Below are 144,179 nucleotides of genomic sequence, written 5' to 3'. Positions count from 1 at the left end.
GCTAATATCCCACTGACGTCAATAACCACGTCATTGTGATGTCAATTGATGAGTTCTGACGTCATCGTCGTCCCTTCAAATAAAGTGTTCGGCAGTAAATGATGTTGTTTGTGGATATTTGATAATTCTTTTCTTCCCCATACAGTGTCCTTGAAGACAAAGGCCACGAGTCTCAGCAAATATTTTAAACAATCTTGATTTCAACACAAGATGAGTCAAAATAATATAGTAAACTGAAAGTAAGTCTTGCCTTTAATTATAACATATGATTTCGTTTTACATAAAATTATATATGTAAACACTGAATATTAAACGATGACGATACCATATATTTTAAGTTTTGTTTACAGCAGGGAACAGAGATGCCCGCGAAACTGGTTGTATTTACAGTTATTATCTCCTAGCAACATCAACATTAGTGGCTGGTGATCGCGCGTGAGTGATGACGTCAGACCGCGCCAACTGACGTCAATACCAGGCGCGTCGCTAAATGTCATTTGTCGCTGGGGTGTTCTCCGGGCGTTTGGTGAATATCATTTGATGAATCTATCATCCGATACCTCCATGCTTTTTGTTTGTTCAAATGTAGGATAATAACTAGTTATCAACTATAGGTCCTAATAACCTCAATCAACTATGACGCATTTACTGGAATGCTTAAGTTACAATGAATATATGTAAATAGCTTTGTCAAGAAAATAGGTCTGACATGAAACCAGTTCATATAGTCTTAACATTCAAACAGCATTTCTCGAACACAGGTAGAAAAAATATAAAAGGACAAACTTAGCCATATATCTAGTCTCAATGACTATGATGTACAGGAATGTTCTGTTCGGTAAATATGACACATACAACGCCCGCGTGACATAATCCCATTACGTGACATGAACAACACGTGAATCGCGGGCATATAAAACGCAATCAATAATTTCCCAGCCTCCGTATTCACGTGACAACGGTGACATAATAAATTCAGCGAACCGTGACCGGTAACGGGAAAAGAGGAAATACAATAACATACCGGACAAAGAATGTGACCCGTATATGTGGTCAATAGTAAAAATTCAACCCAAGACGGAGCGGCAAGCAAGAAATAGTAGGTACAAGCGATAGTTCAGCGTCCAACCACTGATCAATGATAAAGCCGGTCACAAGCTGTTTGTGTCAGCTTTCTGCTCTGACGTCAGAACACGGCGAGCTCCACACGACAGTTTCGATCACGCTCACCCACTAAGCGCTCTCTCTATTTCTAGCCGTTGTCAAGTGGCGTGGCAATGACGTCATACTTTTGTTAGGTCGGAGCTGAGCTGTTATGAGTTTTATTCCCCCGGAAGTCGGTGCGCGCTGACTCATACCACTGTGACGAATTGAAACACTTGCGTAGTTGGGCCAGTCCATCGTGGGAGGGGAGTGAGTACACTCAACCAAACTACATTAACGATCTCCTCGATATACCACTTTGTCACAGTTGTGTGTAAACTGTCTTCGGCAGCGTTGTGAACACTTTATTTGAAAACCTACATTCGAAGTGATGACATTGTGTTCTTAATCTATTATTCATTCGCTTGATGTCAATGTCTCCGTAAAAACACCTACGTCAGACCCTTCCATGTTCGGATCGTGTGACGTCATCATCTGAGCAACAAGATGGCTCAAGCTACGACGAGTAAGTTCGACTTCAAAATGGAAAAGAGACAACACTCAGGATCACTGAGCAGTCGTTCATCCGAGGACTTTTCCGAGACTAGTTTTGATGGTGAAACGGAAAGCCTAATAGGTTCGGCGACACACCAGTTAGTGTTATACGCTATGACGAAAGGACACACCATTCACAGTGTTACACACATGCCCCCTCACCAACTGTCGGAGTTTCTCAGAGATTTTTATGGTAAGGTTAGGACCAAGCTTGAGGAGGGGCCGGTCAGATCGACTGTCAGTTTGAAGGATATCAGACTCGGTCTACAGAAATACTTCATGAAGGAGACCGGAATAGACATTATCAAAGACAAAAGTTTTGAAAATGCCAACGCTTGTTATGAGATGGCAGTTCGAATGGGACCACGCAAGTGTCATAGACTTCGAATAGAAATGGATGATTTGAGGAAAATATATTTCAGTGATGCAATGAAAACCGACAACCCCGAAACGCTACAAAATAAGGTGTTTTTCGATGTGAATTTATACATTGTCAACAGAGGAAAAGACTGTATGAGGGCCATGACTAAAAATGATTTTGTAGTGTCGACAGAAGTTGATGGAAGGAAAAGTGTTTGGTTAAAATACCACCCTAAGTTCAACATCAAGGAGATGGGTGGCTACGGTGACGTAGATCACACAGGAACAAGGCTTGGGGAGAAGATGCTTGAAAGGCCAGGTAGGTCACTGTCATTTTCCTCATTGTGATGTCATCGAAGTTAGATATCAATCTTATCACCCACTGGAGCAACCAAGCCTATGGGAGATTAGTTCACAGCCTACATACTAATATGACATACAATAATAATTAGGTTCAAATGGCTGAGTGATATTGTGAAATAATCACGGAATCTTGTGTGACAGCACTATTGAGAAAGAATTCCACCCACATCCCACACCTAGGACATATTGTCATCCTTAGTAATAACTAGGTTACATAGGTGGGTGGTTTGAGTGAAACTTTTACCTAACTGTAATCCTGTTTTGTTGTATAGTTGACAAACAGATATAATAATTTCACAAGATCAGAAATCAAAAGTTATGACGCTTTGTTTAAACATGTGTTATATACAATTGTGTTCTTTCAGACATACTTAGGAAACTTAAGACATATGATGGGAAGGATTTTAATTGATTTTAAAAATCATTCTCATCATACCTTCAATTGATATTAACATGGTTGATGACCTGTTGTAAATGGCTACCGCCCGTATATCCCCCCCCCCCCCAAGGGATATTTGTATACATTTCCGCTCAATCCTTGTAGTCATAAATATTTTTCAGGGGGATACGGGCGGAAGTCTTACTGTTATTTCACAGTTGGTATGTAAATGATATGACTGTCTTGCAGGAGACCCTCGTTGCCCAGTAGCATCATTCTTGAGGTACCTGACACATCTCCATCCCATGACTGAAGCGTTCTGGCAACGTCCAAAGCGGAGTGTATCCCAGTCTGATTACGTGTGGTTTGACAATACCCCACTTGGAAACTCCACCCTGAGTAAAATCATGCAGAGGATATCCATATCAGCTGGAGTGAAGGAAAACTACACAAACCACTCGATTCGTCCATCCTACATTCCTCTTATTGAAACAATATGCACAGATGCGTTGAACATTGAGAGGACAGTGCGAGTGCCCAATGTGTTGTCACAAGATGATTCATTTGCGGATGATAATTCGCTAGGAGACAGTTCGTCGCTAGATTCAGAATCCCCAGATGATGATCCAACGGACGAGAGCGTTGTTGGTGAGTATGCTGAAGGTATTGTTGAAGGAAGGACACAATGTCAAAATACCTAAACCAAATACCAGCAATAGAAACCAACATTTTTAGTCCACTAGTCATTACAATGATTACAGATAACAAACGCCTTAAAAATATCTTATTTCTACTAGTCCTTATGATACCTCAACCATTTGGCAAGGACTATAGGAGTATTAGGACCAGAGCCAATTTTTGTCACTGCTTGTCGACAGTTGTCTCTAAGGCTACACCTACCTCCAATACTTGTGTTTCAATAAATCAACATGACAATAGGTCCCACAAAAGAAATGTGTATTTCTTATTTCATTCCATCCCAACATGCCCAAAATAGGGCATGTTGGTTGAGAATTATTTTTCTTTGAATCACTGGTTAATATTTTGTTAAAACTACCTACGCACCTACTGACCTATATCTGTACTTTTTTTTTTGGTCCCATCATTTATCTTTGTCACTTTAATTTATGCCCCTGGACCATGTGGACCTGACCTCATTAGATATTGTAAGCAGATATCTTTTTGGTATTGATGTTTCATGTCCTGCCTTGAAAACCAGATAAAGACAGTGACCTGCAAAGCATGTATTACCCAAATATTTATTTGATTTGTTATATAATCAGCCTCAGAAATGAGTTTTGTAAGATTTGTCAAATTGTCTTGACATGATGAATATATTACTGATAGATCCTTTTGTATTGAACGTCGCGCTATGGCTGAAAGCCTTTGCGACGTAAAACTTCATATTTCCATTCCATTCCTTTGTATTTTATACTACTACTGCTGCCACTGTGGTTATTACCACTGTTATAACAATACCTCTATTACATGTCAAGCATCATATTAGTTATCCAATAATTATATAATGCGCTGTACAGCTGTAAATGATATTGTTTATCTGTATGTGTATATGGGCCAATGGCCTTTCATACAATAAAGATTGATTGATGATTGATTGACTAGTCCAGAAGTGTAAGCCTTATTTAACTAATCCTCAGAGTTTGTAAGGGGCGGTCGGGTAGCCTAGTGGTTAAAGCGTTCGATAGTCACGCCAAAGACCCGGGTTCGATTCCCGACATGGGTACAATGAGTGAAGCCCATTTCTGGTGTCCCCTGCCGTGATATTGCTGGAATATTACTAAAAGCAGCGTAAAACCATAATCACTCACTCAGAGTTTGTAGCTAGTCCTGCTTCAACAAGACACAAATGTTTACTATGTTTATATTTCTGTCAGTTTTATACAGTTCAGTTTGTAGCATAACTGAACCATTGAGATCTGGTTCAGAGTTATAACCCTCAAATTAAGGCTGGGACGAGTCCAAATTTACTACCCGGGTATCCGACCCCCTATTACCCGACCCTACCAGGGTACCCAGTGCAGGTCTCAAGTGTTGGGAACAAAATATCTGATTGGGAATTGTTTTACCTCAGTTCTGGCCCAAACTATTTAGATACATGTATCAAACGATCAGATCATGCGTACACAGAAGTTGACTGAAGCGTTATCTTTACTCAATCATATACAAGTCAAAAGGAATGTATCGTTGGAAAAGAATTGCGAATATTAGCAACTTGTAGTGTAACCACTGAGCTATAGTAAGTTTTTGTCATTAAACAATATATCACATGACTAACCACGGGTCCAGGTAGTCCTGTGGCAGACACGGTCATGTTAAAAATATAACATGAACCAACGTTCATCACAACGCAATTTTCAGGGGTGATTCAGATTATGATGATGTATTTTCATGATTACAGGCTGTTATGAAAGTTAGCGAATGGTTGCCATGGTTTTGCACGGAGTTGTTATTAACCAGCATGATGACCATTGTTCCAGGTTTGAGATCAGCCAAGATGAAGGTTTTGGAGTTGATTCGTGGCCTACTTGTAAAGGACATCAAGAAGTTTGCTGACTGGCTGAAAACTGTTCGAGTGGAATACCACCAAGGAGGTAGGCTTGATTTCCATGTCATCCATGTTGTGTTATCCATACAAATATTGTATACCAGTTATGTCAAGCATGTTTCAATGTTGGTCGTAAAAATTGTAGAGAGAGTTTGGTAAATATGGATGACCACCATGGTCTGAGGTGTTGTCTGTGCGAAGAAGCAAGACCCTGCAAGGTTCCCATCCAATATTTGCTGTGATTTTTTTTTGTCTGTCAGCACCATACCCATGTTCATGTGTTTTGCAGAAGTGTTACCCGTTATAACCTGGGTCCCATTCCACAAAGCAATGGAAGCGCTACGACTGTCGTAAGCCCATGTTAAAGTATTGGAGTTACGGTCATCTTAGCGCTACGACTGTCGTAAGCCCATGTTAAGGTATTGGAGTTACAGTCATCTTAGCGCTATGACTGTCGTAAGCCCATGTTAAAGTATTAGAGTTACAGTCATCTTAGCGCTACGACTGTCGTAAGCCCATGTTAAAGTATTGGAGTTACAGTCATCTTAGCGCTACGACTGTCGTAAGCCCATGTTAAAGTATTGGAGTTACAGTCTTCTTAGCGCTAAGATCGCTTTGTGGAACGAGACCCTGGTTGTCTTGTTTTCTCCTCACACGCCACACATTACAGCTTAAATATGTGCGACCTGTGAAGATCCGGGGTAGAATAGGTCTTCAGCAACCAATGCTTGCCGTAAAAGGCCACTATGCTTGTTGTAAGAGGCTACTAACAGGATAGGGTCGTCAGGCTCACTGGCTTGGTTGATGCATGGCATAGTATCCCAATTGTGCGGATCGATGCTCACGATGTCAATCACTGGATTGTCTGGTCCAGACTCGATTATTTACAGACCACCGTCATATAGCTGGAATATTGCTGAGTGCGGCGTTAAACAACAAACAAGCAAATCAAACACCACACATTACTGCTGATATGTGTTTGCCCTGTTGTGATGTAGGTCCCTAGCAACCGTTGCTCGTCGTAAGAGAAGATTGGGTGGTCAGACTTAGTGATTTGGTTGATTGCATGTTGTTGGAACCCGATGGTGTAGATTGTTGTTCACAATATCAATCACTAGATATATGGTCCAGGGCCATTTTTTACAGGTCACCATCATATAGCTAGAATATATAGTGTGGTGTTAAAACAAGCAAACATGTTTGTGACAGTGAAAGTTAAAACACTTGTCTAAACATTGTTATCCGTACTTACTCATGAAATTGTTTGAAATATCTTAATACCAGACAGACAGACAGACAGACAGACATGTTTATTCAGTAAAAGGCCAATGGCCCAAAATACAGACATGTGAGCATGACATTTACAGGGCACAGAATTTATCATTAATTATTTTGTGAGCATAATATAAGAATTTACAAACTAGAAATAATGTTTGCTCATTATAATTACTAAGAATATTTATTACATGAGAATTACTGTAATGAGTAGGCATAGGAAGATTAACAAGGTATTTTTGTCTTAGGGCAGAATATAAATTACAATTAATACCAGTTTGTGATGTTGATCTGTTGTTTCAGAGCTGATTGTCTTGTGTAGCCCTGTCGACCAGGAGGAGGTGGCGGTGGAAGGGATGAATGGTCAAGGGGCAGACAACTCTCAGAGCAAAGTCAGTGATCAAGAAATGACCTCAATAAAAGAGAAGTTCAAACAAAACGGACCTGGTAAATTCTCATCCACCAGTTTGGACTCACCCATGCAGAAGAAAAATGAAAAATCAGCACGTAGCGACAAGCAAGATGGTTTATCGTTCATGCAGGGAATTTCCATTAAGCAAGTAGAGTTTGACTCAGTTGGCGGAACCCACTGCTCGTCCAGTGATATCTCCCCGCTGAAGGTGACCATTCCCTCGGCCGACGCACTGCTGGTGTCTGGTCTGAGCGAGAATATGCAGCTGTTGCTACACAAGAAATCCTCGAAGGAGCAGCCCATGCAGGAAAAACTGCCGGACAGAATATTCTACTCCGAGAATGACATGGACGTTGCCGAGATTGCTGCCCTCTTGGGTGCGTGTGACAGTCTTAAAAAGAATCCAGACAAAACGGAATCAACTGTAGCCGAAATCAGTAAGGCTTTGCCGCACGCTGGTACGAGAAGTCCCAACCTAAAAGCTGACTCGATGCCCGAGATAAGGAGTGGTGCGGTTAACATTCAGAACACAATTTCCTTCGGTGGGGAAAACAAGTTGATAACTATCGGTGACAATAAGCAGTCGTCACTGAAACCAGCCAGTCCAGCGTTGAAGAGACAGGCGCGGGTGGAGTGTGCTGAGCCGGCTAATGACGAACCTCTGAAGAAAAGACTTTGTACTAGTGCTAGTGTGCCAGTAGGAGCAGACCACGGAATTGCCTATCCCAACACAACCAACATTCCGAAACCACCGTTGCAGTTCAGACCAGCCTCGTTAGATTCCTCCCCACTTATGAAGAAAAAGAGAGTGCGATTTGGCAGTGGGGTTCAGACTATAACAGTAAAAGCTGAGCCAGTATCATGAGGTATGGAGGTACCGTTTGTTGGGTTTTAATTCTATCACTCGCAAGTGATATTTTGCCTCACGGCAAGTCAGTTTTGCAGCCTTGCTGATACACCAAAGCAGCCCTGTATATTGTAAGGGTTTGCAGGTGGAGATGAGCAGAGGCCGACAACTGAGCCCATTTGAGCCGTTACCGTGGAGATGAGAGGAGAATTGTGGGTAAAAGAGCCCATGTGTTCACAGGTGACTTGTGTTCAGAAAGGTCAGTTAGGTTGACACAATGATGACATGCAATTACATCCGGTGATTATGATGTTTAATATGTACATATGAGATATATCATAGAATGTTGTGATATATAATTGTACATGAAGTCACACCTAGATATGGGCTTCTGTTCACCAGTGGTGCATTTGCTAGTGGTGGATTATTGTATGTATAGACTGTGTGTTGTGTAACCACATGATTCATGAAGCTAGCTTTCTCTGCCATACAGATACCAGGTGTCTTAGATGGTACCAATATTTGTCCATTTCAACAGTTTTTTAAATATTGCTAATTATGTATAAATTTAACAGCAGCAGTTAAGAAATACATCTGTATAGTGGGTTATTTCTGAATGTTGTTTGTGAAAAGGGAGGTAATCCTTGGCACTGTCCATCCTGCACATAACAATATTGTATGGACACAATATTTTGGTAAATGTTTTTATTTTTTGTTCCTTTGATTTTCTGTTGATAATCGTGATGTGTGCTTGAATGAGACCAAGGTTTGTTGTATGATGAGATGTGCTGGCAGAAAAGAAGACAGACCCATCTTATTTTGTTTGTTATGGGTGGAGCATACCAAAAACTTATATATTTTGTTAACTCAAATGTAGACATGATGTAAGTTATATTTACCATGTTAATATATTTGCAATTTGGTCTTCAAGATATACTTTAGATGCTATCCAATAACTATTTTTAGTGGAGGTTTGACATTTGACATTTTATATGTCAATAATATTGTCCAAATTATCCATATTGATATGCTTTTTAGAATTCTTAATCAGTTATCAATACTTAATATTTTAGAATGTGTAGTTCAGACATACGTCATGGGTTACAGATAGGGTGGTTTGTTCACCATGAAGCTGAAATAAGTTTCTGCTAATGTTGTCATTCAAGTGTCATGTAAGACAGGATGTAGAAAGTCTTCAAAATGTTTTTGAAACAAATGTTAAAAGTTTTTAATTTGTTAAGTGCGACAAGTTTGGTATTATTTGTTGACCACAATTTCATACAACATTTTTTCAACGTTTCGAACAAGCTTGTCATTTAACAGAACTAACAGTTAGACCAATTCTTATTTATTTGTCTTGGACGGGTTGCTGTGAGCTGAGCATGCTAACCTTTAATATTTACCTATGTCATGTTTCAATATTTTTCTCTAATAATTATGTGATCAAATTTTGAATTAGCATGCAGTATGAAAATCCGTAAATAGTCCTGTTTTTTCTCATTACCATATTTGCCCCCTGAGGACTTGAATCTGTGAATCAATGGGTACAGACACCGTTGCCATGGCGTCGACAGTTTTCAGGAAATGCTCTCACATGCATTAGAACCTACACGAATCAAATGCTAGAATTTTTTTATTGTAAGAACGGGTGTGTAATTAAATTAGATAGACATTGCAAATAACATAAACCAAAATTTGCATTGTAATATTTGACTACATGCAGTACGACTTGGTACCATTCTGTATGTCCATACTTTCTCTTTATTTATCCTTCAGTGTTTTTTTGTCAGGATGTTGTTGAGGAGTAGCAGTAACTAATGCTGTACAGATTGTAGACTTGGTCCCCGTATCCAGTTCCTCATTACTTTGATACTATTGTGTATGTCAATAATATCACTATTCAATGCCGACCAAAGCCATAATATCACCAGTTACTCGATTACTTATACTACTCGAAAGAAGTTACGGACCAGCCGATTCTTTCCTATTACTAGAGTCAATCTGTCATGGCACTGGGTGGCCCTTACTTCCATGACAGATTAACTATAGTAATATGAAAGAATCGAGTGTTCCTTGACTTCTTTTTAGTAGTATATGTGTAGATCAGTCTGACCTTAGTGTGGTCTCTTATGCCTAGCCTATGCATTATATCCATCCCAGTTGGGTAGCCCAGTGGTTTATGTGTTTGCTTACTATGCTGTAGGACCTAGTTTGATTTCCCAGATTGGTGAATGTGGGAAGATTGGTGATGAAGGTTCAAGGTTGACCCTCTGTGATAAGGATGCAGAATGCTTGTATTGGTGTCAACCTGAGTAAAATTCAACTTTACTATGTGTTCCATAACGTCAGTTTTTTTTATATCTTCAACTATTCTTTGAACACAATTTTGCCTTTAGCATGTTTGGTCCCTAGTTTACGATTACAGAATAACAAGAACAAAATACTTTCGCTTGAGTTGAAACTGTGTGGACATGTTATTTCATGGCCATTGTGGACATACCAAAAAAATAAAATTACATTTTTGATACTGATGATAGGGCTGGGACAAGTCCAAATTTACTACCCTTGTACCCACCCCAATATTACCCGACCCTACCCGGGTACCCGCTGTAGGTCTAAAGAGATAGGTACAAATGTCCGGTTGGGAATAGTTTGACCGTAGCCCTGGCAAAATGTATTTAGATACTTTAGATACGATCTAGTCTTGCATACATTGAAGTTGACTGAAGTTTTATCTCTATTCAAACATATAAAGTCAGAAGGAATGGGTGCATAGTCAGAAAAAAATTCGAACATTAGTCACTCATAGTGTAACCGTGGAAGTTCTAGATAATTTTTACCATTAAACAATATATCACGTGACTTACCACGGGTCCGGCAAGTCCGGTGGGTATCCGGGTCCGGCAAGTCCGGTGGGTATCCGGGTCCTACTCATGAACCAACCGACCGGAGTACCCGAGTTACCTGTCCCAGCCCTAACTAATGATGATATGAAGTTGAATACCGAGGTATGTCCTCAGTACTTCACAGGCTTGTATGCACTTCCATTCTCATTATCTCCCTTATTGAAGAATGTAGTGTACACAAGCCTGCGAAGTATTGCTGTGACCAGGGCATTGCAAACAGTTTAACATCCCCATTCTATACTCCCAACTCAATTCTAATCCTTTTTACCTCACATGTTCATTAGATGGGCCATTATGAGTCTAATTCTGGCCTTTGTGGGCTGATGTTAGTGATCTTAGCTGTACATATGTCCTAAGTGCTGTATTACACGGTCATGCAATAGTCTTAACACTAATATTGCTTTGTGGACGTGGCCTAGGACCCCAGTGTCTGCCATCAGTTTGGGTCCAGTCCACAATGTGGTCTGAGTGCTATGGCAGTTGTGGATCTTTGTTACGACTTTCTTTACATAATTTGGGTACAACTACAAAATACTGGATACACATCCACTGTGTTTATTTAAAAAAAATAAGAAGCTTAAATAAGGAGTAAGAAATATCACTTGAAAATAGAAGTTCCATAATGGCGTACAGCAACCTCATCAGGGACATCCATTTCATGAACTTTGGTAACTGAAAATGACATTTACTTAAGATTGCATTTATTTTAAGTTGTTGTATGTGTGTTAATTTAGCGAGACGGCCAAACATGGTGGCGAAAAGAAAATAGAAACAGTTACTAAGGAAGGATCTCATTCACATTGTGGCGGAAGGTGCCCAGTATTCTGTATTCTAGCCATAATTGGTTTTATGAAGTGAAGCCAAGGTGTCCATTGACAACCAGGGTCTCGAGATTCTGCCTTCTATATCTAGGTGGTGTCAATGACATGTATAAACATGGCACCCTCTGAAATAACTCTCTTATTGTTAGTTGAACTTCCCAGTGATGAGGCTAGACTTGGGTCAGATTGATGTCTCTGTTCAGCAGCTGGCGCACACAGCAGATGTCAACTCCACGCATCTTGTCTTGTCAACAAATGAATATGTTTACAGTGTTTCAACTTGCAGTCTTGTCTGGCCATTTTGTTTATCACGGCAGAAGTCAAACCAGTTGATCATGACCATTTTTGAGTTGTATTTATTTCAGTCAGTCTGAAATAGGTATGGCAACTTTGTTCATTGAAATCCATGAATTTTAATCATCTCTTTACAAGTTACTCATATTAAGATGTTTGATTGCAAACAAAAGTTCTTCTTCCTGGTTCTCTGAAATATTTGGGTATCATCTATGTCCCGGTGGAACAAAGGCATATTAGACTAACATATTGACATTTGTGACCTATTAAAGTTGGTTTGATGGTCATAAGAAAGTGTTAAAGCATGATGACCATCTGTAGTGCAAGAGTCTTTGTGAGTGTCCTGTTTTCAAGACAGTTTTTCATGGCACAGGTTATCATTGTGTTTTGGAAAAAGGAAATTTGTGCAGGAAAAGGTACAGGGTCTTCAGAAATCAGGTAGCCAGATACAGGCGTCACAAACAAACAAACCTGTACTGGTTCTGTGGCTGCAACAAAAGATTCACAATAGTTTGGGGGTATCGATAGGACTAATATAATTACACAAACTGAGAAAGTTTTCAAATATGATAAGTGATACGTTGTTGATCTAGATATGAAACAAAGATTCCAAGTTTTGCAGCGATACCCCATACATATTGCTATACATCTGGGAGACCTGTTCCACATTTGGACACCAGAAACTGCTTGTGTGGAGAGCAGGGGATCTGGACTAGCAAGATTTCACTGTACGTGATGACCATCATGGCTAGTTGACTCTCACTTCTCAACTATAATGAATAACATTTAATACAGAAAATGGTTTGTTAGGTGTACAGTTTTGGTTGGGAAAATTACAGGACTTCTTGGTATAACATGCAGGTGAAGTTGGTGTTCATATGCTCTTTGTTTCACTGGGGACTGATGAGAAAACAAGCTGGGCCAGTGTGGTTCAAAGCTGTTGGACCGAGTCCTCTCATTCGATACTTTTTCAGTTGTTACAAATAAACAATTTCTTTATAAATCTTGACCTTTTTTGTTTTGTTTTGATATTCAGGTATCAGGCCATCAAGGTGATATGCGACATTGGAACTATTTTCCATTTCACAATTCTTCCTTTCAATTGAGGTACATATATTTTGCCTCAAAAGTACATTGCCTTCTAGTTTTTGTTTGTTGTTTAACGCCGCACTCAGCAATATTCCAGCTATATGACGGTGGTACGTAAATAATCGAGTCTGGAACAGACAATCCAGTGATTGACATTATGAGCATCGATCTACGCAAATGTAATACCATGACATGCATCAACCAAATCAGCGAGCCTGACCACCCGATCCTGTTAGTCCCCTCTTACGCTAAGCATGGGTTGCTGAAGACCTATTCTGACCCAGATCTTCACAGGTCCTAGGGTGGCCCAATGATCCAGGGAAACACAATTACTGGTACCTGTTCAAAGTTGCCTCTTACTGGACAGGGATCTGCAGATTGCAAGTTCGAATCACAATGAGTGAGTGAATGAGCGAGTATGGTTTTACGCTGCTTTAAGCAATATTCCAGCAATAATACGGGGGGGAATACCAGGAATGGGCTTCACTCATTGCAACCATGTCGGGAATCGAACCTGGGTCTTTGGCGTGATGAGCAAACGCTTTAACCACCAGACCACCCCACAGATTTGTCCCATTTAAGATTCTTGGTCTGTCAAGTATACCAGTACACATTGGTTTCACCACAGTTCTACGTGTGTCAGTTCAGGAGGCTTTCATCTCACATTCACCCAGATAGAACTACCAGCATCACAGCTTGGTTTTTTTAATAATGATTACATTTATAATGCACCAAATTCCATTCACCAAGTGAATGCTCATGGCGCTACATTATTTTTCCCCCGGTCAATGGATCAGTGTGCACTCGATTTCCATTCTCAGCTCCCTGGGGAGTATACAACCCAAGCTACCTGTGAAGTGCTAGAAGGTTAACAGTAAGGATAAAATCTCATCCTACCGGGTACCCATTCACTGCTGGGTGAATAGAGGCATATTACGAACAAAGCCACACGCTTAGGGTGACACCACATGTGCCTCGGCATGGGCCAGGATCAAAGCGGTAAAAACTCTTGGAATCCAGCTGCCAGTAACCAATGTTACTTAGCTTTAGACGTGTGCCCTGTGACCTGTGTGCTGTGCACAGGACCATGCCACGATAAAAAGTCATTACACTAACAATGGGCATGACAACTTTTACCCATGTGGGGAATCAAACCCAGAATGTTTGAATGACAAGTGAATGCTCAAACCACTGGACACATAGCCTGACACAAAGTTTGTTTGTTTGTTGTTTAATGCCGCACTCAGCAATATTCCAGCTATATGATGGCGGTCTGTAAATGAACGAGTCTGGACCAGACAATGCAGTGATTGACATCATGAGCACCAATCCACGCAATTTGGGATACGATGACATTCATCTGCGAGCCTGACCACCTGATCCTGCTAGTTGCCTCTTGCGACAAGCATAGGTGCCTTTTACGGCAGGCATGGGCTGCATGAAGACCTATTCTAACCTGGCCCTTCACGGGTTCCTGATACAAAGGTCAAAGAAACACTAAACAATGAACCCATTACTACCAAAACCAACAATTCTTTATTTTTTGTGCTGAACAATAAACATCTTGGGTATATGGCAAGATATCTATTACCCTCTCCCAGTAATTTAATCTGCTGTGTTTATAAAAAAAAGATGTTTTTTTTAGTTCAATATATGTCCATAACCGGTAGCTGTGATATACAAAATGTACATATACAATAACAACAACACTTTATAAACAAGTCATGTACCTTGTCAGAACAAATAAGTTCACAGATCTACTGATGACAAAACATAACATTTTTTTAAAGACACATATGCAAAGCTATCTTTGTGACCATTAGGAGGAATTATCACACTGTTCACAACACCAAGTGTTTGAAGAAAAAACATGGAAAAGAGATTTCAGACAAAACATAGCAACACTTTTGGTGAACTTAGATATTCTTAAAAATCATTGTACAGTTGACGATATGCAAAGAAGCAGTACGTCACTATCATCAGTGAGATACTGTTTAGCTTCTCACAACCATACTAAGGACTGAGAATAAATATGACACTATCAATGTCAAGTTTGAAATAACATCCGGGCACACTACAAGTGTGCTTTGCAAATTGTACTCAGTATGTACAGAAACCTCTTATCGTAAAAGCAATATCTCACTGACGATTCAGATCAACTGCTTATTGTTATCAACTACATAACAGCCACCATTAATAATAATAATAATAATAATAATAATAACAATAATATCTAATATCAGTTTTAGCATCGTATGTCACTGGTGACTTGCTGTAAGTCAGATATGTATCATATGGCATAAACAAAATTATCTGCTAACAAGCCAAGTACCAAATTAAGCAAAGCAAATATGACAGCCGCATAAACAACACATTTTTCATTGTTAACCAAAATACTTGAAAAGCAGTCAATATCATTTTGAAGACCTTTATCAAACCGAAATAAACAACCTAAAAACTTTCAACTTTAACAAATGAGATCTTATTAAACAACACTACTGAAAAAAAGAAAGTTAAGGACCGCTTGATTCTCTCATATTACTATACATGATATAGTTAATTTGTCATGCCATTAACTATAGTATTATGAAGAAATTGGTGGTCCTTAACATTGTTTTAGTAGTATCAATGGCAGACTTTCTGCCCTGGAATATCAATCTCTCCTTACATCCCTCAATACATCCATGATCATCCAATCCTCGCTGTAGATAAACATCCTGGACCCACTGGCTACAAAGTTGTTTTGAACTGAATTTAAAAGATGCTGCTAAAAATGGCGACCAGTCTGATATACTCATGAAAAATGAAATCCAGTGATAAGGCGATTGAGGTGAGGTGAGGTGAGGTGAGGTGAGGTGTCCCATCCAAGATTATTGCACTTATATAGCGACGTAGATGCACGTGTGTGTGTGTGTGTGTGTGTGTGTGTGTGTGTGTGTGTGGCTGCTTGTACTAGTCAGGACTGATGCCAATTTAAAGTGCTAGCCCACAGAGGTAGTATACCAGTTTAACATCGATACCCCAATTTAGACACCGCATACTGACTCTGAGCCAGCTAGTCCTTGTTTTAGCCCCTTAATGCCAAGTGCCAGACAGGGTAACAACAAGTACCATCTTTTAACGACTTTTGGTATGACGCAGCCGGGGATCGAACCCCGGACCTTCCGCTCTCCCACTAGACCACGGAGGCAGTCGTAAGGTGATACGTGAGGTGGCAATGTGTCATTTCCAAAACGAAGCTTTGTGGAGAATGGGTCCAGGGTTTTTAGCACAACAGAATGGAGATTTAATAACATGGATTAGGGAGGATCCCCTCGATGGTAACATGTTGCCCGTCTGGTTTAGTTCTTGATGCAGAATTGTCCTCTCAAGTAGGTAGTTTGAACAGTGTCTTTGGCTTTATTAAGTAACTTGCGCCCTCCATAATGTAATCATATTCTAACAAACCGTCATGGAAGCTATACTATAAAACTATTTAACGAACACAGGTATATATGTGAACTACTGGATACTACAACCTTTAGTCATGACAGACAAAAGAATATAGCATCACTGTTATTAAGTAAATTGATACAACAGATCACTGATGTAATAGAATATTTTCTGTGTTTCTTTAGATCTTGTTATAAACTTTAGTACCTATGATAATGGCTCAAAGAAAACTAGAATGAGTAAGTAAGTTGATGTTTAAATGCTGCTTTGAAGAATACATTAGTCAGTTTGATGTGGAAGGAAAGCCAAAAGTGGTGCAGGTCTCGGACATTTTCCATCTCAGTCCAACCTACCACCACCAGCATGGTGCCGAGAAACCAAGAAACATGATAAGGATGAATCTAGGGATTTGAACCCATGATTCCTGGGCCTAAAGGGACACAACTCTGCACAGTAAATTGCTGTGTCTGAGATTCCAATCAAACCTCTAAGTAGTAGGTGCCTTAACATTTTTACAAATTTGTAATTAAGAAAATGTTAATGCCACAAGAAAAATCAGAACCCTATTGTGGTGCTTCACATTTCAGCAGTCTGCTATTTGGTCTTGATAAGAAACATTTTTTCACAATTAAAATAAATTTTCTACTTAAAAACACAAACCATATACTTTTCATCTCAGCAACATCAACGAATCTAGATCCATTCATAATTTTTATGGTGCTTAACGCCCTGCAACTGTTGGGAGTTTCATCCCTGCTGCAAAAAGTGGCTAAATGGAGGCCAGGGGACCAGAGAGGGCGGACAGAGTGAAATGCCACAAGCACACTTGGACCTTTAGGTCATGGCGTGCTAAATGTTATTTTAGAACATGATTTCTTTCACATAACAGTGAGGAATCGTTCCATATTACAAAGCTGAAAGATTTCTGAAAATAACAATACACACAATGAATTAGCTGGAAAGTAAACATCCATTCAATTACAGTCAAATCCCGTTAATCCGACATGGTTGGTTGCACATGATTATGTCGGATTAACGAGTATGTCAGATAAATGAAATTAAGTAGTATCAACGTTCGTTAAAAACATAGTCTTGAATGGAAGTTTGAAATTTGAAACTGGTACCGCAAAGCTTAAGACATGTCTCGCATCAAAACACGGGCTGTGTACTCGTGGGCTGATGACGTACGCTGATCACTGTGTCGGATTAACGAGACTGATTAATGAGTGATTTCGGTAATTCGTTGCAAATTAGGTGTGTCGGAGTCAGAGTGTGAGACTGTAGGATTAACAGGTCTAAAAAGCACTGATTTAATCGGTTCCAATCATCAGTGTCGGCTAAAGCTGATTGTCGGATTAACGAGACTTGACTGTATTTGTGACATTCAGTAAAGATAATATCACAACAATTGTGAAACATTAACATAATTTTCTGACTGAGACTTCTCAACAGACCATTGCAGGCGTGGCCCACTTGCACATGTCGATCTTAACGTTACAAGAATCTTACTTCTTTACACAGACCTACAGAAGTCGCTGTGTGCAAGCTGCCCTGTGTCAGGGACCGGTCATTTATTATACTGGGGGTGAGTCACAATGAGAGGGTTATGAAAAATATTACACATATGTGGGAGGATCATGAAAGAAATGTACAAGGACATGGGGAGGGTCATCCAAAAATATGACAAGCATTAGGGGAAGGTCATTATTTTCAGTACATTAGTACATAAAAATAACCCCTGCAATAAATGACCTGTCCCTTATTACTCTAAAGTAACATAGCACTAGACTACTTAGTATTATAAAGCACTGGTACCAGGGTCAAACAGTTCATGTTACTATGAGGTATTAAACAGTAATCAAATAGGTTTCAAGTAAGCACCAAAAACTGACTAGAATGTAAAACATGGCAACAAGGCTTGAATGTAAGTTGGAGAGAATCACCCAAATGACATTAAGTAGGTGAGGCGATGAACCTATACAGGGACATATTTCAAAAGAAATGTTTGCATAACATACAAAAACTGAAGCAGCCCCACCACCTGCTTATATTTTGAATGGCCTAAATTTCAGTTGTTCACCATACATACTGTATCAAATTTCAAAGCAATTGTTGAAATAACCTTGAATTTGACCTTAACCTTTTAAAGGTCAAGGTTACATTCAAGGTTATGTCAATATATGATATGATACATCAAGTAAATTCTTTTCAGAAAAGGGTCGAAACAAATATTTGGTATGTAATTAAACTTTGAAATCCATTGCAAACTAAGGGCACAGCGGCAAAATAATTTGTATGACAAGTTTGGTCAAATGAATATAATCACATAACCATTAAATACAAGAGACAACCTAAACTACACAGCAGAAGTCAGAGCCACTTAATTTGACTTACTGATGACCCTGACCTTAAACTGTTATAACTAAAAACAAAGCTCGTTTGAGTCGGTGCCCCACGGAAGACAAAGTTGCACTCATCTACAGTGAATACATCGTGAATTATTGTGTAAAGTGTTTCGAGTACCAGGAGAGTATATCAGTTCTTTGATGTCAGAAATGAGTATGCACACAATTATCAACAGCTTTTTAGGATATTCAGCAAATACAACATCACTGAGGTGTTCAGCGTTATAATCAATATGGCACATGCCAATTAAAATAGGTCTCAGTGACCTACAGCACTGTCGGCAATGCTAAAAAAATGCTTTTCTGGCTTCATTGAATTCATACAAATCACAGGGCTATGAAAATAGCATATATCAAATAACACAAACCTACCTAATCTAGCCTATCCAAACTGACACTGATTAGCCTAAATGGTACTTTTTCAGGTAAAATGACTATAAACTTATTTTTGTGTTGTCATGCATGTATGAAACAGCCTTTAGTCAGAGGTAATTACCTAACACCTGTCCAGAGGTGACGACCTCACACCGGCATGTGCATTCACAAAGACAACATTATCATGATCACAACTAGGTCGCATGCACATATTTCTACAGTTCGCTTCAGACTTGCTGTTTTTGTTCAAATTCTTCTGTAAAATTGTTGATAGGACTTTTTGTGACTGACATACTTCAAACCTCAGGTAGGGAGATCAGTAGTTACTCGAAATTTCAATAGCATTAGTCTGTGAAACATTCTATCTTGTTTTAAAAGGCAAAAAGCATTTTTCTAGCATTTCTGACACTACTATAAAACTTGAATTATGTATATCTAACAAAATATCTCCAGACTAAAGTCAAGTAATAAAACAAGCACACCTCCTTTACAAATGACCTTCAACGGAAACATTGACAAGTATGTCAATTGTATTCCCAAGGTTGGTGGGAGATACAGATACTGATATCCTTTACGGGGCCTCATTTCATCCCTGTTAGGGCCTCTGCTCCTGAAAAAATTCAGCGATGAAATTTGGATAAAAAAAATCCTTAAATCTTATGCAGCCCTGTAGGGATGGGGGTTCCTGCAACAGGTAACCAGTGCAAAAATGGAGGTTGTCAGAATGTTACATTTCGTTAGTCCCTACCACAACAATCACAGTCATGAAATCAACCTCTTAACGATGGTTGAATTCACTGCTGTATCCCTTCATCACAATAATGCATGACATGGTTGGCTATATATTTCGAAACAAACATTAGGAACCCAACCATCTTGTCTGCATTAACATCAACCCATGGAGGTGAAAATCCCCAGTTACAAAAAAAAATACAATGATTCTTCTTTGAAGAACATAATATGAACAAAAAATGGAATTCTGTGAAATGCCAGAAAAACTTGTGTCTGAATTGGGAAGTTGATACTATAAAAGGAATCATTGTACTCCTGACAGGATTTTTCACCTGAGATAAAATGGAAAGAATTGTCATAAATGGCCTGAAAATTATCAGGCAAAGTGTGGCCCACAAACTTGACAATGCCCTTATGTTGCCTAATGATGGCCATTATCAATAACACTGTCGGAATGACCTTCACAGCTTATCTGCATACTAACGTAAACAAACATGGTGTCTGTATCGGAACAGTTCTGTGCCTCATGTGACTGACTGAGCGCCTCACAGGTCAGCTAATCATATATGGGTCAATGAGGTCCCTTGCAAATATTTTGGAGGAAACAGTAGCAACCTTGATGAGTAAACACTAGCAAGAATGCCAGTGGAGGGTAAAGCGAACACTTCTGTGAAGTGCCGCGTTCACTCATTATTCTGATACTCTAAACTTCCTTGCAGATGACAGTATCAATCATTGCACTGTCAATCATTCCCACATTAATTCTAAACTCCATCAAACACTGAAAATTTATTTTCGATGAGCTTACCAAACTGTCCACTGATGTAGGTGGAATCGAAGGCCAAAGTCGAATGACGTCATGTGACTTACTTAAAAAAATAGAGATGTAATGCAGCGTTGAGGCATGATGTTGGTTTGGGATTATCAACATGGGGACAAATTCTTTCCATTTTAGCGATAATATCAGAAACACTAATGTCTAGAGCCTTGTCATTTGCATGACTGTTAACAACCTCCTTGTGGCAACCCGTTATCAAGCTCTCTTTCAAAACATCACTATATCAGGCGACACAACATGATCTAGGGGAGATAATTCAGCATAGCTTATGAACAAATTATGACCTGTTAATTCAAGACCATGCTATCTACAATAGCAGATACAGTTTCTAGACTAATAATTAGTCCCAGAAATAAAATTAATTTTTTAATTAAAAAAATATATCTACAAAATAAAAAATTACAATCGAAATGGAGCCCAGAAAAAAGCTTAATTTCTGAGGCAATCTAGACTTGCCAGATATTCTAGACTTGGGTTGGATTCATTTTCTAATTTATTCTCTAGGCTACAGACTAACAGATTCCATGATAAAGGACAACAGTGCTTGCTTGAATAACAAGAATCTATGAAATCAAGAATATATTTTAGACTATTTTTTTTACAAAAATATATACTTTTAAGGCATCTGCCCATTAATATTCATGTCAAAGCTGACAGACTGTTAGACACATATATAAGCTACAGTAGTCTTAGTTCTCAGGTTAGTCTGCATCAAGCAAACATCATTCTATGAGAACTCTGATACTTATGGCATATTTGGTGTCACAACAATAACAGAAAAATGCCTGTGTCAACTTACTTAGGGGTATGTGTATCAATTTGGAATCCTTTTCAGGTTTTTTAGAAGATACTGTAATCAGTAAACTACGGTTATAACGAAAACGCTTATAACGAACTGACCAATATAATGAACTTACTTGTTAGCCCCAGCCATGTGATGCATATATGCTGTATATATGCTTATAACGAACTACGGTTATTACCAACTAAAATGGTTGGTCCCTTTGAGTTCGTTATAACCGTAGTTTACTGTAGTATCACCCAATAGCAAATTGAAATACACTGATGAAAACATAACCTGGTCAATAGTTTTGAGAACCATTATGACATGGTGATCTGTATGAAAAACAGTATTGCGGGATCCTTGCAAAATTTCACAGTCAAACTCCTGCTGTAATTTCTTCAACATAGTGTGTGGGTGGTTGAGAGTCTATTTAATCAAATCTTACTTCAAGTTTAAATTTGGCAGGAATTGGAAAATTATGTTAAGTTTTTATTGACTCTTCCACAGCATTCCTAGTGCAGCCATCATTTATAGGGATTACATCACAATCATCAGCTCTAACTTCCTTCTGTATATACTAGTCAAAAGAAGTTAAAGAACACCATTTTTTAATATGACCGTAGTTAATCTGTCATGGCTAGTGAAAGACCAGCTCACTAGTCACTGCATTAATCTAGGTGGGTGGTCAGATCATGACAATGTTTCAGTAGTTGATGGTGAATGTTTCAGGCTCTAAAGGCGTTAACACTGAAACAATAAGTACAGTTGTACAACTGTTTGTATCAATAAAATATATAGCAATAAACCAGATCTCAGTCAAACTTTGTTAATCATGTGACATTAAGCTACCCAGACACCAGACGTGATGGGCAAAAATTGTGAAATTTGTGAAGCAATGAAGAGACAATTCACAGGAGATATAGTTCAGTAAACAAAATATAATAAATGTAGCTTAGTTGATGACAACTGATAAAGATGCCATTTGTCTGCCATCATTACAGAGTGATGAAACACTGCTTCACAGACTTGTCAGTCATAAATACAGATGCAAGAATACAGGTTTGTCCACAACAAGTGTGTACCATAAATTATATTTGTGTAGCAACAGACAATGTGTTTAGCAACCAAAATGCTGATTTGAAAACACAAAAGTACAAATATGTCATATATCTAAATAAATACAATTTGAGAAATATTCTGATTAAATTTGTAGAAAAATATTCTTAGGAGTACACACATATCCATGATATGAATCTTTATGTTTTTTCTTCTGATATAAGTTTATTAAACGTTTTGCCATATTTTCAAATTGTTTCATGTTATACCATAAAGCCTTGTCAAAAAGGCTTTTCAAAATGTTATTTTCTAGTACCCTGTACTGATACAAAAATGTCATCACATGATTTTCAAATTAAAAACATGTATCACAACATCTAAAGGCAAGACTTTACAAGAATTGCCTTAAGGATTCCACCTGTTTTGAATACTGTATTTGACGTAATAAGCACCCCGCTCTAATAAGCACCCATGGCGAAATTTGCTAATATATTGGCTAGTGAACAATCCCAATTAGCAACCCTTCCAATTGATCAATGTACACAAGACCTATTTATTCTCGTATAATACACATTTGTGTGTTATATGCACCCTTAATTATGGGGAATTTAATTCTGGAAAAATATTTCTGTCGTACATAAACATTTCAGGCTATCAGCATAAACCAAGAAATTTATCTTTCAACTCTGTTTCTTTCACCAAAACAATATTCTAATGAGAGCCCCCTATTCCTAATTTTGAGAGCGCTCTGGGCGCTTATTATGTCGAATACAGTAACAAATAATTGTGTCATGGCACTGTAGCTCGCCTGGAAAAGTTTCAATGTCAACAAAGACAGCCACTTATTAGTAGTCAGCACTGATATTCATATAAACACCAAAAAACAAACAAATTCAGAGTCACACATCTTCCCGAGGCAAGGGAGTTAACTGACTGTAAAAGTCATGTTTCCTTGCTGAACAAGGCTGCAATTATGGAGTTATATTTTGGCTAGATTAATGATTCTATGTATCATGATGTATAGTCCAATCAAAATCGTGTTACGAACTCGACATCTGGTTTCATAAACATGGATTTCAACATGCAGATTTTGGTCGACTGCAGGATTTGCAAAAGATATGTACCGTCAACTGGGCGTCAATAGATATTTTCCAAATCTTTTCATGTTTTTAATCAAGGTGCTCAAGTGATTTGATGCTATTTGCGAGGTAAGACCCGTTTTATTACAATATATATCTTGATTATCGATCATAACATCTTGACTGGGTGCCGCCATTTTGTTTGAAGCAAATGCAAGTAATATGAGAGATGGAATCTGATTGGCCAAAAGGAGGGGCATAGAAGGAACATATCTCATCATATCTACTGGTGGCACTCAATGGAGCCCAGGAATTCCAGTCTTGTTCTGGTGAAAACTGGTCTTTTAGAGTCAGTTAACTCCCTTGCTTCGGGAAGATGGAAGTCACAAGGGGCAGCTCTGTCAGTCTGGCAATTTCAGAGATGTGTAAATAGCCAAATATGCATTTTGAGAGAATATAGGAGTGCAAAGGTCAAATAAAGCTCAAAATTCAGAATATCATAAAGAATATATATTTGAGCCCCGCCAAGATAGGCGGAGTAATAGACATGAGATTTTTCAACTTTCAGTATGGTCAAAGTGCAAAGATCTAATTAAGGTCAAAATTTAAATATTGCAAAAAGCAGAACATATATTTGAGCCCCACTACTTTTACTAACTACACATGCAGCAAATTTCGACACATTATGATCGAAAATGGCTGAGTAATGGCCTAAAATACTTTTTTAAATATGTCCGTCCCATTGAAAATCAGATTCGAACCTCTTGAATAAATTGGTGCGTCATCATTGGTGGGAACTAGGGCGTGCAGCTTAAGCTATGGCCTAGTGGTTGAGGGGATGTTCACGATGCATGATGGACAAACAGGCCACTATCTAGGCTCACTTGACTTTCAGCCAGGTGAGCTAAAAATATACTGAAATATTTTCCTTAGTTCCGTTTTCCCCTCCAGTACCAGATTTTTTACAAACACAGCAGTGTAGAAGTGGTATGTAACTGGCAAGTAGCTATTATCATAATAGGTTTTGTTTCATCAATGTTTGAGAACTGCTTGATGTCTGACAGCAAATTTTACTCAGTGTTCCCGTTGGCTTTTGAAACTGCCAGTCCTTGTGGACTGGCGACTCTAAAAATTACCAGTCCCCCCTAATTTTTACCAGTGCCAACTTTCAACAAATAAAGTAACGTAGGAAAATTATTTGTTTTTAATTCATTCAACATCATGTTCAGTGCAAAGATGTCATCTCTGAAGTAACTTAGATCCGTATGTCATTCACACAAACTTCAGTCACAATTTAATTTTCTCTTCTTTTTTTAGAAAATATTTCGAGATGAAGTCGCTACAAATGGATATTTAACCTAGAAAAAGACCAGGGGAAACCCTGATGGTAACAAACAGAAGGTACTTGTATGAATATCACCGATGTTTTGTTCAACAAGATTTATATGGTACTTTATTTACTGGCCCACAGGGACTGGCAGTCCCATGAATTACTGGGTCAAGCCTAATTTTAAAGGGTAAAAAACTGGTAATTACCAGTATACGGGAACGCTGTTACTTGATAAGCACCCCTGTGCAGTCTTTGTAAGTGCCAAGAGCACTTATTTTGGAAGTTGTACAAAGTGATCTTATCAGCATACATTTGGTTTAGATATAGCTTCATCTACTGTGCACCTTAAGTGGAATGACATGTGAGCAATCAAATACATTTACAAATCATTTGACCCCAAACAGTAACTGAACAATGTTCTTCAATCTGCGTGATGTACTCAACTAACATGATTCTTATCACAGAACAGATAAATGTTTGATATTGTAAGATTCATAAGCCGCATGAAATGAACAACACTCATCTCTATCCTCATCATCATAAACAAACTAACTGCAGATCTAAGTATGTGTCCGTGTAGTCCCTGTATACAGAATAAATGCATTATGGACAAGATCACTTCCACCAACGCTAATAATTACCCACCCAGCAAGATCCACCTGACCTATAAGATCCACCCATCCTACAAGATCCACCCACCCTCCAAGATCCACCACAACTACTGCCCTACATCATGTGTACATGTATATCACTGGGTCAACAATAATATCTTTATATAAATATGAAAAAATCGTTGGGTGTTAACTCTTCAAATGATACTTTTGGTTACAGATGAGCAAATGACGAATATTTATGAGTAGGTGGCATCAGGACTAGACATGATAGTTGTGACTTTCGTTCAAACTGGTTCAGGCTTGGGGAAGACTGGTCCCGAACCTGGTTCTGGTATAATAGCTGAATGCCCATTGGTGAGGCTACTGCTGGTAGGATGGTGATACATGGATCTAGACAAGTAATGAGAGAAATCTGCCTTGGATGCGGGGCGAAGGGTTTGCTGCAGCACTGTCTTGACTATGGAAGGTTCAGATCTGTGCGAGAGTGTGGAGTGGTGGGTGGAGGTGGCTGGGCGGCCAGAGTTACTGGACACAGCGGTCCCGTGTCCAGAAGTCAACTGTCTCAGGTAACTCGATCCTCCCCGTGCTGCGATGCTGCTGTAAGAATATAGTCCTTCTCTTTTGGTCACACCTGGTGAAAGACGTGAATATTTCGTTGTACTGCTTTCGGATGTGGCGTTGGGGATGATGTGAATAGGATACACTGACTTGGCTATCCCAGATGGAGTGCTGGATTTTGTGGGTGGTATTTTGTCTTGATTCTTGTTCTGGGCTGGGCCATCGTCAGGGATGTCTGTGACGGGAGGCGCCCTGGAAGTGTGGGCGGTGACTGTGACTGGTCCCCCACCCAGGAGAGCCTGTGGGGTGAGGGAGATGTTGAGGGTGATATTGGTTGACTCTTGCAGACTTTCTAACTTAGTCTTGTCTGGGCTAAGGTCAAGGACATCAGAATCATGACTTCTCTTGCGGGACAGCAGTTGACTGACACTCTGCATCCCTCGTCCATCCTCTCGGCAGACTATCTCACCTGTAAATACAAGATTAGCTGTTGATTAGGGCTGTGTATTGGCAAAACAATTGTATTGCAATATACTGTGATCGATCTGACACCGATCGTACACGCAGATCCTATTTTGTACCTTCTAAAATTAATATTACAATGTCAAAAGTCAACATGGTCAGACGCCACCATTTTGTAGTCATAGATACAGGGGAGATAAGAATGTGAGGGAAAATCACTTCCGCGTTTCCGCCATTTTGTCAGTTCATGTCAAAGGGAAACATAATTTGTGAATGAATTTCTGTTTAGAATTAAGGTTAAACGATACAAATAATCATGATAATACAAATAATCATGATAATACAGGAGTTGTAATAATTTTTTTACCCAATATACCGGAACACAGGTAAAATAATGCAATATGTATTGTTTGAAAAGCGTATAGCAGTATACCATGCAGTATAGTACTGAGGGTAGATATTAGCCATGACAACTTCACAAGGTATGTGTATTACACACAGCTATAAAAACTAACATATTTCGTCCACTAGTCCTTATAATAACGTATAGCAAAACCCTTAAAAATGGCAAATTTCTACTTGTCCTTATGATAACTAAACTATTGGGTAGTTTGACAGGAACTATAGGACTAGTGCCAATTTCTATCGCTGACATATACCGTATTCGACGTAACAAGCGCCCCGCTCTAATAAGCGCCCACGGCGAGATTTGCTAATATATTGGCTAGTGAACAATCCCAATTAGCACCTCTTCCGAACCCTATTCCCTTATAGTACATACCCCTTCCTTCTCCTATTCGCGTATAATACGCACTCGTGTATTATATGCACCCTTTATTATTGGCAATGAAATTCTGGAAAAATATATCTGTCGTACATAAACATTTCAGGCGGTCAACATAAACCACGAAATTTATCTTTCAACTCTGTGTTTTTCACCAAAATAATATTCTAATAAGAGCCCCCGATTTCTAATTTTGAGAGCGCCCTGGGCGCTTATTACCTCGAATACGGTAATCAGAATGCAGGGTTGTGAGAATAATATGCACATGAACTTGCTTTGAGTCAAGCAACCTGTGAAGATATACTAGATTGATGACATAAAACCAAACAGTACCTGTTGCAGTGTCGCGACCAATCTTCATTTTCTTCAACCACTGGTCAAACGCTACCAGATCCAAAATATCCATCCTTTGCAAAATCCCAGAGAGCTGATGTTTAGCTGTAGCTAAATCAATATCATCAGTGTGCTCTGAATGGTGAGGTTCTGAAAGAAAAGAAAACATATCCAGTGTTAAAAAGTAAGAATAAACATCAAGGTGTCCTTTCCATTACAATGACCATCCTACGATGATTACCGTAATGTCTAAACTAAAGTCTCAGATGGTCCTTAGATTCTTCAATAGTCTAACAACAAACCCAGGGAAGGATCCCTATATAAATTCTAACACTGCCTATTATAACATCACATCATTATCATGATTATATTAAACAGAGCAAGCAATCAGATGACCCGTACAAAGTCGCTATTTTGACCATTTTTATAACAGACTTGAACATTACAACTTACAACAATGTACACGAACAACCTAAGAATCTTTCATGTTTTATTTTATGTCCTCACTGACGAATATCTATGGGATAGCACTGGCACTATACACGGCTACAGCTCACATAATTGTATATTATTAGAATTATTAGGCAAGAAAAACAAAACTGGTATACAGATTCCACGGACACTAAAATAGTTATTATATAAAGTGGAAAATAATTCTGAAAAAGCAAATTTATGTGCTCATCGCAAACGAACTGTGAGTGAGTGAGTGAGTGAGTGAGTGAGTGAGTGAGTGAGTGAGTGAGTGAGTGAGTGAGTGAGTGAGTGAGTGAGTGAGTGAGTGAGTGAGTGAGTATGGTTTCACGCCACTTTTAGTAATATTCCAGTAATATCACGGCTTCACACATTGTACCCACGTCGGGCAAACGAACTGTGCATATCACAGATCAGACTGCAAGACATATATGGCTAGCAGAAACTTCCAAGTCCAACATATTTCTAAGTTCAAAACATAAAAAAGGCAAAAAGATTTCTTATTGAAAACAAACTTTGCACTGGCCCTCTCTTTCAGTATAGAAACTGTACCCCAAATTGGGAAAGAATCCATGAAGTTGTTTTCAAGTAAGAGGCCACACAAATGTTTAAGTAAAATAATATACTACGTTCAAATCATGAAAAAAATCATACTTTTTCAGCAAATACACATATTAAAATTAAACTATGCACTGCACCTCTTATATTGGTATAGACACTGTTCCCTAAATTTGAAAAGAATCCATGTAGTAGTTTTCAAGTGATACATTGCACAAATGTTTAAGTAAAAACATTCTAAGCAAAATAAATGAAAAAAAGCTGTATTTTTTCAGAAAATCCAAACACTGAAATCAAACTTTGCATTGCACCTTTCATATAGGTATAAAAAGTGTTCACCAAGTGAAAAGAATCTATTTAGTAGTTTTCAAGTTATAGGTCGCACAAAAAATGTCCTTGGAAGGACGGACAGAATTCCTTGGAATAACTATTTACTAGGGGTGTAACGATACAGCAAGGTCATGATATGATACGTATCATGATACATAGGTCAAGACACGATGTGTATCAAATGAGCAGGTTCAAAAGTATAAGTTTGCTGTAGACACATGTTCGTTGTGGCTATTTTTAGTAGTGAACTTAAACATGTTAAAACGCTAATTACAACACATTCTGCGATATCCGACTGACAAAAATGTTTCATCACATGAAAACTCATGATGCACCGGTGGACCGACGTATTTATTCACCCCTACTATATAACCACGCCCTTTTAGTTTGGGGGTATTAAAATCAATGCATCTGTGTCAGAACAGATATATACATGATATAAAAGTTTATTGATGATTTGTGTTACTTTCAATTAAAACAGAGAGAAACCAAGGTAACATACAGCTTTGAACCATTTGAGCTAGATGACCCATACCCAAAAAAGAGAATCTGTACCCAATGAAAAAATATATGGTTTGAAACATGAAACATTAATCATGTTTTCAGCTACTAAGACATTGATTGTTTTGGTTTCATAACAAGAACACATGAGGACTCCAATCACATGATCAGCAGCTGTGTAAACTTTTTGTTACACCGTCCGGCTTCCAAGACCTTGATAGTTTACATACTACGGTAAATCAACAACATGCCACCACAGCCAACTGAGTTAACTCAAATCTATTTAATCCTAATGTTACTGGTATATTAAAGAGGTAAAATGATTGTTTAGAAGTCATTCATTGTCACTTTGCATTGAGTTGATTGACTGATCGTTCATTCACCAACTAATGAATGAATGTTTGAAATGTATAATGAATAAATGTTGGAATGGAAATGTGAAATCAGTGAATATTTGAAATGTAAAATGATTGAATTTTGGAAATGTAATAGAGCTATGAATAAATTGCTATGAACATGATGAACTTGCAGATGAGAATATATGAGAATTTACTGCAGAAAAAGCAATTACAAACATATTTTAAAATTTTTTTTTATAGTCTATACCGGTTAAGGCAATCCCGTTTTGGAAACATTGCTTCAAAAGATAAACGGGTACGAGTCATCCAAAATTCGGTAAGGGTCTTCCAAATTTGGGTATGAGTCAGCCAAATAAACATGATAAAGTACAAATGCTCCAATACATCATGATACATGTACAAATCTGACGAGAATATTAGGTACGGGTTAGCCATTTTGAATTATTTTCGCTTGGTACAATTCTCCATGGGTACGGAAAGTCGGGTAACAAGTCATGCTAGCTGCATAAAATCACACAGATTACAACCACTAGTCCATTGGTCAGAGACTAGTAACAATCTATACGGACTGGTTGTCTTATCCAAAAGTAAATTTATTTTTCTGTACATACTGCATGTACTGTATTCGACGTAATAAGTGCCCCGCTCTAATAAGCGCCCATGGCGATATTTGCTAATATATTGGCTATCAATCCCAATTAGCACACCTTCCGATTGATCAATGTACACAAGACTTATTTATTTGTGTATAATACACACTCGTGTGTTATATGCACCCTTAATTATGGGCAATTAAATTCTGGAATAATATATCTGTCGTATACAATTTAATCATTTCAGGCTGTCAGCATAAACCATGAAATTTATGATCTTTCAACTCTGTTTTTTTCACCAAAATAATATACTAATAAGAGCCCACTATTTCTAATTTTGAGTACGCCCTGGGCGCTTATTACGTCGAATACGGAAACTACTATTCTGAGCTGTGAACCAATGGGATACCCCTGGATCACTTGAGATTATGGTCCATGTTTATGCGGCAATAATTCAACTTGGAACAGTCTGAACTGTGTTCAACAATGTAGGCTACTAACATGTTTAGATACTTTCTTAAAATGCTCATCATTATCATGTTTATGTGTTCCCAATATTTACATAATTCTGAAAAATATATGGAAAGTATGCAAACCCTCTTAGCATTGGTTAGCATGGTTTGCATGCAAACAGTATCCTAATCTACTTACCATAATAACATAGCCTAAAGTTGAAAGTCATTACTAGTGTTAATGCATTTGTGCCTGATACTATCTAAAACAATGCAAAATATTACAACAAACATGAGTGGTTATATCACATGTACATGGAAGAAGAGAAAATAACTTACCGTTAGCAATGTTATCATCAGTGGAGTATCCTGACACAGTTCCATGGCAGTTGTCCTGTTGGTCAGCAACATCATCTACTATTTCTTCATTAAATGAGAGGGACTGATGGGACAGGCTATCACTAGAGTCCAGTTCAGAATCTGGTTGTGCAATCACATGGTATGCCAGAACATCAGACACCTTACTGTCTTGTCGACTGTAGCTGTCATTCTGGCTTGTGTTCAATTCTCCCTCGTCATTATCAACTGATGAGGCATTTGTAGAGTCACAGTTTGAGTCTCCATCACCTGTTACAACAGCAGTACCCTCTGACGGGGCAACTTGGGCAGCCATTCCTGTTAGGTCACGAATCTGTCTCACCATCTCATTAAGCTTGTTCATACCTAGAGCACAAGGGCGATACCATGACTGAGCAGGGGCAGGTTGATTCACATTTACACCCAGGTAAAATGGAGAGTATCTGTGATTGGCAGCAATAGGTCTTTTTTCTGCATATAATTTGTACAAAGCTACAGGATCCTGTTCTGGTATCTCCGGCTTGCTCCATATCATCTGCCGGGCTTGACGCAAGTGACTGTTTGCTGTTCTGTGCAGCATTTGTGGAGAAAATGCAAGATATTCCCTCCCAGACTCCTCTTCTACTCCTAACATTATGTCTCCCCACAACAATTTCTTGTGTTCTGTTGCTTTTCTCATTTTTAAATTCACAACAAAAACAAAGCACAGAGAAAATAGCACTGACACAGGGGTGTAAGGTCCAAATTCTTGAGATTTGCATAACTGTGACAATCTCTGTTCCATGACATGTGATGTTGATGATATCTGTGACTTCACACCTTTACCCATTTGTTTCAACATTTGTTGCTTGAGCTTCAAGGCAGCTCTTGTCTTTGCAAAGTGAATATCTCTGGTCAAAGATGTTGGGTAACATTTTAGTTTCAGGTACCGCTCAATGCTAGCCAGCATTGCCCTTAAGCTGCAGGGCTCATACTCCGCTCCATCAAACTTTCTTACAACCATGAAGAAGGAGGACAGGTATTTATCAAGTTCTATAGGTGGGATGCATTCTGGTGGGCGCTTTTCATTCAAAGATTTTAAGTAGCTAACAAGAATTTTCATATCTGCACCAGTTTTCCTGTTTGTATTTTTATTTTCCATGAGAAAATTAGATTCTTCAGGTGTTGGTATGCGTAACATGCTTGAATGCATGGTTTCGGACCCTCCGTTTCCCGAACTCGAGCCCGGTACCATGTAAATATCATCACGATCTTCGTTATCAATATCAGCGTCTTCCACGTTCTCTTCGCCGATTCCTGCCTCATGGTGCACATCTGAACCCGCGACCGCTGACTTCTTCTCATCATTAGTTGATTCTTCACTTTCCTTGCTGGTGGGGTCCATTTCTTAAACATGAAAACACAACATCACTACTAAAGTCATAATCAACACAATCTTATTCAATGATTGACAGCCATGATACCGGAAGCCACCTGGTGTCGGTAAACATGGGAAGAAAGACAACTCTATAACGCAAGAGTTTGCTCACCGAGAAAAAAGAATTTGTTTCTTTAGTTCCAGAATCTATTGTTTTAACATAAAGGACATCGCTTGAATCCAATAAAGAGTTAGGGAACGCTGGATATTCCTGCGCCTGTTATGATAAACTGGTCTCGTGTCGACTACTTCAGAGAATTTATCAGTCGAATACTGCCTTATCGGAATGTTCCACGATATATGAGAACAAGAGGTTTGATATACAGCTGTTACTAAAGTTAACCAACAGCCGCAAAGGGAATTATCAGGAGTGTGATACGACTAGTTATCTACCGAATTCAGTTATTTTGGGAAACGACCGTGAGAGTGAAATATCCGTTTCCTTATGCTCTCGGTCTTGTCATATCTGGGTTACCTCTCGCCAATTCTACTGCGTACTTTGAAATGAAGCTAGTTATTAATCAGTAACAAATAACCAACATCTTTGTCCTATGTGTCTAGGAAGTCAGTCAGAAGGTATCTCACACATTTATCCGAAAGGTACAAAAGAAATCCAGTACGTAAAAAAAACATTATTTGATAAAGAAATCGTTATGTATTTACGTTTCATCAAATTGCGTGATAACCTATAATAAGTTAAGGTTTTACTAACTATTTTTACCTTTGAGAAAAGTAAGAATTTAAAAACTGTTTTTGTTTATTAGCGGGCGAATCGGAAAACGAAAATATATTGGATGTCATTTTGGGATAAGATTGTCCCACGTTCATCCTTTAGCCTATAACATCTTGCCTACGTGCACATATTATCTAACTGTAACACGCTGTTCACTGTTTTCGTTTCTTGACATTGACCAGTTCTAGATATTACATACATCTGTTGAGTTCTCGTCCTTTACTCAGCACACGGGGCTGAATGGTCATCTATATCACGTCTACATCACCAGAGGTTAAAGTGGTAGTCTTATTTTGAGACAAAGGGAAACATGTCAAACATTATGCGATAGTGAAGGATATAGTGACCACTGTAGGTTTAAGGGCACAACAGACGCTGTGCTATCTTTGGGACTGGACAATTTGGATGGAGTGAGGAACGCAAGATCACCAGTAATGAAACATCCATATTTATTTAGGGGAGGATCTTAGAAAATTAGGAAATAATTTTGTTAATATATTTAAAGCAAAGAAACAAAAGGTTTGCATTGTTAGACGGGAGATGCTGGCACTACTAGAGGGGGTGGGGCTGGGGCTGGGGGTGGGCGGTGTTAAGCTGCGGGGTTATGAATTCAGATTCCTAAATTAGCACCCTCCAACAATAAATGATCGATCCCATTTTACCTTTACATCCGGAGTTCAAAGCTGCAGACTGCCAAGCATGTGCTCCTGGTTCTATTGACTGTAGTACAAATAACATTCACCCACATGTTAATGGCGCCAGCAGTATACAAGCAATATATATAATCAGTTATTTTTACAAACAGTCTTTCAAATATATTGAAAAAATAACAGCAGTGTTAACTAACCGCCCCTAGTGTGTGATAGTGATTGCGCAATAGCACCGTTTAGCGTTGTGTCATGTGGCTTGGTCAGTAAAAGGTATATCAAACGCTATCTGTCATTACAGGTGTGCCTGTGTACAATTGTCAACATTGTGATTATATTGTGTTGAGTAAAATAAACAACGCTAACAGACCACGGTGATGCACAGGATGGCGTCACATAGACAAGATACGTGCACAACTCAAGAGATAAGCAGATCCACACTATAGAGACGTTTATAGCACACATACGTAAACTGAATGATCAACGCTTAGAGTTTTTTGTTTGTTTGTTTGTTGTTTAACGCCGCACTCAGCAATATTCCAGCTATATGACGGCGGTCTGTAAATAATCGAGTCTGGACCAGACAATCCAGTGACCGACATCATGAGCATCGATCCACGCAATTGGGATGCAATGACATGCATTAACCAAGTCAGCGAGCCTGACCACCCGATACACTTACGAACAGCTTGGGTGCTGGGGACCAATATTCTTACCCAGAATCCCCATGTGTTAGTCAATTGCCTTTTCTAATAACGAGGGGCGGTCGGGTAGCCTAGTGGTAAAAGCGTTCGCTCGTCACGCTGAAGACCCGGGTTCGATTCCCGACATGGGTACAATGTGTGAAGCCCATTTCTGGTGTCCCCCGCCGTGATATTGCTGGAATATTGCTAAAAGCGGCGTAAAACCAAACTCACTCACTCTAATAACGAAAGTGTATAACAGCTCAATGACAATAATAATTCCATAAGGCATTAATGACACGTAGTACAAATACAGTAATTGATTTTATTTCAAAATGCAATAAAACAACTTTGCAGTACTACCAAGAAGGAAGCGACGGGAGCAACCGCAATAATCAAACATGCAAACCCGAAAGGGGAGACAACCGCAGGTGAAAATGAAAAACCAACCACGTATCTACACACTCCGATGGGATCGGATTACACTAATACTCTAAACGTACTGTATGGCTTAACCCTTCGGACAGTTTATTATATATTTTGTTCAAGAAAATGCTAATGATACGTTCAAGTCAGACTGTTAAAAAACAGGCGGACTAAAGACTAGACTACATAACAGACATATCATTTGTCACCATCGGCTATAGTTACTGTGGCTATATGGTTGAAACAATGCCGATGCGATGTTTAATTTTAACTAACTCACTCACATCTACTTTTGTGGAACGTAGATTATGTAGAACTAGTTTCGTGAGTCAATCTATTAATATAAATCATATTCTAGAGTATTTTGTGCTTCCTTCGTGCGTCTGTAATTCAACTGTATTAATTTGACATGATTTTAATTTGGACACCATTCATAGAAAGTTGGAATTCTCAGTTCAATACTTGAAATGCACATGATCTCAATTGGAATGAGTCAGTAAGGTAAACATTGAAACAACGTCAATGATTCCTCAAGTATAAAGTCAATATGTTTGACCAAAAGCCGACTGTATGCCATGATGTATATTTCTGGATAAAGTCTGAATATGGCAGTCTTGTCTTCTCTGTGGACTACATTTCTCCAAGTTGAACTCGGATGAAAGTTTTACAAAATCTTCCAAACTTTACTTTCACCTGTGACATTGGAAATTTTAAGTTTCTTCTGAGGCGATGTTGCCGCTGTGGTGTAGTCACTAGAATCCACGTTGCTCTGCAGTTGACGACCCAATAGAACGCAGTTTCTTGCTTGGGCTACAAGACTGTAGGGTGTGGCAGAAGAGCTGTCGTCCGCTGTCGCGGGCTGTGCACCCTGGGTAAAAGAGTGACTGGGTGTGGCTGCCGGGATGGCACGTCTTGGAGCTATGGCGAGCTGCTTGTCATTCGTGGCACTTTTGAACGCATTCGCAGACGACCCTGTTTGATACTGAAAATGTTCCTCGCATGTGGGTCTGGGTGTAATAGGGGCATTCACTAATGGTGTAGCATGTCTTGGCAGAGAGGACTCGTGTGATGCCAGGCTTATGGTAGTCTGGTTCTGAGACGTGAGAGGGAATTGAGGAAAGAAGATGGCTGCCGGTCGAGATGCGCCAGTAGTGGCCGTGTTGATAGCGTTGTTCATGTAGTACTGTGACAGTGAGAGAGGAGATGGCAGGATGTAGGGGTTGAGGGCCGACTGCGATGGCTGGGTGGAATGGACTTGTTGTGGGGTGAACTTGCGGGCTCTCGGTGGCTGTTCCATTATCCTAAGACAGTTTTCACGACAAAAGACTATCCCTGCAATGACAAATGATATTGAAGAATATTATACCAGCATTCATCATAGTCAAGTGGGTGTTCAGTGACCCAAGGATCACACTAATCAATGACCGCTTCATACATGGTACTGTAACCTAAAAACAGGACGACCCAGATGAACCCAGTGATTGACATCATGAGCATCGATCCACGCAGTTGGGATATGATGACATGCATCAACCAAGTCAGCGAGCCTGACCACCCGATCCCGTTAGTCGCCTCTTACGACAAGCATAGGCAACTTTAACAGCAAGCATGGGTTCTTCACGGGTCCATTTTACAAAGTGGATGATTATATTTTACACACTGACTGTAACATATACAACTTTGCAGATACAGATAGATCGTGACATCGTTAATGCAAATATCGTATTAGAAACATCGAAAGCGCACGTAAATAAGGTTTATCTGCACTTTTGTCTTGTCTATCAATTTCAAAAGTTGAAACGAAACTACAGCAGAGGCGGAGCCTTTATATACAGATGCTCCATAAACATACATATATGGTCTTGTTGGAGGAGTGAGTGAGTGAGTATGGTTTTACGCCGCTTTTAGCAATATTCCAGCAATATCACGGCGGGGGACACCAGAAATGGGCTTCACACATTGTACCCATGTCGGGAATCGAACCCGGGTCTTCGGCGTGACGAGCGAACGCTTTAACCACTAGGCTACCCGACCGCCCCCTTGTTGGAGGAAATGACCTCCCAAATTACACCTTGATTGCACAAGACCGCCCCTCCGTTCGCACTCTCGCAGGTCAGCCACCTTTCACGTAACAAGTCACAACACACCCAATTTCACCCCACCTACTAATAAAGACATCAAAATACGTACTTTTAATTAAGCGTTTACTTTCTTACACTGTTTTCCCCATTGTGGGGGCACCGGTGGCCCAGTGTCGCTGTGCAGAGTTGCGTCCCTTGGGCAGGCCAGAAACCTATGGTTGTGGGTTCGAATCCCGGTTCGCCCCGATTATGTTTTTAGGTTTGTCAGCACCATACCCGTGCTCGTGGGTTTCACCGAGGTGGCAAACGTCTGAGACCTGCATCACTTCGGGTTGATAATACACATAAACGTGATAAATTCATTTTACAAATTCCTCTATTTAATGACATGGCAGTGCCTGACGTTCGTGTTGGCTTACCTGAAGTATCTTTGAGAACATCAATTCTCTTGAGCCAGTCAACCACAGTGACAAGGTCCGAGTACACAAGGCGCTGGAACACCCGCTTTATCTTGGCTTTAGCTGTGCTCACATCTAAGGGGTCGGGGCCTCCTGAAAATGTGATATTGTGCCAGTAAGTGAATACACAAATCTGACACGGACACAGCGTAAAATATATAAGTCGCAACTAGCATAATGTGGTACCAGGATTGTAGCAGGGACGACAATTAACTACTTCGAATCCCGGTTCACCCTGACTATGATTCTAGGTTTCACAGCACACCATACCTGTGGGTTTCACCAAAGTGGAAAACGTCTTGACCTGCATCTCTTTTGGCTTTCCTCCCACACCAAGCTGACACGCCGTGATAGAACTGGAATACTGTTCAAGGCAGCATTAAACCAAACCCATTCACTCTCTGTGATAGTATTACCTGATATATATAATATGGAGTGGTATTTACCCATAATATGCTGACCTTTCCTGTCTGATTTCGTCTGTGATTTCCGTCTAACGTATGGACGGAATGCTCCCCTCTCTTCCTCTGTGTTGCAGCCAACTGACTTGGTTGAGTCACCTGGGAGTACGGCTGGGGGTAGGGATCTATCAGCTGGGAGTACGGCTGGGGGTAGGGATCTATCAGCGGGAACAAAGCTTTGTCCACCTGTAGATGACGTGTCGTAAGAAACTACAGCTTGAACTTGTGCGTTTTGTACAGATCTGACTTGATACCTATGTTGGAAAACAAGTTCCTCCAACGACCAGGGTGCTAGTTTCTTCATTGAAACATTTGTGTACTTCGTATCAAGCTCGGCTAGTTTGGTTATCTTCCCCATCATCTGAGAAGTGAAGTTTCTGCCGATCCGCTCGGGGTGATACCATGCGCTTTTTCTGTCGGGAATGGACAGTCGTGGACGCTGAAATAGAAACTGACAGTTGGGGTCGATTCTCGTCAGAAGCCTCTCCAGGGATAAAATGGGGCACATCTCATCACCTTTCTTCTCATACATCCGACATCGGTCACGTTCCTCGTCTCTAAGTGCCCCGGTTACATAACGACGTCCGTCGCTGTCAACGTCAAAGATGAAGTCTGACGTTTTGGTTTCCCGTTGGACTTTGGATCTTTTCCTAGAAAAGTACACGCTGATTTCAAACCACACTTTGAGCAGAAGGGTCAGTGGGGTATTGGGGCTTATTGCATCACTATTGTAAATTTTCCTCAGGTCTTCAGTCGTCATTCGGGGGCTTGTTCTGTCTGGGTTTTCTCTGGCGGCACTTTTAACAACACGTTTGAACACTGCATTGGAATACCTGAATGTTTTTTCTTCAATAATGTCCATCTTTCTTGGAGGTACCATGTTTGCGAAATACCTATTTAGACCATATCTTATTGCAACGATAGTATTTCTCGAGTAGCGTTGACCGACCTTACTCCGAACTTCAACATAAAATCGACACAGAATTTGATCAAGAGCGGCAGGTTTTATAGTTTTTAGATCGACGTTAACGTTGTTTTTCTGACACCAGTCAAGTAGGAGTTTGACGGTAAACTTCAATGGGCGATCAGGAGTTGTGAATTCGGTTGTGTCCATGGGGTTCGGTTCGGGCTCGGATTCCGACTCCGATTCCCCAGCCTCCTCTGCGTCATCATAATACATTTCTGGTTCATACACTTCCCCTATAACAGATTCGGAGGAAATGCTGTCCATATGTCTTCCATTGTCACTGTCACCAGCAACGGACTCTACTTCTAAAATGAGTTCAGGACTAGATCTATATTCTGTTACTCGAGAGAACGGCTTAGGTTGAACAGGTTTCAACTGTTTCGCCATTTTGTCGTCAGTGATGTTGTTACGTTCATCTCCGACAAACACACATATTCCGTCAAACCATTTCACGTTACCTCTCTAGTACTTTCAACGTACTCACGATAAGCAGCTTTTCATGCAGGGATGTTTTCAGAAGTTGTTCGTGAACTATGTGCATAAAACTAAAATCACGCCCGCCTAAGTACATTTCTCTGACCTTGACCTTCTGTAGGGAGACGTTATTGCATCAAATGGCACGTTGTTGCTTAGACTGGTCCCCTGCCTCTGTTGCGCGCGATACTATGCCAGCTAGCTGAGGAAAAGCATGAGGGCAGGAGACCAGTCTGGTTGCGGGTTGGCTATCTGCTTCCGACATTTAGTACCGCAGCCAGCTTTGTCCAGCCAGGATCCCAGTCGGGGAATATAGACACTTTGTATCCCGTCGACACTATTAATTATGCAGGGATGTATGGGCCCATTTCGTTCCCCAAACCAGGGACGATTATCTCTTGAAACATGTTTAGTAGTGTACCCTGCATTAGTGATGCCTTTAGCCATAATATGCATTGTGTAAAGGTTATACTTTCTGTACATAATTAAGTTCCTCCGTGGAAACTCTTCAAAATATCTGTTAACATGTATAGCAAGCATACCGTATTTCCTCTATTAGACGCACGGACTTCTATTTATTTCGGACAAGCCTTTGACCCGGCGTCTATTGGAGGCCCGGCTTCTATTAATACCCCCATTTCACTGTGACCACTAATGTCCCGAATCGTCACGAAATGGAAATATTTATTTATATGAGGCCCGGCTTCTATTTTTTGCACTGAACAATTGACCCGGCTTCTATTAGAGGCCCGAGGCCCGGCGTCTACTAGAGGAAATACGGTATTCCCATCTTCCCAAGGCAAGAGCGTCCACTAGCCTGGGCCTTGATACAGGCTGGTGGACGCCTGCTTCAGGAAGATGGCACATGCCTTGTGATAGCCCTCTTGGATTTGGAATATTCCATTTTCGATAGTGAATAACTTTTCATGATACATCATAGGAACTTATTGTGTTGATCAAAAGGTATGCAATTTGTCATGTATTCGAGTGGTTTTCGCGTTGCATGACCCTTTAATATACTTGAGACATTTAGTTCACGAGTTTCATCATGAATCAGGTTGGAAATTCAGTAGCTGGTGGTGTTTTACGAAGAGCTATGGACACTAATAGGCTCATTATAAGTAAAGTTCAGTGGTGAATGTATGATTTGGTGTAAACCATAAACGAGTAAGAGACTGTTGAAGCGTCTAGCGCCTCACACGGCAGCTTGGTTTGTATAATCCCCAGGGAGGAGTAAACCCCGAAGATACGTCTGTGTTTGGAGAAATCCATGACCATGTGTACCATTAAGTGGAATCTTCGATACGAAGTCACAACCACAGGATCCTGGCGCAATTGCAGAGCCAATTGTTGTCCCTACGTCACCAGTCTGAATGAGTTAAATTGGGTTTAGTAAACGCCATTTTGAACAGAGAATCACAATGACAAGTGAACAGTTTCTAAAGAGTAATGCTTTATTCAGATTAAATGAGATACAGAATTCATTTCCTGAATTATACAAATCAGTTATTTACAATATTTGTTTTGTAATGAATGACGTAACATGGATTTATAAAGAACAATGGTGCGCTAAAATACATATTAAAAAAAAAATTCTTTAACCTGTGAAATACTATAAAATGTTATAACAACAATACATAAAATACCAAACCTGCAACTTGCTCACGACACGATGGCATTGTATGATGTGACATCGATGGATGAACTCTCTCTGCCCCTGGGCCATATATAACCCTCAGGGCATGTGTCCTTGTGGGATAGCACTGCAGTCTATGTGACTGCGGTAGATGGAGACAGTATGTGAATGAGTGAGGCTGGGTAGCCTTTGGTACAGAAGCGACAGAGGAGTGATCAGCAAGACACGCCAATATCTTGATTGCTTGTAAAGAATAAGGCGCCAGAAGAAGGCAAGCCAGCGTTTGAAAGTGTGGGCATCAATTTGTGTTGAGGTAATGCCTCACAAATTTGGCAATTTGGCAAAGTTTTGGTCTTCAAATAGTTTTCAAAGGTAATAGTATTCACACTTGGTGGCCATGGGTGTCACAAATCCCTGTTTTATTAACCTCTTAAGACAATGATAGCCTGCTGAGGACATAGTCAGCCAAAGAATACCCAATGGGTAGTGGATACGCAGCTGATAGTCAACTGATTAGTAAGAGTAGGTAAAACTATTTATATAAAAGCATAGGATAGGATAGTGAACGTGTGAATCAGCACATAGCATAACAGCTTCGAGGAAATAACCTGCCTATTCCAACCTTTAACTGTACCAGACAACCAAGCAGAAACTATTAATGCAGAGTCTTTGTGATAAAGGAAGACAATTCTGCTTGGTAAGAAACGTATGTTATCGATACCAACTTCTGGTTAATTGCATTAGCGACATTTTACGATGTAGATTCTTAGTTATTAAATATCGCTATTGCATGAACCAGAAACTTATCCATACAGTTGCACATGTTTTTATTCACGCACCAACTTCTAGAATGCCAATTAAACAGTTAATTCTTCTGGGAATACACAGTGTTCAAGCCTATTTAAGGTAATAAGGTGCATTTTGCTCGGGCAAGCATTGGGCTCAAATTCAAAGTGGGCAATAGGTACTGGATACAAGCAGTTAAAAATAAGGCAATATATTATATAGTTTGTCAAGCTGTTTGCACCTTATGCCTGTAAGTATTAACGGTGTTTTAAAAAAATAAGATGGGATGTTTCCCATGCCCGCACGAACAAGATACCAACAACTCGAATTATTCTAGTACAAGTTTTTCCACAATGTTTCGCACCAATATTGGACTCAGATACCTAAATACAAGCAATGTCTTCGTCTAGATATAACAAACCGTTTTGTGAGGAGTGCCATGGAAGCTAGATTTATTTCTAAAACAGTTTCGTCTAAAATGAAATTGATATAAACCAACATTTCTACCTTTTACAACACTTTTTAACAACTTCATAAAATAATGAGAAATGTTAAGAATAAATTGCTAATGTAGCTAAAATATTCAACAATTACAGAAAGTAGGCATGTGTGATACAAAACCAAGTTGGCATGTAACCTGTAATCGTATCTATCCTGACTAAGCACATGTAATGGCAAAGTGTTGAACCAGCGACTGTTGCTGGAAACCCTTTACATATTCAAATGCAGTAGGTAAAAGTCTGAACAGCACAACTACTGGTTCTCTGGCAATGGAATTGGTGCTAGTGCAGGGGCCGGTATCCACAAAGCAGTCTCAGCACTATGGTGATCGTAACTCCCATACTTTAACACAGGCTTATGACAGCAGTTGCGCTACGATCGCTCTGTGGAACAAGCCCCAGGGTTTAATGCTAAGAGTAAAAAAGAAAAACTACCTGGGAATTAAGTGTGACGTTTGAGCGTCTAAAAGAATGTTGCTGATGCAGACACAAGCACCAAACACTCTTTCCAGCCAAGTAACACCAGTAATTTCACTGGGAACACTTGCATTGTGTCTTTGCTGTGTGATTGGATTGAAGACAAGATGACATCTCATGGGAGAGGTGGGAGGATGCAGATTGTAACAACTTCATAATATTTCATGGTATGATATAACAAGACAATTTCCCATATATTTCTGTGTAAGACTTGACATGGAGTTTAATCATGCTGCTTGTCAATGCGGAGACGATTTTGCCCTTCAAAAATAAATTAGCTACCTATTTCCAGTTGAGATAGTTTCGAACACTGCACTGACATATCATGTGACTCTACTGTGGCCAGCCATATCAAGTGGTTGTGTTTCACAGCTGGACTTCAATTTTCACCCCAACACATGCTTATTCTGTATCAAATGGGACAAGTTATACTGCAGTCCACAAGATGAGGTGGTGTATTGATAAAGCCTCCTTAGGAGCCATATAGTGTCAGCATGCAAAAGTTTGTAGGGAAATGTGTCACTTACTGCTCCTGTGTTTTTGTGATGTCTCGGTGAAACCAGGTGACTTCAAAATGGCAACGCACACACTATTCCATAGTATTTACAATACTAATTTCATAATAAAGAAATGAACAAACAAACAGTAATTCTGGTAACAAAAATAGGTTGTCATACGAGTCATTGTTTGGCTTCAGGGAAGATAACCGGGTGTACATGATGTTGATGCTAAATTTTATTTCAGTCAGTAGATGTACAGAACTATAGTTCGTACTGAGAGCACTGCTGGGCATACAGACTATAGTTTGTACTGAGAGCACCGCTGGGCATACAGACTATAGTTTGTACTAAGAGCACTGCTGGGCGTACAGAGTATCGTTCGTACTGAGAGTACTGCTGGCCATACAGACTATAGTTTGTACTGAGAGCACTGCTGGGTATACAGATTATAGTTTGTACTGAGAGTACTGCTGGGCATACAGACTATAGTTTGTACTGAGAGCACTGCTGGGTGTACAGACTATAGTTTGTACTGAGAGCACTGCTGGGCATACAGACTATAGTTTGTACTGACAGCACTGCGGGGCGTACGGTTTATAGCTTGTGTGAGAGTATCTGCTGGACATAAATACTACAGTCAGTAATGCGAACATCTTGGCATACAGAATACAGTCTGTAGTCATAGTATGCCCCAGCAACTACAGGTGTAACAACTTAGGGGAGGTGCCATGCAATACACGACCATATTGAAACATAACAGGCTTATAAGATGCATTCCTGACAGTTAACAATTCCTAACAAGCAAAACTTGGGTGTGTAAACTACACACAGTGTAATGCAATATCCAAGTTCAATTTATAATGCAACATGTAAGAGAAGGACAATGAAGGTATTGATATATGAGTATCTTCAACTGCTTCTGTAACCTAACACGTCCTGACATCCGTCTCCTGCAAAATGGAGTCGAAATGTAACATGCCTTCATTTTGCTAAGCACTAATAATTTGCAATATTTACAAAGCAGCACATGTTCTAATTCAAATTTAACCAACACCTGCAAGTTACTACCGTTCTTTACATTCCAGTAAAAATAGAGAGCAGTTTGATAAAAGTAATATCTATATATCTGTATTAGATACTGCATTTTGGTCTATTCATTAATTCCTTTCACATTCACATCACGACTGCAACATGTAATAAAATACTGCAATATTCATGAAACGTGAAAACACCCCATAGTTGTTACACCCGATCAGTGTGTGATGTCTCAAGATTGTGTTGATCGTCACCTTCAAACAACTGCTAAATAAAATTAACAAACTAACAAGTCCAGGAATACCGCTAAATACTTTTCAGGTAGTTCATTTAACAACTAACGATAATGAAAAACTGTGAACATTCAACCTGAAACAGTGAACTTGCTACAGAGAGCAGGTCCAATCTAAGGACTTCTATATTTCACGTCATACTTCGCTTTATTTTAGACTAGATCATTTTCCCATTCAACTAGCTGCTAGATCAATCTGTGGGTTCTGCCCTAACTGCATACTGTGTTCGAACTCGAGAAGAAATATGGAATACCCAACGAGACAGCTGCAAATGGCTGCTCATATAAAGAATCATTGACACTTGCTCAGCACTCGTCCAGCTCCTGGGAAGCCTAACTATAATATAGTTACACACAAAGCTGACATGTTAATTCAGCCAATTCATTTTACCATGAGCTGGATATTTCCTTGACAAATACTTCAATATTTCAGAAAATATAAATAATCTGTTCCCTGTCTTTGTAGAAGCAATGTAGTCCTTTCTTTGAGAGGAAGCCAGGGTGATGCTAATTCTGTGATGTAGCTGGACTGTCAGTATTGCCTGTACCTGCAACAGAGACAAGTCATGGTTACTAGCTGGTCATAGATAATGCCAGTCAGACTGGGATCCTTCTGCTCACTAACAATGATGGTCTCACCAAAAGTTAATTATCTGCAACTTGGTGGAAGATTTAGCAAGTATGAAATATGAGTTTCATGATGGTTAGGTGAAATGGGGATTAATGTCACATTCAAGATTATCGCACTTATATATGTGTGCGCGTGTGTATGCACTTGAACAAGTCCCAAATAATGCTGAGTTTATAGTGCTAGCCCACTGAGATACCATGTTGCAGTTTAACAAGAATACCCCCCTCAGACACAGTGTACTGACTCTGAGCCAACCAGTCCTTGTTTTGTCCCCTTACTGTCAAGCGCCAGGCAGGTTAACAACAAATACCATCTTTTAACATCTTCTGGTATGACACGGTCGAGGATCGAACCCAGGGCGGACGCTCTACCACAAGACAACGTAGGCAGTCTCACTGGAAAAGAAGTCTGTAGAAGGCAGATAACACCAAGGTTACTGAGGGACATCCATGTCTGAGAGACCGCCTCAGTGGTCTAATGGTAGAGCGGCCGCCCGGAGAGCGGAAGGTCCGGGGTTCGATCCCCGGCTGCATCATACCAAAAGACGTTAAAAGATGGTACTTGTTGTTACCCTGTCTGGCGCTCGGCATTAAGGGGCTAAAACAAGGACTGGTCGGCTCGGAGTCAGTATACTGTGTCTGAGTGGGGTATTCATGTTAAACTGCAGCATGGTATCTCAGTGTGCTAGCACTATAAATCGGCATCAGTCCGGACTAGTACAAGCAGCCACACACACGTGCATGCACGTTGCTATATAAGTGCAATTATCTTGGACAAGACGTTAAACCCAATTTCACCTCATCTCACCTCATCTCACCAGATACCCTTACAGCGGGTAGTGTCACTTATTTAAAGTAGAGGGTTGACTTGAGTGAGAGATGGTCTGATGGGAAGTTACCTATTTAAAGTAGAGGGTTGACTTGAGTGAGAGGTCTGATGGGAAGTTACCTATTTAAAGTAGAGGGTTGACTTGAGTGAGAGATGGTCTGATGGGAAGTCCTGGTTGGGTATCCCACCCGTTTCCTCCAAAACTGAGCTGTCCACGACCCTGAGGATGTCGGCCGCACCCAGTCCATCGCTGCCATAGAAAATATAATCCACTCCCTCCAACATGTTACTTGTGTAGGTTGTAAATTCTGGCTCCCCGTCCTGAAACATAGCAGACTTCACGTTAAAGATGGACACGTGATAAGTGTAAACAGCATTTGAATATACAGTTCCAACATTCCAGTAACACTCTTGTTAAATGTTCCCTATCATAACACTAAAATACAAATTGGCCATGCAGCATTAAGCCATGTTGGTTAATGAGGCACACCACAGAGCCTGACAACCCGATCCATTTGGTTGCCTCTCGTGACCTGCATAGGTTTCTGGGGAATACAGGAAAGTATATGTCAAGTATGGGTGTTATGATCGTCTTAGTGCTAAGACCGCTTTGTGAAACAAGGCCCTGACCAATATGCTGTTCCCAGTAGCTGCTGTCTAACTTAACCTCTCCATCTCTACATAGATTCCCTTCTGTTTTACACTAAAGTGAATACTGACCGGGTATCACAACCAAGATCAGAAAACTTCCATAAGTTTCCACTACACTGAATCAACTGCAAGTTCATATTGAATGCTTATTAATAGAAATAACCGACTTCATAAAGATTGTATGTACAGTAGTGCAAACATCACTTCTCGTGCACCATTGTATTGTGTGTATTGTTTTAGTCACTTGAACAGCATTGGCATCATTTGAATCATATTGTGATGTACAGTTGGAATGACATCACACTAAAAATGACATCATAGCTGAAGATGATTGACGTAACTTGACAAATTGTGGTTTTCTAGGACAGAGGTGGTGATCTGTGCATTTTTCTAAAGGGGAGCTCAAAAGGATTAAGAAATAATGGGTATAAGAGAAAGCATCACACTCACATGTGTGTCATACGGATTTTACGAAATTCATGTTAAAAATTCATGTATTACCCTTGCTCTCGCTGGGAAATACAAGAACTCTGACACTCATTTCCTAAAATCAGTATGACACACAAGTGAGTAAAATCATCTCTATTTCTGACCTTAGCTAACATTATACATCAAAGTTTCCAGTGTATATCTGGAACTACAGTTTACCTGACATGTGTTGTATGCACTGTTCAGATTGGAGGAGGTGTGCTGGAAGGCCCCCCACAAGTGATTGATCAAAGCCTTCTGAAAAAACAAAAGACAACCATCAAAGCATGTCTTTATAAACATGGCAAACAATTGCAAAAACTGAAAGCGTCTATCCACTGTTCATACCACACAAAGCAAAACGCTCTACCTACTGACTGAATGCATGTACGTATGTACGTACGTACGTACGTACGTGAACACTACTGCAGCTATAATGCATAAAAATGGCTCTCCATCTCGCACATTGTTAAATTAGACTTGTATATCACTGTTATGAGTTTATGTGACATGTTACATATTGGTGAAAGAATACAAACAGATACAAAATAGAAGTTACATGAAAGAGCATTTTAACCAGAACTATTTAAAATAAATGTTGGAATAAAAATACCCAATAGATTGGAACCAAGGGAGTAAAAACATTTCAAATATCCAAAGAAAACAATTAAAGTGATTGATAACTTGAGATTAAATGCTTAATGGCTCACTCTAAGCCTACTCTAAGCCAGAATCACAACATGGGTTGTATACTCACAGATCCAGACTCCAACTTCAAATTCTCCACAGCCTGCAAGGAGGCGATGTTTGAGTCGGAGAGGTATCCGTCCCGGGCCAACTGGTAGCCCACGCTTGTGGCTGTGGAGTTGAAGTCCCCACACAGGAAGTGGGGGCTGCTGTCACTGCCCGCCTGACTCACCAGCTCCTTCACAGCCGACGCTATCTGTAACACAAGCACATGGTTCTACATCACGGTGAAGCAAGCAGATATCGAACATAACCTGTATCATGTGTGAGTGAATGGTGAGACAGAGGGGGAGAGGGAGAGGGAGAGGGAGAGGGAGAGGGAGAGGGAGAGAAGTCTTATCCTCAAATCTGAAAAACACAATGTCCAAAGTCAAACCTCGGACTTTAGCATGGGACGCATGTGCCACTCACTGTCATGTCAAACCTCTTACAAATCACAGGCAACTGAGTTATTTATTACAACCATCATCCAACAACACATACCTGAATACTCTGGACATCTGGACTGCTGAAGTTATCCCAAACAACATGAATATTTCCAACAGTGACGACTTTGTTTGTTTGTTTACATCGAAGTCGACTAACGTTGACGACATCAGCTCGATCCAAATACTCCTCCACAGCTTGCTGTACTTCCTTGTTCAGACTCTCGTTGATGTTCTGTAACACGAACACACCTCAATGTGACACCACATGTGATTGATTGCTTGTTTGTTTGTTGTTTAACGCCGCACTCAGCAATATTCCAACTATATGATGGCGGCATGTAAATAATCAAGTCTGGACCAGACAATCCAGTGATTGACATCTTGAGCATCGAGATATGATGACATGCATCAACCAAGTCAAGAGAGCCTGACCACCCTGATCCCGTTAGTCGCCTCTTCCGACAAGCATGGTCGCCTTTTACGGCAAGCATGGGTTGCTGAAGACCTATTCTACCCCAGATCTTCACAGGTCGACACCAGATGTGACAGCCATGATGAAAAATATATGCAAAAACACATCAAGGCAACCAGTAAGATTAGCAATGCTATTACTTCACAGGAGAAACTATTTAACAGAGTGCCATCACATCCGTCTAATGTATAACAGCTGTATGCTTTAGAAATCACTGCCACTTTAGAACAATATACAACCGTGGTGTCATGATGATAAGTCGCCAATTCAGTGTAATTATCAATGGGCTTTTGTCTGTTTTTGTATTTGCTTGATGTTTGACACTACAAAACTCCAGCTGTATGATGGTGGCCTGTAAATAATCGATTCTGAACCAGACAATCCAGTCATTGATATTATGGGCAACAATTCATTCCATTAGGATATGATGACACACAATCGACAAATCACCGAGCCTGATCACCCCATCCATTAAGTCACCTCTTACATCAAGCATAGGTTATTGGGGTCCATGTCTAACCGGAGTCCCCACATGGGGTTATTAATTACTATGACTTGTTACCTTTTTGGACAGATCTGCCAGGGAGACTCCTTTACTTGACTCTATACTGAAGCGGCTTGTCTTGACAAAAGTTGCCTCCCCTTCATCGAAAGCCTCCTTTGTTCGCTTCATAAGACTGCCCTCATATCCACTCCTGGAATACATACACAACACTGCCGATTAACAATGGGATGTGATAGAGATCCAGCAGTCAGTTTATTGGGACTGTCATGGGTACTTGACACACAAGAGTCTTACCACATTTCTTGATTCAAAGACCACATCACGGAGTAGTCCTTAAACCTTTAGTTTGTTTGTTTGTTGTTTAATGCCGCACTCAGCAATATTCCAGCTATATGATGGCGGTCTGTAAATAATCGAGTCCGGACCAGACAATCCAGTGATTGACAGCATGAGCATCAATCTACGCAATTGTGATACGATGGCATGCATCTACTAAGTCAGTGAGCCTGACCACCCGATCCCGTTGGTACAAGCATGGGTTGCTGAAGACAAACTCTATCCCGGATCTTCACGAGTTCCTTCCACCGACACATGTCACTTACAACATGCATAGGATACAGTGATGGTCATATTAGGCTTTGGGGTCATGAGATACATATAAGTGGAGTATACCTTGTAATTTGTGAACTTGTAATGATGATATTTGTTGCATGTGTTACAAGCAGGGTGTACAGGATCTTGTGAGCTGAACTCATTGAGCGCAAGCCCACTCTTAAAGTGCTGTGGGGCGGTTGGGTAGCCTAGTGGTTAAATGGTTCGCTCGTCATGCCGAAGACCCGGGTTCGAATCCCGACATGGGTACAATGTGTGAAGCTCATTTCTGGTGTTCCCCGCCGAGATATTGCTGGAATATTGCTAAAAGCGGCGTAAAACCAAACCCACTCACTCACTTAAAGTGCTGTACGCCAAGCTACAAACACATGCAACATATACTGTGTCAACCAATGACACAAGAAACCAATTATCTTTACAAGTTCACAAGTTACAAGAAATGATTCTGTGACAATAAGCATGATTAGATCTGTCTTGTACCAGATTTGGTGTGCTTTGTTTATAGCTTGAAGCCGCACTCAGCAATATTCCACCTACATGACGATGACCTGAAAATAATCAACACTGGACGAGAAAATCCAGTGATTGATATTGTGAGCAACTATCCATGCCGGGGATGATGACATGCAATCAGTCATCGATTCTGACCACCTGATCCATAAGTCGCCCCTTACGACCAGCATAGGCTGCTGGTGACCGGTTCTAACCCGAGTAACCACAATGTTGTAGAAGAGGACTCACGACTTCAAGTGCGAACAGTCACCTGTGATATGACAAGCAAGTGACAACATGAAACATCACGTCCTAACATCCATACAGGCGTGCCAGACAGCTGTCATGGCTTTTTACAAGAAAGGGACAGACCAAAAGCTGTATTTAGTGACAAGTGAGTGAGTGAGTATGGTTTTACGCCGCTTTTAGCATTATTCCAGCAATATCACGGCGGGGGACACCAGAAATGGGCTTCACACATTGTACCCATGTCGGGATTCGAAACCCGGGTCTTCGGCGTGACGAGCGAACGCTTTAACCACTAGGCTACCCGACCGCCCCTTTAGTGACAAGTAACAATGAACATTCTCAAAAGCTATTTTCTGTACATCTCCTGAGCTCTAATTCATCAATAACCATGACTTACTTTTGAAGAGCAGGTTGTAAAAGTGTGGCATAGTACTTCGGGTTGACTTCCTGTAAACACAAAATGTCAGCATCCAAAAACTCCAGTTCTCGAAGCAGCAGCTGATGGCGGAACTCCTGCTCGAGATACTTGTCATCAGTGTAGCTATAGTCGCCCTTGAGCCGATGGCACTCGGCCAGAATGTTGTAGCTTGCAACACTGAACTTGTTGGAACTGGTGATGGAACTTAAGTCAATGTTTGGATTACGTACACAAGTACGGTGAAAAATGTCTGGACTAGGATCAAAGGTACGAAGAGGCTTCGGAATAACTGGTTCTGATTTGGTCAACTCCTTAGCATTATCAATGGGCTGAGATGAGACCGGTGTAGAATCTGCTGATGGGTGACAATCAGACTTGGAACTTTGTTGAGATGTGCCATTTGCAATATCGGATGTGACTGCTGGAGCTGCTGGAGCAGGAACCTTCGATTGTTCAGGGACAGCTGGAACCCCGTCCACCTCCATACTCTCCTCTTCAGACCTACCGTCCGGGACTTTCTGCAAGACACAAGAAATGATTTCATGAACAGCCATGCAGAATTCACTGGACAATGTGCTCCCATTCCCCTGTCATACTTCCAGAACTAGTCAATTTTTCTTATTTCATCTTCATCATATGTTTATAATTACAAACAGTGAAATCCATTTACCCTAAAATGATATAGATTTGCCTCTTAATGTTACTGTGTAAACATAGTACATAGTCAATCATGGCTCGATTTAGCTATATAAAACATGCACCAGTGCAACCTATTATTGAAAATGCAACCTAATATTAATCACTACATGCACCAAGTGCATGTCAAAATACTTAAATTGGTGTCTAACCTTCCACACCATGAATCATTGAACACAGTCAATACCTCTCAACCTTATCTACCTACATTAATAATCCCTGTTATGTGTCTTTTGTCATGCTTTGGGGGGCTTGACATCATCAAACTTCAGGAACTTCAAGATTATTTGATAAATTTCTGGGACCAGGGGGCAACCTGGTTTTGTCTGGTGCAACAAGGTTTTAATGACAACATGCTCTTGGTGCTAGTTAAATCAAGTTCCTTAAACCGAGGCCTGGTTGGATAGGGAGTAAAATGTCGGTATGGTCGGGTAACCAGAACCAAGCATATTTTTTAGATACACCAAAATCATATTTTTAGAATTACTCAAAAGAGAGAATTCCGAAAAAGTCATCCTACTTACTACTTCAGTTTGGTTTGTGTGATTAGGAAGTGCCTCCTTCACCATTGCACTATCAGTGGGGGGTACATCGTCCATGCTGATGATAACATAGCCAGATGTCAAGTCCTCATCTGCTGGCTTAGGCTGCTCTTCCTTTGTCACCCCTTCAGTAGCCTTATGACTTGTCTCCCCTGAAACAGCCTCTTTACTCTCGACAGCAGGCTCTTTGCTTATCTTTACAGAAGGTTCTTTGCTTATCTCAACAGAAGGTTCTTTGCTTATCTCAACAGAAGGCTCTTTCCTTATCTCAACAGAAGGCTCTTTGCTTTTCTCAACAGAAGGCTCTTTGCTTTTCTCAACAGAAGGCTCTTTGCTTTTCTCAACTGGAGATTCTTTGCACTCTGCAACAGGTGGTGCTATGCTCTCAACGGGAGGCTCCAGGCTCTTTTCTGCCAGAACAGGCTCCTGGATGGAAACCTGTGGAGCAGGTGTAGATTCTTCCTCTGCACTGGACACATCAGATATTGGCTCAATGATTGGCTGCTGTGATGTACGGGACTCAATTTCCTCGATTGCTTTATCATCTGGTTGTGAGGCCTCCATGTCACCAGCTTCAGTGTCTTGTGTAACTGGGCTCTCAACACACACACGTTTGCTCTCATTTTCTTCAAAAGACTCGTCATGTTCTAATTTTCTTTTCTGACCATGAGATGCAGTAACTGTAATATTTTGTTTTTCCGGACTTTGTTCGGGGTCTGCCGGGACTTCTGGGATCGGCATAGTGCCGTTGCATGGTGCTGACTCTTTCTTTGCTGGACTCTCTTCGACTTCATCGGTTTCCATTGCCTCAACAATGCTTTCTTCTTTCTTCTCATCTTTTTCTTCAACGATATCTTCTGATATTTTAGATTTGTCGGTCTCTATTGGTTCTGGTTCAGTCTCTGGCAGTGTTGTTTTCTGGCTAGGCAGCTCAGCTGCTGCTGAATCACCATCTACTTTATCAGTCTCCTTGTCTTCAGGGACAGGTAGCTTTTCTTTAGTTACTACAGCCTCCTTAATGTCAGCCTTTACTTTTTCTTTGGGTTCAACAGGTTTTTCCTTAATTTCTTCAGGTTTAGATACTTCTGTTTCACCCTTTGTTTCTGCTTTATCCGTCTCCTCTCCCATTGGCTCATCTGGTACTTTATCCTCTGATGTACTTTCTTCCTCTGGGACGCTTTTGATTTCCTCTTTCTCTTCCGATACGGCTTCCTCCTTGGTATCTCGAACGACTTTCCCACTGCCAGCTTCTTTGTCCACAGGTTCCTCATCCATGGCTTCTTCATCAGCAGCTTTGACTGGTGATTTATTTTCCGATTCAACTTCATCATCTCTCAGTTTTGTCAACTGAACAACAGCTTGTTTGTCAGTTTGATCCATGGGCGTCTCGCTGTCATTATCTGGAGTGCTGCTCTTCCTCCCACTCTGTCGTTTCTTCGTAGGAACAGTCTGATCAACTTCAGTCTTGACTTGTTTTCTTCCACTGCGTCTACCAGGAGGAGTCATCTCTGTGTCTTCAGTTGGCACAGCATCTTCAACCTTACCTGAAGATCTTCTCCTGCTGCCTCTGGTGCTCCCATTAGCCTGAGATTTGCCCCTGCCCTTGTCTTCCACAACTGCTGGTTCAACAACATCTTCTGCAGCAGGCTTGGGAGTTCGACTCCTACTGGACGATCTACTTGATCCTACAGACTCACTGACCGAACTCTCAACAGGCTTGCCCCTGCTCCTGCTCCTTCTCCCTGTGTCAGCCTCAACGTCTGGAGATTTACTTTCAGCAGCTTTACCTCTGCTTCTGCTTCTGCTCTTCGGTTGGCTTGTCTCGGCAGCTTCCTCAGGGGTGTTGTCAACTTGTTTAGCACCTTTTCTGCTTCTACTATTGGTTGGAGTAGACTCTTCCGCCTTTTCATTATTGCTGGACCTGCTTCTACTGCCCCGCCCTGTTTCTGCTGGTTTTTCTTCCGGTGTCTTTGCAGGTCCTTTCACTCTACTTCTGCCAGCCCTTCCTGATTCTGCAACAGCTTTATCTTTATTGCTTTCTTCAGCCTTTGCTTTACCACGACTTCGACTGCTAGTATTATTAGCTGCCTCTTTTTGTGTGTCAGTGTCAGCTTCAACAGGCTTGCCTCGACTCCGACTACGCCCACTGGCCCGTGCAGGTTCAGCGGCTACCTCTTCCGTTTCTTCTTCAACTTTAGCTTTTGCTCGGCTACGACTGCGACCCTTCTCTACGACATTATCATCTCCTTCACCTGCATGAGTAAAATTGAAGATGACATATAATTGATCAACTTTCAAGAATTCTGCACCATTTAAACATTTAAGAAAGATCTCTGATATATATTTTAGTGAAAAACAATAACATACAAAAGAGGCTATATTCAAACCAGATGAACCAGTCAGTATTTTCAAAAGAGACAAAAATGCCAATAACAGCGTTAGAAATTGGCACTAGTCCTGTAGTCCTTGCCAAACTGCCCACTAGTTAAGGTATCACAAGGGCTAGTAGAAATTGGCCATTTTTAAGGGTTTTGCTATATGTTATCATTATAAGGACTAGTGGACTAAAACTTTTAGTTTCTACCGCTGCAATAATCACGTAAAAGTGTTGAGAGTTCCTCTGAAATGTTACCAAACATGGAATGCAAGGTAGTCTGTTGAAAACTGTAAAACAAAGTTACCATTCTCTGCTGTTCTAAGATCAGGGATTTATCTAGGATTACAAACTGAGTGCCCTTGGCATGCTTGGCAGGTAAATTAGGAAATAATAATGATATTGTTTAAAAATTGATTTTTTAAACATCTTATCTGTGTTCATTCTGAGAAATTGGGAAATTTTGCATTCAAATTTGGAAGTTGTACCATCATTTGCTGCAGACTTGGGGCCGAACAATGACCTCTGAGCAGGTCTGGATAATCCCTTGAACATTTCATTTCTCATCTAATTTTCGTTTTTAAGTTTGAGTCTCCTTCATGATATTTACAAGCCCAATAGATGACAGTCATGTTCTCACCTTGTTTCTGTTGCCGTCCTCTTGCTGGCTTTGTCACTACATCTACAACTTCAGGCTCTGACCGGATCTCAGCACCTCTACTTCTGGATGATCGAGATCTGAAATATTTTCACATTATGTAAAATCTGGCTCGCTGATCTAACTGTTATCTCTTGTGTGCGCATTTCACTGTTTTCAAAAGTACTGCTAATTGTAGGTACCAGCAGCCAAAATTTTAACTTTTAACTTAGTAATTGTTGTGTTTGTTGTTTAACATGTTAAATGCAAACATTCCCACTAATAATCAAGTCTGGAACAGACAAAACTGTCACCAATCCACACTATTGGGGTACAATGGCATGAGTAATCAGGTCACTGATTCTGACCACCCCATCAATGATGCAAGAAAAGAATGCTGGGGGACTGTTCTTAACAGGAATTCCAAAAGAGACATAATAATGACGTGGCAGAAACTTAAACATGAAAGTTGATTATGCCATTCAAATACCTCTTCCCGAGGCAAGGGAGTTAACTGACAAAGAAAGACCAGTTTCCACCCTTGTCGTAACTTCTGGGTTCGATTATAGTGCCACCAGTGGCTATTATGAGTTATGTCCCTTCTATGTCCCTCCTACTGACCAGTCAGATTCCACCACTCATATCACTTGAATTTGTTTCAAACAAAATGGCGTCGCCCAGTGAAGGCGATCCGATCGATAACCAAGACACATATTGTAATGAAACGGGCCTTAACAGTAATCTATCAATAGGCATTTTAGGAATCTTGGACCAATACTTGATAATTCTAATATGTTGAAATATGTAAAGTGGTACAAGTCCACATTCACCATATACCATAAACACTTGATGTACAGTTTGACAGCAATTGACATGTATAACAGATAAATAAATAGAATTAGGTTGTCAGACATGGTGATATGTGTCATTGTACCCCAATGACATTAGACATGCTCATAATATGGAACAGGTTTGTCTGGCCCACACTCAATTATTCACAGGTCACTATGACATTTCGGACTAAGGAGTAAGACATTAAAAAAAGCAACCTAAGTGATTTAAGTTTCATCCAGAAACAATCATGAACACCAACTGCAAAATTACTCGTGATCCATCTAACATCACTACATGTCAACAGTATTTTTCAATAATATATCATGTATATGTAGATATGAAATACAAATCACAACACTGACTTGCCAATCAAAATATCTAAGAGGTATTCCACAAATTATGTCCCTTTTTCAGAAAATGTAATTACAATATTTTTAAACATGTAGATGTCTAGTCCCAAATGAAAACAGGACACAAACCGGTTTAGGGTGCAACTCACCTGGAAGTAGATGTGCCTGGTGAGGGAGAAGGGGAATCTGCGGTGGATAGAGAAGCCCGGGAACTTGTAGTTGATGCTTTTGTGGTAGCCCGTGGACTCATCCGAGATGGGGTTGGACTGTCAGTCAGTGTTTTCCGTGTCACCCTTGGCATTGTGAAGCCTACCAAATAGATGAATGACAATTTCAATTAGTGGCATACTACAAATAGAGTAGTTTAACTCTTGCAGGGTACAATAAGTAATATAACTGAAGCAGATTATAGGTGAACAGTGTGGGAAATAAGCACCTGCTGCTACATTCTTTGATGAACATTGCCATGTATGTTGTCTTCTTTCTGTACTTACAAAACACACCACAGACATAGTCCTACCAAACATTCATGCTTCATCATGTTGTTTGTAGTTGAACGCCACACTCAACAATATTCCAGCTATATGATGATGGTCTGTAAATAATCGAGTCTGGATCAGACAATCCAGTGGTTGACATCATGAGCATTGATCAACGCAATTGGCATCTGACGACATGCATCAACCAAGTCAGCAAGTCTGACCACCCGATCCTGTTAGTCGCCTCTTATGACAAGCATTGTCGCTTTTTACGGCAAGCATGGGTTGCTGAAGACCTATTCTACCCTGGATCTTCACGGGTTCAACAGTTAATGTATACAGGTGCCTTGAACAATTACACTGTGCTGGGCACACTTTTTAGGAACACATTTAGTACCGCCTTGGTAGAGGCGGATCAAACTTGTGGTGGCAGCTTTAAGATAGGATAAGTTATTGACATCATTAATAGAATGCCGTGACCACTTTTTCTTGCAAACCTCAAAACCTGAGCTAACCATAACTCACAACTACTGCATAAGATTGGAAAAGGGTGCGTAACCCTAAAGATTCTATAGGGCTATGGCTTGCAAAGGGGTGCTGGATTGGAAAGGGCATTTAAGGGTTAAAACCTTGTTGGGGCTAACCAGACTAACATCTAGTCTCTGAAATGAACATGATTTACGGATAAAAACAGTTGTAAATTACAGGTATAAAATATAACAAAAATGAGCACTGCAGTATCTAGACTTGCCATATATTACAGTCTTGTATGGGCTGTATTGGATATATTTGCTTCAGGGTCTGTATGACAAACTACGGGATTACTTACCATTACACTAACACAACTAACCCTGGATTACAAAGGAACAATGTGTGACTTGTAAGTATAATTTTTATATACGCCCCCCCATATAAGGTTAATTGAACCTTTCTCCTTCTTATCCGATGCAAATCCTTTTTTTAGAGTTAGGTAAATTAATTAAAGTCTAGAATTCCATGTCAAGTGGGTATGTATAAGAAGATTCTGGGGTATGAACAAAATGTAGTTTGATACTGACTGAACGAACATGATCAAGAATTTTGCACAAATTGGTCAACAAATTCAACGACTTTCACTTCATTAAAAAGCGTGTGCAGTTCGTAATATTTATACATACGTACCTGAAATTCATCAAGTAGAAAATTCGAACGTATAAATGTTTACTCTAACGTAGTCTTTCGAGCCTCCCCTTCAGTTATTGTTTAAGGCATGAGTAAAAGAAGCCATAACCACAACACCCCAGCCTTCTTTTGTCGTGAAAACAGGCAACTCTGCTTGTATACAAACGATAATTTACGTTATTTTAGGGAAATTGCTTTACTCGAAGAAGAACACATATTGAACTGATAATATTCTATGCGAAATCTGGAATATTGTACCACGTAAATGCGGAACCACTAATTCTATCATACCACTCGGTCACTGTTATCAGTTTTCGCGGTTTAAATCTCCAATCATGTGGACATCTTACTTGTCTAAATAGCTAGTTGCAGATCATAAAACACAAATAAATAGTACATGCATTGACTAACACATAAAATGAAAAGCTAATTTGGTTACATTACCTGCAAGTTACACGTTTTTAGCTTGTTTATTTTACTTAAATAACAGTGTCGTATGCAAACTTTGCAACAAGGATGCCGCCATTAAGTCTGCTCTGCAGCAAATATATTCGCTGCGTTGCATTGGTCTAATTTATACATAAATAAAACGAGTGAATACCACGATCAAATTTACCAGTGTGTGTTTTTGTTATGGTCCCTTTAATACAAATATATTTATTAAATAAAAGTTACTGCTAAAAAACCTCCGTGATATTATACTCCAACTAGCTTTATTGGTCAGGGACGCGTGCGCTAATAAGAACGCACACAGTCGTATGCATTCCAAACGCTCTTTGTCCGTATAACCATAAACGCGAAAGCAAATATTCAGATCCTAATACAAACTGAAGTGTTTACTAGTGTGACGATTCTCGGTAGTTGGGCCTACTTTTTTAAGCAGTTTTGAAGCATTTGAGTACAAAATACTGCACTGAGACGCCGACAACTAAACATAAAAAAATGAAATAAGTGGGTTGACAAGGAGCCTTTCCGTGAGTGGTTCAGTAAGGGTGCTGCATTTGAGTGTTTTCTTTGTAATTATACAAGCCCCTCCGGGGTTGGTTCTTTTTAGTGGTAGAAAAGATTATTTTGTTTTACATTAGGCAGGACAATAAGAAAAATATCATTATTTAACTGTTGATAATAATCGTTTATTATTATGCGTGTCTTAAGAGGCGGCTTTCGGATTTATAGGGCTAGCCCACTGAGATACCATGCTGCAGATGTACATGGATACCCCACTTGGACATAGTATACTGACTCCGAGCAGACCAGCCCTTGTTTCATCCCTTTCAAGCGAGTTCCTGATAACAACAAACATCTTTTGTTGTTCCAACTATATGACGGCGGTCTGTAAATAATCGAGCCTGGAGCAGACAACCCAGTGATTAATGTCATGAGAATCGAGTCACGCATGGCGGACATGCATCAGCCAAGTCAACGGGCTTGACCAGCTGATCCCGTTAGTCGCCTCTTACGACAATCATAGTCGCCTCTTACGGCAAGCATTAGACACCTCTTACGGCAAGCATCGGTTGCTGAAGACCTGTTCTAACCCGGATCATCTACTTCTTGCACAAAGCGATCTTAGCGCTAAGAGGGGCGGTCGGGTAGCCTAGTGGTTAAAGCGTTCGCTCGTCACGCCGAAGACCCGGGTTCGATTCCCGACATGGGTACAATGTGTGAAGCCCATTTCTGGTGTCCCCCGCCGTGATATTGCTGGAATATTGCTAAAAGCGGCGTAAAACTATACTCACTCACTTAGCGCTAAGATGATCTTTACTCCCATACTTTAACATAGGCTTACAATAGTCCTAGCGCTAAGGTCACTTTGTGCAAGTGGGCCCAGGGTGCCGTTGTACAAAACAACCTTAGCGCTACGACTGTCGTAAGTCTATGTTAAGGTATGGGAGTTACGATCACCTTAGCACTAAGATCTCTTTTGGTATGACGCAGCCAGGGATCAGAGAACCGACTACCCGCTCTCCAGACTAACGCTCTATCCACTAGGCCACGGAGGCGGTCGACTTTTCGCGGATATTTCGGATGATAATGGGAATGAAAAGTCATCAGTAAAGTAATTCCGTTTAGCGTTTGACAAAAAATAAATTGACAGTTGTGACATTTACATGCTTCTTTAATTGTTTGTTTGTTTGTTTAACGTCACAATCAGCAATATTCCTGCTATATGACGGCAGTCTGTAATTAACCTAGTCTGCACCGGAAACTTCAGTGATTGTTACCATGAGCATCGATCTATGGTATGACATGCATCAACCAAGTCAACGAGCCTGATCACCCGATCCCGTTAGCCACCTCTTACGATTAACATGGGTTGCTGTAACCCGGTTCTTCACGGGGATCTTCACTGGGCATGAAGCTTATATGTGTTCCAAACTATACACTCTCACGTTGATTTAATAATAATAACAACAACAACAACAACAACAACAACAACAACAACAACAACAATAACAACAAAAAAACATCAGTGAAAGGAGTACTTGTGTACTCACCCATGTTACTTGTGATTAAAACATTAATTCAGCGACGAGAAGGGAATCAGTATCTGTCAAAATGGCTCCCAGCAAATTTGATTCGACCAGGGCGCCTAGAAAAGACATGTAACACATTTTTAGAAAAGTGTTTAAATCCCAAAAGGAATGAAAGTTTATGTGTTTAGGTCTAAAAATGACCAGTATCACCCGACTAAACACAGACTCCCAATAATCTAAACATGTTCAGATTCCAAACACAATGCTAAACATCTTTACAATTTCAACATGTTTTCACCTCTAATCGCATTATGGAACGTGCTAATAGGTTTCTATTAAGATTCTAAACACATTATTAACAGTGCAGGTGTTTCAAATATCTCTTTGTCTGTCAACTCCATTTTCACATATAACACAGTAAATTATTGCAGACATTACACACCAACAATGTGGAGTCACGCGTGACCCAGTCGCCTAAAGTGCGGCAATTCGATGTGCAGAGTTGCGTCCCTTGGGCATGCCAGACACATATGATCTAGGGTTAGAATCCTGGTTCGCACCGATTGGGTTTCTAGGTTTGTCAGGTTTGTTTGTGTGTTTCACCAAATCGCTAACCGTCTTAGACCTGCATCACTCCGGGCTTTCCTCCCTCATTCAGCTGGCACGCCTTGAATTACTGGAATGCTGTTCAAAGCAAACTCACTCGCAAACAATGTTTCACTGTCACATCTCCCTTGAATAATAACTCAGCGGCATGTCTAACCAGTAATTATAATCGTGTCGCCATGGTATTATTATTTATAACTGAACCACTCCTTGTAAAATTGCGTTTAGAATGTAAACACAAAGTTGGTTGGTTTGTTGTTTACGCCGCACCCAGCAATATTCCAGCTATATGACGGCGGTCTGTAAATATTCGAGTCTGGACCAGACAATCCAGTGATTAATATCATGAGAGTCGGTCCACGCAATTGGGATCGATGACATGCATCAACCAAGTCAGCGAGCCTGACCACCCGATCCCGTAAGTCGCCTCTTACGACAAGCATAGTCGCCTTTTATGACAAGCATGAGTGGCTGAAGACATATTCTAACCCGGATCTTCACGGGTCACAAAGACATCTGAAAGGAATATACACATTTGGTGTTTTTTTTTTATGTGAACACGTTTATAGGGTCTAGCTAATGTAATGGGCTATATAGTCTCACAGCCTACACACTCCTTAAACACAAAATCTCCATAATCCAAGTGTTTAGAATTTAAACATGTTTTGTGTTGAAACAAGAATTTTAACACGTTTAAAAATGTTAACGACAAAATGCACATCATTGTGTATTACCCTCATTATCTAAGCGTGTTTAGAATTTTAACATGTTTAAGTAATTTGCATATGATTGGGCATTAAGTCAAGTATCGATAAGATGTACATGTATCAGGTAGTGAAATTAGATGTGCTAATCAGATTCACAGACACTTGCATAGCACATGTACCACCAGGCCTACTACGAACTTGGTACAATATTAACTTAGAAAAATATACAGATAAACCAAGGTAATGGGGACTAGGAACATTGATTTGTGTGATGACAGTTTCGATCCGTAGCGCAGGTGGTAGCGTGGAGGACCACAAATCAGGAGGTTGCAGGTTCGTACCGAGGTTTAAAAGGTCGTGTGTTCATTAAAGTGCCGTATGACTAATAGTGCTTCTCCCATACAGGAAACGGAAGCTGACAGTGAAAATACAACTGATTACTACGATAGACCCCCCCCCCACCCCCCACCCCCCGGCGTATCCACCCACCCACACCCACACCCACACCCACTTCTGTAATCTCATTAAATGCTAACAAAAATCCAGAAACCGCCCAGTTTAAATTACCACAATGAATTTCAAGGGGGTATACGGGCCTTTCAGCTTTTAGAACCTGTAAGTCTGTCTTACAGCCCATGATACAAATATATATCAAATACAGCCCATGCAAGTCTATAATGTTTGGCAAGTCTAGATTACTTCAGTATCAAGAGAGTCTCGGGTCTCCCTTTTATTATATTTTTATTAAGATAATTGAACAACTTTTTTTTTTCTTTACGATATGTTCATTTCAGAGACTAGATGTTAGTCTACCGTGACACACAATCCCGATCATACCAAAACACGGGGCAAGAATCGTTTGTATAGGTTTGTGTTTACGATCTATTTGTTACAGTGTGGTAACTTCATCGATTATGATAATGTGACCTTATAATATTCACGTTCAGGGGACAACATATAACCACACACCGCACCTACTATTCCCACACACATACCAACCCGAACTCTTATTACCGTTTCGCATTTATTTCAGGATTCAGACAGGTCCTGGTCCGTGAACATCCTGCTGTAAGTGCATTGACGCTGTGATTAACCCACTTCACGAGATACAGCTATTATTGTTTCACATCAGACACTTGTTCGAAACCTTTGATATTCTCACGCGAATGCAAATATTCAACATTGTCATTCATAGCTGTTACAATATAAGTTGTGTATATCGCGGAAATCGCTACTTGCGTAATGGAAGGTAATACTTTATGACATCCATTGCATGTGCGCATTGTCCAGCCCACAGCGCTCTCCGTCACATGTGATCACTCTTCTCCTATAAGGTAAGAAAAGTTTACTGCTGGCGTTCTTGTGTTTACTTATTCTCTGGTGTAGAGTAAGTCGTTGTCGAGATCGTTTAAGCATTTATTATTAGGCCAGTAGATGTAATATTGACTTTTGAATTTCAGTGATTTCTCCCCTAATTATGTTTAGCTCCTAAGCGCGTTCTTTGACCCCTAATTTTGACCCGTTTAGAGTCTAAACATGTTTGAGATTGTATATTTCACGCGTGTGTGTGTGTGTGTGCGTGCGTGCGTGCGTGCGTGCGTGCGTGTGTGTGTGTGTGTGTGTGTGTGTGTTTATCGTAGTAACCAGAAATGTCACAAACACATTTAGGAACACAAAACTTTAATAACCTCGGTGAGATACGAACCTGCAACCTCTTGATTTTGAAGTCCTTTTCGCAACCACCCGTGCTATGGAAGTTGTTGATGTCACAAATGTCGTTTTTTCAGTCACCATTATCTTAGCTTGGTTTATTTGTACATTAAATTTTTAATATTGTACCCAGATCGTTGTATGTACTGGTGGTATATGTGTTAATATTGTACCCCGATCGTTGTATGTACTGGTAGTATATGTGTTAATATTGTACCAAGATCGTTGTATGTACTGGTGGTATATGTGTTAATATTGTATCCAGATCGTTGTATTTCCTGGTGGTATATGTGTTAATATTGTATCCCGATCGTTGTATGTACTGGTGGTATATGTGTTAATATTGTACCCCGATCGTTGTATGTACTGGTGGTATATGTGTTAATATTGTATCCCGATCGTTGTATGTACTGGTGGTATATGTGTTAATATTGTATCCAGATCGTTGTATGTACTGGTGGTATATGTGTTAATGTTGTACCCCGATCGTTGTATGCACTGGTGGTATATGTGTTAATATTGTATCCAGATCGTTGTATGTACTGGTGGTATATGTGTTAATATTGAACCCAGATCGTTGTATGTACTGGTGGTATATGTGTTAATATTGTATCCAGATCGTTGTATGTACTGGTGGTATATGTGTTAATATTGTATCCAGATCGTTGTATGTACTGGTGGTATATGTGTTAATATTGTATCCAGATCGTTGTATGTACTGGTGGTATATGTGTTAATATTGTATCCAGATCGTTGTATGTATTGGTGGTATATGTGTTAATATTGTATCCAGATCGTTGTATGCACTGGTGGTATATGTGTTAATATTGTACCCAGATCGTTGTATGTACTGGTGGTATATGTGTTAATATTTGTACCCCGATCGTTGTATGCACTGGTGGTATATGTGTTAATATTGTATCCAGATCGTTGTATTTCCTGGTGGTATATGTGTTAATATTGTACCCAGATCGTTGTATGTACTGGTGGTATATGTGTAAAAATTGTATCCAGATCGTTGTATTTCCTGGTGGTATATGTGTTAATATTGTATCCAGATCGTTGTATGTACTGGTGGTATATGTGTTAATGTTGTACCCCGATCGTTGTATGTACTGGTGGTATATGTGTTAATATTGTATCCAGATCGTTGTATGCACTGGTGGTATATGTGTTAATATTGTATCCAGATCGTTGTATGTACTGGTGGTATATGTGTTAATATAGTACCCAGATCGTTGTATGTACTGGTGGTATATGTGTTAATGTTGTACCCCGATCGTTGTATGTACTGGTGGTATATGTGTTAATATTGTATCCAGATCGTTGTATGTACTGGTGGTATATGTGTTAATATTGTATCCAGATCGTTGTATGTACTGGTGGTATATGTGTTAATATTGTATCCAGATCGTTGTATGTACTGGTGGTATATGTGTTAATATTGTATCCAGATCGTTGTATGTACTGGTGGTATATGTGTTAATATAGTACCCAGATCGTTGTATGTACTGGTGGTATATGTGTTAATGTTGTATCCAGATCGTTGTATGTACTGGTGGTATATGTGTTAATATAGTACCCAGATCGTTGTATGTACTGGTGGTATATGTGTTAATATTGTATCCAGATCGTTGTATGTACTGGTGGTATATGTGTTAATATTGTATCCAGATCGTTGTATGTACTGGTGGTATATGTGTTAATGTTGTACCCCGATCGTTGTATGTACTGGTGGTATATGTGTTAATATTGTATCCAGATCGTTGTATGCACTGGTGGTATATGTGTTAATATTGTATCCAGATCGTTGTATGTACTGGTGGTATATGTGTTAATATAGTACCCAGATCGTTGTATGTACTGGTGGTATATGTGTTAATGTTGTACCCCGATCGTTGTATGTACTGGTGGTATATGTGTTAATATTGTATCCAGATCGTTGTATGTACTGGTGGTATATGTGTTAATATTGTATCCAGATCGTTGTATGTACTGGTGGTATATGTGTTAATATTGTATCCAGATCGTTGTATGTACTGGTGGTATATGTGTTAATATTGTATCCAGATCGTTGTATGTACTGGTGGTATATGTGTTAATATAGTACCCAGATCGTTGTATGCACTGGTGGTATATGTGTTAATGTTGTATCCAGATCGTTGTATGTACTGGTGGTATATGTGTTAATATAGTACCCAGATCGTTGTATGTACTGGTGGTATATGTGTTAATATTGTATCCAGATCGTTGTATGTACTGGTGGTATATGTGTTAATATTGTATCCAGATCGTTGTATGTACTGGTGGTATATGTGTTAATATAGTACCCAGATCGTTGTATGTACTGGTGGTATATGTGTTAATGTTGTACCCCGATCGTTGTATGTACTGGTGGTATATGTGTTAATATTGTATCCAGATCGTTGTATGTACTGGTGGTATATGTGTTAATATTGTATCCAGATCGTTGTATGTACTGGTGGTATATGTGTTAATATTGTATCCAGATCGTTGTATGTACTGGTGGTATATGTGTTAATATTGTATCCAGATCGTTGTATGTACTGGTGGTATATGTGTTAATATAGTACCCAGATCGTTGTATGTACTGGTGGTATATGTGTTAATGTTGTATCCAGATCGTTGTATGTACTGGTGGTATATGTGTTAATATAGTACCCAGATCGTTGTATGTACTGGTGGTATATGTGTTAATATTGTATCCAGATCGTTGTATGTACTGGTGGTATATGTGTTAATATTGTATCCAGATCGTTGTATGTACTGGTGGTATATGTGTTAATGTTGTACCCCGATCGTTGTATGTACTGGTGGTATATGTGTTAATATTGTATCCAGATCGTTGTATGCACTGGTGGTATATGTGTTAATATTGTATCCAGATCGTTGTATGTACTGGTGGTATATGTGTTAATATAGTACCCAGATCGTTGTATGTACTGGTGGTATATGTGTTAATGTTGTACCCCGATCGTTGTATGTACTGGTGGTATATGTGTTAATATTGTATCCAGATCGTTGTATGTACTGGTGGTATATGTGTTAATATTGTATCCAGATCGTTGTATGTACTGGTGGTATATGTGTTAATATTGTATCCAGATCGTTGTATGTACTGGTGGTATATGTGTTAATATTGTATCCAGATCGTTGTATGTACTGGTGGTATATGTGTTAATATAGTACCCAGATCGTTGTATGCACTGGTGGTATATGTGTTAATGTTGTATCCAGATCGTTGTATGTACTGGTGGTATATGTGTTAATATAGTACCCAGATCGTTGTATGTACTGGTGGTATATGTGTTAATATTGTATCCAGATCGTTGTATGTACTGGTGGTATATGTGTTAATATTGTATCCAGATCGTTGTATGTACTGGTGGTATATGTGTTAATGTTGTACCCCGATCGTTGTATGTACTGGTGGTATATGTGTTAATATTGTACCAAGATCGTTGTATGTACTGGTGGTATATGTGTTATGCATGCGCCTGTGAATCTGACTGCACATTTAATATCAACATATATTATAGATCTTATCCGTATTTGACTTAATACTCAATGATATACACTTTATTAAAACTTGTTTAGATTATTACAATAATACGTAATGGTATACACTTTGTCGTAAACGTGTTTAAATTCTAAACATCTTCTAAACATGTTTAGATTATGGGGTGTGTTTGGGTGGTGTTTAGGCTGTAAGAAGATATCTTTCATGTGTCTAGAAACTAAACGTGTTTTGATAGAAGAAGAGTCATACATGTGTATTTTGTTTCGAATTTAGACATTTTCCTCAACAAGTTTAGATCTGAACATAACGCCGGCATTAAAGGGACATAACCTGTAATAGACACTGGTGGCGCAACGATCGAGAACAGAAATTCCAGTCTAGTTGAAAAAAATAAATTGTCCCCGAAAGTTCTTGAATTTTTTTTTGTAGAAACTACATTTTCAGTTATTCCTTCCTGAAGGGACATAACTCGTAATAGACACTGGTGGCGCTACGATCGAACCTAGAAATTCCAACCTAGTTGAAAAAAATAAATTGTTCCCAATAGTTCTTGAAAATATTAATGTAGAAGTAGTTTCTACATTAATATTTTCAAGAACTATTGGGAACAATTATATTTTCACTTATTCCTTCCTTAATTATGCTCCAGACTGTTGAAAAGAGAAACATTAGATTGTTGCAAGGTGTTTTCTTAAAATAAAAATAAGGCTCATACTTATAAATAAAAAACAATTTGTCTGTTTTTGTAGCTGTAGCTGTAGCTGATAAAATATCTAATCTCAATACAAAATCCTAGGCCGACTTTGTGGTGCAGACAAACGGCTCCCTCTTTTAGCATATTTTACCCGATTTAGTTTGCTTTTGGGGGTTTATATAATTGTCATTATATATTAGCTACAACCATCTGACTCACAGTGCAAAGTACTATGGCAAAGGGCCAAACAGCCAATCGTCAAAGAATCAAAGTTTGTTCCTGGTGCGTTTCCTTTCATTGTGCATTTGATTTGCACGCCACCCTAAACCCCGTATTCCGAACACACAGACATCAGAGGTATTGATAAACATCACAGTTGCCATGTGTTTTTTGTGCTTAATGTTTGCTAGCACTAATTACATCTTTATTAAAGTCTTAAACTGAGCATCCTGTGCAGTGGCAAATCCGGGACTTTGTCTGAAAAAAGGGGTCCTCATCCCTACACCCTCCCCCTGGATCTGTCAGTGATGCGAATGACGACACATACAGATGTAGGTTATATCCGTGAAACTATAAATTAAAGAAGAAGTAAGCACTTCGCGAATTTTCGCAAGACCGTATTTAATCTGTATGGGCAGTCAACACAAAAAATATGCAGCTGTTTTACAACTGAAGGGAACGACTATCAGTGACCCTTAGACTCGATTATTTACAGACCGACGTCATATAACTGGAATATTGCTGAGTGCGGCGTTAAACACCCCCCCCAAAAAAAACCCACACAAAACAAACAAAAACAAAACAAAACAACAACAACAACAACAACAACAACAACAACAACAACAAACCAACAAAAAAACAAAATTAAAAAAACAAAACAAACAAAAACACAACAAAACACTGGATACGTTTATACAAGAAATCCATACAGTATGAGAACAACAACAGCATGTGACCAGACAGTGACATCAAGGTATATCATATTGCAAGGCAGTACCAGTACTGCGTACCCTGTCGACCAAACAGTAAACGTGAATTTGCCCGACAGTACTAAAGACTATATTTACCGCTTTAAACTGTATTTCCCCGACAGTGCCAGTGCTATAGACTATATTAACCGCTTCAAACTGTATTTGCCCGACAGTGCCAGAGCTATAGACTATATTATCCGCTTTAAACTGTATTTGCCCAAGAGTGCCAGTACTATAGCCAATATTTACCGGTTTAAACTGTATTTGCCTGACAGTGCCAGTATTATGGACTATATTTACCGCGTTAAACTGTATTTGCCGGACAGTGCCAGTACTATAGCCAATATTTCCCGGTTTAAACTGTATGTGCCAGAGATTGCCAGTACTATAGACTATATTTAACGCTTTATGCTATATTTGCCCGACAGTGCAAGTACTATGGACTGTATGTACCGCTTTAAACTGCATTTGCCCAGCACTGCGAGTACGATAGATTATATTTACCGCTTAAAACTGAATTTGCTGGACAGTGCCAGTACTATTGACAATATCTACTGCTTTAACTGTATTTGCCGGACAGTGCCAGTATTATAGATTATATTTACCGCTTTAAACTGTATTTGCCGGACAATGCCAGTACTATAGACGATATCTACTGCTTTAACTGTATTTGCCTGACAGTGCCAGAATTATGGACTATATTTACCGCGTAAAAATGAATTTGCAAGACAGTGCCAGTGCTATAGACAATATTTACCGCCTTAACCTGTATTTGCCGGGCAGTGCCAGTATTATAGACTATATTTACCGCTTTAAACTGTATTTACCGGACAGTGCTAGTACTATAGACTATATTTACCGATTAAACTGTATTTGCCCGACAGTGCCAGTACTATGGACTATATTTACCGCTTTAATCTGTATTTGCAAAGCCCTGCGAGTACTATAGATTATATTTACCGTTTTAAACTGTATTTGCCCAAGAGTGCCAGTACTATAGCCAATATTTACCGCTTTAACTGTATTTGCCCGACAGTGCCGGTACTATGGACTATATTTACCGCTTTAATCTGTATTTGCCAAGCCCTGCGAGTACTATAGATTATATTTACCGTTTTAAACTGTATTTGCCCAAGTGTACCAATACGTTAGCCAATATTTACTGCTTTAACTGTATTTGCCCGACAGGATCAGTAGTATGGTTTATATTTACCGTTTTCAACTGTATTTGCCCGAGAATGCCAGAACTAAAGACTATATTTACCGCTTTAATCTTTTTTTGCCCGAGAGTGCCAGTACTATAGACTATATTTACCGCTTTAATCTTTATTTGCCCGAGAGTGCCAGTATTATAGACTATATTTACCGCTTTAAACTGTATTTGCCGGACAGTGCCAATACTATGGACTATATTTAACGCTATATTCTATATATGCCCGAGAGTGCCAGTACTATGGACTATATTTACCGCTTTAATCTGTATTTGCCAAGCACTGCGAGTACTACAGATTATAATTACAGCTTTAAACTGTATTTGCCCAAGGATGCCAGTACTATAGACGATATTTACAGCTTTAACTGTAGTTGCCCGACAGTGCCAGTACTATGGACTATATTTACCGCTTTAAACTGTATTTGCCCGAGATTGCCAGTACTATAGACAACATTTACCGCATTAAACTGTATTTTCCCGAGAGTGCCAGTACTATAGACAATATTTCCCGCCTTAAACCGTATTTGCCGGACAGTGCCAGTATTATGGACTATATTTTCCGCTTTAAACTCTATTTGCCCGAGATTGCCAGTACTATGGACTATATTTACCGCTTTAAACTGTATTTGCCGGAAAGGGCCAGTATTATAGACTATATTTATCGCTTTAAACTGTATTTGCTCGACAGTGCCAGTGCTATAGACTATATTTACCGATTAAACTGTATTTGCCCGACAGTGCCATTACTATGGACTATATTTACTGCTTTAATCTGTATTTGCCAAGTACTGCGAGTACTATAGATTATATTTACCGTTTTAAACTGTATTTGCTAGACAGTGCCAGTACTATAGACGAGAATTACAGCTTTAACTGTAATTGCCCGACAGTGCCAGTACTATGGACTATATTTACCGCTTTCAACTGTATTTGCCCGACAGGACCAGTACTATGGTTTATTCAAACTGTCTTTACCGAACAGTACTAGTACTATAGACTATATTTACCGTTTAAACTGTATTTGCCCGACAGTGCCAGTACTAAAGACTATATTTACCGATTAAACTGTATTTGCCCGACAGTGCCATTACTATGGACTGTATTTACCGCTTTAAACTGTATTTGCCCAGCACTGCGAGTACTATAGACTATATTTACCGCTTTAAACTGTATTTGCCGGACAGTGCCAGTACTATAGACTATATTTACCGCTTTAAACTGTATTTGCCCAAGAGGGCAAGTACTATAGGTGATATTTACTGCTTTAACTGTATTTGCCCGACTGTGCCAGTACTATGGACTATATTTACCGCTTTAATCTGTATTTGCCAAACACTGCGAGTACTATAGATTATATTTACCGCTTTAAACTGTATTTTCCCGAGAGTGCCAGTACTATAGACAATATTTCCCGCGTTAAACTGTATTTGCCCGACAGTGCCAGTATTTTGGACTATATTTACCGCCTTAAACTGTATTTGCCGGACAGTGCCAGTATTATGGACTATATTTACCGCCTTAAACTGTATTTGCCGGACAGTGCCAGTATTTTGGACTATATTTACCGCCTTAAACTGTATTTGCCCGAGATTGCCAGTACTATAGACTATATTTACCGCCTTAAACTGTATTTGCCGGACAGTGCCAGTATTATTTACTATATTTACCGCGTAAAACTGTATTTGCCCGAGATTGACAGTACTATAGATTTATTTACCGCTTTAAACTGTATTTGCCGGAAAGGGCCAGTATTATAGACTATATTTATCGCTTTAAACTGTATTTGCTCGACAGTGCCAGTGCTATAGACTATATTTACCGATTAAACTGTATTTGCCCGACAGTGCCATTACTATGGACTATATTTACTGCTTTAATCTGTATTTGCCAAGTACTGCGAGTACTATAGATTATATTTACCGTTTTAAACTGTATTTGCTAGACAGTGCCAGTACTATAGACGAGAATTACAGCTTTAACTGTAATTGCCCGACAGTGCCAGTACTATGGACTATATTTACCGCTTTCAACTGTATTTGCCCGACAGGACCAGTACTATGGTTTATTCAAACTGTCTTTACCGAACAGTACTAGTACTATAGACTATATTTACCGTTTAAACTGTATTTGCCCGACAGTGCCAGTACTAAAGACTATATTTACCGATTAAACTGTATTTGCCCGACAGTGCCATTACTATGGACTGTATTTACCGCTTTAAACTGTATTTGCCCAGCACTGCGAGTACTATAGACTATATTTACCGCTTTAAACTGTATTTGCCGGACAGTGCCAGTACTATAGACTATATTTACCGCTTTAAACTGTATTTGCCCAAGAGGGCAAGTACTATAGGTGATATTTACTGCTTTAACTGTATTTGCCCGACTGTGCCAGTACTATGGACTATATTTACCGCTTTAATCTGTATTTGCCAAACACTGCGAGTACTATAGATTATATTTACCGCTTTAAACTGTATTTTCCCGAGAGTGCCAGTACTATAGACAATATTTCCCGCGTTAAACTGTATTTGCCCGACAGTGCCAGTATTTTGGACTATATTTACCGCCTTAAACTGTATTTGCCGGACAGTGCCAGTATTATGGACTATATTTACCGCCTTAAACTGTATTTGCCGGACAGTGCCAGTATTTTGGACTATATTTACCGTCTTAAACTGTATTTGCCCGAGATTGCCAGTACTATAGACTATATTTACCGCCTTAAACTGTATTTGCCGGACAGTGCCAGTATTATTTACTATATTTACCGCGTAAAACTGTATTTGCCCGAGATTGACAGTACTATAGGCTTTATTTACCGCTTTAAACTGTATTTGCCGGACAGTGCCAGTATTATAGACTATATTTACCGCCTTAAACTGTATTTGCCCGGCAGTGCCAGTATTATAGACTATATTTTCCGCGTTAAACTGTATTTGCCGGACAGTGCCAGTATTATTGACTATATTTTTCGTGTTAAACTGTATTTGCAAGACAGTGCCAGTGCTATAAATTATATTTACCGCTTTAAACTGTATTTGCTCGACAGTGCCAGTGCTATAGACTGTATGTACCGCGTTAAACTGTATTTGCCGGACAGTGTCAGTATTATAGACTATATTTTCCGCGTTAAACTCTATTTGCCCGAGATTGCCAGTACTATGGACTATATTTACCGCCTTAAACTGTATTTGCCGGAAAGGGCCAGTATTATAGACTATATTTATCGCTTTAAACTGTATTTGCTCGACAGTGCCAGTGCTATAGACTATATTTACCGATTAAACTGTATTTGCCCGACAGTGCCATTACTATGGACTATATTTACTGCTTTAATCTGTATTTGCCAAGTACTGCGAGTACTATAGATTATATTTACCGTTTTAAACTGTATTTGCTAGACAGTGCCAGTACTATATACTATATTTACCGCTTTAAACTGTATTTGCCCAAGAGGGCAAGTACTATAGGTGATATTTACTGCTTTAACTGTATTTGCCCGACAGTGCCAGTACTATGGACTATATTTACCGCTTTCAACTGTATTTGCCCGACAGGACCAGTACTATGGTTTATTCAAACTGTCTTTACCGAACAGTACTAGTACTATAGACTATATTTACCGTTTAAACTGTATTTGCCCGACAGTGCCAGTACTAAAGACTATATTTACCGATTAAACTGTATTTGCCCGACAGTGCCATTACTATGGACTGTATTTACCGCTTTAAACTGTATTTGCCCAGCACTGCGAGTACTATAGACTATATTTACCGCTTTAAACTGTATTTGCCGGACAGTGCCAGTACTATAGACTATATTTACCGCTTTAAACTGTATTTGCCCAAGAGGGCAAGTACTATAGGTGATATTTACTGCTTTAACTGTATTTGCCCGACTGTGCCAGTACTATGGACTATATTTACCGCTTTAATCTGTATTTGCCAAACACTGCGAGTACTATAGATTATATTTACCGCTTTAAACTGTATTTTCCCGAGAGTGCCAGTACTATAGACAATATTTCCCGCGTTAAACTGTATTTGCCCGACAGTGCCAGTATTTTGGACTATATTTACCGCCTTAAACTGTATTTGCCGGACAGTGCCAGTATTATGGACTATATTTACCGCCTTAAACTGTATTTGCCGGACAGTGCCAGTATTTTGGACTATATTTACCGCCTTAAACTGTATTTGCCCGAGATTGCCAGTACTATAGACTATATTTACCGCCTTAAACTGTATTTGCCGGACAGTGCCAGTATTATTTACTATATTTACCGCGTAAAACTGTATTTGCCCGAGATTGACAGTACTATAGACTTTATTTACCGCTTTAAACTGTATTTGCCGGACAGTGCCAGTATTATAGACTATATTTACCGCCTTAAACTGTATTTGCCCGGCAGTGCCAGTATTATAGACTATATTTTCCGCGTTAAACTGTATTTGCCGGACAGTGCCAGTATTATTGACTATATTTTTCGTGTTAAACTGTATTTGCAAGACAGTGCCAGTGCTATAAATTATATTTACCGCTTTAAACTGTATTTGCTCGACAGTGCCAGTGCTATAGACTGTATGTACCGCGTTAAACTGTATTTGCCGGACAGTGTCAGTATTATAGACTATATTTTCCGCGTTAAACTGTATTTGCAAGACAGTGCCAGTGCTATAAATTATATTTACCGCTTTAAACTGTATTTGCTCGACAGTGCCAGTATTATAGACTATATTTACCGCGTTAAACAGTATTTGCCGGACAGTAGCAGTATTATAGACTATATTTACAGCGGTAAACTGTATTTGCTAGACAGTGCCAGTGCTATAGACTATATTTACCGCTTTAAACTGTATTTGCTAGACAGTGCCAGTGCTGTAGACTATATTTACCGCTTTAAAGTGTATTTGCCCGACAGTGCCAGTATTATAGACTATATTTACAGCGGTAAACTGTATTTGCTAGACAGTGCCAGTGCTATAGACTATATTTACCGCTTTAAACTGTATTTGCCGGACAGTACCAGTATTATAGACTATATTTACAGCGGTAAACTGTATTTGCTAGACAGTGCCAGTGCTATAGACTATATTTACCGCTTTAAACTGTATTTGCCCGACAGTGCCAATATTATAGACTATATTTACAGCGGTAAACTGTATTTGCTAGACAGTGCCAGTGCTATAGACTATATTTGCCGCTTTAAACTGTATTTGCTAGACAGTGCCAGTGCTGTAGACTATATTTACCGCTTTAAACTGTATTTGCCCGACAGTGCCAGTATTATAGACTATATTTACAGCGGTAAACTGTATTTGCTAGACAGTGCCAGTGCTATAGACTATATTTACCGCTTTAAACTGTATTTGCCGGACACTGCCAGTATTATAGACTATATTTACAGCGGTAAACTGTATTTGCTAGACAGTGCCAGTGCTATAGACTATATTTACCGCTTTAAACTGTATTTGCCGGACAGTGCCAGTATTATTGACTATATTTTCCGTGTTAAACTGTATTTGCTAGACAGTGCCAGTGCTATAGACTATATTTACCGCTTTAAACTGTATTTGCCGGACAGTGCCAGTATTATTGACTATATTTTCCGTGTTAAACTGTATTTGCTAGACAGTGCCAGTGCTATAGACTATATTTACCGCTTTAAACTGTAGTTGCCCGACAGTACCAACACTCACGCTCACAGGCAGTGCAGGCTCTGGTAAGCTGTGGGTCAGTTGTACGGAGTTTGACCAGCTTTCGGTAATCCTAGCCTGAGCCCTACTGATTACGGATGGCTTCAGTGCCGCTCTCCGCATCACAATGAAGACGAAGTCATACTATTAGCCATTGATAGGAGGTTCGCTTCATAATTTATGACATCCCTGTCATTTTACTTAGTTTCCTCACACACGCACGGCTGTTCTGTGTTCCTCCCCCTGCTAGATCGTCGCAGCTGATAGCAGTAGGCAGACAATCATCGCACAGTGACCGCTCGTCCCTGGGGTCTCATGTACTCAGCTGTACACAACGCCGGCTTTACTACTCGTCTTTCATTGACTGACTTCACTCCTCACTCGTCATCTACCCGGAAATGCTTGTACCCGAGTCTCATGTGCAGGTTGACCAACTAGTGACTCTCGTCAGAGAGATATTGTAAAGGGCAGGGTTTCATTTGATAGCGATTGTGCGTCTGTGTTCGAATCCGTGTCACTGGATGGCCGCTACTCAGTGACGATAACATATCGTTTTAAAACAGGGCGCCTCTTCCTCGCTGTTACGTGAGGCCCCATACATATTTGATCAGCATTCTATCTAGCTGGTAGGTGAGCATCGGAACCACTCGTCAAACGCCGGCGCCCACCTGGCTCAGGTAGAAGCAGACGACATTCAGCGCAGACGACACAATGCTTGGTTTGACACTTGTGGCCTCCACGCCGAAGAAAGCCGGTGACACGGGTAGCTGGCTCCAACCCCACTTGGAGTAGATAAAGGATGGGTTGACGGTAAGATCAAAGCTTGTACTCGAGAAAACTCTTTTCCGTCAGTTAAACAAGCAGTGATGTTGAAGTATTATTGATCCGGATTTGTGGAAAATTCAATATACTGGAAAGTTCGCCTATGGTGACATTTAACCGTATTTGGTAAGTATGTGTGTGTACATATCAGTACTGCAAATGGTCGTGCGTCTTCAATGGTTCGATCTCTGGATCTTACATGTGTTGGAAACAAGGATGTTTTCACTCCGGCGTGGTGATCTCGCGACCCCCTTTTCAGGTATTTGTGTATATTGTGTTGTATTAAAGACGTATGAAAAATGGCAGATTATCGCCATCGACTCACATAACCACAATCAGACTATGGATTACATTGTTGCGAAAACTGTCGCCCATGATATTTTTAGGACCAGAATTTATTTATAAACGTGTCTATAACAATGATTTGTCTGAAGCGCATTTCTGTTGGTGAATGTTTAATCGAGTCAATACACTGTATCCGTGTTTTGATTATTATACCTGTTTCAATGACAAAGCGGTCAGCGTGTAATTTATACAAATCTTCCACTGTCGTCACTCGCAGATACATACAGTGCACGATGTTGTGCCAGCAGACCTACTGCTGTATATGGATGGCGACGTCACGGAAGCCGTTGACAGTTGCGTCACTTAAAATAATTAATTATTTATACCAAGCATATAGTATACCATGATCACCACTTTCCCCTAAGGTATTTGGCATGAAATTACAAAGCTCATGTGAGGTCATATTGCAAGTAAAATATTGATACTGCAAGCATTCCATAAGCACAGCATTAGCTGACACTAAAACTTCGCCATTTTAGGTTTCAAAACGTTAAAGATTCCTGGTTATGTCTTTAACCGATACATACCCTATTTTATTGAAGTTTTTATTTCATAAACTGTGTTGAAATACAACTGTTTTTGTGAAGTCTACTTATTTATTGACACCAGAACGTGACCATGTGATTACACAAGGTAGGTGACCTTGTTACCGTTTTTATATGCACCCGTATATTTACACTGCTGAACTAGAAATGATTACACAGCAACCCAACTATATAATGAAACTTGCTGAGTCACAAATATTAAAAAACAAAAAACAAATCTTGTCAGAAATGCATTTGTTATGATCAGTAAATATGTTCTCTTGGCAAACATTCTACCATTGATATCAGATCATGCATGACTTTGAACCGCGGAGTATAAATTGCCCCCTTATATACCCGATGAACCCCCGCCTTTGCGGCCTCACAGACTTGCCCCCAAAGACGCCCACGTTGACCCCGTAACCCGGTATGCGTGAGAGAATACCCTGACATAACCAAACAGACCCCTTTCTATCCTTACCCTTAACTGCAACGTGTCTTGGTAAGTCTAGCCCCTTGAACACATGTTAAGGTAAAAAAGGGGAGGCTTTGTATCGCCCGAAGAACGTCTTAGCTCTGGTATGGTCTCTCGATGGAAGCTCCGGGAGCACCTGTTCACTGTTATTAGACGCAACATTGTAAATCAATGTTTGAGTAACTCTGTGGTTTTATATTCATGATCATTTTAAAAGTGGTTTTGACATTATATTGCCAACAGGGTCTTAATGACACTGTGTGGGGTGGCCCAGTGGTACAAAGTGTGCTGGTTACATCAAAGACCCGGGTTCGATTGCCCACATGGGTACAGTGTGTGAAACCTATTGTTGAGTGTCCTCGCCGTGATATGTCTACAATCGGTCTAAACCATTACTCTCTCATTTATTAACGTTATGGAACACGTGAAAGCAGGTAATCCACTGGTGATCCCAGAAGGCATTCACGCGTCTGTACTGACTGACTCACTCACCAACACACTCACTCACTCACTCTCCTACCCTCACTCACTCACCCATCACTCATTCTCCTATCCACTCAACCACTGAACCAAATACCACCCATTCACTCACCTACCAACTCACTCTCCCACCCTCACTCACTCATCCACCAACCCACTCACTCAACCACTCAACCAAATACCCCCAACCCCCCACCAACTCACTCACCCACCCATCCATCCATCACTCATTCTCCTACCCACTCAACCACAGAACCAAATACCACCCACTCACTCACCAAACCAACTCACCAAACCAACTCACCCACTCACTCACCCACCAACTCACCCACTCACTCACCCACTCACCCGCTACCTGTTCCACAGACAGGGAAAGCTCCACAGACACATGAGAAAATAACCTCCCAATAACGTTACATGTAATTCAATCCTGAGTTCAAATCCCACTATTGACCGGAGATTTTTCCGTGCAAGGAAAGCGACCAGGACATTATTGGCCATTGTTGTCTGAAATTGGACACAAATGAACTCCTGCGCTTGACGTATGAGTTATTTGTGGCTCTGGTTAAGACACAACAATCCCTGTGTATCTCACAAGAAACGTCTTACATAGGACGAACAGATCACTCCCGAGCATGCGCAGTCGTATCACGGTAACCTAAATAATCCAGTTTTGTTGTGCAATCTCAACTATTTTGAATACTTTCACCAAAAGACAAATCTGAAGCGTCTCCAAGGACCCATGTGCTTATACCCTTAGACATAAAACGCTAATCGCCATTGCCTCGAGTAGCCCTATGGTTGTTCTGCGGATGTAAATCCGGCGCTATAAAATTGTAATAAACTAGGCGAGATTCCTGTTTGTTATCGACAGTCACGACTTGGCTTTTGTTACTGGGATGAAGGAAAGCATTCTTTAGGAGCATGTTGAGGATTCGATCATGTGAAGTAAATAGTTTGTCGAATTATTTATTTGGAAGCGCATGATACCATTCCTTTTAACGTTATCTTTTTCAACTACATTTCCGTCTTATGTCGAGTGTGACCCACTAGCATTTCATTTTCGAGGATGCTAAGTGCACTCTCGTGTTTCCAGCTCATCTTGGTGCAAAGTAGAGCTCGACTAGCCTAGGCGTTACCAAATGTACCATTTATCATACATGTACAGCCTTCTGATGTCGTCTAAGGGCGCCGCAATATTCGCTGTGCTGAGTTGCGTCCCTTGGCACGCCGGAAACCTATTATTTTGGTTCGAATCCCTGCTCGACCCAATAATGTTTCTAGGTTTGCCAGCACCATACCAGAGCTCGTGGGTTTCATTGAAGTGGTAAAAGGCTGAGACCTGCATCACTAGGGGCTTTCCTCGCACGGCGTGATATAACTTGAATATTGTTGAAAGCGGCGTTAAACCAAACTCACTCGCTCTGATGTGTCCCCCTGAACGCTTTCCTTTATAGCATACACGTGTGTAGATACAGTCATTTGCATGATACATTGCCTTGATTGCTAAAGAGCTAAATTGTCATCGTTGATGTTTGAAGACTTCACGGTGTTATTGTTTTCGCGGTGTCATCACTGATTTTATTAATCCACTCGAATAATCAATCATTCCCGCGATTTGCCTTGTACGCCCCGTGGAATCTGTTTCGTTGGATAATCGAGACTAGTTACTCTCTGTAACATAATTTATATTCTGATAACATTTTCTTTGTAACGACAAATTCTAGTACTTCGCACCCTCACTTCTCTGAGTAAGGCACCTAATCGCCATTACACAAAGATAGCGATCATCCTCAAATCACCGTTGCTATTGTTTACATTGTCATCATTGGCCCCGATGCTGTGGATTGTTTTGATTTAACATTGTCACCACTGACACCACTGACCCAACTGGCTATGACTACATCGTCACCACAGACGCCCATGGCTATTTTTTACATTGTCACCACTGACCCTAATGCTATTGATATTATTGTCATCACTGACCCCAATGCTATTGATATTATTGTCATCACTGACCCCGTTGCTATTGTTTGCATTGTCATCACTGACCCCGTTGCTATTGTTTGCATTGTCATCACTGACCCCGTTGCTATTGTTTGCATTGTCATCACTGACCCCGTTGCTATTGTTTGCATTGTCATCACTGACCCCGTTGCTATTGTTTGCATTGTCATCACTGACCCCGTTGCTATTGTTTGCATTGTCATCACTGACCCCGTTGCTGCTGTTTGAATTGTCATCACTGACCCCAATGCTATTGATATTGTTGTTATCACTGACCCCGTTGCTATTGTTTGCATTGCCATCACTGACCCCGTTGCTGCTGTTTGCATTGTCATCACTGACCCCAATGCTATTGATATTATTATTATCACTGACCCCGTTGCTATTGTTTGCATTGTCATCACTGACCCCAATGCTATTGTTTGCATTGCCATCACTGACCCCGTTGCTGCTGTTTGCATTGCCATCACTGACCCCGTTGCTGCTGTTTGCATTGTCCTTACTGACCCCGTTATTGCTGTTTGCATTGTCATTACTGACACCGTTGTTGCTGTTTGCATTGTCATTACTGACCCTGTTGCTATTGTTTGCATTGTCATTACTGACCCCGTTGTTGCTGTTTGCATTGTCATTACTGACCCCATTGCTATTGTTTGCATTGTCCTTACTGACCCCGTTGCTGCTGATGCATTGCCATCACTGACCCCGTTGCTGCTGTTTGCATTGTCATCACTGACCCCGTTGCTGTTGTTTGCATTGTCATTACTGACCCCGTTGCTGCTGTTTGCATTGTCATCACTGACCCCATTGCTATTGTTTGCATTGTCATTACTGACCCCGTTGTTGCTGTTTACATTGTCATTACTGACCCCGTTGTTGCTGTTTACATTGTCATTACTGACCCCGTTGCTATTGTTGCATTGTCATTACTGACCCCGTTGCCGCTGTTTGCATTGTCATCACTGACCCCGTTGCTATTGTTTGCATTGTCATTACTGACCCCGTTGTTTGCTGATTGCATTGTCATCACTGACCCCGTTGCTATTGTTTGCATTGTCATCACTGATCCCATTGCTATTGTTTGCATTGTCATTACTGACCCCGTTGTTGCTGTTTGCATTGTCATTACTGACCCCGTTGCTGCTGTTTGCATTGCCATCACTGACCCCGTTGCTGCTGTTTGCATTGTCATCACTGACCCCGTTGCTGTTGTTTGCATTGTCATTTCTGACCCCGTTGCTATTGTTTGCATTGACATTACTGACCCCGTTGTTTGCTGTTTGCATTGTCATCACTGACCCCGTTGCTATTGTTTGCATTGTCATCACTGACCCCATTGCTATTGTTTGCATTGTCATCACTGACCCCATTGCTGTTGTTTGCATTGCCATCACTGACCCCGTTGCTGCTGTTTGCATTGTCATCACTGACCCCATTGCTATTGTTTGCATTGTCATCACTGACCCCGTTGCTGTTGTTTGCATTGCCATCACTGACCCCGTTGCTGCTGTTTGCATTGTCATCACTGACCCCATGGCTATTGTTTGCATTGTCATTACTGACCCCGTTGTTGCTGTTTGCATTGTCATTACTGACCCCGTTGCTATTGTTTGCATTGTCATTACTGACCCCGTTGTTTGCTGTTTGCATTGTCATCACTGACCCCGTTGCTATTGTTTGCATTGTCATCACTGACCCCATTGCTATTGTTTGCATTGTCATCACTGACCCCGTTGCTGTTGTTTGCATTGCCATCACTGACCCCGTTGCTGTTGTTTGCATTGTCATCACTGACCCCGTTGCTATTGTTTGCATTGTCATTACTGACCCCGTTGCTATTGTTTGCATTGTCATTACTGACCCCGTTGCTGTTGTTTGCATTGTCATCACTCACCCTGTTGCTTTTGTTTACATTGTCATTACTGACCCCGTTGCTTTTATGTGCATTGTTTTCACTGACCCCGTTGCTGTTGTTTGCATTGTCATCACTGACCCCGTTGTTGCTGTTTGCATTGTCATTACTGACCCCGTTGCTGTTGTTCGCATTGTCATCACTGACCCCATTGCTATTGTTTGCATTGTCATCACTGACCCCGTTGCTGTTGTTTGCATTGTCATAACTGACCCCGTTGCTGTTGTTCGCATTGTCATTACTGACCCCGTTGCTGCTGTTCGCATTGTCATCACTGACCCCGTTGCTGTTGTTCGTATTGTCATCACTGACCCCGTTGCTATTGTTTACATTATCACCACTGACCCCGTTGCTATTGTTTGCACTGTCATCACTGACCCCGTTGTTATTTGCACTGTCATCACTGACCCCGTTGTTGTTTGCATTGTCATCACTGACCCCGTTGCTTTTGTTCGTATTGTCATCACTGACCCCGTTACTAGTGACTTGTACCAAATGTTCCCGTGTTTTTTTAGGTGAAGAATTGACTTGCTTTTGCATGTGTTTGAGACGCGTACCGCTAGTGGGAAAGGATACGCTCACCTTTTCGTGAACACCTTGTATCATCACTATTTGGTAGTGATACATAAACACATGCTCATGATATAGTCGGATTCGTACCATCAGCCCAGCTTTTTTTATTGACTACATTATCACCACAAACCTGATTGCTATTGACTAGATTATCACCACTGAGCCCGTTCCTATTGTTTACATTGTCATCACTGACTCCTACCATTGCCATTGACTACATTGACTGTTATCATTGACCCTGCTGCTATTGGTTGTTTTCATTTTCCATTTCATTGTCTCACCATTTTGTCACTGTTTGATATTGTGGTCATCCTTAGTGTTCACTTTCACGTTTTGATTGTTCAATTGACCCTGTATTTTCATTGTCTTCTCTTGGACAAGATGCCTTGTATTACCATTGTCTTCACTGTACCTGATGCCTTGTATTATCATTGTCTTCACTGTCCCTGATGCCTTGTATTACCATTGTCTTCACTGTCCCTGATGCCTTGTATTATCATTGTCTTCACTGTACCTGATGCCTTGTATTACCATTGTCTTCACTGTACCTGATGCCTTGTATTATCATTGTCTTCACTGTCCCTGATGCCTTGTATTACCATTGTCTTCACTGTCCCTGATGCCTTGTATTATCATTGTCTTCACTGTCCCTGATGCCTTGTATTATCATTGTCTTCACTGTCCCTGATGCCTTGTATTATCATTGTCTTCACTGTCCCTGATGCCTTGTATTATCATTGTCTTCACTGTCCCTGATGCCTTGTATTATCATTGTCCTCACTGTCCGTGATGCCTTGTATTATCATTGTCTTCACTGTACCTGATGCCTTGTATTACCATTGTCTTCACTGTCCCTGATGCCTTGTTTTACCATTGTCTTCACTGTACCTGATGCCTTGTATTGCCATTGTCTTCACTGTACCTGATGCCTTGAATTGCCCTTGTCTTCACTGTACCTGATGCCTTGAATTGCCATTGTCTTCACTGTCCCTGATTCTCGGTTTTTCGGTTTTCACATTGTCTTCACTGTCTCTGATGTCTTGTATTACCATTGTCTTCACTGTCTCTGATTCTGTGTTTTCACATTGTCTTCACTGTCCCTGATTCTGTGTTTTCACATTGTCTTCACTGTCTCTGATGCCTTGTATTACCATTGTCTTCACTGTCCCTAATTTTTTTGTTTTCACATTTCTTCACTGTCCCTGATGTCTTGTATTACCATTGTCTTCACTGTCTCTGATGCCGTGTATTATCATTGTCTTCACTGTCCCTGATTCTGTGTTTTCACATTGTCTTCACTGTCTCTGATGCCTTGTATTACCATTGGCTGCATCGCCCTACTTCCTTCTCAGCAGTTCCATTATTGCTTCAACGACTTAGCAATTTGTTACTCGAGGAGTCGTACATTTATGGTCGTACAGTACCACTGTGCACAGCATTAGAGTATTGAAGTCTATGCTCAATGGTTGAGCGTCTAGACACCGTGAGGGGTGCCATGTGTGAGACATTGTTTCTGTGCAATCATTAACTGTTAGATTAGAGCTAGCAGATGTGAGTGTGGTCCTTCATTTACTGCTGCTTGGATGACCTACTGGTAAAGTAAGCCTTTCACATCATGTTCACAAACTACCACGTGTTCTCTCAGTCACTGGCATCAAATCAACTCTGAATGTCGATACGCGAAGCTTCCCTTGTTCCCCGATGCAGCCCACCACCGTTTAACCCCTCGGTTTGTCAGAATGCACTGTGTTTGGATAGGAAGAGTATACCAACCAGCCGGCGGTTTGGTGTCTCTTTGGATACCTGCGATCTGATTGGCTGCTAAGAATGCAATCACGATCGTTTGTGTATTAAAGTGGTAGTGAAACCATTTTGAAGGAGCGAAATAGCCCCCATTAACGATGGAAATAATTGTAATTGCCGTGTTCATGTTATTGTGCACCGGTAATTGAAGCTAACTCACATCGTTTTTAGCATATGTATCACCCCTGTCTTCATCTGTCACGCTCGGGGGAAAGGCTTAAAGTGAAAAGGATAATGACCTAAGGAAAAAACCGCATTAAATAAATATCTCGTGTCATTGTTCCTTTGTTGATATGGTGTGACCCCCCCCCCCCCCCTCCACACACCTCCCATATTATGCTCTTTACTCCTGGGTAACATAACTGCCATATATCGAGAACTGTTTCATGCCCTTGTCTCACCTTCAAATCTTATATTGTCTCATTAACTGTCGAGCTCTATTTTCCAATTGTCTTAACTTTCATGTTGCGCCCCATTGCCTTAACTGTCTTTTGTATTGTCCCATTGTCTTAACGTTAGGGTTGTATTGTCCCATTGTCTTAACGTTCGGGTTGTATTGTCCCATTGTCTTAACGTTAGGGTTGTATTGTCGCCTTGTCTTAACGTTCGGGTTGTATTGTCCCAGTGACTTAACTTTCCGGTTGTATTGTCCCATTGTCTTAACGTTCGGGTTGTATTGTCGCCTTGTCTTAACGTTCGGGTTGTATTGTCCCAGTGACTTAACTTTCCGGTTGTATTGTCCCAATGTCTTAACGTTCGGGTTGTATTGTCCCAGTGACTTAACTTTCCGGTTGTATTGTCCCATTGTCTTAACGTTCGGGTTGTATTGTCGCCTTGTCTTAACGTTCGGGTTGTATTGTCCCAGTGACTTAACTTTCCGGTTGTATTGTCGCCTTGTCTTAACGTTCGGGTTGTATTGTCCCAGTGACTTAACTTTCCGGTTGTATTGTCCCAGTGACTTAGCTGTTGTATTGTCCAATTGCTTTTACTGTCCGGTTGATTTGTCCTGATGTTTTAACATTTGGACTGTCCATTGCCATGATCGCCTGGTTTGTTCCCGTCGAGTCACCACAAGTGTCACCCTGTGCATAATTCCTTTTGAATGTTCCAGAATTTATTATATCGACATTTTTAGTCAATACCCAAGGAAGAAGAGTCCATCACGTCTTCAGAAAATTATCCCTTTTGGTTACGTGAGTGCCGTGTAATTATATTTCATTGATTTTCTTTTCAGAGCTCGTCACGATCTGATGATTACAGACACGAAAAGAGTAAAATACATTTGGATCAGTATGTGAATGGAGGGCATATAACATGGTGGTCCTATGAATAGTTGCTCCACTGACCACGAAGACCGGCGGATGATGACAGATGGACAAACAAAGACTTGGGTAGGTTTGGGGGTGTACGTCATCCTCACCTATCTCTGTCTGGATTCGGTGAGGTGCGTCACGCAACAACACAGCGCCCGTATTGAGGGCGACGTCATCCTTGGTGCGTTGTTCTCCATCCACCACAAGCCCCCATCAGCTACGGCCTACTCTCGAACCTGTGGTGGGATACGGGAACACTATGGCATTCAGAGGGTTGAGACCGTCCTTATGACACTGGATGAGATCAACGACAATGACAACATTCTACCGGGCGTCATACTGGGCTGTGATATCAGGGACTCCTGCTGGTATTCAGCCATTGCTCTGGAACAGAGCATCGACTTCATCAAGGACGCCATTGCTAGCAAAACGGAGCAGAATGAGAAATCTAGCGGTGGAAATCAGTCCAGCCAGTGTAAAGATGAGAACCTGCAACCTATTGCTGGCCTCATAGGGCCTGGGTCAAGCGAAGCGAGCATACAAGTCCAGAATCTACTTCAGATCTTCAACATTCCCCAGATAGGCTACTCCGCTACAAGTGAGGATCTAAGTAACAAGCGGCATAAATATTTTCTCCGAGTTGTCCCTCCTGATAACTATCAGGCTCAGGCAATGGTGGATATTGTACGTCACTTTAACTGGACTTATATCTCAACTATAAATTCGGATGGTGAGTTAACTGTGTGTAGTGCCCCTGGTAAAGTTGATATGTTTTATTGTATTAGAATATTTGCTCTTCAACTTCTGGAACATTTTCCCTCTGCTATTGACATTAATGAAGCTTTGAAGAATTTGAATGAGGGTGTCATCGCATTATCAAATTAAGATGGTCTACGTTCATTTCTATTGCTGTGTTTTAGGGAACTACGGCGTGCGTGGCATGCGGGCATTCAAGGATAAGGCTACAGAAGTGGGTATCTGTATCGCCACCACCAACAGTGTGTCCAGCTCTGGGACTGACGAGGAGTTCGACAAGGTGATTCAAAACCTCAAGAGCAGGCCCAACGCTTCCGTAGTGGTCTGCTTCTGTGAGGGGTTGACGATCAAGGCACTGCTCAGGGCGATGGAAAGAAATGATGCTGAGGGAAAGTTCCTCTTAATAGGCAGGTTGGTCGCGTTCTGAAATTATTTCAGTGCAACTCGTTGAAAAAAAAGTCCCTTTCTTGTTTTGTAAGGGTGTCAGCAGGTCAGTATCGTGTGATCAGCAGGCATCCAGGGTTGCTCACCTATTGTCGTGCTTGTCAAAAGGCAGAATCATAAAACCATAAACGGATAGATCAGGGTGCCGTTGTACAAAATGATCTTAGTGCTAAGGTGATCGTAACTCCCATACCTTGACATAGACTTAGACAGTCGTATCACTAAGCTGCTTCATACAGCGGCACCCAGGCGTGTCGCTACTAGAAGAGGAACTAAGTTTGCACCACAAACATATTCAATTCCTTTGATAAATCTACAATCTGGTTACAGGTGACCTGTTGTCTACTGTACTGTGACAGGTACTGCCTGGAAACAGGACTCAACTACGGGAGGGGGTATAAGAGTATTTGAATGTCACATACTAATTGGAGTAAAATGGGGATGAGGGTATGGGGAACGGGGCGAGGATAGGGTGGAGTTTGGTTGGGTAAGACGAGGTGGTGATGGGGTAGATTGGGATAGGGTGAGGTGGGGATGGGGTAGGTTGAGTTTTGGTGAGGTAGGGGTGGGGTAGGAATAGAGTAGGATGGGGTAGGTTGGAGAAGGGTGAGGTAGGTATGGGATAGGGTGAGGTTGGGATAGAGTGAGGTAGGGATGGAGTAGGGTGAGGTAGGGATGGGGTAGGGTGAGGTTGGGATAGCGTGAGGTAGGGATGGGGTAGGTTGGAGAAGGGTGAGGTAGGTATGGGATAGGGTAAGGTAGGGATGGAGTAGGGTGAGGTAGGGATGGGGTAGGGTGAGGTTGGGATAGAGTGAGGTAGGGATGGGGTAGGTTGGAGAAGGGTGAGGTAGGTATGGGATAGGGTAAGGTAGGGATGGAGTAGGGTGAGGTAGGGATGGGGTAGGTTGGAGAAGGGTGAGGTAGGTATGGGATAGGGTGAGGTTGGGATAGAGTGAGGTAGGGATGTGGTAGGTTGGAGAAGGGTGAGGTAGGTATGGGATAGGGTGAGGTAGGGATGGAGTAGGGTGAGGTAGGAATGGGGGTAGGTTGGAGTAGGATGAGGTACGCTAAATAAAAAAAAATGAAAATAAAGGAATGTTCTGTGGTACTTCACCTACAATCAAGAGTTGATAGGCCTATTGGTTTGGTGGCGGTGTAGTGGTGGTGATGTGATTTACCGATACGTCCCTACTGTGTGTTTGATAGTGACGGCTGGGGTAGTCGTGGCGATGTCGTGGAGGGCTTGGAGAAGCTGGCGGCGGGAGGAATTTCCATGAGACTGTACTCGCCTCCTATCCCACGCTTCGACGACCACTATGGCAAACTGAAGCACGACAATAACACCCGTAACCCATGGTTCAAGGAATTCTGGCAGGAGCGGTTCAACTGCTACCTTCCAGGCGATGACAGTGACTCACGGAACAGTACACCCTGCACAGGTAGGTTTAAACTAACACAGTAAAGATGCCATATTTAAAGACATGTATAAAATAAAAATAAAAATCCAAATGGAACCCAGAATATTGCTTAATGTCTAGAGTTGAGGCCATCTCCACTAGGCCATCAAGTCTAGACTTAAACTGGATTATTTTTAAAATTTATTCCCAAGGTTCTGGGAGATAGACTAAAGTGGGTTATTTAGAGGACCTGGGGCATACATTACATGCCGCAGTCAGTGTTCAGGACAACACCGACAGGACAACACCGACATGGGATTAGAGTTCGGACTTTATATTATGAGACGTATCCATGAGTGTCAGTTTATGAAATTTTTTAAGTAAATAGAAATTACTTTTCATGTCCTGTGGGCCGAAGCCCTTCCATCACTCACTGTAATTCAGATACACTTGTACACGCACATCCGCTACACATTGACGCACATTGACGCCCACCCTACAGCATACAATGGCGTAGGTAGCGAAGTCCCTTTATCATATTTACAAATAGGTATTCACTACAGTGATATTACCAGCAGTAACTAACGGGTTCCCCACTGGCAGCGTTTCATACTTTTACGTCAGACTTACATGTGTCGCCCATATGCATTGTGTGGAGTTGCGCCCCCTTGCTGTGCCAGAATCCTATGATCGGGGGTTATTCGCTCCGATAAGATTTCTTTGGTTATTCGCGCAATGCCCGTGCTCGTGGGTTTCACCAAAGACGTAAAACGACCGGCGTCACTTCGGGCTTTCCACCTACACAAGCTGCCACACCTGGAAACAACTGAAACATTTATTGAAAGCGTCGTTTAAACCCAACTCACTCACACTCGCACGGGCACATCTGAAGCATGTAGCATACAAGGCACATTGTTAACGTGCATATCGATAACAGAAGATATCGATAGTTGTAATTCAATTTTGAAGCTTGTGTTTTCTGAACCACACGGATCAATTTTAGGATCGTCGCCGTTTCTTTATACATGTTAGTATGGTTTGGGATTGAGCATAAACATCCGATTTCATGTTTGCGACACGTCAGTATGCACCCCTGTGAAGTGTATACCTATTGACAAAGAAAGAAACACACCTTGTTTGCGCAGTTTAATTCTGAAAAACAACACCCCGACATTGTATTGTCAAGGCGCAGAAACGACCGCTTACGGACAGGGAGAATATCATCGGGTCTTTTCAGAAGCAGGCAAGTTATGTACCGTGTAGTGATGGTTCATCGCTCTTACATCCGACAGTAAGTTTCTTTTGTGCTGCATTGCCTTGTAAAACTCATAAATCATGTACATGCAATTAATGCTGCCATTTGATCACTGAGACATGGTTCAGATCATTGAAGGAAGATAAAGAAAGACGCTCTTGAAAACTGGTTGTATGGAAATCATTGTGTGTCCCTTAGCGGTGTAAACCATGACCACGTGACAGCAGAAATAGTCAGGAACTAAAGGCAATTAACTCTGTCAATCAATCAATATGTATTCATGGTACTGGGGAACCCATAGGCCAGTATTATTTAATATGAAGTTACATGTGCCCCGTGAAGATCCGGGTTAGGATATATCTTAGGCAGCCCATGTTACTCGTAAGAGGCGATTATGCTTGTCGTTAGAACGGTGCGCATGACGTCAATCACTGGACTGTCTGGTTTGATTATTTATAAACCGCAGTCGTATAGCTGGAATATTGCTGAGTGTGGCGTTAAACAACCAACCAACCAACCAACAAACAAACCTAAGGTAGTTTACTCGTAGTGGAGGGTATTCTTGCGACAGAAATTTAATATGAAGAATTCATCGATATCCTAGAATTCATGGCATGAAATCTGTACACTGAGGTATTTGAGTACAATTACACTGCGGTATGTTGTCGTTAATAAGTAATATTTATGAAAATGTTAAAGTTTCAATTGTTTTCTGGTATCAACATTCGTACAAATCTTTATGACTCGGTGAGACAGCAGTCTCGCGAGAACGTGAACGTGCGGCTATAACCCGTACAACGTGACACTGAGCTATTTCCATTATTAAAGTGTGAATAGGGAGCGAGTGGATAGACATGTGGTTTAACCGTTGGTTAACCGAGTTTGATTCTCCGTATGATTACCATGCATGATACTAAATCTTTGTGTCACCCACCGTCATACGTCTGGAATGATTCTTATCAAGGTCAAGGCCGCGTAAATATAAAACAATGGATCACTAAAATCAGTGATGACACCTGGTGTTTGTGAAAAGGGTAAGCATGTCCTTCCCTGCCGACAGCACCCGCCACTCACACAATTTGAGTGTGCAGTTGTTGCCCAAAACAAGTCAGTACAGCTGCATTCACCCACTGTACAATGGCTTACAATGATTTAACTGCTAACTGAATGTACGTATTGAACTTTGTAAATTTTCATCGGTCACAGATATAACATCATTCATCACACACATAGGTATAACATTGTACAGAGGGTACATATTAACATAATTAATCACGAATGGGGTATAACATTGTATATTAGACACAGATATAACATATCGGTATACTACTGTAAAGAGGACACATATATAACATGATTCATCACTCACAACTTTCTAACACAATGGCTGTACATCCACCGATATATAACACAATTTATCAGACACGGGGTTATATACACTGGCATATAGACTAACGCATAGTCTCTGAAAAAATGTAACTTTGATAGAAACAAATGACACCATTTAAATTGAAACGGAGTCCCAGTGAGATTGGAGATTCAGAAAATCTAGACTGGCTTCATTTAGGGCTGTAGCATTACAGTAAGGGCTGGGCAGAAGGGACTATTTTTATTATACGGTCCAGGGACTGTCAACGTGAGACAAGCGAACCTGGCTATAACTGACAAATATTTAACATGACCCGTCACATGGAGGTGATGTCCCAGTGTCAGACATGTGGGAAGGCAGGATTAGATCTCATGTTATTTAGACCTGCAATCTCGGACGCTTCCTCTCTGAATGGGTCAGTGACCTCCAACACAACTACCCCGCTCCAACACAATTATCGCCACTCTTGTTTGCATTATGTTGGCCTGACCACATTTCATTATTGATAGGATCTATTGTGTGTTTGTGTGTAAACCAGAGTCGGACCACGAACGCTAATTCATTCACTTTATTTGATGTTATCAGAGATCATACAGATACGTTCCCAATGTGACGTCACGCGAAGTCATGGCCGCCATGATGACATCGTCCTTGACAGATGCGCATCAATGCCATATCATAGACGGACATCCTTATAATTCTTATCAATGCGATTAGAACGCCATGATACGAGATTACGTTGAAGATATGAACACTTTATTTGAAAAGGTGGCGCTATACGCCTATTACCCGTTAAGTAGGTTTCGCTGATCACACGAGGTGCGATGAGCTTCTAGTAATCACTACGCCAACACAGGCCCGCACGTGAGCTGTTGTCCACTAATATCATATAGTGACCCTACTTCAGTCGAGATCAATGCACGACGGCAAATATCTCGGCAATCGCCGCCAAACCCAATTAAACTTTAGTGTATGTCGCCGCCCTGTGGCTTGTGAGGCTACACTGTAAAGAAGCTTCCGACATATTAGCAGTAATTTGTTTATGTAAATACTAAACTAATCAATGACGGGTCACAGCGTAATTCAATGAGAGATGGCAGCTCAAGGAGCTATCGCACGGGAGTGACACAGAGGGATTAGCATCTGTAAACACTACGGAAGAGATTGGAAATACAAATGTACTGCTATTTATATCATACCATAAACTGCCTTAATGCATATTCCTATTGGTATAGCAGCGTTACATGTTCGCTTCCCTTGACCTGAGCTGTATGGCGTCCTTTACGCTTTAAACACTTCACCAAGGTGGAGTGAATTTGTGGCCAACCCGTACGGTGGAATTGAAGGCTTACTTTCGAGAGAGAAGCGTAAAAATCCATATCGTAATCCCCACTACATCATATAAAGAAGATTTTCGGTATCACAGTTAATTAGAAAGCTCTCTTAACTATCAGAGCATCAAGATGAACCTAGAAGGATGGGACCTGCCTAGTGATGCAAGAGACCTCTGGAGAGTACGACAAGCGCCGCTGCAAGGCCACCCAATGTCTGCAATGGAACCTGTTGTTAAGAGACAGGAGATCACATTTCAGAACTTACCATCTTGAGACACGTGATTTCATTTCGCTCATTATCTTTCATCGTTATGGGCCCATTGTGCGTATCATCGTCTAGAATCTTGTGTTAAGATGTTGCCATGTATAACTGACTCGATATTATACGATATAACAACAGTTTGGCTTATGATTATAATCTATTTCTAGAGCGTTGAGTAGCCAAGAAATCGGCCATGAAGCACGGCCTGCTCGGAAGCGTTATATTTCAGCGATTCATCGTATAATACAACCTAAGTTTAGGAAATCATTAGCATTCTGCCACCATACACTCTGAAAGCAAATCCTTCGAAATTACATTTTGATGTAAAAACTAATAATGTTTTCACTGCCCCTAGGATGTTCGATTGAAATATATGAATTTTGATGAGTTGGTGCGAGTAGACGGGACTCTCAACGCGAAAGTTCGACCCAACAGACAACGGGAAACATTCGTCACGGAGTACCAGAAGAAGTGGACACACGTCTGGCAGAGGGCTTCTCCAAATATTCATCGGATCACCCACTCTTGTTCCGGTTGTACAAACAGGAATACAATCTTTTATAATCTCAGCGTATAGTCACTGCCTTCAATGCAATAACATCATTGACACTGCTGTACAAAAACAACCACCCTGATGAGAACATCCATCAACACAATGGACTTGCTTGACACTATTCTGTAGGTCTTTTAGTGAGTGAGTGAGTGTGTTGGGTTAAGCGACGCCTTGAACAGTATTCCAGTTATGTCACGGCGTGTCAGCTTAATGTGGGAGGAAAGCCCGAAGTGATGCAGGTCTCGGACGTTTAACATTTGGTGAAACCCCTGAGCACGGGTATGGTGCTGACAAACCTAGAAACATAATCAGGGCGAACTGGTATTTAAGACAGCAATCATAGGTAGGGTGGTTGCCAATTTAGGAGTTGTGCTACATAAGTAGGATGGTTGCCATGCAGGAGTTGTGCTACATAAATAGGGTGGTTGCCATGCAGGAGTTGTGCTACATAAATAGGGTGGTTGCCATGCAGGAGTTGTGCTACATAAGTAGGGTTGTTGCCTTGCAGGAGTTGTGCTACATAAATAGGGTGGTTGCCATGCAGGAGTTGTGCTACACAAGTAGGATGGTTGCCTTGCAGGAGTTGTGCTACATAAGTAGGGTGGTTGCCATGCAGGAGTTGTGCTACATAAGTAGGGTGGTTGCCATGCAGGAGTTGTGCTACATAATTAGGGTTGTTGCCTTGCAGGAGTTGTGCTACATAAGTAGGGTGGTTGCCTTGCAGGAGTTGTGCTACATAAGTAGGGTGGTTGCCATGCAGGAGTTGTGCTACATAAATAGGGAGGTTGCCATGCAGGAGTTGTGCTACATAAATAGGGTGGTTGCCATGCAGGAGTTGTGCTACATAAATAGGATGGTTGCCATGCAGGAGTTGTGCTACACAAGTAGGATGGTTGCCTTGCAGGAGTTGTGCTACATAATTAGGGTTGTTGCCTTGCAGGAGTTGTGCTACATAAGTAGGGTGGTTGCCTTGCAGGAGTTCTGCTACAGAAATAGGATGGTTGCCATGCAGGAGTTCTGCTACAGAAATAGGGTGGTTGCCTTGCAGAAGTTCTGCTACAGAAATAGGGTGGTTGCCTTGCAGGAGTTGTGCTACATAATTAGGGTTGTTGCCATGCAGGAGTTGTCCTACATAAGTAGGGTGGTTGCCTTGCAGGAGTTCTGCTACAGAAGTAGAGTGGTTGCCTTGCAGGAGTTGTGCTACATAAGTAGGGTAGTTGCCATGCAGGAGTTGTGTTACATAAGTAGGGTGGTTGCCATGTAGGAGTTGTGCTACAGAAGTAGGATGGTTGCCATGCAGGAGTTGTGCTACATAAGTAGGCTGGTTGCCATGCAGGAGTTGTGCTACATAAGTAGGCTGGTTTCCATGCAGGAGTTCTGCTACATAAATAGGATGGTTGCCAGCAGGAGTTGTGCTACATAAGTAGGGTGGTTGCCATGCAGGAGTTGTGCTACATAAGTAGGATGGTTGCCATGCAGGAGTTGTGATACATAAGTAGGCTGGTTTCCATGCAGGAGTTCTGCTACATAAATAGGATGGTTGCCATGCAGGAGTTCTGCTACAGAAGTAGGGTGGTTGCCTTGCAGGAGTTCTGCTACAGTTTAAAGCAGTAGATTGTCACCAAGGAGGAACACGTCACAGACGTTTTGATGTTTACACTGCATGTTGTGTTGCCTCGTGTACAGCAGACATGTCGACGAGCGCAGATGCCTGCCCCAGACCAGCCCCCGGTATCGCAGCCCCTGGCTGTAAGCGACCGGCCATTAAAGGCCGTAAATGTGCTTAGTTGACTGTCACTCTTAGCGCTTGGGTAATTGGAACACTATAACCAAACTAGAAGTCGATTTCTGTGGAAAGCCCACGCGAAATAGTTTGATGAGATCAATCAAATTTAGTTTGGTAGAGATTGGCTTGATTGTACCTTGGCATACTTAGAAGCAATCACGAACACTGCAGCTTATAAAACAACATGTTATAGCGGCTACAACACAAATACATTTTTACTTGTAACATTTCGATATGCACTGCGTACATCTTTCCCAGGCGATATAATTGTTACAATATGTCTTCCCATTTGATGTGATTTTCATAATGACACATTGCAGAAAGACAATTATGTTGTATTATTCTGAGATACTCATCAATCAGACCGTTGCCATGGCAACATTATCTATCATGTAACAGAATATTTCAAATTATGATGAAAATAACTGTTACATTCTTTGTCCTATTGTTTTGGTACTAGCTGGATTTCTCACTTTCAGCATATACCGGGGCCATGGGATATATGCACATTTGTTAGCTTGTTCAAGCTACAGCTGTGTGTTGAAGGATGTTTTGACACGCTGTCTCCCGAAATAACAGCGAATCGGTGTTTCTTTTGTACTTAGCCACCTGTCTGTGTACATATGTGCTGTATACGATAAGTAAGGTCATACATAGCTTTCAGGAGCGTTGGGGGTAGCCTAGTGGTAAAAGCGGTCACTCGTCGCTCGTCAGATTTGTTTGTCTTCTGTTTAACGCCGCACTCAGCAACATTCAAGCTGTATGATGGCGGCCCCATGCTTGTCGTAAGAGGCGACTAACGGGATCGGGTGGTCAGACTCTCTGACTTGGTTGATGCATGTCATCGTATAAAAACTGTGTAGATGTACGCTCATGATATCAATCACTGGATTGCCTGACCCAGACTCGATCATTTACAGACCCCCGTCATGTAACTGGAATATTGCTGATTGTGGCGTTCAACAAACAAACAAACAAACAAACAAACATACATATACAAACAAAATTGCTATTAGGGGGTAAACCCAACTCATTCACTTACTCTACCTGTATCCTTGACTGTACTTTCAGGAAGCGAGACACTCGAGGGTTCGGAACAAGACTCCAAGCTGGGGTTCGTAGTGACGGCGGTGTACACTTTGGCACACGCACTGGACCGGATGCACACCGCTATATGTGGCAGAGAGGCCCGGGGACTTTGTCCGGAGATGAAACCCATCAACGGCACAATCCTCCTCCAACACATCCTCAACGTCACCTTCCCCACGTACAGCAACGAAACCTTCTTCTTCAACAACAAAGGTGACCCTCCTGGCAGGTGCGTGCTTTGTAATCGGATATTCTGTGCAGACGCTTTTCGTCTTACTCCCTGCGTATATGAACACCTTAATTTTCGGCAGATCTCTGAATTCTCGGCACCCCCCCCCCAAAAAAAATTAATAAAATAAAACGAAAAAAAAGTAAGAAGAAAAAACAAAAAGAATAGAAAGAAAACCCGACAAAAACACAAAAGAAAACAACAACAACAACAACAACAACAACAAAACAACAAACACAAATACCCCCCCAAAAACCCAAAACAATCAACAACACCCCCCCAAAAAAACAAACAAACACAACAACAACCAAAGTATAAATCGTACAGGCCCTTACATGCTTCGATTAAGCTTCGATTAAGCTTCGATCATCATCATCATCACCATCATCATCATCATCATCATCATCATCATCATCATCATCATTATTATTATTATTATTATTATTATTATTATTATTCAACAGTGTAATCAGAACATTGTGTATCATTCCAAATTATTGAAGGTATTCCTGGACGTGTTGTTACGAAGAGACGTTTTCAGGCCGTTTATGGGTTCCCAGTCGTGCCTTAAGGGGGACTGTGTTCTACTGTTTCAGCACATTTGCAGTCTAGATTCTGACGTTTCTCTTTAATTGGTAATCATAAATGTCACATTGTTTCACGCCACATAACGGAAGGCAGCACACAAAACATAGGGTCTTAGCGATCTGATTGAAACTTGATGAGTACTCGGGATTAGTCAGAGATAAGTCACCCATTAAACATACACTGCCGGCCAAAAAAAGTATACATTTGAAAACTGCATTTTTACCAAAACTTTACAAAAGTTATAAAAACTTAACTATACTCAAAACAGTCCCCAAAACACAACCCTTATCAAATACATCACTACCGAATAACCATTTCTTGTTTGTTTCATTTCTAGCCTCCATCAAACGTGGGTGTATACTTTCTTTTGCGCGGTAGTTTACGTATGTTTGGATAAAAAGTTGGCAACAGTTTGACTTCTTTCGGTAATTTACTGTTATACCACGTGCAGATACATAATTCAGTGAGTTTAGGCTGTTGATTTGGGTTTTTTTTTTTTTGGGGGGGGGGTGGGGGGGGGAGGCGTGAAAGGTTTGCAGCTGGCGGTAATTTACCTTAACAAAAACGGAAAAGGTTCAAAGTGTATAATTGTAACTTAACCCACTACACATTCTTTCTAGATACGACATCATGAACTACCAGCGAAATCATAGCAGGGGGGACAATGCCACATACAACTACGTCACCATCGGCTCATGGATATCCGGGTCACTGGACATGCGGGAGAAGGTGTACTGGCCGGGGAAAGACCCCGAGAAACCAGTGACCTCTGTCTGCAGTCTGCCCTGTCAGCAGGGTCACGTGATGGTGAAGCAGACGGTGAGGGGTATACTTGGAACTTGCTTAACGTGTAATAGAGCCCATAACAGTTACTGCAATGGTTGAAAGTATGTTCGTGTCGTCGGAAGGTGAGGTGAAATGGGGTTTAACGTCGCGTCCAAGATTATTTCACTTATATAGCGACGTGCATGTACGTGTGTGTGTTTGTGTGGCTGCTTGTACTAGTCCGGACTGATGCCGATTTATAGTGCTAGCTAATGAGATACCATGCCGCAGTTTAACATGAATACCCCACTCAGACACAGTATACTGACTCCGAGCCGACCAGTCCTTGTTTTAGCCCCTTAATGCCGAGCGCCAGACAGGGTAACAACAAGTACCATCTTTTAACGTCTTTTGGTATGACGCGGGTTGGGATCGAACCCCGGACCTTCCGCTCCCCGGGCGGACGCTCTACCACTAGACCATGGAGGCGGTCCGTGTCGTCGGAAAGTCAAGAGCTACAGAAACGTGTGATCTGTCTGAAAGATGAACTACATATACTGTTAGTAGTATGTCCGGTTTAATATAATTACCCCCTATGGATGAAGGTGCTTTCTGGTCTTCAAGACTCCAATGTCAGAACTAGGCTGACCAGAGCCTCGCGTTAGATGATGTACGGAGCAGAAGGTTTGTATTTATCTTTCGCGCAATACATTGAAGAGTCATAGATAACTTATTCGCGAATCCAGTGATTAGAATCGTCGTACGCCCATGGGTGTGCTGACAAGGGCGGATCCAGCAGGGAGGGGTCCAAAAAATCAAGATCCTCCCTTAGATAATTTTACTGCCTACAACATTCTACATTTGATCTCAAGGGCTGTAAGATGTATTCGTTATAGTCTATAGTGTCCCGTGTCTTTCAGCAAGGGCTGTAAGATGTATTTGTTATAGTCTATAGTGTCCCGTGTCTTTCAGCGTGGGCCGTAAGATGTATTCGTTATAGTCTATAGTGTCCCGTGTCTTTCAGCAAGGGCTGTAAGATGTATTCGTTACAGTCTATAACGGCATGTGTATTTCAGCAAGGGCTGTAAGATGTATTTGTTATAGTCTATAGTGTCCCGTGTCTTTCAGCAAGGGCTGTAAGATGTATTCGTTGTAGTCTATAATGTCCCGTGTCTTTCAGCAAGGGCTGTAAGATGTATTCGTTATAGTCTATAGTGTCCCGTGTCTTTCAGCAAGGGCTGTAAGATGTATTCGTTACAGTCTATAACGGCATGTGTATTTCAGCAAGGGCTGTAAGATGTATTTGTTATAGTCTATAGTGTCCCGTGTCTTTCAGCGTGGGCCGTAAGATGTATTCGTTGTAGCCTAAAGCATCCTCTGTATTTCATAAAAGGATGAAAGGCATATTCAGTGTAGCCCATGACAGACCGGTATTTCAGCAAACGATGAACTCTGTCTGTTGTTCAAGTGTATGACGTCATTGTCTTTTTCAGCAAGGCAAAGACTGTTGCTGGGTGTGTACGCCATGTATGGGCAACAAGATTGTACGAGACAACGTCACTTGCATGGCATGTGAAATTGGCTGGAGACCTAATTTCGACCTCTCAGGTGCAGTGTTCACGTCCGTTCAATGCCATATGTCATCTGTGTGTTATTTGGCAAATAATGGGATCTTACACCAGTTTTACAAAACTATACACATGAAACTCCTCACTAAAACCAGTAACTATATAACGCACGCCAGAGAATAACCAGTTTCGATTATCCACCGAAACAGATTCATTGGGCGTTAAAGGCAAGAGAGTGACACAAAGTCCATGAATGGATAAGTATTAGTATGCATTAAAAATATAAAACGTCAACGCCAGAGAATAACCAGTTTCGATAATCCGCCGAAATAGATTCCATTTGGCGTAAAAGTCAAAATAATGGTGAATGGCGGAGATACTGTGTATTTCTATCTGTTTGAAAAGAAAAAACACTTTTGACAAGTTCTGATGTTAGTATATTACTTATCTCTCTTGACATGTGTTTCAGAATGTGAAGAGATTCCTATAGAATTCATAAGTTGGTCCGATACAGAAGCTATTGTTTCCATGGTGATGGCGTGTGTATGTATCGTCGTAACGCTGTGGGTCTTTTACGTGTTTGTGCGGCACAACGACACACCAGTGGTGAAAGCGTCGACACGGGAGCTGAGCTACATCATCCTATTGGGAACCGTCCTCGCCTACTGCTGCAACTTCGTCTTGGTAGCCAAGCCTTCAATGGCGTCGTGCAACCTCTCCCGCATCCTGCCAGGACTGGCGTTCTCACTCATCTACGGAGCGCTCGTCACTAAAACAAACAGGATCGCCCGAATTTTGGAAGGAAGTAAACGCATCATGACCAAGAAGCCGCGCTTCATGAGTGCATCGGCACAGGTTGTGATTACAGGTATTGTGATAGGTGTAGAGTGCGCTGTGATCACCGTCATGCTGATTGTTGAGCCCGCGGACGCTCACTTGGAGTACCCCAACGAGAGGGTCCGGCTGGTATGTAACACCTCAACCCTGGGGGTCATTGTGCCTCTTGGATTTGACGTCTTCCTCATCTTCATGTGTACCCTGTATGCCATCAAGACTAGGAACCTTCCTGAGAACTTTAACGAGGCTAAGTTCATTGGCTTCACTATGTACACCACCTGTGTCATCTGGCTTGGCTTCTTCCCCATCTACTTCGGCGGCGACAGCAAAGTCGTGACCACGTGCATCTCCATCACTCTGTCAGCCTCGGTGTCGCTTGTGCTCCTCTTCTTCCCAAAGGTCTATGTCATCGTTTGGTCGCCAGAACGGAACACACGTGGCGCGTTCACAACGTCACGTGACGTGCGGTGTCACATAGGATCCAAATCGCTGCCATCCTGTGACAGCGTCGACAAAAAGTAAGTTGTGTTCATCATCATTTAGTTTCATTATGTAGTTCTGAGACGTGCGATGAATCTATGTGTGCGATTCGGAAAATTCTTCCCAGACAAAAGATGAAAAATATTACCAAATATATTATCCCAATGAAACATTGAGAATAGCGTTGGCAAAAATTGACCCAAATGAAACATAGAGAGTAACATTGCCAATAGTCGCCCACTGAAACACAGAGTATGGTATGGTATGGTATGGTATGGTATGGTATGGCCTGGCCTGGTATGGTATTAAATAATTGCAGTTCCCCGATAAAACACAGGATATAGTTTAAGGAATACGCCCCTCAACGAAACAGTGTGTACAGTATAGCAAATAGTCCCCGGTGAAACTAACGCATCGTAAGAAATTTTTCGCCACTGAAACATAGAACACAGTATAGACCATTCTCTTATCCAGTGAAACATAGCATTGGACAGAGCATACCTCCTACCATACAGCATATTTTACCGGAACCGGATGAAGAATATAAAGGTTAGATTTCTGTACGATTCAGGCGCAATTAGCTCATCAAGTGGTTCGTGTGTTTGCTTCAATCGTGTCCGCTCGGGCTCACTCGTCTATGATCGCTACTGAAATATCTGTGGGGTTTTGGGGGTGTTTGTTTGAATACCGTTGAATTCCTCGACGGGACTCAAAGCAACGGCTTCTGTAACGTGATGTTCTTTATGACTGCAACATTAGTTTTATAAAACAAAACTTTCGAACAAGTTCTTTCCTTATGCGGTGAAACACTGCTACGCAATCCGAGTTCGACTGCGTACCTTATGGTTCTCAAGAAACCTAACCGGTCATACATTAAGACATTCCTGTTACGCAATACGAGTTCGACTGCGTACCTTTTGGTTCTCAAGAAACCTAACCGGTCATACATAATGTCTTATATTTCTAGTGCGTGAAAAAACCCAGAAACCATTGACGTGATGCTTTGACATGATTTCTCAAACCTCTCCTGATTGGATCACTCTATTTACAGGGAATTTAGTACTCTGTCAAGTACACACGGTGCTGCATCAGTGCTTCCGAAATGAACTGCGTAGCGGCACGATAACATCATCTCCAAATTTCTCCTAATACTAGTCCCATTTGGAGTACATCCGACCGACCCCACGATCGCGCTCGCCCAATGCTAATCAAATGACGAAGGTCATCTCCCATTCGGTGAGGCGGGCATCACAGCAAACGGCCATCTGCATAGATTGGTGCTAAGTGGTGCGTTCCCCGTTAGCTCAGTTCTAGATGGGGTTATAGCTCATACTAACTAATATTCTATCTGGCATATATGACGTGTTTAACCCCGAGGGGCATTCTGCTTGAACGTGTGCTTGTTGCCATACTTCTGAAAATGCCCATAACGAGATTCGTGTAACGTTGAAAGATTATTATTGGAAGAGTGTACTTTTGATTTGAAGATATGTAGATTTTTACCCTGGTTATGACTGAATTGTATTGATGGCATTGGCGATGATGACGTTGTGATTGATAATGATCACAGTGACGTCGAGGGTGACGACAATAACGAGTAGCGTGACGAGACACTTGAGTTCGGCTTACACTGTTAACGCACGAGGTTTTCCACGATTGTCGTGAGCGTTTACCGTGATGACGAATGGTGTTTTATATTTGTTTGTTGTTTAACGCCGCACTCAGCAACTTTACAGCTATATGACGGCGGTCTGTAAATAATCGAGTCTGGATCAGACAATCCCGTGATTGACATCATGAGCATCGATGGGAAACGATGACATGCATCAACCAAGTCAGCGAGCCTGACCACCCGAACCCGTTAGTCGCCTCTTACGACAAGCATAATCGCCTTTTACGGCAGGCATGGGTTGCTGAAGACCTATTCTACCCCTGATCTTTAGGGGTCTGACGAATGGTGAGTTGAATGAGGGTCCTTTGCGTGACACAAGTTGCATGTACACAAACTCTCAAAACTTCAGAAACCATTTCTACTATGATGAAGTGAGTGAGTGAGTGAGTATGGTTTAACGCTGCTTTGAGCAATATTCCTGCAATATCACGGCGGGGGACACCAGAAAGGGGCTTCAAACATTGTACTATGATTAATATATCAGTGACCAATACTTGGGCAATCCATGTTTCTGGACCGTTGAAGATAGGGATCGGAAAAGGGTGAAATATAGGAACACGGTGGGGGTATGATGACCAATAGAAACAGGATATGGAATAGGGTGGGGGTGGGGGGAGGACTGCGGGTAGGGCGTGGGACATAGGGGCAGAGTGGAGCGTAGGGTGAGGGAAAGGTCGGAGTAGAGTAAGGAATAGGGTAGGGGTAGGGTGAGGAAAAGGTCGGGGTAGAGTAAGGAATAGAGTAGGGGTAGGGTGAGGAAAAGGTCGGGGTAGAGTAAGGAATAGGGTAGGGGTAGGGTGAGGAAAAGGTCGGGGTAGAGTAAGGAATAGAGTAGGGGTAGGGTGAGGAAAAGGTCTGGGTTGAGTAAGGAATAGGATAGGGGTAGGGTGAGGAAAAGGTCGGGGTAGAGTAAGGAATAGAGTAGGGGTAGGGTGAGGAAAAGGTCGGGGTTGAGTAAGGCATAGGGTAGGGGTAGGGTGAGGAAAAGGTCGGGGTAGAGTAAGGAATAGGGTAGGGGTAGGGTGAGGAAAAGGTCGGGGTAGAGTAAGGAATTGGGTAGGGGTAGGGTAAGGGAAAATGGAAAGGGGAAAGGTGAGGAATAGGTTAGGGTTAGGGTGAGCGATGTGGAGTGGGCATAAGGGGTTGACAGGTGGGTGGTATGGTATTGGAGAGGGAAGGGTGAGCTCACTATTTCTGTTTTCTCTCCGTCCAGAATAAGCACACACTCTTCTTGTCCGCACAGAAAGACATTCACACACAGGCACAGACACAGGGACACACAGAAAGACACATATACATATATAATATACATATACATATATACAGACACAGACATATACATATACACAGATAAACACACAGACACACAGACCCATACACAGCTAGACAGACACAGACACAGACAGACACATATACACAAACAAACACACAGACGCACAGACCGATACACAGCCAGACAGACACAGACACAGACAGACACACAGACCCATACACAGCCAGACAGACACAGACACAGACAGACACATATACACAGACAAACACACAGACACACAGACCCATACACAGCCAGACAGACAAAGGCACTGACAGAAATATATACACAGACAAACATGCATGCACACAGACTCATACACACACAAACAGAGACACACATTAACAGACACATACACACAGGTAGACACACATTCACAGATTTATACACACAGGTAGACACACATTCACAGACAAACACACATGCACACAGACTCATACACACAGAGACAGACACAGGCACAGGTATACACACAGACACACACAGACTCACGCACACAGACAGACAGACGATGGTTCATTCAGTGCGAATGTTTTAAGTTTTTGCTTGGTCGTAGTGTATTGTTTAGTAGACCACTGTTTGACGATGCACGTGAAGGTTGGGATGGAGCAGAGTAACAGATAAGAAAATCTCACACTAGCAGCAGCAAGAGTTGTAATTGGTTTCCCAAAATATAATTCTGTGTACATTTTATATTTGGAAACTTCCTGGGAGCCCCTTTCAGATCGCAGGAGGAAACGTAATTTTTTTATAATTTATTAAATATATCCCAGTATGACACAATCATATCTTAAAGACCTTGTACCTCACTCTGTCGGGACATACAGAGTGAGTGAGTATGGTTTTACGCCGCTTTTAGCAATATTCCAGCAACATCACGGCGGGGGACACCAGAAATGGGCTTCACACATTGTACCCATGTCGGGAATCGAACCCGGGTCTTCGGCGTGACGAGCGAACGCTTTAACCACCAGGCTACCCGACCGCCCCCGGGACATACAGAACTTATAAAGCTCTGATGACGTCACACTACAGCAGCAGAAGGTTCTTCAAAGTGTTGGTAAACATCCAAGGCAGGCAATATCAACAACGCTCGGGGCGTTCCGCTGGGGTGCCCGGGACCTGATGAATATATTTCAATTCTAATACCTTGGTTTTACAATAAACGTTTCATAAACGTGCCTCCTGGTGTGACCACAATTGTGTTTGAAAATTGGTTAAAAGTAATTCTTTTTTCAACATGAAAAATACCATGACTTGAATCGAACCTGCAACCTCACATATCATTTTAAGTTTTGTAACCCACTGTTTTCCCACTGAGCTACCGGGGCAGGTGATGAGAAGTTGTTCAGTTTATCATGCCACGACTCCAGCGTATTACGTACAAGGATTTCTGAATCCTCGGTTATACCATACTCTAATCAATTGTGGAATACATTACCCATTGAACAAAGGACTATTGAAACCTTTTCTCGATTTAAATCCAGTTTAAGTACAGATAAATCTAAACACCATATTTCTTATATGTCGGAAAAACATAATACATTCAAAATGAAGATATGGTGATAGTGACTTAAAATTGATTTATTTAGAAAAAGGTTAAACGAGGATCCAAAATGCACATGTGGCATGTAAGAAATTCATATACTTTTTTCATTGTCCATATTCTAAATTAGCCAGAAACGGATTGATGCATTCACTATTGTTAGTTGTGTTGTAAAGTTTGACCTGATGCTTGTTGGCAATGCAGTTTTACCTAACCATTGGAACGAAAACGTATTTACGACTTTACATACATATATAAAGAAAAAAGGGTTTTAGTGAGCAATGTTAATGTACATACGTTTCTCTATTTCTCTTCTTTCCTTTCGGTCATTTAATGTTTTGTAAATATGCATCTATGTAAATCCATGGGATTCTAATTTGTGATACCGTGTGCCCAATCTGTGTGTTAGACACACAGACACACAAACACATGCACAGAGAAACACATTCACATAGAGAAATACATACAGACACACCCATACATACACAGACACACATACACAGACAGAGAAACACACAGACACAGAGAGATACATACAGACACACACAGACACAGACACAGAGAAACACATACACACAGAGAAATACATACAAACACACACATACACACAGACACAGATAGAGAAACACATACACAGACAGACAGATAGACGCACAGACACTGACACAGTTAACAGAGACACAGAAACAGACAGACAGACAGACAGAGAAACACAGAGACACTGACACACACAGAGACACAGAAACAGACACAGACAGACAGATACACGCACAGACACAGACACTGACACACACAGAGACACAGACAGACAGATACACGCACAGACACTGACACTGATACACAGAAACAGACAGACAGACAGAGAAACACACACACAGACACTGACACACACAAAGACACAGAAACAGACACAGACAGACAGACACACGCACAGACACTGACACACATACACAGAGACACAGACAGACATAAAAACACACACAAACACTGACACACATACACAGAGACACAGAAACAGACACAGACAGACAAACACACATACACACAGACACACACTTACAGACACACGCATCTATAAATAACATCCTAGCGTTAAACTTGTCTGTTTATTGCTATAGTCCATGGATGTATTGATGTATAGATTGTCGTTACTGCTGCCGGCACGACGTACAGCTCTCATCCCTGATTAGGCAGTAATTCCACTGACAAGAATATCTCACAAACAAAGCGAGCTAATGATCAATTTTGAATAGCTGACAGAGAATGTTCATTTTTTTCACATCAAAGCAAATTGAGCAATGGGTGTTTACCTCCATCTTTAATGACGGCCGCACAGCAGTAGTTTTCCATATTGACCGCATCGATACAAGGACATATTTCACAAAACTTACAAGCTTTGTTAAAGATGGCCTTTTGATAAGAATGCTTACCTGTACACACCAGGCTTTAAACTATCACTCATATATTTATATCCGACCAGCATGGCGTACTTTTAAAATAAAACTAGTGTTGGATAAAGACGTACTCCTGTAATCAATGTTTGACGTAATTGTATTTTTGGTTGGCATAAGATGTACAATGTGGATTATGGGATGTTGGAGGGTATAGGGTATAGGGTATGGGGTATGCGGTATAGGATATAGGATATAGGGTATGCTGTATGGGGTATAGGGTATGCGGTATGGGGTATGCGGTATAGGATACAGGGTATGCGATATGGGGTATGCGGTATAGGATATAGGGTATGCTGTATGGGGTATGGGGTGTGGGTTATGGGGTCATAGGCTTCTTTCTAACATGAGCACGATCTGGGATTTTATGGATAAAAATAAATTGTTCCTGAAGATAAGAAAAGTTTTTGCTTCAGACTATTTAAAAAAAATCGCCTGTCACAAAATGTACATTGTTGCAATGTGTTTACCTTAAATTAAACTACAGGCTCATAGTTTTAACTAAACACTACATCTGGTTTTGCGGCTGAAGCTGGAAATAAAATATCTAAGCTCGATACAAAATCTCCCCTTCCCCCCTCCACGTATATCAAATGGTCGGTCCCTTACGGTCCTTGACGAGTCACTTTGTCATGCAGGAGGGCAGTTCCGCCACGTCTGACTGTGTTTCGACAGAACAAGGATACACAACATGGCACTAAGTGACAGTTTCAATCAATTTTCAGTACTTGAAGATACAAAGAGTTGACATCAAATAACAAAAAAGTCATGTACACTGACGCAAACAAAGTCCCGTGTATGAATTATTTCGGCGTGTTATGTGTTTGGTCCTTCTTAAGCACTTAAGGAATATTGGACTGTTCAATACCATTGGGTGAGTGTCAGTTCCAATGGATCTCTGATCCCGTCCGTCCACATAATGGATCGTGACAATGTCGAAAACCATAATTACTATTATGCGCCGGTATAAATGAAATTGTCCCCCCCCAGCCCCCCCCCCCCCCCACACACACACACAGACAGATATAATTAATATCTCCCCCCCCCCCCCCCCCCCCCGCACCCCCCACCCCGCTCTGATCATTAAGGACTTCTTTATCCGCCATCTTGGCCAACCAGAAACTCGCTACCCGGCCTGGCGAAGACGTCGTCAGTGATGGCATGCCAGAGGATTCATTAGCTTATATTACCAGCTGACTACCCTCCCCCCTTCTCCACCAGCGTCTGTTGGTAGATCTTGCAACGCTTGCCATGACTGCTTTCCCCGTCTTCGTCGCTGATGGTGACGCGCATCGAGCAGCTCAATCGGTAACATGATCTGAAATCCTACTCTTCCTTGGTTCTGACAGTCGCTCGCTATTCTCAAGCTGACATTTACCGCTCTCGCTACACAAAATTCTCCATTTATAATGATCCTCAAAGTAGTGGGAATTTAATGAATCTCCCCGAGACAAGATGTAAGTTCAATTTTAGCAGCACAATGTAACAGGTGGTAAATGGGTTCATTGTTCTTCCGACATAGCTGTGCGAACGATGCTCTATTGATATTTACGTTTAGCAACTTCATGTGCTTGCAGCGGGAATATTTATGTTTTCGTCTCAGTCACAAGAAATGGAAACACAATCGAAGCAATAAATGCGATGACGTACTTTCAAGAATCACTTACAAGACAGAAAATTCTCCAAAAAAACGCTGACCATTCATATGTTACCAAATAGCTCCCGTCACAATGATCTTTAAATAAAAGAAACAAAACCCTTCACATACTCATAAAAAAGTCGACTGTACGATTCCGACTATATCATGAGCATGTGTTTATGAATCACTATCATATAGAAATGAAATACATGCTATGACGTACTTTCAAGAATCACTTACAAGACAAACATTCTTCAAAAAACGCTGACCATTCTTATGCTACCAATCCCGTCACAATGACCTTTAAATAAAAGCAACAAAACCCTTCACATTTTCATGAAAAAAGTCGATTGTACGATTCCGACTATATCATGAGCATGTGTTTATGAATCACTATCAAATAGTGATTATACCAATTGATTGCGAAAAGGTGAGCGTATCCTGCCTCAGGAAGATCACTATGATAATTAATGATTATTATCCAGACAGGTACTAATGGTTTAAATGACAGTGTGAAGAACGAAATAGCATACCAAACAATTCGCAACATTTGACACGGGTATTCTACCTATCCGGGTGACAGTTGTAGTGGTAACAGTGGTTTATATTACAGTGTTAAGACCGAAATAGCTTAACCAAAGAAAATTTCAACCACTTGATACGGGTATTCTACCTGTCCGGGTTACAGTTTTATCGACGTAATCCCTGCCTGTTGAAGGCTTATAACAACAAACACGTCTTTAACGCATCCGAGAAATTTTGATAGCCTATGCCATTGCGCGGACAAGCCGTGAAATAAGTTAATAGAAGGTATTTGATTATTGTTTCTACGTAATCCTTGTAGGGACACGTGTTTGGCAGTTGCGTGGGCGCACCTTGTGTATACTGTGATCTTTAAGATGTCAGTCAAGAACCGCCCATTCACAGCACCTTCTGAAACTGAGGTAACATGTTGAAAATTGTTTCCCCACCCCACCCCCAACCCACCACCCGTCACCATAGGTGCTATATTAATCGACCATGCTTTTACATGTGGCTGTTAATGTGCCCCAAATCTTTATTAGGTTAATAAAATCAACTAAAGGATACCATCTTGTTTACGGGTATCATGATAAGGTTTTGTCAATAAAGGGGTGTTAAGGGAAGTGTATGGTAGATATTGATGTTGTTGCTGGCAATAGCCAAGCTGTAAAAAGCAAACGCTTCTCGGGCATAACCACGCCACTTTAAAACCTACGCGTCATTCACTTTTATTGCCAATAAAATCAGATATTTGGCACATTTCCCCGTCAGATGAAACATACTCTTATCCACCCAGTGACATGCATGGCAACTGCCCGTGTATTGAAGACTCGGAATGTAGTGTGCTCCCACCTGTGTTTGTTGGTATCTTGTCGGAATAAAGTAGTGTTCCATCCGTATCACTTTTGTTTTTAATAAAACCATATAAACGTTCCTACCTTCCTCCTCTTGTTTGAGAATAGGTGCCAGCGAAACATATAATTTGTTATGCACCCTTAGTGGACCAAGGTTGTTTTTCGTGGACGGTTGTCAAAGGTCACGGGCACATATGCATGGCTTGTTCCTGGCAAGGATTGGGTGCAATGGATGAACATGACGGTCTATGGAAGATCTGTATATTGTTGGTAGCAATAGTTAGGGCGTCCAGATAGGATGTTGCTTGTGGACGGTTGTCAAGGAAGTTCTATGAAAGGTCTGTATGATGTTGATAGCAATAGTTAGGGCGTCCAGAAAGGCTGTTGCTTGTGGACGGTTGTCAAGGAAGGTCTATGGAAGATCTTTATGTTGTTGGTAGCAATAGTTAGGGCGTCCAGAAAGGCTGTTGCTTGTGGACGGTTGTCAGGGAAGGTCTATGGAAGATCTGTATATTGTTGATAGGAATAGTTAGGGCGTCCAGAAAGGTTGTTGCTTGTGGACGGTTGTCAAGGAAGGTCTATGGAAGATCTGTATGTTGTTGGTAGCAATAGTTAGGGCGTCCAGAAAGGCTGTTGCTTGTGGACGGTTGTCAGGGAAGGTCTATGGAAGATCTGTATATTGTTGATAGGAATAGTTAGGGCGTCCAGAAAGGTTGTTGCTTGTGGGTGGTTGTAAAGGAAGGTCCATGGAAGATCTTTATGTTGTTGATAGCAATAGTTAGGGCGTCCAGAAAGGCTGTTGCTTGTGGACGGTTGTCAAGGAAGTTCTATGAAAGGTCTGTATGATGTTGATAGCAATAGTTAGGGCGTCCAGAAAGGCTGTTGCTTGTGGACGGTTGTAAAGGAAGGTCCATGGAAGATCTTTATGTTGTTGATAGCAATAGTTAGGGCGTCCAGAAAGGATGTTGCTTGTGGACGGTTGTCAAGGAAGTTCTATGAAAGGTCTGTATGATGTTGATAGCAATAGTTAGGGCGTCCAGAAAGGCTGTTGCTTGTGGACGGTTGTCAAGGAAGGTCTATGGAAGATCTGAGTGTTGTTGGTAGCAATAGTTAGGGCGTCCAGAAAGGCTGTTCCTTGTGGACGGTTGTCAAGAAAGGTCTATGGAAGATCTGTATATTGTTGATAGCAATAGTTAGGGCGTCCAGAAAGGCTTTTGCTTGTGGACGGTTGTAAAGGAAGGTCTATGGAAGATCTGTATGTTGTTGGCAGCAATAGTTAGGGCTTTCAGAAAGGTTGCTGCTTGTGGACGGTTGTCAAGGAAGGTCTATGGAAGATCTGTATGTTGTTAATAGCAATAGTTAGGGCGTCCAGAAAGGATGTTGCTTGTGGACAGTTGTCAAGGAAGGTCTATGGAAGATCTGTATGTTGTTAATAGCAATAGTTAGGGCGTCCAGGAAGGTTGTTGCTTGTGGACGGTTGTCAAGGAAGGTCTATGGAAGATCTGTATGTTGTTAATAGCAATAGTTAGGGCGTCCAGAAAGGTTGTTGCTTTTGGACGGTTGTCAAGGAAGGTCTATGGAAGATCTGTATGTTGTTAATAGCAATAGTTAGGGCGTCCAGAAAGGTTGTTCCTTGTGGACGGTTGTCAAGAAAGGTCTATGGAAGATCTGTATATTGTTGATAGCAATAGTTAGGGCGTCCAGAAAGGCTTTTGCTTGTGGACGGTTGTAAAGGAAGGTCTATGGAAGATCTGTATGTTGTTGGCAGCAATAGTTAGGGCTTTCAGAAAGGTTGCTGCTTGTGGACGGTTGTCAAGGAAGGTCTATGGAAGATCTGTATGTTGTTAATAGCAATAGTTAGGGCGTCCAGAAAGGTTGTTGCTTGTGGACAGTTGTCAAGGAAGGTCTATGGAAGATCTGTATGTTGTTAATAGCAATAGTAAAGGCGTCCAGAAAGGTTGTTGCTTGTGGACGGCTGTCAAGGAAGGTCTATGAAAGGTCTGTATATTGTTGATAGCAATAGTTAGGGCGTCCAGAAAGGTTGTTGCTTGTGGACGGTTGTCAAGGAAGGTCTATGGAAGATCTGTATGTTGTTAATAGCAATAGTTAGGGCGTCCAGAAAGGTTGTTGCTTTTGGACGGTTGTCAAGGAAGGTCTATGGAAGATCTGTATGTTGTTAATAGCAATAGTTAGGGCGTCCAGAAAGGTTGTTGCTTGTGGACGGTTGTCAAGGAAGGTCTATGGAAGATCTGTATGTTTTTAATAGCAATAGTAAAGGCGTCCAGAAAGGTTGTTGCTTGTGGACGGCTGTCAAGGAAGGTCTATGAAAGGTCTGTATATTGTTGATAGCAATAGTTAGGGCGTCCAGAAAGGCTGTTGCTTGTGGACGGTTGTCAAGGAAGGTCTATGGAAGATCTGAGTGTTGTTGGTAGCAATAGTTAGGGCGTCCAGAAAGGTTGTTGCTTGTGGACGGTTGTCAAGGAAGGTCTATGGAAGATCTGTATGTTTTTAATAGCAATAGTAAAGGCGTCCAGAAAGGTTGTTGCTTGTGGACGGCTGTCAAGGAAGGTCTATGAAAGGTCTGTATATTGTTGATAGCAATAGTTAGGGCGTCCAGAAAGGCTGTTGCTTGTGGGTAGTTGTCAAGGAAGGTCTTTGGAAGATCTGTGTGTTGTTGGTAGCAAAAGTTAGGGCGTCTATATATAGGAAGATGTATATACTGTTGCTGGCAGTCATTGTTTTTTCAAAGGGTAGGGGCAAGTAGGAGACTGGGGAATCTAGATGTTCCCAAGGGTGTAAGACTAGAGTTTGCAGATCAATAGATAGTCACCGCATGTCTAGACTTGTGACAGACTTCACCTGAAGAAGGACCAGAGCATGTGTCCACACGTCGTCAGAAATACACCCAACTGTTGTCATAAAAAGCGTAGTAATATTGATGTTGTGACAGTTTAGATCAAGCATATACGGTACGTTAACCAAACTCAATATCAGATCGGTAAGTATAGGTAGCAATTGATTAAGGTAGTAGCTGATTCAACAGCAAATTGATTTGACATGTGAGAATATATCCGGTTATGAAGATTCGACTGTGTGAACTGTCCAGCGCGTTTCAACACCACACGTACAAGACCTGAGTGACAACATCCTATATTCCTTTATGTCAATGCATTAAAGCACACACATAAAATCGATCGTCACTTACCAGATTTCAATGTCCATGATTAACGATTTTAGATAGCGTTTAAATTGTGTATCTAATATTGAATACTGAGTAAACTGCTCTGTCAAGGCAATGCACGAGTGATACAAAGTCGTATCACCTGGGATATATTGTAGATCGAGTTACCAGTGTGTCTATTCTTTGTTCTACTGGTACATTATGGCAACGTCTGTGTTAGATGTTATCGAAAGGAACCCATTCTATCAATTTATCCGCACTTTTACAGCTGAAATATACATGTTAGGCTGTAGTGTTCGTTGCTTTCAGTGATTTTCAATGATCCGTTTATATAATTTTCACAGCTTTTTTGCCTTTTACGCCCAATGGAAAATACGAGTTGGCGTCCAATAGTACAGATTATGATGGTTTTTATTATCAAGGGTTGCCTCTCTGGAATTCCAACCATGACAATAGGGCAAATGCAGGATAATATTTGTCATCCGGCTCTTTAGCCCATCCGGCTTGAGGTTATCGGGGAGGGAGGCATGGCCACCAAGAGCTCGGACATTAGGCACCTGTCCAGCTGATATATTTCCATACATCTTTGGGGCGGTGGTGTAGCCGGGTGGCCGGGTTCGATTCCTCACATGGGTATAATCTGTTAAAATCATTCTCGTGCCCCCCGCCGTGAATAGTGCCAGAAGCGGCGTAAAACCACACTCAATCAGTAAATCATCCATCCTTCGTTATGATAATATTTTTTACTCTTTTAAGCTGTACTATAATCGACATTGGAGTGAAGCTGTATTTATTTTCTATGAGATGAACCATATCCGTTTAGGAAGCCCTTTATCACCAGCATCTGTCACTCTGCCCCAGAATCCCCACGGTGGTGAGATAATAAGAGATCAAAGATACTGTGATGCTCCGTGACTCACTGGACCAATGTTGTTATTTAACGTGTTTAAATGATAAAAGTTTAATTGGAGCTTATTGTAAACTTGTAAATTTCATTGCATAATTTTAATGTAAATATAAGTCGCAGGTCCAAAGACGGTGATATTGTGAACTCTATTTGTACAAACTGTTCATCCGGAGAAGTAGAGGATGAATACCATGTCTTACTTATATGTGAAACGTATTCCCATTTAAGGTATAAATTTCTCCCCATGCTGCAAGGTACTTTTAAAGACCGTCAGTTAATGATAAATCTGCTAAACTCTGAAAATCCTGATATGATGCATGCTGTTTCTGTATTCATAAAACATGTCTTTAAAATGAGGAATGTGTAACTTGATATAAAATCTGATCATTTACATCAAGTGACAATGTTAATATCCAATCTGCATTGGACTATGGGCCTTGATTCCTAAAATACTGAATAAACTGTCTGTCTGTCTATAACAGATACACCCAAACAGTAGTCGCAGTATTAGGTTCAATTACCTGGGGAGTATATTCTTTATTTGTTTGTTTCTTGGGTTTTCATAATATTTACATGTTTAGTTAGATTCAGTATGATAGCAAGCATAAACAGACATACTAAAAACAATACAAATCTACATATTTATTAGAATGTTTTTTTTTAATGTTAGTGGAAAAAATGTCTTTGGATAATGGAAAGAAAAAAATTGGATTTTCTGGGTATTGCGTTTTATCGTCTAAGGTACCTCTAGGCGACCGACCTTGCAAATGCCTGTGCTTGGTAGACATGTGGAGGATAATTCCAAATTTGACGCATGAGTGACCGATGCCATCATTATTCTGACTTGTACCATGTGTTCCCGTGTTTTTTTTCAGGTGAACATTTGACTTGACTTTGCATGTGTTTGTGACGGGTGACACCGGTGGGGCAGGATACACTCACCTTTTGGCGAACACCTTGTGTCATTGCTATTTAATAGTGATTCATAAACACAGGCTCATGATATAGCTGGAATCGTACAATCGACTCTGCTTTATGCAGAGATTTCTATTGGATATGGAAAGGGTCTTGTCACTTTATAATAATAATTATTATTATTGTATCACCATAACAACACTTATACCTGTTCCACTATTTGTTGCAGCTCATATCACACACTGAGCTCTGGTTATTAGAAGTCGCCATAACCATAGTACATTACTAACTTGAAACACTATTGAAATGTACCTTATTTGAACTAAACTACCGGAGAAAAGAAAGTATACACTTGTTTGATGGTGGCGTATAATGAAACAAACAAGAAATGGTTATTTGATGGTGATGTATTTGATACGGGCATCACAGTTGTGTTTTGGAATTTACGTTTGCAGTAGTTCGGCGACTGTTTTCAGCCTTCTAACGTTTTGAGGGGCGGTCGGGTAGCCTAGTGGTTAAAGCGTTCGCTCGTCACGCCGAAAACCCGGGTTCGATTCCCCACATGGGTACAATGTGTGAAGCCCATTCCTGGTGTCCGTGATATTGCTGGAATATTGCTAAAAAAAGGCGTAAAACCATACTCACTCACTCACTCACTCACTCACTCACTGTAACGTTTGATATCGTTTGTAATTTTTGGGTCAAATCCAATTTTGAATTGTATACTTTTTTAAGGCCAGCAATTTAGTAATGTTCTTGAAAGAAAATTAAAATACCATATACTTCATTACTGAATTATTAGTCACATATCATTCATCTGCTGGTAATAGTATTCAGGTATTACATACTGACAGTAGCTCCAGAAAAGTTTTTAAGCCGTTGAGTATTTACTCACATGTTATCATTCACATACGGGTAGAATAGGTCTTCAGCAACCCATGCTTGTCGTTAATGGCGACTATGCTTGTCATAAAAGGCGACTAACGGGATCGCGTGGTCAGGCTCGCTGACTTGGTTGATGCAAGTCAATCACATGCTGTCAATCACTGGATTGTCTCGATTATTTACAGACCGCCGTCATATTGGTGGAATATTGCTGAGTGTGGCGTTGAGCAACAAACAAACATAAAACACCATTCGTCATCACTTGATAGTTTTGTTAGGGTGTTCAATCTATGTTACTCTTTGGATCCAGTCTATTGGGTACTTTTTAATTGACATTTTAAAAATAAGTCTGCTTAAAGTATTGTATCAAGAGACTTAATTTTTCTTCTGTTCATGGGCTGCCCCATTCGTGTCACCTGTCGCATAAGTTCACACGTGAGTGAGTGTGTTAAAATTTAACGTCGCACCTGCATTATTTCAGCCACATCACACGTGCGATACATGTGTCAGTAGCAATAAAGGAGACGTATCACGTTGTTTTTTTTATTCACTGCTGTAAAATTTATGAATAGATAATGCCTGCATTCTGTGAATAAATAAAGACGAGGAACGATATTCGGAGAGGCAAGCTGAAAAGACTACATTGGGTAATTACCCACTGGGTTGTTACACTGTATCTGTACCCAAGCAACTTAAAATTGATCGGCTTATTGTGATTTAATTTTTTTGTTTTATGCAAATACGCAGCTTATTTGGAGCTCTGCATGATATCTTTTGATTAAATTAATTACTTCATGCATTATCTAAATCCTTTTGACTTAAAAATATCTTGCCATTAATTTCGTGGGATATTCTATTGCTCCTCTCCAACGTTGTTGCCATTGTAGTTACCGGAAACTTGTTGACATATTAACAACTGTCAAATATGAGGTTGTGATTATTTGATTATTTATCCCATTCTGTCAGGTTCCATGGTCTGGTTCCACGCATCTGACCATTTTGAAAGTACAATGCATTTGTCGCCAGGAAGATCCCCAATTGGGTGACGGTTTTTATCATTTGTAACGCGAAAACGTGGAACATATGCCAGCTTGAAACTAAAATAATTATATTCATTTGAGTGCGTGATTGAATAATTGTGTTTGGTTAAACCCCGTTGTGATAATTATTTCAGTTATATCACGGCATGTAAGTTGTGGTTTAATGTGGGTAAAGAGCATGACATGATTCTACTACTACTACTACTACTACTACTACTACTACCACTACTACTACTACTACTATTACCACTACTACTACTACTACTACTACTACTACTACTACTACTACCACTACCACTACTACTACTACTACTACACTTACTACTACTACTACTACTACTACTACTACTACTACTACTACTACTACTACTACCGTGAAGATCCAGGTGGAAAATAGGTCTTCAGCAACCCATGATTACCTTCAGAGGCAACAACCCCATCATCAAGAGCTCTTCTGTGAAACAGTTCATGCCTTTGTGGTTACAAAGTTAGATTTTTCATGAAGTTTGACAGTGATTATTCATGTGTGCCTCCTTATGTTTCCTAGTAAACCAAATCAGTCCACAGAGGGACAAATGCTGTATAAAAGTATTGTTTCTGCATATTGATACCATATCAGGGACAACGAGAATCGAGCCCACAACAAGGACAACAATGTAGTGTTTGATAGGCATTTTGAATTCGGGAGAACATGAATACATGACACTTTTTTTTATGTATAGCAACTTCTTTCATTCTTTGTACGACGTTTCAGAGCAACTTACTGCTTCTTCATCAACATCAAAAAAACCTTCGTCCTTCATGGAGCCATACCCATGAAGGTCCGGGCTAGAATACCTCTTCAGCAACTCATGCTTGCCGTAAAAGGCGACTGTGCTTGTCGTAAGAGGCGACTAACGGGATCTGGTGGTCAGGCTTGCTGACTTGGTTGATGCATGTCATCCTATCCCAATTGTATCAGGAGACTTGACTTTTCTTCTGTTCATGGGCTAATGCTCATGACATCAATCACTGGATTGTCTGGTCCAAACTCGATTATTTACAAACCGCATATAGCTAGAAAATTGCTGAGTGCGGCGTTTAACAAACAAACAAACAAACCTTCATGGAACCATGCGTTAGTCACAATTGTAATCCGACTAGACAAAATCGGCTGAGTTCCCGAATGTTACGTGACGCACCATACTGTCGGGAGTGCTTGGGCGACCTCTCTGGACCTTTCCTGATTTGTAGGACAATGATAGGACATTCCAGATCATTGAGGATAGTAATCCGACTTTTTCACTTTTCGTGTCGTACCGCTGTCTGATCTAAAACGGGAGCCATAATCGACACTGTGTGAACCGGGCCTAAAGCAAAAGCCTTTAATTGAAGCAAGTCTAGTCCTCATGTTCTGAATCTCCAATCTCACTGAGGCTCCTTTTCAATTTTATTTGGATTTATTTGTTTTTAGAGATGAAGCGTCAGTTATCCGCCTAACAACAGGATTGGACTACATCTACACTACTTTTAAGAGAGATGTGAGTGAGTGAGTTGGGTTTAACGCCGCTTTTAACAGTGTTCCAGTTATATCACGGCGTGTCAGCTTAATGTGGGAGGAAAGCCCGAAGTGATGCAGGTCTCAGACGTTTACCACTTCGGTGAAACCCACGAGCACGGGTATGGTGCTGACAAACCTAGAAATATAATCGGGGTGAACCGGGATTCGAACTCACAATCATAGGTTTCTGGCGTGCCCAAGGGATGCAACTCTGCACAGCGAATCGCGGCGCCTTAGACGACTGGGCCACCCGTGCCCTCAAGAGAGAAGTTAAGGACCACCTATTTTTTTTATATTACTATAGATAATCTCTCATGCCAAGACAGATTAATTGTCGTCAAATAACATATACGGTTGTTCCTTAACGTCTTTTGAGTAGTGTGTATGTCCGTCTGGGAATCATTGTCCTAGTCGGAGTATACAAGGAATCAGTGTCCTGGACATTGTAAGTTAGGAACCAATGTCCTCGGACATTTCTTACCAGGAATACCTGTCCCCTACACAATGATTCCTACCGGACTATTGGTACTTTTACACCGGGTCTGCTACATCTCTTAAATTCTCCCCATTAGATATGGATACTGTACTGTAACTTAACTGAGAAGTCTTATCTCGTCACAGATACGAAAGGAATACGTCCCGGGTCTATAATTAATACCATAATGGAACGGCCTCATAATAGGTCAAATATTTGGCGTTTCGCGTTTGGCGCCACGTAATACCGTACTCTATATAGAGCGCCATCTACATATACTCCCAATATTATCCTCAAAGCGATCTCTGGCATAGGAGGAGTGGGAGGCAGAGATTACCATCAATATAGCGGTGACTGCTCTCATCCATTGATTTCACAGACATGCTCCTCTACCTCCTACTTGGGATGTAGCGGTCAGATGCCAGTCAGGTCGGGCCGGACATCGGCGTGGGGGTGAATACCACAGATATCCTATTATTGACGCATCTCTCGTGTACATGTAGTGAGTGAGTGAGAGAGTTGGGTACAACGCCGCTTTAAACAGTTTTCGTGCTATCTATATCACGGCGTGTCAGCTTATTCATTATGTGAGAAAATGCCAAATGCAGTTTACCCCATTGGTGAACCCCATGAGCTCAGGTATGGCGTTGACAAATTAATATAGAAACATAACAGGGGAGGACCTGGATTCGAAACCCACGATCATAGGTTTCCGGCGTGCCCAATGGACGCAATTCTGCACAGCGAATTAGTAAAACACATTAAACCTATACATTATCACTGTTAAGGAGTTGTCATGATGTTATAACAAATAACAAATATACGACAAAGTCGTCAAGTTGTTCCTACTGATGTAGTACATAACTTGCCACAACAGGAGTCGGCCTGGGAATGGCGTCTCTTCCCAGATGCAGTGTCCAGCTAGTCTACAACTCCCCCGCGATGATTCCCCAGATGAGTGAAGGGATTCCAGGGATTTAACAATCCCGTATACAACCATTAACCGATTAATGAGAGACAGTAAAGACGACATATTATCAGCTTGATGAAGATTTCAGCATTATTTCCAACCGTATCATCAGCTGAAAGGGGACCAGGCTTGACTCCATTGCCAGTCCTTCACATCATTTCAAAACATAATTTCGTTTATCTGCAAATTCAAATTTATTATATATATCAATTTAGAAAGTATTTGGTCTAATTATACAGATACTAAATATCATGATGGACCCCTAATTGGACTTCTAGATAGAAATCTAGTTGGACCTCTAGATAGAAATCTAGTTGGACCTCTAGATGCAAATCTAGTTGGACCTCTAGATGCAAATCTAGTTGGACCTCTAGATGGAAATCTAGTTGGACCTCTAGATGGAAATCTAGTTGGACCTCTAGATATAAATCTAGTTGGACCTCCAGATAGAAATTTAGTTGGACCTCGAGATAGAAATTTAGTTGGACCTCCAGATAGAAATCTAGTTGGACCTATAGATAGACATGTAGTTGGACCTGCATCTAGTTTTGTAGTTGGTACTTGCCCTGCATTTGAACCTCTCGTTATCCTGACACTATACCGGCCAGGGTTGGTCAGAGCCCTCATCGTGCGTAAGCTTCCGTTTCGTATCGGAAAAATAATTATTAGTGCTCCTAAAACCACCGGATCACCATATATTTAATTCATTGCTCTGGTTCTAGAAAGGAAGACTTAATCTGGGGCCAGTGAACCAGCGTGTCAAAAGACGATAAGCGACAAACTTCTAGAAAGTGCTCTATATTTTCTATTCCAAAATTGTTAGACGTTAGTCCGGCTACGTTTCACAAACATGTTGGGAGAAAACTCACGTGATCTTCTTAGCCATTTATGCTATTAAATGTAGGTTATAATTCTTGGTGTGGCTAAGGAAGGAGTATGCTTGTATGTAGGACATGTAATTATTTAAGGTGACTGATCCGATAAACGTGGAATTGTCGGGTTGTCCATGCGTTAAATATACCCATTTTGCCAGTCTTTGTAGTATTTATTTCACTAACGACGTCTATTGCTTAACTCATTCCATCAATGGCCCAACATTGCTTGTGTAAATCTGGACTCTCCATCAGCATATTGATTGGCTTACACTGTCACGTGACATGCGTGGTAATTGTACATTTCCCAGCTTGCTTAAGGGATCGGACCGTCTATTCGACATTCGATCGGGAGGAATTAAAAAAAATGCCTCAGGTTTTACATAATAATTTGTTGTCTAGCTGTGAACAAAATGACCCCCTTATAAGAGAAAAAATGTATGTCGAAAGAGCCAGTGAAAGGTATTTTAAAAAAAATGCAAGCCCCCACCAGAGGACAATGTGTCATGTTAAGTTAAACCGGAAGTGTGTAGTCCTCTACATGCGCATGCAACGTGGCTAGTGAGTGAGTGCTGTTTAAAACCATGCTCAACAATACACATGTCTGGTCCGTACAAACCAGTGGTAGATTGCATGAGGTACGATGACATACACTGATCAAGGTCACACATTGTCGATCTTCATTTTATTGTGCCCCGGAATTCCTACGAGGAGACACGCATGGTGTACCGGGGAGGTATCCTGCCCCGGAATTCCTATACGAGGAGACACGCATGGTGTACCGGGGAGGTATTCTGCCCCGGAATTCCTATACGAGGAGACACGCACTGGTGTACCGGGGCGGTATACTGCCCCGGAATTCCTATACGAGGAGACACGCATGGTGTACCGGGGAGGTATACTGCCCCGGAATTCCTATACGAGGAGACACGCACTGGTGTACCGGGGAGGTATCCTGCCCCGGAATTCCTACGAGGAGACACGCACTGGTGTACCGGGGAGGTATCCTGCCCCGGAATTCCTACGAGGAGACACGCACTGGTGTACCGGGGAGGTATCCTGCCCCGGAATTCCTACGAGGAGACACGCATGGTGTACCGGGGAGGTATCCTGCCCCGGAATTCCTACGAGGAGACACGCATGGTGTACCGGGGAGGTATCCTGCCCCGGAATTCCTATACGAGGAGACACGCACTGGTGTACCGGGGAGGTATCCTGCCCCGGAATTCCTACGAGGAGACACGCATGGTGTACCGGGGAGGTATACTGCCCCGGAATTCCTACGAGGAGACACGCATGGTGTACCGGGGAGGTATCCTGCCCCGGAATTCCTACGAGGAGACACGCATGGTGTATCGGGGAGGTATACTGCCCCGGAATTCCTACGAGGAGACACGCACTGGTGTACTGGGGAGGTATCCTGCCCCGGAATTCCTACGAGGAGACACGCACTGGTGTACTGGGGAGGTATACTGCCCCGGAATTCCTATACGAGGAGACACGCATGGTGTACCGGGGAGGTATCCTGCCCCGGAATTCCTATACGAGGAGACACGCACTGGTGTACCGGGGCGGTATACTGCCCCGGAATTCCTATACGAGGAGACACGCATGGTGTACCGGGGAGGTATACTGCCCCGGAATTCCTACGAGGAGACACGCATGGTGTACCGGGGAGGTATCCTGCCCCGGAATTCCTATACGAGGAGACACTCATGTTGTACCGGGGAGGTATACTGCCCCGGAATTCCTATACGAGGAGACACGCATGGTGTACCGGGGAGGTATCCTGCCCCGGAATTCCTATACGAGGAGACACGCACTGGTGTACCGGGGAGGTATCCTGCCCGGAATTCCTACGAGGAGACACGCATGCAACCTATTCTGTCCCGGAAGTCGTTTTGAGAGACTAAGTAGATATCACAGCTGCCAAACTAACTTCAACGGAATCAGAGTCGCCATTTTGCCCCTTAGATCATTAGACCCCGAGATAACAACGGCAGAAAATCCCGTAGACCACTTCAATCACTGCTTCGACCATTCACTGAAAATTTGTGGTCGATGACATCCGGAGTTGTATGCTTCATAAATAGCTTTGATTCATCTATAATGCATTCGCGATTGTTCTCTGCAATTCAGAACCTGTCAGTTGTATAATAGAGATGCCACCGAGGACGTAATTGGTTCACCTAACTTTCAGTGGGCTACAGTAACCTCGGACATGCGATAGTTTACTCACGCTGTTTGATAATTATATTAGGCATCTTCAAAAGCAGTGTCTGAATTAACAGGTAAAATATCTGTGTCTGGAGGTACCCGTGTATAGTCTGTGTCTGGAGGTATCCGTGTCTAGTCTGTGTCTGGAGGTACCCGTGTTCAGTCTGTCTGGACGTACCCGTGTCTAGTCTCTGTCTGGACGTACCCGTGTTCAGTCTCTGTCTGGACGTACCAGTGTCTTGTCTGTGTCTGGAGGTACCCACGTCTAGTCTGTGTCTTGAGGTTCACGTGTATAGTCTCTGTTTGGACGTACCCGTGTCTTATCTGTGTCTGGAGGTACCCGTGTTAAGTCTGTGTCTGGAAGTACCCGTGTCTAGTCTGTGTCTGGACGTACCCGTGTCTAGTCAGTGTCTGGAGGTATCCGTGTCTAGTCTGTGTCTCAAGGTACCCGTGTCTAGTCTGTGTCTGGAGGTACCCGTGTCTAGTCTGTGTCTGGACGTAACCGTGTCTAGTCTGTGTCTGGAGGTATCCGTGTCTAGTCTGTGTCTGGATGTATCCGTGTCTAGTCTGTGTCTGGACGTACCCGTGTCTAGTCTGTGTCTGGAGGTATCCGTGTCTAGTCTCTGACTGGACGTACCCGTGTCTTGTCTGTGTCTGGACGTACCCGTGTCTTGTCTGTGTCTGGACGTACCCGTGTCTTGTCTGTGTCTGGAGGTACCCGTGTTCAGTCTGTGTCTGGAGGTACCCGTGTTTTGTCTGTGTCTGCAGCTACCCGTGTTCAGTCTGTGTCTGGAGGTACCCGTGTCTTGTCTGTGTCTGCAGCTACCCGTGTCTAGTCTGTGCCTGGTGGTACCCGTGTCTAGTCTGTGTCTGGACGTACCCGTGTCTTGTCTGTGTCTGGAGGTACCCGTGTCTTGTCTGTGTCTGGAGGTACCCGTGTCTAGTCTGTGTCTGGACGTACCCGTGTCTTGTCTGTGTCTGGAGGTACCCGTGTCTAGTCTGTGTCTGGAGGTATCCGTGTCTAGTCTGTGTCTGGAGGTACCCGTGTCTAGTCTGTGTCTGGAGGTACCCGAGTCTAGTCTGTGTCTTGAGGTAACCGTGTCTTGTCTGTGTCTGGACGTACCCGTGTCTTGTCTGTGTCTGCAGCTACCCGTGTCTAGTCTGTGTCTAGAGGTACCCGTGTCTAGTCTGTGTCTGCAGCTACCCGTGTCTAGTCTGTGTCTGGACGTACCCGTGTCTTGTCTGTGTCTGGAGGTACCCGTGTCTAGTCTGTGTCTGGACGTACCCGTGTCTTGTCTGTGTCTGGAGGTACCCGTGTCTAGTCTGTGTCTGGACGTACCCGTGTCTTGTCTGTGTCTGCAGCTACCCGTGTCTAGTCTGTGTCTAGAGGTACCCGTGTCTAGTCTGTGTCTGCAGCTACCCGTGTCTAGTCTGTGTCTGGAGGTACCCGTGTCTAGTCTGTGTCTGCAGCTACCCGTGTCTAGTCTGTGTCTGGAGGTAACCGTGTCTAGTCTGTGTCTGCAGCTACCCGAGTCTAGTCTGTGTCTGCAGCTACCCCTGTCTAGTCTGTGTCTGGAGGTACCCGTGTCTAGTCTGTTTCTGCAGCTACCCGTGTCTAGTCTGTCTCTGGAGGTACCCGTGTCTAATCTGTGTCTGGAGGTCCCCGTGTCTAGTCTGTGTCTGGAAGTACCCGTGTCTAGTCTGTGTCTGGAAGTACCCGTGTCTTGTCTGTGTCTGCAGCTACCCGTGTCTAGTCTGTGTCTAGATGTACCCGTGTCTAGTCTGTGTCTGCAGCTACCCGTGTCTAGTCTGTGTCTGGAGGTACCCGTGTCTAGTCTGTGTCTGCAGCTACCCGTGTCTAGTCTGTGTCTGGAGGTACCCACGTCTAGTCTGTGTCTGGAGGTACCCGTGTCTAGTCTGTGTCTGGAAGTAACCGAGTGTAGTCTGTGTCTGGAGGTACCCGAGTCTAGTCTGTGTCTGCAGCTACCCGTGTCTAGTCTGTGTCTAGAGGAACCCGTGTCTAATCTGTGTCTAGAAGTACCCGTGTCTAGTCTGTGTCTGGAGGTTCCCGAGTCTAGTCTGTGTCTGGAGGTACCCGTGTCTACTCTGTGTCTGCAGCTACCCGTGTCTAGTCTGTGTCTGGAGGTACCCGAGTCTAGTCTGTGTCTGGAAGTACCCGTGTCTAGTCTGTGTCTGGAAGTACCCGAGTCTAGTCTGTGTCTGGAGGTACCCGAGTCTAGTCTGTGTCTGGAGGTACCCGTGTCTAGTCTGTGTCTGGAAGTACCCGAGTCTAGTCTGTGTCTGGAAGTACCCGTGTCTAGTCTGTGTCTGGAAGTACCCGAGTCTAGTCTGTGTCTGGAGGTACCCGAGTCTAGTCTGTGTCTGGAGGTACCCGTGTCTAGTCTGTGTCTGGAGGTACCCGTGTCTAGTCTGTCTCTGCAGCTACCCGTGTCTAGTCTGTGTCTGGAGGTCCCCGTGTGTAATCTGTGTCTAGAAGTACCCGTGTCTAGTCTGTGCCTGGAGGTACCCGAGTCTAGTCTGTGTCTAGATGTACCCCTGTCTAGTCTGTATCTGGAGGTATCAGTGTCTAGTCTGTGTCTGGAGGTCCCCGTGTCTAGTCTGTGTCTGGAGGTACCCGTGTCTAGTCTGTGTCTGCAGCTCCCCGAGTCTAGTCTGTGTCTAGAAGTACCCGTGTCTAGTCTGTCTCTGGAGGTCCCCGTGTCTAATCTGTGTCTGGAGGTCCCCGTGTCTAGTCTGTGTCTGGAGGTACCCGTGTCTAGTCTGTGTCTTGAGGTACCCGTGTCTTGTCTGTGTCTGGAGGTACCCGTGTCTAGTCTGTGTCTGGAGGTACCCGTGTCTAGTCTGTGTCTTGAGGTACCCGTGTCTTATCTGTGTCTGGAGGTACCCGTGTCTAGTCTGTGTCTGGAAGTACCCCTGTCTAGTCTGTGTCTGGAGGTATCAGTGTCTAGTCTGTGTCTGGAGGTATCCGTGTCTAGTCTGTGTCTGGAGGTACCCGTGTTTAGTCTGTGTCTGGAGGTACCCGTGTCTAGTCTGTCTTGAGGTACCCGTGTCTAGTCTGACTCTGGAGGTACCCGTGTCTAGTCTGTGTCTGGAAGTACCCGTGTCTAGTCTGTGTCTGGACGTACCCGTGTCTAGTCTGTGTCTGGAGGTATCCGTGTCTAGTCTGTGTCTGCAGCTACCAGTGTTCAGTCTGTGTCTGGAGGTACCCGTGTCTAGTCTGTGTCTGCAGCTACCCGAGTCTAGTCTGTGCCTGCAGCTACCCGTGTCTAGTCTGTGTCTGCAGCTACCCGTGTTCAGTCTGTGTCTGGAGGTATCCGTGTTCAGTCTGTGTCTGCAGCTACCCGAGTCTAGTCTGTGCCTGCAGCTACCCGTGTCTAGTCTGTGTCTGCAGCTATCCGTGTCTAGTCTGTGTCTGCAGCTACCCGTGTTCAGTCTGTGTCTGCAGCTACCCGTGTCTAGTCTGTGTCTGCAGCTACCCGAGTCTAGTCTGTGCCTGCAGCTACCCATGTCTAGTCTGTGCCTGCAGCTACCCATGTCTAGTCTGTGTCGGCAGCTACCCGTGTCTAGTCTGTGTCTGCAGCTACCTATGTCCAGGAGGACCTGCCTCCAGCCTGTATTTGCGTGGACCTGAAACTGAAATTGAGGCTAATACATAGAATAACCTCCTCGTGTCTTGGAACTAAGGATTGCCCTCTCACGAATACGCGTTGTTGTGCTCTCACTGGGACTCGGGAGAGGTACTCGTAACTTAGAAGTTATTCCCTAAATAGTTACAATAAATTACATATCTGAAGACAAATATGTGCAACAAACTCGGAAGGTCACTTTAATGTTAATGTGCAATTAAGATATCCTTGATCCAATCTAACATTAGATTTGCCTTATCGTAGGATCTTGCTGTATGTCTATTTGTGGCGATACGTTTGTTTCAAAGCTGCAGTATTGACATTTAGAAACAGCAGTTGAATTGCCCCAGACCGGATGTGTCCGAAATGGATAGTGGGTTTTATTTTATTATGTGGGCAACAAGCTAAAGCTTGAGTGAGAAGTAGTAACAGCAGCAACCATGGAAGCCAGTATGTTGTATCAGCGAACTTCCTCCGCCTGTTTTAAAGAGACAGATGGGATGAACTCAAATGAATGTTTCATGGCTGGCTCTTGTATAAATGGTTGGCATGCGTGCCAAGAATACGTTTCTTTACAACTTGTAAGTCCCATCTACGGATGTAATCAACATGCTTGTAACACTTCCTCAGTAAAAACACCATCACAATTACCTGAATACCAGGATTCGGCATAAGAAATAAATTTCTAATGGAATCAAATCAATTCTGTCAGTGAAGGATATCATATCCAGTGTCAGAGATATGGATATTACACGAGTCTAGGAACTGGGAACTGAACAAGATGTCTTCTTTAATTTTGAGAGCTGTCACTGGACGCCTGATTAGAATCTGTCCCCATACAACCACCTGGGACTAAGGGCAGCGCAGAGTTGAGTCCCTCAGTTGATCCGGGGTTCAAATCCCATATTTGCCTGATTACCACACTTGCAGTTCAGAGTCATTGTTCTGGGATTAAATTATTTCACGACTTCAACCTGAATATCCTCAAATAATAAGCTGACACGTCATCATGTAACTAAAATGCTGTTCACACCGGTGTTAAAACCAACTCACAACTCACTAAGGCATCTAATCGCCTCGACCACCGCAGAGATGTTCTATAGAAAGTTATTGCGTGATGATCCTTTTGTCGACAGATGCGGTGCACTTCACGTTGGTGGGTGGTATCAGTAGACTGGGGCAGTTCACGGGTGCCCCCACTGTGTGGTAGAAGGGGATGCCTTTTAGCAATATTACAGCTGCACCGCGATGATGCATGGTTAATTATTGACACAGGCAATGGTCGACACCATTGGGTCACAATGACACAGTCTAGGCACACCATTTATCAGGTTATATGTGAATATAAACCGTCAACGCAAGATAAAACAGTCTCGATTATCTGTCTAAATGACAATATATAGATTACAAATTCACAGATTCAATGAACAAATTCTATGAACAGCCAGTTCAGTGTACATCACTGATAATGATTCTGATTTTCAAAGCAACACTAAATAAGACGATGCGCCTTAGCTGATTATACTTAACAGCTGACATTTAGCGAGAAACTGCTCTACTAATTTATTTATTTGATATTTACCGGGAATATGGGCTATTCTGAGGTCTTCTTTTGAGGCTTAAATAAGCGCGAAGTGACACGCGAGTCTTCAGTTTGATTGGGTCACAGACACTGAGATTTTAAATTGTAAGCGTCTCATCTATATTCTTTTCAATAAACATAACTGAGTATGTGTGCTTCCATGGAACCCTGGCTTTTAGTGTTTGTTTGTTTGCTTTTTAACGCCGCACTCAGCAATTTTCCAGCTATATGACGGTGGTCTGTAAACAATGGAGTCTGGACCAAACCAGCCAATGATTGACATTATGAACATCGATCCACGCAATTGAGATACGATGACATATATCAAGCAAGTCAGCGAGTCTGACCATCTAATCCCGTTAGTCGCCTCCTAGCATAGTCGCCTTTTACCAAAAGCATGGGTTTCTGAAGACCTATTCTACCTCAGATCTTCACGGGTCGGACTTTTGTGAGGTGCAGATGGTCACACTGACCGGTGTATTGACATAGTACTGTACATGGAGGGAGACTAGGGTGGTCAGTGTGTGGACATAGTACTGTATATAGAGGGAGACTAGGGTGGTCAGTGTGTGGACAGAGTACTGTACATGGAGGGAGACTAGAGTGGTCGGTGTGTGGACATAGTACTGTACGTGGAGGGAGACTAGAGTGGTCGGTGTGTGGACATAGTACTGTACATGGAGGGAGACTAGGGTGGTCAGTGTGTGGACATAGTACTGTACGTAGAGGGAGACTAGGGTGGTCAGTGTGTGGACATAGTACTGTACGTGGAGGGAGACTAGAGTGGTCGGTGTGTGGACATAGTACTGTACGTGGAGGGAGACTAGAGTGGTCGGTGTGTGGACATAGTACTGTACATGGAGGGAGACTAGAGTGGTCGGTGTGTGGACATAGTACTGTACATGGAGGGAGACTAGGGTGGTCAGTGTGTGGACATAGTACTGTACATGGAGGGAGACTAGGGTGGTCAGTGTGTGGACATAGTACTGTACGTAGAGGGAGACTAGGGTGGTCGGTGTGTGGACATAGTACTGTACATGGAGGGAGACTAGGGTGGTCAGTGTGTGGACATAGTACTGTACATGGAGGGAGACTAGGGTGGTCAGTGTGTGGACATAGTACTGTACGTAGAGGGAGACTAGGGTGGTCGGTGTGTGGACATAGTACTGTACATGGAGGGAGACTAGAGTGGTCGGTGTGTGGACATAGTACTGTACATGGAGGGAGACTAGGGTGGTCGGTGTGTGGACATAGTACTGTACATGGAGGGAGACTAGAGTGGTCAGTGTGTGGACATAGTACTGTACGTGGAGGGAGACTAGGATGGTCGGTGTGTGGACATAGTACTGTACGTGGAGGGAGACTAGAGTGGTCAGTGTGTGGACATAGTACTGTATATAGAGGGAGACTAGGGTGGTCAGTGTGTGGACATAGTACTGTACATGGAGGAAGACTAGAGTGGTCGGTGTGTGGACATAGTACTGTACGTGGAGGGAGACTAGGATGGTCGGTGTGTGGACATAGTACTGTACATGGAGGGAGACTAGAGTGGTCGGTGTGTGGACATAGTACTGTACATGGAGGGAGACTAGGGTGGTCAGTGTGTGGACATAGTACTGTACATGGAGGGAGACTAGAGTGGTCGGTGTGTGGACATAGTACTGTACGTGGAGGGAGACTAGGGTGGTCAGTGTGTGGACATAGTACTGTACATGGAGGGAGACTAGGGTGGTCAGTGTGTGGACATAGTACTGTACGTGGAGGGAGACTAGGGTGGTCAGTGTGTGGACATAGTACTGTACGTGGAGGGAGACTAGGGTGGTCGGTGTGTGGACATAGTACTGTACATGGAGGGAGACTAGGGTGGTCGGTGTGTGGACATAGTACTGTACGTGGAGGGAGACTAGGGTGGTCAGTGTGTGGACATAGTACTGTACATGGAGGGAGACTAGGGTGGTCGGTGTGTGGACATAGTACTGTACGTGGAGGGAGACTAGGGTGGTCAGTGTGTGGACATAGTACTGTACGTGGAGGGAGACTAGGGTGGTCGGTGTGTGGACATAGTACTGTACATGGAGGGAGACTAGGGTGGTCAGTGTGTGGACATAGTACTGTACGTGGAGGGAGACTAGGATGGTCGGTGTGTGGACATAGTACTGTACATGGAGGGAGACTAGAGTGGTCGGTGTGTGGACATAGTACTGTACGTAGAGGGAGACTAGGGTGGTCAGTGTGTGGACATAGTACTGTACGTGGAGGGAGACTAGAGTGGTCGGTGTGTGGACATAGTACTGTACATGGAGGGAGACTAGGGTGGTCAGTGTGTGGACATAGTACTGTACATGGAGGGAGACTAGGGTGGTCAGTGTGTGGACATAGTACTGTACGTGGAGGGAGACTAGGATGGTCAGTGTATTGACATAGTACTGTATATAGAGGGAGACTAGGGTGGTCAGTGTGTGGACATAGTACTGTATATAGAGGGAGACTAGGGTGGTCAGTGTGTGGACATAGTACTGTACGTAGAGGGAGACTAGGGTGGTCAGTGTGTGGACATAGTACTGTACGTGGAGGGAGACTAGAGTGGTCGGTGTGTGGACATAGTACTGTACATGGAGGGAGACTAGGGTGGTCAGTGTGTGGACATAGTACTGTACATGGAGGGAGACTAGGGTGGTCAGTGTGTGGACATAGTACTGTACGTGGAGGGAGACTAGGATGGTCAGTGTATTGACATAGTACTGTATATAGAGGGAGACTAGGGTGGTCAGTGTGTGAACATAGTACTGTATATAGAGGGAGACTAGGGTGGTCAGTGTGTGGACATAGTACTGTATATAGAGGGAGACTAGGGTGGTCAGTGTGTGGACATAGTACTGTATATAGAGGGAGACTAGGGTGGTCAGTGTGTGGACATAGTACTGTACGTGGAGGGAGACTAGGGTGGTCGGTGTGTGGACATAGTACTGTACATGGAGGGAGACTAGGGTGGTCAGTGTGTGGACATAGTACTGTACATGGAGGAAGACTAGGGTGGTCGGTGTGTGGACATAGTACTGTACATGGAGGGAGACTAGGATGGTCGGTGTGTGGACATAGTACTGTACATGGAGGGAGACTAGAGTGGTCGGTGTGTGGACATAGTACTGTACGTGGAGGGAGACTAGGGTGGTCGGTGTGTGGACATAGTACTGTACATGGAGGGAGACTAGGGTGGTCAGTGTGTGGACATAGTACTGTACATGGAGGGAGACTAGGATGGTCGGTGTGTGGACATAGTACTGTACGTGGAGGGAGACTAGGGTGGTCAGTGTGTGGACATAGTACTGTACGTGGAGGGAGACTAGAGTGGTCGGTGTGTGGACATAGTACTGTACGTGGAGGGAGACTAGAGTGGTCGGTGTGTGGACATAGTACTGTACATGGAGGGAGACTAGGGTGGTCAGTGTGTGGACATAGTACTGTACATGGAGGGAGACTAGGGTGGTCGGTGTGTGGACATAGTACTGTACATGGAGGGAGACTAGAGTGGTCAGTGTGTGGACATAGTACTGTACATGGAGGGAGACTAGGGTGGTCGGTGTGTGGACATAGTACTGTACGTGGAGGGAGACTAGGGTTGTCGTTGTGTGGACATAGTACTGTACGTGGAGGGAGACTAGGGTGGTCGGTGTGTGGACATAGTACTGTACGTGGAGGGAGACTAGGGTTGTCGTTGTGTGGACATAGTACTGTACGTGGAGGGAGACTAGGGTGGTCGGTGTGTGGACATAGTACTGTACATGGAGGGAGACTAGAGTGGTCGGTGTGTGGACATAGTACTGTACATGGAGGGAGACTAGGGTGGTCAGTGTGTGGACATAGTACTGTACGTGGAGGGAGACTAGGGTGGTCAGTGTGTGGACATAGTACTGTACATGGAGGGAGACTAGGATGGTCGGTGTGTGGACATAGTACTGTACATGGAGGGAGACTAGAGTGGTCAGTGTGTGGACATAGTACTGTACATGGAGGGAGACTAGAGTGGTCAGTGTGTGGACATAGTACTGTACATGGAGGGAGACTAGGGTGGTCAGTGTGTGGACATAGTACTGTACGTGGAGGGAGACTAGGGTGGTCAGTGTGTGGACATAGTACTGTACATGGAGGGAGACTAGAGTGGTCAGTGTGTGGACATAGTACTGTACATGGAGGGAGACTAGGGTGGTCAGTGTGTGGACATAGTACTGTACGTGGAGGGAGACTAGGGTGGTCAGTGTGTGGACATAGTACTGTACATGGAGGGAGACTAGGGTGGTCAGTGTGTGGACATAGTACTGTATATAGAGGGAGACTAGGGTGGTCAGTGTGTGGACATAGTACTGTACATGGAGGGAGACTAGAGTGGTCGGTGTGTGGACATAGTACTGTACATGGAGGGAGACTAGGGTGGTCAGTGTGTGGACATAGTACTGTACATGGAGGGAGACTAGGGTGGTCGGTGTGTGGACATAGTACTGTACGTGGAGGGAGACTAGGGTGGTCAGTGTGTGGACATAGTACTGTACATGGAGGGAGACTAGGGTGGTCAGTGTGTGGACATAGTACTGTACGTGGAGGGAGACTAGAGTGGTCGGTGTGTGGACATAGTACTGTACGTGGAGGGAGACTAGGGTGGTCAGTGTGTGGACATAGTACTGTACGTGGAGGGAGACTAGAGTGGTCGGTGTGTGGACATAGTACTGTACATGGAGGGAGACTAGGGTGGTCAGTGTGTGGACATAGTACTGTACGTGGAGGGAGACTAGAGTGGTCGGTGTGTGGACATAGTACTGTACGTGGAGGGAGACTAGGGTGGTCAGTGTGTGGACATAGTACTGTACGTGGAGGGAGACTAGGGTGGTCAGTGTGTGGACATAGTACTGTACATGGAGGAAGACTAGGATGGTCGGTGTGTGGACATAGTACTGTACATGGAGGGAGACTAGGGTGGTCAGTGTGTGGACATAGTACTGTACATGGAGGGAGACTAGGGTGGTCAGTGTGTGGACATAGTACTGTACATGGAGGGAGACTAGGGTGGTCGGTGTGTGGACATAGTACTGTACGTGGAGGGAGACTAGGGTGGTCAGTGTGTGGACATAGTACTGTACATGGAGGGAGACTAGGATGGTCGGTGTGTGGACATAGTACTGTACATGGAGGGAGACTAGAGTGGTCGGTGTGTGGACATAGTACTGTACATGGAGGGAGACTAGGATGGTCGGTGTGTGGACATAGTACTGTACATGGAGGGAGACTAGAGTGGTCAGTGTGTGGACATAGTACTGTACATGGAGGGAGACTAGGGTGGTCAGTGTGTGGACATAGTACTGTACATGGAGGGAGACTAGAGTGGTCAGTGTGTGGACATAGTACTGTACATGGAGGGAGACTAGAGTGGTCAGTGTGTGGACATAGTACTGTACATGGAGGGAGACTAGAGTGGTCAGTGTGTGGACATAGTACTGTACATGGAGGGAGACTAGAGTGGTCAGTGTGTGGACATAGTACTGTACATGGAGGGAGACTAGAGTGGTCAGTGTGTGGACATAGTACTGTACATGGAGGGAGACTAGAGTGGTCAGTGTGTGGACATAGTACTGTACATGGAGGGAGACTAGAGTGGTCAGTGTGTGGACATAGTACTGTACATGGAGGGAGACTAGAGTGGTCAGTGTGTGGACATAGTACTGTACATGGAGGGAGACTAGGGTGGTCAGTGTGTGGACATAGTACTGTACATGGAGGGAGACTAGAGTGGTCAGTGTGTGGACATAGTACTGTACATGGAGGGAGACTAGGGTGGTCAGTGTGTGGACATAGTACTGTACATGGAGGGAGACTAGGGTGGTCAGTGTGTGGACATAGTACTGTACATGGAGGGAGACTAGGGTGGTCGGTGTGTGGACATAGTACTGTACATGGAGGGAGACTAGGGTGGTCAGTGTGTGGACATAGTACTGTACGTGGAGGGAGACTAGGATGGTCAGTGTGTGGACATAGTACTGTACGTAGAGGGAGACTAGGGTGGTCGGTGTGTGGACATAGTACTGTACATGGAGGGAGACTAGGGTGGTCGGTGTGTGGACATAGTACTGTACATGGAGGGAGACTAGGGTGGTCAGTGTGTGGACATAGTACTGTACGTAGAGGGAGACTAGGGTGGTCAGTGTGTGGACATAGTACTGTACATGGAGGGAGACTAGGGTGGTCAGTGTGTGGACATAGTACTGTACATGGAGGGAGACTAGGGTGGTCGGTGTGTGGACATAGTACTGTACATGGAGGGAGACTAGGGTGGTCAGTGTGTGGACATAGTACTGTACGTAGAGGGAGACTAGGGTGGTCGGTGTGTGGACATAGTACTGTACATGGAGGGAGACTAGGATGGTCAGTGTGTGGACATAGTACTGTACATGGAGGGAGACTAGAGTGGTCGGTGTGTGGACATAGTACTGTACATGGAGGGAGACTAGGATGGTCAGTGTGTGGACATAGTACTGTACATGGAGGGAGACTAGAGTGGTCAGTGTGTGGACATAGTACTGTACATGGAGGGAGACTAGGATGGTCGGTGTGTGGACATAGTACTGTACGTAGAGGGAGACTAGGATGGTCAGTGTGTGGACATAGTACTGTACATGGAGGGAGACTAGGGTGGTCGGTGTGTGGACATAGTACTGTACGTAGAGGGAGACTAGGATGGTCAGTGTGTGGACATAGTACTGTACATGGAGGGAGACTAGAGTGGTCAGTGTGTGGACATAGTACTGTACGTAGAGGGAGACTAGGATGGTCAGTGTGTGGACATAGTACTGTACATGGAGGGAGACTAGGGTGGTCAGTGTGTGGACATAGTACTGTACGTGGAGGGAGACTAGGATGGTCGGTGTGTGGACATAGTACTGTACATGGAGGGAGACTAGAGTGGTCGGTGTGTGGACATAGTACTGTACATGGAGGGAGACTAGAGTGGTCAGTGTGTGGACATAGTACTGTACATGGAGGGAGACTAGAGTGGTCGGTGTGTGGACATAGTACTGTACATGGAGGGAGACTAGGGTGGTCAGTGTGTGGACATAGTACTGTACATGGAGGGAGACTAGGGTGGTCAGTGTGTGGACATAGTACTGTACGTGGAGGGAGACTAGGGTGGTCAGTGTGTGGACATAGTACTGTACATGGAGGGAGACTAGGGTGGTCGGTGTGTGGACATAGTACTGTACATGGAGGGAGACTAGGATGGTCAGTGTGTGGACATAGTACTGTACGTGGAGGGAGACTAGGGTGGTCGGTGTGTGGACATAGTACTGTACGTGGAGGGAGACTAGGGTGGTCAGTGTGTGGACATAGTACTGTACATGGAGGGAGACTAGGGTGGTCGGTGTGTGGACATAGTACTGTACATGGAGGGAGACTAGGGTGGTCAGTGTGTGGACATAGTACTGTACATGGAGGGAGACTAGGGTGGTCGGTGTGTGGACATAGTACTGTACGTGGAGGGAGACTAGGGTGGTCAGTGTGTGGACATAGTACTGTACATGGAGGGAGACTAGGGTGGTCAGTGTGTGGACATAGTACTGTACGTGGAGGGAGACTAGGATGGTCGGTGTGTGGACATAGTACTGTACATGGAGGGAGACTAGAGTGGTCGGTGTGTGGACATAGTACTGTACATGGAGGGAGACTAGGGTGGTCAGTGTGTGGACATAGTACTGTACGTGGAGGGAGACTAGGATGGTCGGTGTGTGGACATAGTACTGTACATGGAGGGAGACTAGGGTGGTCAGTGTGTGGACATAGTACTGTACGTGGAGGGAGACTAGGATGGTCGGTGTGTGGACATAGTACTGTACATGGAGGGAGACTAGAGTGGTCGGTGTGTGGACATAGTACTGTACGTGGAGGGAGACTAGAGTGGTCATGGGTGTGTGTTCGGGTGGGCTAGCTGAAATCATGTTCCACATATTAGGGGCATTTGTAAAATATCTAATCAGATCTTTGTGCTGGTTACTGCGAAAATAAAATCTGAGGACATCCCATTACAGGTCACGTCAAAACGACCTTTCGCTAACTTTGATCGACCAATGTAATGACTTTCACTAAGTTGATTATTAGCTAATCAGAAAGCAGCTGTCTCGAGCTTTACGGCACTAGTTTCAAACTGGCGACTTTTATTCCAGACAACACATTGAGAAATATTGATTCCAACTGAAAACTGAACCAAATATAAATCTGGAATGTCTAATAGATGGCGCGATTGTATGGCAGTACTTCCCACAGGCAATGGGAAGTCTTTCCGTTTCATATGTTTATCCTATTGGAGTTAGAGAATGAGTCGCACCGCTTCTAACGGTCGTTCGGAATGCCTCGAGTTATCCTGTTCGAGGTTGCATCATTTAAAAACCACATTCCAACTGTCACGTTCCCGATCTGGTAAGCGACGCTCTGATTGGTCGGATGAAAGGTCGTTCCTGCTTGATCCGTAATGGGATGTCTTCAGATCTTTGTGTAGCGGTGGCCAGCACAAGCCAGCGGACCTGATTTTAATGAGTTTGGCAAAATATCGTATTTGTACATGTAAGGGTGATACACATTACTGATTGATGGTCTGTTTCAGAGAGAAGAAGTATGAAGGATTGTTCAAGTCAGACATCGGTCGTCCCCCTGGGGCCCAGCAAAACGACAAGTCAGGGGTGCTGAAAAGGTCAAGCCTTCCCCAGTCCCAGGCTTCGCCCCAACACAGGTGGTTCTGTACCCAACGACCTAGTCATATTGCTGAAATGCAACAGTCACGCCGCAGGTGCAACCCAGGTCCTTCAAACTTCCGGAAACAGATGTCAGAAGATCTAGACATGCTGTATTTACCTGCCCTTGATTCCTTCCAGGAGGAGCCATGTGTACCAGCAGCAGATGTCACTATGAAGAAAGACGTTGAGTGTCAAACAGAGCCTGACAGCGGGTGTGGTTTACGACACCGGGCTGCGGGTGATAGTTCTGATAATGCCAGTCATAAAAAGGTCCTGGCGTGTTCCCCTCGTTGTTACTCCCCCGTGGTGCATCACTTCCAGAACAACCCCCAGGTTCATGAACGCTGGCCCTTGTTGGGGCTCTACTCTGACGAAGAGGGGGACGCTGAAGGGGGAGGGGACAAAGAGGAAGCGGAGATGGAGAAAGACAGCGACTCCGACCTCAGTTACCTTGAAGACATGCAGGGTCTTGAAGCTGCAGTGCATGGTGTAGACTACAAACACAAGAAAGACTCTCCTGTCAAAAGTTTGATGTCAACAACCCCATCAGAAATCCATTCCCTGTCCCCCTTGTGCACCCCTCGTGATAGGATCCCTCCTTCCTGCATCTCCCCCGGGTCCCCCCTCCAGCCTGCTCCACTCTCCGCCAACGGTCTCCCCAGCCTCTCTGCCCCCTGTGCCTCCAGCGTACCTCGCCCTGGCTTCAGCGCCTTCAGCAGTCAGGATTCCATCTCCGGCGATGGGACATTCCACAGCCTCCTCAGCCTCACCGGCAGCATAGCGTCCGCCCGCACCCCCGAGGAGGTGTCTGTGTTCTCGCTGTCCCCACTGGACACAGAAGAGAAACGCATGCTAGACTTCCAGCAGTATCTCCAGACCAGGGGCCTCAAATTAGACATGTCGTCAGTGCAGACGAGCGACTTATGACATCACATGAAATAGGTCTTGCCTGTCAACACACACACACTTCATCCTCGTTATGACACCACATGAACTAGGTCTTGTCTGTCAACACATAAACATCATCTTCGGTATGACACCACATGAACTAGGTCGTGTCTGTCAACACATAAACTTCATCCTCGTTATGACACCACATGAACTAGGTCTTGTCTGTCAACACACACACACACACTTCTTCCTCGTTATAACATCACATGAACTAGGTCTTGTCTGTCAACACATAAACTTCATCCTCGTTATAACACCACATGAACTAGGTCTTGTCTGTCAACTCACACACACACACACACACACACACACACACACACACACACACACACACACACACACACACACACACACACACACACACACACACACACTTCATCCTCGTTACGACACCACATGAACTAGGCCTTGTCTGTCAACACACACACTTTATCCTCGTTATAACACCACATGAACTAGGTCTTGTCTGTCAACACACACACTTTATCCTCGTTATAACACCACATGAACTAGTTTTTTTCTGTCAACACATAAACTTCATCCTCGTTATATCACCACATAAACTAGGTCTTGTCTGTCAACACACACACACACACACACACTTCTTCCTCGTTATAACACCACATGAACTAGGTCTTTTCTGTCAACACATAAACTTCACCCTCGTTATAACACCGCATGAACTAGGTCTTGCCTGTCAACACATAAATTTCATCCTGGTTATAACACCACATTAATTAGGTCTTGTCTGTCAACACATAAACTTCATCCTCGTTATAACACCACATAAACTAGGTATTGTCTGTCAACACATAAACTTCATCCTCGTTATAACACCACATGAACTAGGTCTTGTCTGTCAACACATAAACTTCATCCTCGTTATAACACCACATGAACTAGGTCTTGTCTGTCAACACACACACTTCATCCTCGCCATGACACCACATGAACTAGGTCTTGTCTGTCGACACATAAACTTCATCCTCGCTATGAATTCACATGAACTAGGTCTTGTCTGTCAACACATAAACTTCATCCTCGCTATGAATTCACATGAACTAGGTTTTGTATGTCAACACATAAACTTCATCCATGTAATGACATCATACAAACTAGGTTTATTTGTCAGCATTTCTCATTTTTTTATATGTCACTCATTTAACGTCAACACTACACACACAAAATACAATACATGTACACCACCACACACCACCACACGCACCAACACACACACAACAGCAACAACAGCAACACACACACACACACACACACACACACACACACACACACACACACACACACACACACACACACACACACACACACACACACACACACACACACACACACACACACACACACACACAAACACACACAAACACACACATAGCTCACCCTTTCCTCACATGCCCGACACTCAAGCAGGGCGATGCAACATTTATCAGTATGCTCTCAATATTGTCTTGACAACGCGTTTATGGCTACGTCATCACAACGCACGCGTGACTGTCTCGGTGGTGTGTCCAAAACAGTGTTCGTGTAAGGACAACGGTTAAACTGACGCCGAAACGTGCAACGTGTACGTGTAATCTATATATGCCGTAAACTCTCAAGTGACATTTTACTAATTCATGAGTCGTCGGATGTTGTGTCGTATATCCCAAGGGTGTCTTCCATTCTTTGCAGTGTTCCACTGAATAGAATGGTAGCGATAGTTATGTTTAACTCTGGCATTGGGTTGGTTTTCAGGAGACAAAGAGGCGTCTTCTAGAGGAACATTGTCTCATATCTGTTAATTGACAATACGCTAGTTGCAGTTATCGGAAAACTAGTTTTTAGATAAAGACATCGTCGTAGATGTAGACCAAGACAGTAGATAATGTCGGGGTTGTAGCCGATGTAGAATATACATGGGGCAGCAGCGGCAGGTGGTGCAGCAGCTGCAGCATTCAAGCATAGATATATCATCAGTCTCAACTGAGAAAGTATTAAGTTAGAAGGTCCCGAGTGGAGACTATGGTTTGTTGTGACCTTGAGTGTTATGTAAATCTACATTCATCCTGTACATAAAATGTCCAGTCCGCAGATGACGTCATATGACACGTGCAGTCCACGTATGACGTCACATGTTCCGTGCAGTCCATATCTGACGTTATCGGATCATTTTTGTCCACAAATGACATCTTGCCAATCATTATTCCTGTCACTTTCGTCATGCTAGTATCACACAGACATCACCATGACAACGCCATAACGCTGTCGTATGTGTTCATGTGACCTCACTCAGACACTGTCAAAGTCTACTGTGTATCAATTTGTTCGTCTTCGTGTGTTCTGTGTCAATTGAAACGTATTAAAGATAGGTATTTTACTTCAAATTATATTTACATTGTGATGTTTTCTCAGACAGGTAATCATACGGGCAGATTACTTGCCATGGCAGCTATTTTAGTTACTCTCAGATTTCGACCAAAGTGTATCATTGAACATATCGGACAACATCGATTTTTGTGATATTTGATTCCCCTAAACGTCAACAAAAAAAATCATACAAATAACGCTCTCATCTTTCGTTATAGATATTCAGTCTGCCTCAGTAGAAATACATGAACTCGACAATACTATGCTGTATCATGGCTTTAGTAATATAATAGGTATGAGGTAGCCTAGTGGTTAAAGCGTTCGCTCGTCACTCGGGGTACCCGGGTCCGATATCTCACATAGGTACAGAATGTGAAGAACATTTATGGTGTTCCCCTCCATGATATTGCTTGATACAGCCTTTGATGTTTATATTTCACAACTTTTGAGATACAATCGAGCATGCTCTTTCTACCAAGATGTCAAAGAGCGTCATACGACTCTTGCACAGAAGTTGTTTGATCAAGGTAACAACATTCAAGGCCTGAGTAAAGCTTTCAAAAAGTTTAATGGTAGACATGTTGAGGACGTTTCCAAATTTGATGTCCGATGCAACTCCCTATTCTGACTTGTATCATATGTTGCCGTGTTTTTTTCAGGTGAACAATTGACTTGCCTGTGCACGTGTTTTTGACGGGTGACACCGGGGACCAGGATTTGCTCACCTTTTCGCGAACACCTGGTATAATCAATATTTGATAGTGATTCATAGACACATGCTTATGATAAAGTAGGAATCGTACACGCGCCTGTGTTTATGCAGAGATTTCAGTTGGATAAGGAAAGGGTTTTGTCGCTTTATTTATTGAACAGTATTAAGTATTAAGGCGTAAAATCATCCCCAATCAAGTATAAATATGATACTGAAACTTAAAACTGTTTAATCTACACACACTGCTTGTTGCATTCTGAAATGTACCATGTAGACTTTATACGTTCTATTCACATTTCGCCAGGAGCAAGTTTATATCGCAGAAATTAAAATTGGTGAACTGCGTTAAAACAGGGCTCGGTCGGGCACATTGGACGCCCTAACAAGTGGATTCAATTCCCACAACCTACTCTTTGAGTGAGTGAGTGAGCATGATTTTACGCCGCTTTTAGCAATATTCCAGCAATATCAGGGCAGGGGACCCCAGAAATGTATTTCACACATTGTACCCATGTTGGGATCTAACCCCTGCCTTCAGCTTGACGAGCGAACGCTTTAACCACTTGGCTACCCTCTTTGAGTGTTAATTGAACTTTTAGGATAAAAGGAACCGGACAAGAGACAGTACATACTCATGATAAAATGAAACAAACAAGATATGGTAATTCGATGGAGAAGTATTTCATACGGGTATCATATTTGTGTTTTAGACGTCGAATTTTGCAGTGTTGCGGCGACTGTTTTCAGCCGAGTAACGATTTTTAACGTTCGTATTTTTTTCAAATCCAATTTTGAAGTGTGTACTGTCTTTTGCCTAGCAGTTTCTAATGAAAGGCCCAAGAACTGCAAAACCACCAGATGTATTGATCGCTACACGATGTATCGTGTTTTTTAAGGTGAGCTTCAGAAATGTCTACACTCTTTTGTGGAATGTGTATGTCTTGTTTGTATTGTTAAATGGCAACTACCATGACAAAGGCGTATTTCATATGCAGAAATAATATTTGACCTGTACTGCACCTCCAGTGGCTGTGAACGCGTCTTTTGTACACGTTAATCTATCACGATATTCGCGGCCATGTTTCGTATACGATCATTGTTATTGGACGTGCCACTGTTTTTCATGTCTATTAAAACTTGATAATAAAAATGTGGACACACTATATTTATTTCCAATCAAGTGTGACCCGTCTAGGTCATATAATGAGTTTAAGTCAAATAAAGAAACTTTAATATTGTTCACAGGGTGTTGATGGACTTTGTACTACTTATCGGAACACGAATTTATTAGGAACACATATCTCATCCTCCAGGCTATGGCTACCACCACGAGCTCAGCTGCTATTTTTTTTTTAGTTGAGCATGCATGTAACGGCATGACCATTTATGATATTCAACAGCACTTTTTCAGTCCTTTTATCTGTATGTTTCATGTCAAAATTGGTCAGACGAATTTGTATCGATTAGGATAACTCACCAACCTACCTGTATGCACGCTTCGGACGTAGCGTAGGTTTGCTTTCAGTGCGTTTTACAACATGTTTATGGGTAACTTATAGGAGATTTGTGTTTACAACAATCAAGATATCAGAGCGTCATACATCAAAAGTTTTTTTCATCAAGGTTACAGCATTCAAGGTCTCAGTGAAACTTTCAAAACGTTTAATGTTGAATTGCATTTTGACACATCAGTGACAAAAATGAAGTCAGATGCAATTCCCTATTTTCACTTGTAGATCATGTACCCGTGATTTTCAGGTGAACAATTGACTTGCCTTTGCATGTGTTTGTGACTGGTGCCACCGGTAGGACAGGATGCGCTCACCTATACGCGAACACCTGATATCCACACTATTTGATGGTGATTCAACACATGCTCATGATGTAGTCGGAAACGTACAATGGACCCTGCTTTTAGCAGATATGTCTTGTGTTTGTTTCTATTTATCGCCGCACTCGGCAATATTCCAGCTATATGACGGCGGTCTGTAAATCATCGAGTCTGGGCCAGGCAATCGAAAGATTGACATCATGAGCATCGATCTACGCAGTGGGGATACGATGACATGCATCAACTAAATCAGTGAGCATGACCACCCGATCCCGTTAGTCGCCTCTACGACAGGCATAGTCTTTTACGACAGTCTTTTACGACAAAGATATATGAAAAGGGTTTTGTCACTTTTATTAATACCACAATGGGTGATAAACCGGAGGCATGATCTATCACACACACATACATACACGCACGCACGCACGCACGCACGCACGCACGCACGCACGCACGCACGCACGCACGCACGAACACACGCACATATATATATATATATATATATATATATATATATATATATTATTGCTCACGAAGCTGCTGTAAGGTATTCGTAATGTCGGTTACAAGACTGCAGTGATATATGTGTAATATCGCTGACAAGACTGCAGTGATATATATGTAATATTGCTGACAAGACTGCAGTGATATATATGTAATATTGCTGACAAGGCTGCAGTGATATATATGTAATATTGCTGACAAGGCTGCAGTGATATATATGTAATATTGCTGACAAGGCTGCAGTGATATATATGTAATATTGCTGACAAGGCCGCAGTGATATATATGTAATATTGCTGACAAGGCTGCAGTGATATATATGTAATATTGCTGACAAGGCTGCAGTGACATGGGGGCAGAATGATAAGTTCTAAGCCTAAGACATGACCTTAAGCCATTACAATGATCCACATTAATACAACTTTGTAAATAATGTTGGAGGGATTTTATCCCAGTTTCGAAAAAGTCCTTCACCACAGCTGCTATGACGTCATCGTCCGAGTCAAAATAGCCATATCTTTTTGCGCTGGTGGGACAGTAATTGCCTTCTTTGGTGGTGGTGAACACAGATTTCATCCATAGTCACAAATCGTTGCAAGAACCTCTATAGATCAGTTTCAAGCAGAGCTAGATTATCAGCAGACATGTTATGACTGGTACGGTGTTTTTTATC

At 42.1% G+C, this 144,179-nt stretch overlaps 5 protein-coding genes across 9 annotated transcripts; 2 read left to right on the top strand and 3 right to left on the bottom strand.

Annotated features, from left to right (window-relative positions):
• Window positions 1-1,410: 1,410 nt before the first annotated feature.
• LOC124116632 lies at window positions 1,411-10,059 on the top strand. The gene is made up of 4 exons (XM_046478044.2): window positions 1,411-2,377; window positions 3,050-3,448; window positions 5,299-5,412; window positions 6,945-10,059. The coding sequence occupies exons 1-4, from the start codon at window positions 1,651-1,653 to the stop codon at window positions 7,916-7,918; spliced, it is 2,214 nt and encodes a 737-aa protein (XP_046334000.1). The 5' UTR covers window positions 1,411-1,650; the 3' UTR covers window positions 7,919-10,059.
• A 14,971-nt stretch (window positions 10,060-25,030) lies between these two features.
• Window positions 25,031-32,906, bottom strand: LOC124116631. Its single transcript, XM_046478043.2, has 3 exons — window positions 31,396-32,906; window positions 27,793-27,942; window positions 25,031-26,682 (listed from the first exon to the last, which is right to left on the bottom strand). Exons 1-3 carry the CDS (start codon window positions 32,795-32,797, stop codon window positions 25,940-25,942), a joined length of 2,295 nt encoding a protein of 764 aa, XP_046333999.1. The 5' UTR covers window positions 32,798-32,906; the 3' UTR covers window positions 25,031-25,939.
• Window positions 32,907-35,198: 2,292 nt separating this feature from the next.
• On the bottom strand, window positions 35,199-39,901 carry LOC124116630. Of its 2 annotated transcripts, none has more exons than XM_046478040.2 (3): window positions 38,305-39,901; window positions 37,820-37,951; window positions 35,199-36,651 (listed from the first exon to the last, which is right to left on the bottom strand). In XM_046478040.2, the coding sequence occupies exons 1-3, from the start codon at window positions 39,671-39,673 to the stop codon at window positions 35,984-35,986; spliced, it is 2,169 nt and encodes a 722-aa protein (XP_046333996.2). In that variant the 5' UTR covers window positions 39,674-39,901; the 3' UTR covers window positions 35,199-35,983. The 2 variants fall into 2 exon arrangements, with proteins under 2 accessions (XP_046333996.2, XP_046333998.2); XM_046478042.2 differs by having other exon boundaries at window positions 38,320-39,901.
• Window positions 39,902-41,200: 1,299 nt separating this feature from the next.
• Window positions 41,201-59,107, bottom strand: LOC124116629 (serine/arginine repetitive matrix protein 2-like). The gene is made up of 11 exons (XM_046478039.2): window positions 59,005-59,107; window positions 57,070-57,229; window positions 55,740-55,837; window positions 52,708-54,977; window positions 51,467-52,005; window positions 49,774-49,906; window positions 48,795-48,971; window positions 48,322-48,507; window positions 47,745-47,822; window positions 46,566-46,766; window positions 41,201-45,534 (listed from the first exon to the last, which is right to left on the bottom strand). Exons 2-10 carry the CDS (start codon window positions 57,219-57,221, stop codon window positions 46,566-46,568), a joined length of 3,834 nt encoding a protein of 1,277 aa, XP_046333995.2. The 5' UTR covers window positions 57,222-57,229; window positions 59,005-59,107; the 3' UTR covers window positions 41,201-45,534.
• Window positions 59,108-63,443: 4,336 nt separating this feature from the next.
• Window positions 63,444-139,335, top strand: LOC124116628 (metabotropic glutamate receptor 1-like). Of its 4 annotated transcripts, XR_007217923.1 has the most exons (10): window positions 76,422-76,990; window positions 86,356-87,164; window positions 87,355-87,601; window positions 88,841-89,073; window positions 96,662-96,908; window positions 98,117-98,315; window positions 99,755-99,869; window positions 100,299-101,184; window positions 137,015-138,364; window positions 138,837-139,335. XR_007217923.1 is itself a non-coding variant. In XM_046478038.2 (9 exons), exons 2-9 carry the CDS (start codon window positions 86,447-86,449, stop codon window positions 138,069-138,071), a joined length of 3,702 nt encoding a protein of 1,233 aa, XP_046333994.2. In that variant the 5' UTR covers window positions 63,444-63,684; window positions 86,356-86,446; the 3' UTR covers window positions 138,072-139,335. The 4 variants fall into 4 exon arrangements, 3 of the variants coding, with proteins under 3 accessions (XP_046333994.2, XP_046333993.2, XP_048236671.1); XM_046478038.2 differs by lacking the exon at window positions 76,422-76,990 and adding an exon at window positions 63,444-63,684 and having other exon boundaries at window positions 137,015-139,335; XM_046478037.2 differs by having other exon boundaries at window positions 137,015-139,335.
• Window positions 139,336-144,179: the final 4,844 nt, after the last annotated feature.

Source organism: Haliotis rufescens, unplaced genomic scaffold (assembly GCF_023055435.1).
Source record: "Haliotis rufescens isolate VD_foot unplaced genomic scaffold, xgHalRufe1.0.p SCAF_32, whole genome shotgun sequence".
NCBI lineage: Eukaryota > Metazoa > Mollusca > Gastropoda > Lepetellida > Haliotidae > Haliotis > Haliotis rufescens.
This window is presented reverse-complemented; position numbering and strand designations above follow the sequence as displayed.

What these genes read in the sequence shown, in the direction of transcription:
- LOC124116632 (XM_046478044.2), top strand. Translation starts at nt 1,651, where the DNA reads ATGGCTCAAGCTACGACGAGTAAGTTCGACTTCAAAATGGAAAAGAGA. An exon ending in AACGGACGAGAGCGTTGTTG is followed by an intron (nt 3,449 to 5,298) that starts GTGAGTATGCTG and finishes CCATTGTTCCAG; the next exon opens with GTTTGAGATCAGCCAAGATG. An exon ending in AGTGGAATACCACCAAGGAG is followed by an intron (nt 5,413 to 6,944) that starts GTAGGCTTGATT and finishes CTGTTGTTTCAG; the next exon opens with AGCTGATTGTCTTGTGTAGC.
- LOC124116631 (XM_046478043.2), bottom strand. Translation starts at nt 32,797, where the DNA reads ATGGACCCCACCAGCAAGGAAAGTGAAGAATCAACTAATGATGAGAAG. An exon ending in TGATGATAACATTGCTAACG is followed by an intron (nt 27,943 to 31,395) that starts GTAAGTTATTTT and finishes CTTTTCTTTCAG; the next exon opens with AACCTCACCATTCAGAGCAC. An exon ending in TGGTCGCGACACTGCAACAG is followed by an intron (nt 26,683 to 27,792) that starts GTACTGTTTGGT and finishes TTGTATTTACAG; the next exon opens with GTGAGATAGTCTGCCGAGAG.
- LOC124116630 (XM_046478040.2), bottom strand. Translation starts at nt 39,673, where the DNA reads ATGGCGAAACAGTTGAAACCTGTTCAACCTAAGCCGTTCTCTCGAGTA. An exon ending in GAAAGGTCAGCATATTATGG is followed by an intron (nt 37,952 to 38,304) that starts GTAAATACCACT and finishes TCACATTTTCAG; the next exon opens with GAGGCCCCGACCCCTTAGAT. An exon ending in TGTTCTCAAAGATACTTCAG is followed by an intron (nt 36,652 to 37,819) that starts GTAAGCCAACAC and finishes TTGTCATTGCAG; the next exon opens with GGATAGTCTTTTGTCGTGAA.
- LOC124116629 (XM_046478039.2), bottom strand. Translation starts at nt 57,221, where the DNA reads ATGCCAAGGGTGACACGGAAAACACTGACTGACAGTCCAACCCCATCT. An exon ending in CCAGGCACATCTACTTCCAG is followed by an intron (nt 55,838 to 57,069) that starts GTGAGTTGCACC and finishes AAAATATTTCAG; the next exon opens with ATCTCGATCATCCAGAAGTA. An exon ending in TTACAACCTGCTCTTCAAAA is followed by an intron (nt 49,907 to 51,466) that starts GTAAGTCATGGT and finishes TATGTATTCCAG; the next exon opens with GAGTGGATATGAGGGCAGTC.
- LOC124116628 (XM_046478038.2), top strand. Translation starts at nt 86,447, where the DNA reads ATGAATAGTTGCTCCACTGACCACGAAGACCGGCGGATGATGACAGAT. An exon ending in ACCTAATTTCGACCTCTCAG is followed by an intron (nt 99,870 to 100,298) that starts GTGCAGTGTTCA and finishes CATGTGTTTCAG; the next exon opens with AATGTGAAGAGATTCCTATA. An exon ending in TGTGACAGCGTCGACAAAAA is followed by an intron (nt 101,185 to 137,014) that starts GTAAGTTGTGTT and finishes GGTCTGTTTCAG; the next exon opens with AGAGAAGAAGTATGAAGGAT.